Genomic DNA, 110034 nt, shown 5'->3' on the forward strand with positions numbered 1-110034 from the left:
GGCACTCAGTGCCATGGTCTAGTTGACAGGGTGGTGTTTGGTCATGGGTTGGACTCGATGCTCCCAGGGGTCTTTCCAGCCTAATTCATTCTGTGATTCTGTGAAGGGCTGGAAGGGAAGGTCGTAGGCTCAGCCCTTCCAGTGGATGTCAGGGGCTGGAGGAGAGAGAACCATACCTGAAACCAGATGAGAGACAGGAGCTGGCTCCCGCGGCTCCAGTGTGCTACTTTTCCCTTTGCCCATTCAGAAGATGAGCCAAGGGGCAATGCCTGGCCTGCATCCCTGAAGCCACTGGCTACCGAGACTCAGCTTTGGACTGGGTAGCTGGTGGCCAAGCTCCTCACCACATCCCTCTCACCTTCCAGCAGCTTCTGAGGGCACAGTGCACTCATCGCAGGCCAGTCCAGCATTAAACTGAGAACATATTGCCTAAGTGGCACAATTTGTAAAATAATGAGTATAAAGTTTACCTTAGGGCAGCTTTTAGCCAGCTGTCAGTGTTAATCATTCAGCCCATGACATTGAAACAATATTAGATAGAAAGCACAGTAGGAAGTATCAGAATAAAGGAAACAGTGGCAAAAATTCAGCAAACCTCCTCCGTTGTTACGCCCCACACCCACACTCATTTCCCATACTGCTATTACCAAGTATCGTTTGCGTCAAACCCTCTGGAAATCCCTTTTGCCTTCCTTACCAGAAGGATTGCTGCAAAAAGTCTTAGCTGGAGATCATCCTTCAGCTGCTGCAGCCCCGTTTCTCCATGCACACAGTAACTGAGGCATGGAAGGGCTATGGAAACTCAGCAGAGAAAGAAATGGAACCTCGGGACTCTGGAGTCCAGGCCTTCTTTTGAGGCCAGGCACAGAGAAGAAATAGCAAGATTATAAGTACAAAGGAGAAAAAGGAAGAGATAAGCAGCAAGCATGGAAAGGATAGTTTGGCATGCCTGAGCTGCATTTTCTACAGTGTTTCCTGACAGCAGCCGAAAGATGAAGAGAAACAGATCATAAGAAAGGAGGCACTGTTTCAGCCAAATGTTCCATCTAGCTCAGCCTAGCCTCCCACCTGCTCTACTAAGTCACAGGCACCTCGCACTGACTTCCTCTTGGCCCATGTGGGCATCCACAGTAGGATACTTCCCCTGAGTACTCTCCAAGCCTCCAAGTACTTGATCAGATTTCACAAGCAGTATGTGGAGCGTCTGTTTAGTAACCCTCAACAAATCACTTCTCCAAGTTCTTGTCCAAGTCAGATCTCACTGAATTCTTGTAGGCTTCTGACTGTAAATCACTGCTGGCAAGGACTTCCATGCATCTACTACCTGCTTCAAAACAAAAACAAATAGTCTTTTTCCTTTGGGATAACTGTTTCCTATTCCTGAGTGTAATATGAGGCTTTCTACGAATGCAGTTAGACCACAACTGAACAGCAATGCTGACACGTATGACTTCCTTCACACACCAGCAATCACCTCATTTGCCTTCAGTTCATTTACCTGCCAGAAAAGCACTCTGAGCAGCTTCAGGAAACCACAATATCAAGTAAAACACCAAGAATGCTGCCCTATCACTGCCACTTGTGGAATCCTCTATAATCACACCAGGTGGACCAGGCAGCAGGGCAGGCAATATTGAATTTAAGACAAGAGATTTGAAGACTCAGATGAAGGAATTTGGAGTGATAAAACCAAGTTCATGTACTACAGATCTGTTTTCTACTCATAAAGGAAATAAAGTCTGATTGAGTTAAATGAAACAAAAAACATTTTCAAGTACCAATACCTTAATTAGGATTTCAGAACAATTTATAATTTTTGTGTGTCCATGAAACCTGCTTAGTAGAGTATATACATATATATATGTGTGTGTGTATATATATATATACACACACACATATATTGTGTTTAAAGTATCCATCATTCTGAAGGACAATAAAGGATGTATATTCCCATCAGTGAAGGAAACATCCCTACAAGAAGTTTCCTGCCAGATTACTTTATATATGAATGACCTCATCAGGAGCAGATGCAGCCCAACCCAGGAAAGGTGTTTAGCAGCTATCTTCATTTCCCATGTCTGGAATCACACACACCTCCCTACACTGGCTGTCACATATCATGAGAAAATGGCATCCAAGCTTCTAATTCTATAGTAAATCCTCAACTGTACATGGTGGGCTCATAGCCAAAAGATAAATGACATAGGAAAACCTGTATCAGTCTGTGGGGCTACCAATTTCAATAAATGCTTTACATTCACTGTGTATTTCCTTTGGAACATCAAGCAAGATAAATAACTAGGAAGCAGAATGTACACTTTTGTTCTTTTTAAAGACATGCAACACAGTTTCTACATTTGCTCTCAAAAGGATGAACTACAGATGTTCTTACGCACCTAGGGAATATAAGGAATTTACAAAGCCAGATGTTAACATGTTGATAAAATGTAGCACAAACAGGAAGTCTTCCCAAGGGCAGAATGCTCTGGAAACTAGAAGAGGTATGATCAGGGTAAAATAATGTATGCACATATACCATACTCACATTGAACCAAGTCCTAACTCAGCTGTACAAAAGCTGCCTGTGGTATATTAGAATATTAAGAAAATTGCACTGAAGCAGTGGTTAACATTTGAAAAGATGGTCACACAGAGTTTAACATGGATCTGAGCCACAAAGAAGCACCTCTAACTGAAATACCTTGAAGTACTCCAGTGAATTTCAACAACAACAAGTACTTTTTTATACTGCATCTGCTATCGCTGATCAGATGCCAGAGAAGAAAAAGACAACAAATACATTACAGAAGAGTAGTCGGGGAAAATGAGCATTGGAAAGGCCTGGTAAGTTAATTCAAACCCCTTACCTCCAAGTTTTTGTGGCATTCCCAGCCTGCACATAGACGTTTCCATGGCCAGTAATTCAAATTGACTTTGATAAAAGAAATACACAGATATCAAAGGCTAGTATACCATTTTTTCTTTGAAACCCATAGATGCTGCATAAAACTCGCTTCATCAGCAGAGATACTATTGAGGAAACCTTGATACAATGTCCTTCAAACCAGAGCACGCATTGGTAGTTACTGGCAAGAGACAGAAAAGCTTAACTCTTTTATTTTCCTTTCAGTAAGCAAAATTATTGAATTGTTGAATTGTTACCATAAAGTACAAACATGCACCTGCAAGAGCATTTGTTATGACTGTGGAGAAACTTTCATTCTTCTGGGGAAAAAAATGCAAAGCAGAATCTCAAATAAGGATGGCTAGCCATCTTTAAACCCTTGTGACTAAAAATGTCTCTGATACTCACTAGTAGAAATAGAAGCAAAGAACACTCAGAGCTTCAAAAGATAGATTCTTTAAACACTGAATCCAATCCTTTAGCACTTGTTGGGGCAGCTATCAAAAGATGCCCTCAGGTCATAGTACAGCCCTTCCATTTTATCTCCAGGACCCTATAAAAAAGCCCCCTGAAGTGTTGTTATTTTTTTGTGAAGGGACTTCGGAAATGGGGGGGAGGATTTCCCTTCATAAAAAGATCAGCACATTCAGACAAAAAAAAAATAGTACTTTCACAGTCATGAACCATTTACTCTCTCAAGAGCAAAATGTGCCAGCTTCACTTCCCAGGATCTGACAAGTTCAAAGTTCTGTGCTTAGGGAGATCTTTGATTTATCCTTCTCCTTCTAAGACAGTAGCACAGAATGGAGAGGGCTGCCAGTAGCTTTCAAAACCGATTAGTATTATAGCTCTGTACCTTAAATGCATGGAAGTAAGTACCTAACAAAAAAAGAATCAAAGAATACATCTTACGCTTGTATTAGTGAGGAAATAAAATTCTCTAAAAGAGCTGGAAAGTTAGCTGCCTCTCTGGTGATGTACATCAGTTTGGGGGAAATCTCTGCACAGCAGACAGCATCCCTGTAAGTGGGAGAGAGTAGGGCTGCTGATTCTGTGGTCACCTTACCATTGCACATCCCCTAAAAGGGTGTTTTTGTTTTTGTTTTTTTTTTGAGACACATGAGTTTAATGGCTTAAACAAGAAGAAAAAAAAATAATAAAAAAAGATAAACCCAAGCTTTCCAAGTTTTATTCCCTATGACAAAAGGTTCCTAAAAATAAAAGTGTAGACTCTCGCATGACTCTATGAACTGTGACTCCACTACCACAATACTTGTGCTAAAATGAAGTTGGAAAAGCAGGGAGATACATAGCACTGTCATCTAGACACAGTCCTTTGAGCTCCCAGTACTGCAGAGGTGCTTTGCCTAAAAATTAGCCTCATCATTTGGGTAGAACCTATAATAGCACATTGCTTTCAACCTTTGTAGTTTGGGAACATCAGACAAACACTCATTTAAACACTGTTCAAGAGCCTTTTAACATCACTGTAATTTCCTATCAACTTTACCTGTTTGAAGGACAAACTTCCAACAGCTATTTTAGCAAAAGGATACAAGCAAAATCCACACATATTTGAAAGATCTCCTAGAACCTTGCAGCACTGGCAACTTTAAAGGCTTGAGCAATTGGAAAGAGGATGACTTGTACTTGACAGATGCTGGTCACATTGCTTAATATACATTCAGGGAAAGTACTCAGATATCCTGGCCATGAAATTGTACATAGCCGGGGATTATCACTAAATGCATTAAAAAAAAAAAAAAAAGGAATAAGCAGTTGCACATTTTTCTTTATGTACTCAGGAAACTTCAGAGCTTTTTTAAAAGCTTCTCTCACTTCCCCCTCCTTTTCTTCTCTCTTACTCAGAAGCAGTGATGACTACATGTGCCTCAGGAAGACTCTGACCACAAACATTACCAGCAACAGTCTTACAGCAACTGGCCATTTTGAAGAGATAAAAACAGTAAAAAGCATTTTTCTATCAAACTTGACAAAAACACCAAGATATTAATGTCTGGACTGTTAATGATCCATGACTCCCGGGCATTCAGTTAATCCTCCAGCACATCCTCTTTCTACCAGGTTTGATGTTTGCAAAGTTTTGCCATATGTAGATGGTTGTGTTGAGAGACAGAACTCAGAATAGACAGCTTTAAGAAAAACCTCCAGGAAGGCAATATAGCAAATGATTACTTTCCAGAAATGGTTGTTCTTAGCAAATTACTATAGCTCATACTGCAAGCTCTGCAGTCAGTGCCCTGGGAATGGGGTGGACTCCCAGAGCTAGCTGCCTTCCAGCGTATACTGCAGCAAAATGCAGTACTACAGCACACAGCTTCAGGAAGTGCTCCAGCCAGTTGCACCATCCCACTCAAATCCATGGATGCTAGAGACAATACTTGCAATCGGCACCTATTCATAGCTTTTGAAACTCTTGGACTGGAATTTACATGTTTTAGATCAGATTTAAACATGACTTGGAAGAGCTGTTCCTGCAGACCTCTAAAGGCCTGTGTCACCCTTGGAGATTCAGGAGGCTTATGCATTAATTCAGAAAAGAAATGGCACAAAGGTCCCAATGAGTCAACAAGGAACTTGATAGCACAAGACCTAGAGTTTAAGAACTGATCAAGCAGGCAAGTGGGCTGCTCCTAGGTGTTAAAAGATTTATTTCAGTATGTCCTGCATTAAATTTTTAGGAAAACAGCCTGTGAAATCAACATCTTTCAGAAGATAAAACTATCATTGCTGATTTAAATTTGTGCAGAACACTATATTCTGTATTAATAAAACCTAAACACTTAAAAGCCTTCAAATAAGCATAACACTTCAACATTCAAATAAGAAAATACTCAACTACAGAGTTTTACTCATGCTAAAGTCAGTAAAACTTTTTTTTCCCTTATTAGTCAGAATGACTTAAGTATATATTTTGTAATAAAAGGTTAAGGCTGCTTTACAGAATTGAAAAAAATCTGTCCAAGTTAGGTAAGTGCAGCCTGGTATGTGGATTAAAGTCATGCAAAAATGCATGTATATTAGTTATGACAATTAGTTATTAGTTATGACAAAAGGAAGTGGGTGATCTAGCAACTGGGGCACAGACACTTCTTCATGTTCATATTTGTAGATGTGATTGGTAAAAATGGTGAAAATACTTTAAAGCAGCTTCGCTATGACGCAGATACTACATACAAAAAAAGATTATTGGGCAACTTGGATCCAACTGGGATAACCAGATGGTTTTTAGACTGTAAAATTGTACAATAATAGCTAAATGTAAACCAAAAGCTTTGATACTTTAAAGCTTCACAATTTTATTCAATATATTCAAAAGACAATTGTATTGATACAGTACTTTACATTCTTTCCAAACACTTATGCTTAGGGAGAGTTACCCTAGACCATCTCTGCTTGGAAAAGTCACGTTTCTCACCAGTTTAAAGCCACATTTGGAAATTTATTAAATGTTTACCTATTTTCAGAAGGATTTTACCGATTTTCAGATATTAAATGGACCTGCTTTCTAAATTAACAATTTCACTATTATAAGCACTACCATCTCTGACTGAGGAAAACTCCCTGCTGCCAAAAAATCACCTTTTCCAGAGGATGAATGCCTAGGGAATTAATGCTTATTTTCAATTAGCTATGAGTATCTATTTCAAGATATATTCCTGTTTAAACATGGCAATCAGTTTTTATACCTACCATAGTGTAATTGTTTCTCAATATACTATAATTTTAAAAAGTCTTCAGAATCCAGTGTTCAAATATTTCAAATGTTTATTATGAATCACATTCACAGTGTAATACAAATTACAATAAAAGCTACACAAGAAATGTACAAAGAATACATGAAACACGTACCATCCTGTAATGCAAAGCATTCCTGACTCTTTAAAATAGAAATGTTCTTAACACCTATTAGCAAGAAATGGAAATCAAAAGATAGATAAATGATTGAGAAATTCCTTCATTATTTAGAGATTTTTTAATTAAAAATTCTTGATGTCGGTAAACAGACCATCCATGTTAAAGAAAAAAAATGTGCAACACTGCTCTTTCCCAGCATGTAGAAAGGTTATTCCGCTGTTTCAAGCCTAGATTAATTTTCAATTAATCATCCTGTCCTCCAGCAAAAGAAGTCACAAAAGTCCATTTAGCACTTTGTTCCCAGAGCAGGTTGATGATACAAAAAATAAGCAATGACCATACACATAATCATATGTCAGCATGTAACTTTGAAAATATTATATGTAAAAGTTTAGAGACCAAGGTAGTCTGGTATATGTACTGCCAATACAAGTCACCCAATGACAGCTCTGAAGTACATTATACAATTACAATGTCCATACCAAATATATATATTTTGGTCCATACCAAAATAATACATTTACTGTGCATATCTAGATTAATTCCTGTAAATGTTGACTGATGAGTTGTGCTACTACTTCGGAGAGCAAGATAAAATTTTTAGTTCTTTTTACAGTTTCACCTCACACTTACCAAAAAAAAAAAAAAAAAAAAAAAAAAATCCTGGCTGGCTAAGTGCAAGTAAGTGGTAATTTCTGCTACCAGTTGGATTCTGGTGGTGGCTTGATTTTCTTTCACTTTGTCAAATAAAAACATTTCAAAGAAGTGGCATATTCTTACCTCCAGTACACCAATTGTGTAGTTTATTCAGGAGATATTCTTCCTTATTTAATCTATGCATAACTATAACAAGAAGTCCTAAGGAGATATTCTCTAGTTTAAACTAATGGTAGGCATTTTCCCAGTAGCAACAAAATGACAGTTCAGAACCTCTCTTGGGCATTACAGAATTATGAATTTCAGACGAAGAGATTCTTTCATGTGCTAATTCAAAAAAAAAATTAGAGATGTGTTTTTAGCCACCCACTTTGGAGCTCCAGAGCTGTGAAACTGATGAGTCAAAACTCATTTTCAGTTAAGATTTGCAAGATCTTCTATTTTGATGGATGACCACAATGAAGAAATTGCTTTAGCACCTCAACACAGACCCAATCCATTCAGTGAATTGTAAAGGCTATGCAAACTGACAAGCCATGTTTTAATTGTGAAATTTGGTTTTGTGTGTCTGCATGCACAGTTGGTTCAAGTATTACAGCGGGCTTGGAAACCTGGACTAAAGCTTTAAGTTCATGTAGAGAAATCAGTAATGATATAATATGCAAAAAATAATTCAATCATATCTTTAATATCCATATAGATTTGCATTCTAATATGCATTATTTAGCAATAAGCATTATTACTGAACGCTATTCAAATGCATATCTCAAAATGCTGGTAGCACTTCTTCAGTCTGTCTTTAGAATGAATACAAAATAAATCCTATGGCAGTGTGTAGCACTTTACAGCACTTTCTATATACTTCTGCATGTAAAAGCCTTCTCCTGGGGTCTAGCAATGAAGAAGGGGGGTTTAATGCCATCAAAGTCCTTCTCTGACTACTGGCTATGTCCCTTCTAGCAAACAACAATATGCCAGAGGTTTATTGCTCCAAGTGCAAAGAAACCTCCTGTATATTCCATGTGTAAGCTGGCAGTGCCAGAGGCAGCTGTGTCGCCAAAGAACCTGAGCAGACCTTAGAGCAGCTTCAGCACAGCACTCATGCTCAGGATTCACCTCAAAGCAGAAAAGCCTGGCAAGTGCTCACTTAGCAGAATGCTGTTGTAACAACTCTCACCGTAAATGCCGCTGCAAACAATTCTATTCAAAAAGTGTGCTAAAGCAGAGTAAACCAAAGTCACAAACTGCTTTTGAAAGCATGCTACAAGGACAATTCATTTCAGACTAAGCTTTCAGAAAAAGTCAACGACCACAACTTCCTTCCTGGACCCCCAGTGAAGACAAATTTGCATGTGGGAAAATTTTGAAGGGCAAGTTTCACATAAATACACTTTCCAAACAATGTGTCTGAGTGAAAGATAACAATTACTACTGCATCAAACTTGGATCAGCATTGCACTTTTAAAATATATATAACCATTAGATGTTGTCAAGAAACATTCAAGTGTCAACAGATGTTTAGAAATGACTGTAAAAAAGTTAGTAGAAAAGCTCAATTGTTTTTGAAGTTAAACTTCAGTTTCAAACACAATGCACATGGCTAGCTATGCAGTTTACTCCAGTTCAGATAACATGGTATTAAAAACCACCAGTGGCTTTATAAAAGAGATGTATGAGAAATACAAAACTAAATAACAAAACTACTGCGATATTCAAGCCAAGTGACATCCAAGTGCTGAGACAAACCGTGTGTGAGCACCTTGATGCTAAACTTCACATTCCCATCTGCATGTCAGCAAAGTTGTAGAAATTGTCTACATCCTGAGATGCCGATGCTTTGCTTTCCGATACAAAAACCTGTTTCAATAAACAAGAAAATAGTTATGCATCAGTCATGCTCATTTGGAATCAGTAATGCTTATTTTTAGTCTTGCATTTCGTGAGAGACACAACTCTGTTGGTTCCCCCACTGCATGAGAGAACAAATCCTAGTAGCAAGCCCTGATGGAGCCACCATTTGTTATCATCTCCCTTTCCATGCACACATGCTGCACTAACCCTTGCCTTCAGGATCAGGACTTTGAAGCTTCATTATTCAGGGGTCACAGCTTCAGCTAGCATCTATTTAGAGGTATTTTGATTGGTAAAGTCAACTCTCTCCAGGAAAGCAGAGGAAAAATAAATACACAAAATCCTTAGATTATTACTTTCCTTTAACAGAGAGTTTGTAGGACAGACTTCTTAGTACTATATTACCCTTAAAAAAACTTCACTGCTTCTCCAGCAGATGACTATTTTTTAAAATGTAACTTCAATGACTTTTACATTTTTCAAGATTTATCAATGTATGTGAAAGTCCAAGCTCCAGGACAGTCATCTTTGAAAGCTTTCAGCAGATCGACAACAGTTTTCTTAGGCAATACCCAAACAGTTGAGTGTAACAGAGACCATTGTGGTTGTTCATCCATTTCAACATGCAAGGAATAGCCTCAATCAAAAAATTAAATGAGATAACTTATTACAAGATGACTGTTTTCCAGAAACTGGGCAGCTCTAAGTAAGTCTTTTGAAAGGAACTGAAAGACAGCAAGGAGCTTCATGGACACTGTGTTTCAAAGACATTCTAGTCTTCCTCCTGGCACTTGAACAGCTGCCTGAAAGCAAAGGATTTGTCACTCTCCTGTTATCAGGAGTGCTCTAAATGTTTCCATAAACTTTCTCAAAACCATTGCCATTTAGAGAAAGGGAACAGCAAGGAAAGAGGTGTGGTGTAAAGAAGCTAAAGTGAAAGAAGTTAACAGAAGAAATAAGAACACTGTCTTTGAAGGAAGGCATTCTGTGGTATCCTACACAGCAAAAGTAAACATGGAAAAAAGTTGAAATCTCATCATATTATCTTTGTCATGGTTTAATAGACAGGACACCACAAAGTTAAGTGACTAAATCCAAGACTTGAAGTGGAACTTTTTTGTCCTATAATTCTAGAACTTGATTTTGCTATTATGTGAAATAACAGTTTTAAATGGAAATCTTGCACTCTTCAGTGGATATGGGAATTCAGAACTCTCTTTCCTAGGACAATTTTCTTGTCACCAACAAGTAACTTGTGTTTTGAAGACAAAAAAAAACCAAAACAAGAACAAAAGGATATTCCACTTTTACTACCCATGAACCTAAAAAGACTGTGTAGTATGTCAACACTATATCTTGACCATGAAATAGCTCAAACATTCTGCAATACTTTCTGTGAATTAAGCAATACACCAGCTTACCTTGGTCCCACTAAAAACTTCATTTATAGTGCTTTGACATTGTTCCACAGCACCATCTCCATTGAATTCCAAAGCAACCACTGGACCTAGAAAACAGTGTCATCTAAAATCAATAGTACATTTAAGCTTGGAATTGAAACAGTACATTTCTCAACCCATAGGGAATTGTGAAGCTTGCAAGAAGCATTTTGGGTTTTTTTGCTTGAGCAGCTCCATAACAGCAGATAAAGAATTAAAAAGACTTAAACATGTTACAAAAAAAAGTACAGTGTTATCTGCAATTCCATGCTGCCTTTTTTTTTTTTTTTTCCCCTCAGATTTGGGCAGGATTCCAGTTTTACTTCTTGAAAGGCAGCAATAGCACAAAAATGCTAAGGAGTGCAAGGCATCATGGAAGTGAGTCAGACTATGCTGCTCAAATAGTAAGCCATTTCACAGACATCTGGAGTGGGACTGAGTCATTCAAGCATTTTTGCCTCAGTCCCAAGATAACGAATTGCCTGATTTTTAGACATATTCTCACCCACTATTTGCAGATTTGCTTTCTCTGGTTTCATTCTGAAATGGTATTTCTTCCCACATGACTGCAATATAGCCCATAATCTAGGCTATCATCTTAAAAGTGCAATGACTTTTGTCCTGTTCTTGCAATGAGCATCACAGACCTCTCATGTCACCATGAAAAAAACTGCATGTTGCTACCAAGTTTGGGAATGTGTAGTGAGCTTTAGCATATAACAGATAGCAAGATGTCAATACTTCTGCAAGCAGAGACAAAATCCAACTGCAGCCATATCAATAGGAAGGTTTTTGAAATGCTCTGACAGTGCACCAGTTATAAACAAGAATTTTAAACACTTATCTGCTTTATGTACGCCCATACTGATTTGCTTAAATAATTTATACAGAAACATGGAACAGCTCAGTGGTTGAGCAGCACTGTTGACAAGTTAGAAATAGTCTAAAAGCATAAGCTTTTTTTGACCACTCCAGGCAGATCTGCATGTGCCACTGCTCCTGAGCTATGCAGTTGGACCACTAGAGGGGGAGCAGAAACACAAAATACATGTGAAATAACTAATTTCTGATGCCTTCAGAAGTTTTGGCTGGTTTAGGGCCTCACTGAGGCTTCCAAAACTCATCTCCACAGGTTTTACAGTATGCCCTTGAAATACAAATTTGTCCTTTGTTCCTTTTTCCTCTCCAGAACTCTCTAGTGACAGATTTCTACATCAAGAGGAGAAAGAAAACACAAACTGACCTTTTTCCAGCAGTGGAATGAATTCTAATGCATTCTGCTGGAAAACTCTGTGAGCATCCTCTGCCTTCATTAAGACTTCTTTAGTCTGTACCAGCTGAAAGCCTTTACCAGTCATCTGTTAACAGAGAAAGAATTTATGTTAAAAATGCTTCTAAGGCAGAGTTCAACTTGAGTATCCACATTACACTGTAATGGACTCATTTTTCCCATACACATTAAGTCTCAGACCAAAGGGACCCTTTTTGCTTTTTCCAGAGACCATATGCTTTTTCTACACCTCTGTTTATTTTCATTCCATTCATCCAGATTTTCTCCTCTGCCCTAGTGCACCTAGAGGAATAAATGTGAATGTTTTTGTTTTATACATTAGGGCCCAGGGATATGTGTTTTTCCCCACAATCCCTCACAAGCAGAAACTAATGGGAGTTAAAGGCATTCAGCATCTGGAAACCTGCAGTCAGTTCTCTTTAGTCTGCAATCGTTCAATCAAGCATTAGCTCAAACTCCCATCTATCCACTGCTGAAGTTTTCAGTTTTGGAACAATAGTTACCAATGTTTGAAAACATACATACACATCCCACCCCCTCTTTTTTACTCCACATCTAATATGAAAGTAAAAGCTTGTGGAAAAGGAGCAAATACATTTTTACTTCCACAACATCCACTAATCTACAGAACAGTTAAATTTCCACAGAAACTCACTAACTAGTCCTCTTGCATCTTCTTAACTCTTATTCTAAATAACTACTAACAGAGGGGAACACATCTATTACCCTCCCCCTGTAGCTATTCCTTCATCAGAAAAGAAACCACCCGTAAGTATCATTATCTCCCTTCACCCAAGTAACTCAGTAACGCAATCCCATAAAAGTCCCACTGGGCAGTGGGGAGGCAAGAAGACACCCTACAGCTTTCTTTCCTTGCAGATAAAAACCCAAAGGAAAGAGCTCCACCAGATGTTCAGTTGATCACACAACACTGTGATCAGCAGCTTTTGCAGATACCACTCTCAGATGCTGTAGCCCATGGCTACTGGCTCTGCTCTGTCACATCCTTGACACTTGAGGATGGTGAAAGCAGCCAGCCACTCCCAAGTTTTAGCCCCAGGAAAGTACAAACTCAGCCAAGCTTGGAAGCTGCTGTCTCACAGAAGGAAAAAAAAAGAAAAGGGGGGAAAAAAGACCAATAAAAAAGCTATTTAAGTCATTGAAGACAGCTGACCAGCCATGACACTCACTGCCCCTTTCAGAAAAAAAAGTTCCAACAGTGGATGACATGGGTTGTTTTTTGTTTGTTTTGAGGTTTTTTTGTGTGTGTTTTTTGGGTTTGTTTTTTTTTTTTACTCTCTTGTAGTGCTAGGAAAACTTTCAAGACAAACTTTTGTTAGCTGAGACTTTCAGGACAATAAGCTAACAAGTTAATCAGTCACATCCCTTTCACAAGCATTATCAATCACTTACCCTATATTTGACCAAGTTTATCAAATCAGCTACACATTTTCTTCAGAGCATAGCTTTGCTGTGCCATGATGGAAAAGTACACCAGAATGGTTTGAGGACAGATGTGCTACTCAAAGAATGTCAACTGTGCAGCAACGGACTGATCAAATGAGATTCAGTCTCTTATCTTGCTTTAAGGTTTTAAATAATGCCATTGATCAGTATGGTCAGTAGAAAAACAGCACCTCTATATTCCCCCTTCAGGGAGAATCAGAGGCTGTCCAGAGGAAAGTTTAATTAGGAATTGAAAAACCTGAATGAAGATAAAGGTTGCTTACCTCATCAATTAACTTCCTGGCATTTGCAGTTGTGTAGTCACCAGCAAAAAACACGGCCAAACACAATTCATCGCTGTTTTTCTGTCTCCGCCCTCGAGTTATTGGTATTATGCTCTTTGTAGCATCAGTAGAAACCCTGACAGCTTTCAGCTCCTCAGAGCTGGGCAGAGGAACATAATCTTGGACCACAGCAGTTTCAGGCAAAAGGCCCCAGTTATTTTCTCCAGACACAGGGGTAAAGTCGTGGATGTTGCTCCATGTGTTATTGAAGATACTCAGACCAGCATCTTTAAATTGTAAAGCGAGCTCAGGATAATAGTACTGGAAACATCCAAACTTCATACCTGAGGAGGACTCGATAATGGGCTGGGTGGCACAGCACAAGAACACCTCCAGTTTTCTGCAGTCCCGCGTGCGGAACTGTTGGCAGGCAACCACACATTTACAATCTTTGCAGTCACGGAAAAACACGCTGCCTTTTACTGGTCCTAAAAAGATTTGGCAATTTACACAGTCATCAATCGTGATTGTAGCAGAATGGTCAAAGATGTAGATTTTACAGTTCTCACAGTCCTGTATGACAAATTGTTGTCCTGCTACTTTTCCAGGCAGTCGACCAACAGTTTCATTTTTGAGTCCGGAAAACGTGTAATCTTTGGGGTCAATCTGAAGGAAGAATAAAATTTAAAAAAGGTTAAATTCTGCAAATGCAGAGAATATTATAAGGCTAAATGCCCAGTGACTTGCACTGATTGAAGTACCACTGAATTGTACAGGATAAAGTGCCACAAGGGTTTTCAATGAGTGATGAAAGATCAGAAGCAACTACTTTAGCTAAACTACTGGAACACACAGTATTGAGATACAACTTAGAAATGAAACTACAGTTCTGAGATGCTCCAGGAGAATTTAAAAAAAAACAACAAAACCTCAGTTTGTCCTCTAATAAAGAAAGGGTCAAGGGGAGCTAGTTTTAACTGTGGACTCTAAACTGTTTCAACAAGTATGATGGTTCTGAGTAGGAACTGTAAAAAATAAATTGCCCAGCATACTTACAGATTCATAAAGCTGGAGATACACAGTATTTGCTTTTTGAGTAGCTTTCTTGGTCATATTTTACTGCACCTCAACATATTGCAAGGAAACCTTGTTGCTGCCAAGCAGTATCTTCTCTATTATGTTTGCAAACTACAGAGAGCTCATTAATCTGCACCACAGCATTATCTTGTGCTAAGAATAAGATTTTTGTGCTAACAAAACATACGAGATTGCTTTAGCTATGTCCAAGAAGCAAAAACTGGCAGTGGTGGTACAGGGGGCATGTTTGCAGATCTCCTCCACACTCCAGCATCCATCTCGCTGGGGCAGAACACTTAGGAGAGGCTGTGGCTTTCCCTGGGACTCTCCCTTAGGGAGCAGCAACTCATGAGCCACACAGCACCTAGGATGGATGCAATACAGGTGGAAAGCATGAATAATACAGCCCATGCTGTCCTAGAAGCAAAGGAATCTGAGCTGGCTTATTTCTAGATATGTCTCAAGCCAACTACAATTCCTGGAGCAAATTCTACTCTGCCCTCTTGTGAAAGCTTATTAAAATAGCACTTGGAAATGTGCAAGTGAATGACTAACACAAGACCACTTCACCAGCCTGGTATTTGATTATCTGCCTTGAGGCTCCTAAAATTTGCTGTACCATAATCAGTTATCATGCATTACCACAGTTTCGGTGTAGTCCAATTCCTCAAAAAATTTCTTCCTAGCATATCAAACATTGACACAATATTTAGAGACCAGCAAAAGGTATAAACCAGGATGGGCTAGCATCACACATTCATTAAACCAGCCTAGATAGCTTTTGACTGGAACAGCCAAAGGAAGCTAAAAACCTCTACCAGCTGATATTCTAAATTTCGTTCTATGCAACACATATGACCTTCAGGCAGGAAAGGAGGCTTGCAGCTGATAAATCTTCCAAATAAAATGCAAGCTGAGACAATGAAGATGGCGTCCAGAATTGTCTCCTCAATCATATTTAATACCATTAGTATACATCTGGGAAAGTTAGCTGGAAGTGTTACAAATAAAATTGGGAGACTTAAAAGATAAGGGACACCTCATGGAGACTCAGTCACACAGCATGCCTTGGATTCAAACTGTCCAAGGTCTTCAGTCTCAAGTAATGTTACATATTTGATCAAATAAACAAGTTACTTACCCTCATATTCTCTCTTACTTGAGAATATAAATATTAAAATTGCTTTTGGACATATTCTTCCCAGGCATCTACTAGAACACTTATGGGTGTTTGTGTATATCTGTGTGTTGGGTGTTGGGTTTTTCTTAAATAACCACAGGAGACAGACTTACTGCTTTCAAAAGAGGCACAGAGGAACAGTTACTTCTCTTAGGAATGAGAAGTTCAGTGTTTCCAGAACTTACAGCTTTTTTGAGACTTGGAACCTAAGCACATCTTCCCGAATTGCTCTACTCTGCAAAGCCTCTGAAGCAGCACTAGCTCATCCTACCCTGTGGCCTTTGAAAGGAGGTGTGAAACTTCACTTAGCAAGTTTATTTAGGCCTAGGTGAAAAAACACTGGTTAGTCAGCAAACTCACAGTTTATAAACAGTATGAGAGGTTTTGAGTAAGAATAGTAGTCAAGTTAAAGATAAATTTTCAGCTTATTATCAGATTCAGGAGCTCCTCTTTATTTGACTATTTTCCAGAGCTAAGAGTTCCACCCTGACACAGCTTTTACTTCCCAGTTTGTTGACCATGCCAGGGAATTTGCACATTTCCATTAATTTTGCTTTGCAATTATCCTTTTAAAGACTAAGAGAATTTATTGATTAACACTGCAGTACAGACCAGAGGGACTGCATGAAATAGATTTTATACTCTCTCCCCCCACTGGGTTATTGCCCCTGAGAGGAGGGAAATAAGACTATAGCAGATATAAATATTTCACTTCTCCTGGGTAAAAGAAACATGCCTGAAGAGAAACAGGCCTGAAGGCAGAACCATTTTAAGGATGCATCCAACATGCTCATAGGATTACAGAATTGGAAAAGACCTCTAAGTCCATTGAGTGCAACCATTAACGTGGCACTGCCAAGTCCAGCACTAAACCATGTCCCCAGCTGCCACATCTACACATCTTTTAAATACCACCAGGGATGGTGACTCAACCACTTCCCTGGGATGCCTCTTCCAACTTTTTCCATGAAGAAATTTTTCCTCATGTCCAATCTAAGCCTCCCCGGAACAATTTGAGGCCTTTTCATCTTGTTCTATCACTAGGTACTTGGGAGAAGAGACCAACTCTGACCTCCTACAGCCTCCTTTCAGGTGGTTGTGGGGAGCAATAAGGTCTCCTCTGAGCCTCCTTTTCTTCCAACTAAACAGCCACAGCTCCCTCAGCTGCTTCTGATCACACTTGTGCTCCAGACCCTTCGCCAGCTCCATTGCTCTTCTCTGGACACGCTCCAGCACTTCAGTGTCTTTCTTGAAGTAAGGATTGAGGTAAAACCTCAACAGTGCCAAGTGCAGTTCATGGCCCCAGTCCTGCTGGTCACACGACTTTTGATACAAGCCAGGATGCCATTGGCCTTCCTGGTTCATGTTCACCACCTCTGAAGTCTTCAGGTATCATCAGCAGGTTAATATTAAATCACTGCAACCACCTTCCTTCCCCTGACAGTGAAAACCAGCTGCTTCTTAAGCTCTGTCTTGGCAACATAGCAAAAAGAGGAAAACCAAAAGCTAGGAAAGCCAAAAGAAACTGAAGAAAGTAACATCTGTAGTCTTATACAACCATAGCCAGGGCTATGTACATTTCTCTGCCCATTCATTTGGCTGTATAATTTTAAGCACGTGGCAGGTCAAGAAAACTCAGCTATTTGATAACTCATCTACTTGTCCTTTGTATTTGTATAAAGTTTAAAAAAACTTTGTCTAAATCCACCCATCTCACCCAGACAGATGCTTTACTCTACAGCCCTTAAGAATTTTTTTAAAAGTCTTTTTTTTCCCCAGGCTGATATAAGTTCAAAAGGTGAAAATAGTCACAGCAGTAACTTTTAATATTTTCAGCTGAATTTAAAGAGTTCTTGGACTAGATAAGAGTCATACATTAATAGATATTGGCACAGCTCAAGAGTTGAAGCCTTCTAACTGAAGTGGCTATACACTGGACCAGGAATTACTCCATAGAATGACCTACCTTCTTACAGGGCTAATATTTTTCCTTCTCAAAACAATCACAAAAGCCTAATGTTTGATTGTCAATTACATTGGTGAGAGGTCTATTACAAAGGGCTAGAGCACAAATTGTAAAGAGCAAGGATTTTAAAGAACAAACAAAAGGAGAGAAGAGAAGGCAAACAAGTTTGTCATGGCTGCTTACAGCTCTAGGACATCCTGTTACAAGTGCAAGGTGCATTAAGCAGCTTTCCTTCCTGCAAACACTTGCCTTGCAAGGAGGTCAGAGGCTATGTGAAAGCCGCACATGACGTCCATCTCTTCAGCCACCATTATCCAGTTTACTGGCACCAAAACTGGGTAGCTCCTATTTGGAAAAAGGCTTGGAAGTACCAGACCTTCACAGTTGTTAGTGGTAACTGTACCTAGAATCATAAAGGATCCCATCATCTTGAAATGTTTCTGCCATTAGTTTAAATTGGAAAACGTGTTCACGTCTTAGCAAGACTTTTTCACAGGGTCCATCAGGGAAGGAGTTTCATTCAACAGTGACACGCCCCTACAAATATGAGCAGGTACTGCTGCTCTTAACAGGTTACAGTTCTCCTCTAGTTACCCGTGTCTAGGCTGCTGAGTTAACAGTTTGTAAAGTATTTTTAAACCACTACACTAAGGTCTTCTCTTTTAAATATAATTCTCAAAAAATCATCCCCTATCTCTCTAAGTCACTACAGATGGCAGTTCAGAAATGAATTTATATACAGCTGATAACATACAAAAGTTGGCTGCTGACCCAGTGACATTAAAAGCTGCACCTATGAGGTGTGCACACCAACTTAAGAAGCTTTAAGCACTATTTTTGTCAGCAGGGGAATTAACATAAGAGAAATAAGAAAGCAAAGTGCATTCCCAGGCCTAGACACTTCTGCATATTCATACTTGCATGGGTTTGGTGCCCTCAAGTAATGAGTTGCAACATCCTCTGGAGATTGCTTGTTGAAGCTGCTCACCCGCTGGCAGATTTCAAGATTCTTGCACAACAAGAAAAGGTGGAAAGAACAGTGCAGGTTCCTGTCACTAACGAACAGTTTTTCATTTTGGAGTGTCTCCTGCACACCCTGACATTAAAAGTGGCCAATACAACAGCCTGAATGCTCATTTCATTCTATTCTTGATAATCTTCGTGCTTTTCCATAATGCCCATAACAGCATAAAATGGTCATTCACATTCAGCAAACCACAGCCAAATACTACGTACAGAAAAAGTGAGAGAAGAAAGGAAGGTACCACAGGCCTGTATTTGATCTAACTGGAAATATTGCTTAATATTAACCTTCTGACTGTTTCTCAGTTGATCTGACCACATTTTGAGAAACACAGCAGTAGTTCTTCTGGTGCATCAGGAAGCATGAGGGAGATACACGGGATTTGAGGGCAAAATAATTAATTGTTTAGAGAAAAAAAAAAGTTATTTTATTAATATTCCAAAATAAAATACAAAGTGGCTACCTAAACAAGATCTAGACAATTCAAGATATCAAATTCAGCTCAGACCACTCATGAAGAATCCTCAAATGTAAGGTGACTAACAAAAGAATGTCTATGATTTGGGCAAAAAGTTTAACCTCTTGAGGTTTTTTAACTGTTTAAATACAGCCACACAGCACAATAACAATGGTGAGGCTGCATGTTTCCTATCAGCTAAACCAGTTAAGTTGCAAGTCAGTTGACATAAAGCAAAACTTTATTTGTTCCTCCTAAAAGTAAAAAAAAAATATCTGGGAAGGAAAGTCCCTCTAAGCTCTAAATGCCACTGTGATCATAATTAATCTAATCCTACTTCTTTGAACGTAATACAACAGCAAAAAAGATGATGCAGCTATCTGTGTTTCTTCTTCTGTGGAGGTCATGAGTGTATCTGCCATCACAAGACTCAAAGGCCCCAGTTCCTGTCTGTACATCCCCACATTCAGTTACTGCTGTTAGTCATACAGTGGGAAAGGAAAACAGTCCAAGTGGAAAGCTAGCTGAACAAGGCTGAGAAGGGCTGAGCACCACCACACTTGGTCAGAAAGAGACTCTCATGACAGCCCAAAGACATCAAGAGACATAATAAGTCCTCAGCATGCAATGTAGTAATAACAGACTCTGGAATAAACTGTGCTCTACTTACACTCATGGATTCAGAGTCCCAGAGCACCAAGAAACTGAATATTCATCCTTCTCCTTTCTGTTTTCAAGATAATATGATCCTTTGGTTTTTCTACTGTGCCATAAATAATCCTCACACAGTTCTCTGAACCCAAGGCTTTGTAAGCATTACAGAGACTCCAGTAGATTTACAGTGCAATCTAAATTTGATTAAATTTTGCACACCTTAAAACTTCTGTCCTCACTTAATAAAGTCACACACAAATCTGAAAAGGCTTCTCAAAGTCATACACTTTCCTTAATTTCAATTCAACTATCGGCATCTTATAATATTTTCTATTTAGAATTTTCTATCACATGGTCCTTTTTAGGGACGATTACACAAGAGTTACATGGTCACTGGGATATCATCACATTGCTCTTTGTCTAGGGCTACACTAGCAGACAGTATCAATACTAATCATCTTTTTCCATCATAACATGCTTAAAATAGGCTCAACTAGCAAAGATGTCCTTCAGAAGCAGAAGAAATAGTTTTGTTGGAGGAACCCCTCAGGTTCAGTCACCCCTCTACACATCCCTAAATCACATCCCTAAATATGCACACAAGTGTGCCTACATTTTTCTGCTGTGTTAGCATGGCATTAGTTTACAGGAAGACAGCTGGAGTGTCTGAGAAGCAAGACATACTCACCTGCAAGAACATACACAGCATAGCTTACAAGAACTACAGACAATTGCCAAACCTGCTTGTAAAGCTGCACTATATAACCACAACTGCATCACTGAGTAGGAGAGCCTAAAAGCAGAAACACATCCCCAACCCAAATGGTGGAAATAAACATCAAAAGACAATTTAGCACATCTGTTGACAGAGTTGAGGTTTTCAGGGTTTAGAATACGATTCAATGCACTTGATGAACAAAAAGGAGACTTGATGCCACAAGTTCGCCAACTGACTTTAATTTAACTTTGCGTACAAATATAAACTTGTGAAATAAATAAGTATATGTGAAGCATCAGAAATGAGAAAGCAATAGACAACAGGGCAAGGTATCACAGACAACATTTAAAGCTACTACATTAACACTGACAGGATATCACTTAATACAAACTGGGATCAACAAGTTTAGTGCATCAAGTGCTCAGTACTCCTTCACCTAAGATAAGGTGACTCCAGGTGCTTTCCTGGCTTAATGTATTAATTTTACACCCCAAAAACCCAATGAAAAACAAGGCTGCAAAGAGCAAGAGAAGTTTACTTAGACATTAAATAGCCATTCTTAGGCTGTACAGTAGAAAATTAGGCAGCTAATTTGATGGTTCAGACAGTTCACTAGCACAGCCCAAACTTGCTGATTCTTCTGGTTTCTAAGAGTCTTTTATAAAAAAGGAGGAAGTTTCACATGCAATACATGACTGCAGCTTTTTTTACTCCAGAGATAGATTGTTGGTGCTGTAACAGTTTCATATGTTAGCTTGAGCCTCCTTGCAGCAAGTTAACAACAATCATCTCCTTAGCAACAAGGCCGGCTATTCTCTGAAACAAGTCTTTCTATATCCTGACTTTCCCTCTTAGTTTTCAAGGTTAGCTGTATATAAGTAGATGGGGTAAAAATTCTCACACCTGTTGAGCTTTAGCTGGTGAATTTGCTCTAAAATTAGAAGATATTATTCCAAAGGCTGATTTAGTAATTTACTTTTACACAGACTAAGTTTTGTTCTGTCCCTTTAAAATATGGCTTCACTACAGCCCCTGCTGCTGTGAGAATACTCTCCATACAAGCGACAGGAGGTTATCCTCCCCTTCTCTGTCTGCTCCCTAAATATCCGCTATCCATTCAAAGCAACAAGCCCAACACCGATTGCTCATCTTTATCCTCGAGGAACCAATTCCTCCAGGCCACGCACACACTCTCTAGCTCATCTCCATCTAAGCTTGTCTTAATCTACTTGGAAGACTCAAGGGACACCCTAGAGCACCTGGCCAAGTTTAAAAAACAAGCAAGCTAAACATTCAAATAAGCTCACACATTTTCTTTTCTGTACTTGTAAAATATGGCCTAAGGTTTGAGGATTTTGTTTGTTGAAACCACATCAATTAAGTTTATCACCTGCCCCAGTTTCTGCTTCCCCCGCCCGAAGGCAGCTGGAGAGGCAAGGAAGGGAGGCCTAGTAGGGCTACAGTGTCATCATATATTTAGGAAGTGAAACTTGAAATGGGGCTAGGAAGAAATACACTTTATCCAGCATTTAAATGCTTTTCCTCTTGAGTCTCCATGACTGCCCCCAGGAGGTCTGGAAACAGCAGGGAAAAGATTTGTCTATTTGTCTTCATCTGTCATTTTATGGGCTAATAAGCTAATTCTACTTCCTCTTTAAAAAAGAAACAAACAAATAAACAAAAACCTTAAAACCCAAGCAAACCAACAACGCAAACACCCAAGCAGGAAGAATCAATACAGCCTGTCAGGACACACGGCACGAGTTTTACGCCTCCTCTGCGATGCCAGGTGCGGGACTCTCCCGGGCACAAGCAGCTCCCAGCCATCCATCCCGGTTTCCCGAGTGAAGCACGCACGCAGGGGACCCGCGGTGTTCCAGGACTGCCGGCGGCAGGCAGACACCCGCGGGGGCTGTCACCGCCAGGCTGCCTGCCCACAGGGCGCTGTCCCACCGGAGCAGCCCCGCACCGCGGACCGATGCTCGCACCGCCGCGGCATCCAGCTTGCACAGTTTGAGGCTGCCTGGTAAAATCCTCAGGCTAAACACTTTTTAATAGCTCAAATACACGCACTGAACTGCGCGGGCCGAGCCGTACCGGCGGGACCGGGGAAGGCGTGCTCCCTGCCGGAGCACACACCCCGCCGCAAACCCCGGGCGGCGGGAGAGGGCGAGATGCTGCCCACCGAGAGGGGCGGCACCCCCAGCCCCAGCAGCCGGGGCGGTACCTTGGCTCGCAGGTCCCAGCTGTACTGCGGCGCCTTCTGCTCGCCGGCCGCCGCGTCCTGCTCCGCTCCCGCTTGCTGCGGCAGCGGTAGCTGGCCGCCCTGGGCCGGCTTCCTGCGGCGGGAGAAGAAACACCCCATGGCGCTGCCGCTGCCAGCGCCCGGCGGAGAGAGCCTGGCGGCGGGGAAGGGCTCGCCAGCGCCGAGCCGCCCCGCCCCGCCGGCTTCCGGTTTTCCCCCGTCTCCAGTAGCGACCGCGACATTTCCCCCCGCCTTTCCCTTGCCCGTCCCCGCCCCGTCCCGCTCCGACCATCGCCTCGGGCCCGCGGAGGCGCCTGGGCGGGGCGGGGCCTGGCGGCGGGCGGGGCCGGCCGGGGGCAGCGGGACAGTGCGGCTTGGCCGTGATCGCCGTCGCTCCTCACCCCGGGGAGGTTGTCCCCGCCCGTCCCGAGGGAGAGGCTCGGAGGAGGCGGCGGCTGCTCCTGAAGCCAGCGCAGTACCGAGGTGAAACCTGTGTCCCGCCCGGAGCCGTGTGTGCAAACCGAATAGTCCTAGACGTCGTTTTCTTATGGATACGCCGGCGCGGTCCCCTCGGTACACCCCTGAAAGGGCTGCCCCAGCAGACCCGGCTTCTTGCGAGTGTGTCAGAGCAGCACAAGCAGCAAGTGGCGGCACGAGAACCCCCAGCGTTCTGCCGCTTTGTGCCTCCCTTTGCAAATAGTCGGACTTCCTGTGTTGGGTTGTGGTTTGGGAGTTTGTTGTTTGGCTTGGTTTTCTTTGGCTGGTTTTTTTTTTTTTTTTTCCCCAGAGGAAAAACCCACGCTTTTTCAATTAGACTGTCTAACCAGTCAAAAACGGGTTTTCCCCGAGATTTTACAGATTTGATTTCTGTAAAAATCAAATCTGACTGATGCGAAATACTTCAAAATTGTCTCTGATGCTTTGTTCAGTTCCTTCAGAAAGTATCCACCTGCTCTGTGGGATCCCTCCTGGGCCACACTGCAGATATTTGCACCCACTGTGGTCCTTTACACCTGCAGCACCTCCATCCCCTCCTTTTTTGACCTTGCTGTTCACGGTGGTATTCCCCACTTCTTTCTCCTCGCTCCTCTCTCTCTCACTGATACATAGTGGTTTTGTCCTTCCTTAAATATGTTTTCCCTGAGGTGCCACTGGTGTTAGCGGTGGGGCTCAGCCATTCCCCATCTCTTGGAGCTGTCTGGAAGGGCCGTGTCCGGAATGGGACAGCCCTGTTTCCTCACAGAGAGCACCCGTGCTGCCCGCACCTGACCTACCCCCGCTCTATACCCACTAACAAAACTTCAGAGACATGTTGTGTTAAACAAAAGATGACATTCCTTCTGTAGGAACAGAAGAGATAAGAAGCCAGGAAATGTAGCAGAGCAGTGCTGTGCCAGTTGAGCAGGCTGGAAGCTTTTCCAGAGAGAACAGCAGAAAGGAAGAAGTGAAACCAATTGTTCATAAAGGAGGGGTGACTGGCACCCTTTTTTGCCATCATCTGTACTGCAAAACTGTATGCCTGGGCAGCAGTGAAGCCTGCTCTGAGCTTTTGAAGCTACAGCTCAAGTCGATAGCTACCCTCAACACCACCAAACACAGTGTCACATCTCAGTTGAAAAGTGGATTTGCTCTATGAGCCATTTTCCTGGGTTTCTTGGGCACTGATTTGCTGATCTTCATCTAATCCCCTGTGCACCAGCTCTTTCCTCCCAAATTTTGTCTTATACTAGGACAGTTTGAGACTGTTTGCAAATGCAGGAGTCTGATACACCCTCACCTCTTCTAGCTCGCTGTCTGGAAGTCTAACAGTCCTCCCAGACCCCTTTGTATTTCATACAGATTAGCAAAGTTCTGCAGCCTTTAGGCAACCAGGCTCTTCTTTCTGCACATCCATTAAAAAAAAAAAAATAGAAGGAATGAAAAGCAACATTTGATACATTTTTGTTAAAAACTAAAATTCCATTTAATTAATCTAAAACTAACAAAATCTAAAACTGTGTTACCAGAACATTGTTATCTCACATCATTATTGGATTGCCTGTTGTAACAGAAAACTTTATAGTCTGTGTGTGTAAGGAGACTTCTTTCCCTGCTGAGATACATTCAGCTCTGTAATGGAAATTTCTCACCACTGCTGTAGTAATGCTTCAGAAAGGTATTCAAATGCAAGAAAAATGAAGTTACGTTTACATTACTAATGAGAAGATGCAAGGCAAGTGCAAGTTTCTGAGTTAGTATTTTCCCATGTTGCCATGACCATTATACTTGTCTAGCAAAATTATCAGTCCTATAAGAGCACAGGATTTTTATATGACTACGGCTGATCAGGAGAGGCCATAGGTTTTATTTCTCTGGCATAACACAACCTCTCAAGCTCTAGGGTGTTTCCTGACACCAAAGCCCCAGAGTCCTTATTCCTGAGCAAATTACTATGACTTATGATTTATGAGCACATAACTTAAGAAATCACAAATGCGTAGTTCAGTTCTTAATTCTCTATTCATCTGCCAGCCAGACCCAACCCTCTTGGCTTCTGAGATTTGATACAATCATAGCCTGAAGTGCAGTAATACAAGATTGCAGTAGTATCATAGTCACCACCAACCATGACTACACTCAACTTCAACAAACTGCTGTAGTTAGTGATTTCCCTCATGGGGATGTTGTGAAATAAATCTAATTACAGTGTAATACAAAGTTTTGTGATCTCCAGAAGTGGTATCTAGGTAACTGAAAAGTAAAACATTTTTTGTAAAGGTAATATTCTAAGGTATTTGGTGAAAGAGACTTGCTGTATCGATAACTTCTGGGCACATGCAGCTCACAAGGAGCCTTTCAGATCTCTGCTGCCCTTCCCAGGAGGGCAGTGATGCCATTCTTAGGCAGATGGGCAAAGCACGTGCATGGGCTGTGTCTCTGCATGGACTGGCTCTTATCCCCACATTGCTCGGTAGTGCTTGCATGCCCACAGATACGAATTTCACTCCCTCTCCTCCCTTTGTTTGACACTCTTCTGCATTGCCCCAAAAGCACAGAGAGGGAGCTCTCCGTGAACATCAGGACCTGGAACCTGCCCAGGTCTTGAGCAGGTATCTTAAGGAAGCAAGAGCTCACTGCGTGCACATCTGCACTTCTCCTATCATGGGTTAGAATCTGTTTGTCTTGGTGGTGTTGGAAGCTTGGCAGAACACACAAAGCCATACTCTCACAGCCTTCTTCTTAATAAATACAGATTCATTGTATTCTCTGTGTGTCTCTTAAAGCTCTTGTAAGCATAACTTTGTGACAAAATTGAAGCATGTCTTGTCTAAAGCAGCCTTTTAATCCTGTTGGTTATAGAGAAGACCTTGAAAATGTCATTTCTAAGACATGAAAATAAAGAAAACAAAAGAGCTTAAATACTATTACTTTCTAAAAGCTTCTTTCATGTTTTCTATCAGGAAAGATTATAAATCCTGTGTTTGGGATTCTAGCAACTTATCTAAAATTGGTATAAAGCTTTGAAAAGAGTTCCTAGTTAAGATTAGATTAACCTATACTCATACAAAATTATGAATTACAGATGAATCCTTCCACAATATTCAGTTCCTTACATAGTATTCAACAGAAGGGGAGGAAAGGATACTTTACAGCTGGGTTCACTCTCTGAGGCTATATTTTCATACACATTTAAGACAGAACTGTCACAGAAAGCATCCCTTGCTTTCAGCAGCTTTTTTAAATCCCCAACCACCTTTGCAGTAGGACAGCACAAATGTTTGCACTTGGTAAACTGTGCTGGGAAACAGATGAATGTATAAAACAACCATTTCAATCAGACATCTGCACATTTCAGTCTCATGTACTTTTTTTCTTTTTTTTTTCTTTTTTTTTTCTTTTATTTCTTTTTCAGAAGCAGATGATGAATATACACACTAGGATTTTCACACAGAGTCATCACATACTGTGATATCATACTGGTCTTTTTTGGTCTCTTTAGCAGATTCTCCACTGCTGGAGATTCTAGCCAGACTGAACACCAAGAGAAGTTAGTCTGCAACTTGAGACTGGGTAGAAGAAATATTATGGCTAATTTTGTGGCAAGATGTACCAGAATCTGTTTTGCATTGTTAATGGTGATTTTGGACTAATGTTCTGCCCATTTTCAAGCAATATATGGCTGTTCAGCATCTCCTTGCATACAGAAATTAGCCGTGGTCACCAGTACCTTTGCTAAATCACATTACTGCTGGTCAACAAGGAAATGCACTCTTTTATTGTCATTTTTTGGGTAGCTGTCCCTAGCATAGAATCTGAGATATGCAGCTGTAATGCTGGGGTTCTTTATGTGGGAACAATGGAGAGGTGTGCCTGTGTCCCAGGTTACTGTGAACTTACCTGACAGGACAAGGAAAAGCACAAACAGCTGAACTGAATAGCTCGTGTTTGCTAAGTTGTTTGTTCAGAAATTACCTTCCACATACTTCCAGCAAAAATTACCCTCCATGTAACAAATTACATCTTGTCTATAGATCTTTTCCTGTCACTGGTGTTCAGAACCAAAGTGAGGAGCGTTCTATGCAGTACATGAGATGCAGACATTCAGCATGGTATTTAAAATCATTCTTTAAAGGCACCACATAGAACTACAAGTCATTTTAGAAGTGCTTTTCACTGAAGATCCAAAGAGTCAATAATTTTAAAAAGGCATAAATTAAATACAGTTGTCTGAAGGAATGAAAGATTATATCCTAATATTAGCATGAAGGACAGCGTAATGCACAATACAAACCCCTATACACTAATTCTGAACTTTGCCTCAAGCCGTCTCTGAGACAGAAATTCTGCAGCTGGAAAGGTCACAGTTGGCTTAGAGGCTGCTAAAGTAGTGGGTGCAGTTACTCAAACAGAGCACAATTAAGTTTTCAGCTATAAAGCATATTCTTATGCAACACTTACACGTTGATAGATCTCACACAGGAGTCTATACCTGAGATCCAGTTTTGTAATATGAAGAGAGCTGCCATGATGAGGGTCTTGCCCAAAATTCAGGTTGCCAGAAAGCCTTGTGTTCCATCTGAGCCTCTAGCTGAAGCAGACAGACCCTTCAGTTTAATGTTAAATGAAAATGCAATGTAGTTACATTAAAGTTTATGAAGAGTATCTCTTTAGTTCGTGTTTAATAGGTAACAGTTCAAATAAAAAGCTGCAGTGCTGATTCAGCAAGGCATATATGCACATGCAAAAGCCTACAGATTTCAGTGGGATTTGAGGGAGTGCAAAGAGTTAGGCACATAGCTAAAATTAAGATGTCTTTTAACAGCTTGCTGCATTATAGTCCAGCAGCCCTTTTTTTTTCCCAAGCTTAGAGTTCTTTTTTTGGGGGGTAAAAGTGAGAGGTGCTCTGATTCCCTGTATATCTGAGTTAAAATAGACAAAATCATCTGCTAGCATCTCCAGTTATGTCTCTTTATCCTTTATCCAGACCTCTAGCATCTGACATTGGGGTGCTCAGTGCAGCGTTGTTGCAAAGGTAGGCTCATACAAAGTTTCCCTCTGTCACAGTCCTAATGCAGAAAAGTCAAGAAAACTCTTGGTAAACGTGCCTTGCTCTTATCATTTGGAATTTTAGAGCCTTTTTGACTACACATTCTATTTCTTTGGGGGGGATGGGTTTCTTGCTTAGTGTTTGACATGATACCAATCCTTTTTTACTGTTGGTTTCAGCTGCTGCTGTGGCACAGAAAAAAGATTGCTGAGACCTGGAGTAGAGACTGTCCTCCTAATTCTGGTGCAGGAGACCATGACAAATGGGTATCGGAAGTGGCAACATGTTAATTTGCTATTGCACTATTCATCATAATTTGTCTATCTGAGGTTTCATTTTATATTGTTGCACAGTTTATTGATACTCCTCCAATCTGAAGCTCTTAACATTACTATTGTGGGATGTCTTCATCTATGGTGCCAACCTGCCATGCATATTGTTCTCATGGGTGTGAACAGTGGCTGCCTGATGCTTCCAATGAGACTGGCAAAAAAGTGAGAAAAGTGGGATCCTCAGCAAAAATGTAGAAGACATCACTGATCTGAACCTTGTAATCCTGCCAAAATATACCAAAGGGCTGTGGTAAGGCAGTACTCTGTCTACATTAACTTTAGGGAATTACACAGCAATCTATAAGCCTGAGCAACTCTCACACAGGTTGAGACTTTATAAACTTCATCAGCATAGTAATGAGCCAGTGAATCAGATCTAAACTGCACATTTAAATATTCAGTGTTAACTGTGAAAAAATCCTGCTGTTAAAGTAAACAAACACAGGATTCTATTTGTTTTGCATTTTCTTCCCTTTCTGTCTTTCAGCAGAATGTGCAATAAATATTCTAGGTGCTGTTTTTGGAAATAGTGCTATGTCACTGTAAGACTCTGAGGAATAAGTTAGTTAAACTGTTGATAATACAAAATAGCAAGGGATACTGCAGAGACAGCAGATGGAAAGAAAATACTGAAATAATAATTATTGGGAAGAGATTAAATTCTAGAGCTTGCTTTGCTATTAGGAAGGCTCACACTAAGACTGGTTTTCAAATACTGTATTTTGCACTGAAGGAGCAAAAATGTTCAGTATAGAAATCAGTAAATAAAATGCTCAAACACAGAGGAACTGGGGTGGAATGAAAGATGTGTGTTCTTGCAAAATAGACTCGTTCACTACAGAGAAGTATGAATTCTAATATTGTAAGGTGAAATCCCAAAGGAATCCTGTGATCATAAACAGGGTTAGGTACACTACACATGACCTGCATGTACTTAGGCAAATTTGTCCAGGGTTAAAAGTCAAAAGAGGGGAAGCACAGCCAAGTCAGGAGAAACTGATGAAGAGCTGGCCACTGAGCAATGTGAAAATGGGGAGTATCTTTGATTTAAGGCAAATTAAGTATTTTCTCATTCAACCTTCTGCTGTTTTGATGATTTTTGATCCTTCTCTTTTTAAAGCTCAGGGGTTATTCAAACTGCAGTAACCTCTCTAAAAAATTTCATCCAGAGGGGCATCAGGACACAGTCAAATTTTAAAAAAAGAACCAAAATTCAATATTGATAGCTGAGTTTGGTAGTCACACTTTACTCTGTTTCAGACCTGTTGAGGAGGACCTATATACCCAGAAGAACAATCTAGTAGTTGTCTGTGGTTTTAATCATATAAGGAGAAAACCTATCTCTCCTGTACTTCTGTTAGTGGGTAAACATACTCAGTACAGGCAAGTGGTCAAAAAAGTGCCTTTTTTTCTTTTTCAGTTCACAGTACTCACTGGAATCCATTGTTGCCAAACAAACTAGAATCCTGGGTAGACTTCCTCAGCCATAATATGGTAGGTCTACTAGTTAGATGTGGGGCTCTGAGTTTGTCACCAAAGCAATCTTTTTGTAGGCCATGGAAAAAAATGTGGGGGTGGCAGTTCATCTCAGATAAGCACTTTTGGATGGTAACTAACCAGACCTATCTCAACTTCCAGTTTTTCTTTCTTAGTAAAGCAAACAAAGAGTGATGAACACAGACATAGACACCAAAACTTTAGGCAAGGCTGTTTTAGGTTAATCACACTTCTTAAGCTCAGTTGTTTGTCATTCCTTATTTCCAGGAGTTCTCTCTAAGTTATAGGTGCTATACATAAATGAAACCATGGTCCATGCCAGAAAGGGCTTACATCTGGAAAGCAGCTAAGTCAAATCAGCTCACACACACAATAAAAGGTCAAATCAATTCACACACGTGTTAAAGAGGTGCCTGCTATAACAACTCAGCTTCGAACAACTGGTTAAATTATACTCAGTTGTTATTTATGAAGGTGACATATCTACTGAGATAAATATAGTGAGTAAATAACTCTGGATCATACCCTGAAACAAATCCATTTAAGATCTTATTCAGGCATAAAGAAAGATGTTACAATTTAAATGAGTTATGGTAAACACAATATTAATTTTCTGGATTAAACTGGCCTGAGGTCAATTTTTTGCATCGCCTAGTTAAAATTAATTCTTTTTAAAATAATTTGCTTTGAAGTCCCTCTCTCTATTTACACACCAAAGGACTAAAGGGTAAATAAAAGAAAGAAACAGGAATATAATTGGAAAACATCAAAACAGCCTGGTGCCATGAATGTGAAAGAAGTGCACTAGACAAAACCCAAAACACCAGAATGTGAGTGAAACCAAACTTAAGAGCAAAAGAAACAAAATATATCCTCCATAATGAGCAATTACACTTTATCAAAATGTGAGTGCTTCTCTGTCAGTTGTGGCAGAGCACTGAAATGCTTTCCATGGGCAGGCTGTTGGGGAGTGCCTCGTTGCACGCTCTGCATGTCTCAGGGGCCACAGAATACGACGACTAAAAAGGGGAACCATGGGAACAGGCTCCATAGCTTTAAAGAACCTAACTTACCTGTCTCAAGGTGTCCAGCAACCTCCTGCTGGTTGCACCCAGAGGCTGCATCAGCAGCTCATAAGGAAAGGCTTCGCCAATCAGTCCTGTGGGAAAGCCTGGGTTCCTGAGCTGGTTAGGTGTTCAGTGTCTTCTGTTGCCACACTTGTTGTCAGTTCCACCTCATCTTCATGTGAGTAGTTTCTTTCTGGCAGACCTGCCTTTCCCGGCTGCCAAAGTTGATATTCCAGGCAGTAGATCATTTCTAGGTTCTTTTTCAAGCTGTGGGGATTTCAGACCCTCTGAGACGATGTCAGCAATGGCAGCTGCACCACTTCAATGAAATAGAACCCACGAAAACAGGGAATCAGTACATTTTTCTTCTGCTGATGTTAACAGGAATCCTTACTCTTCTTGACTTTCTGAGTCACTGCAGAGAAAGCACAGCCGATTTTACCTTCTGGCTCTCATTGTCATTCCTTCTTGCACTGGTGTTTCCATGTTCCTTATTTCTCTACATGAGGGTATCAGCAGGTGGGCTGGTTTTGGCCAGGATAGAGTTAATTTTCTTCATAGTATCTCACGTGGGGCTGTGTTTTGCATTTGTGCTGGAAACAGTGTTGATAGCACATGGATATTTTCCTTATTGCTGAGCAGTATTATTGCTTATTATCCTTATTGCTGAGCAGTGCTTTCATAGATCCAAGGCCTTTTCTACCCCTCAGCCCACCAGGGAGGAGGCTGGGGGTGCACCAGGAGTTGGGAGGGGTCACAGCTGGGACAGCTGGCCCCAGCTGGCCACAAGGATGTGCCACACCATACAGCTTCATGCTTGGGATGTAAAGCTGGGCAGAACTAAAAAAAGAGGAAGGACATTCAGAGTGGTGGCATTTGTCTTCCCAAGTCACTGTTATGTGTGATGGAGCCCAGCTTCCCTGGAGATGACTGAACACCTGTCTCTCCATGGGAAGCAGTGAATTAATTCCTTGTTTCTTTTTGCATGGCCTTTGCTTTCCCTATTAAACTGTCTTTGTCTCAACCCCAGAGTTTTTTCACCTTTACCCTTCTGATTCTCTTCTCCATCCCACTGTGGAAGAAGTGAGCAAGTGGCTGGGTCAGGCTGAGCTGCTGGCTGGGGTTAAACCATGACACCAGGAAAGATTAATGACAACGTGTTATTAGTTGACAATGAAAACATTGCTGCAAAACATTCATTCTGCTGAGTGTTTGGAATTTTTGCTGAATTAAAAACTGTTCTCAGTCTTACCCTGGCAATGGGACAAAATTGATGCTGGCATAAATCTGGCAGTAAGGTGGGGTACAGCAGCACAGAACTATCACATATGTGATAATTCCTCTGTGACCTTGGCTTTTCCCCAGCAGCAAGAAACTATGAGTGACTTTGACAGTGCCTGGGGCTTAATACCACTAGAGGTCATGCGATGTACTTATTATCTAAGCTGCTTTTGAAAAATGCTCTAATACCCACATCTAGTAGATGTATTTGTACTGATGGTATCTGCAGACACTGCTCTGGCCTCTAGATGTCCCAGCTTTGTATGCAAGTAGTAACTACACCACAATTGATCGCCCCATCTATTCCACGGGCCAAACCTGCAATTTATCTCGACTAGCACACAACAGGGGAAGCATGAGGAACTGGGAATATGAGAAAATCATTAACATGGAAAACCTTATTTATGGAATGAAATATTCTATTTACTAAAATAAGGAACAAACAGGCAAAGACAGTGCAGTATAACATCAAATCCTTCCTTACAGCTCTGTAGGTGGCGTCTGTTCCCACAATACCAATTATGCCTGACTTGACTATTGTGATGCTGATTCCACTAACACATCTGTCTTGGATGTTTCCTATCTTGGGGTTACAGCCTGCAATTATATTGATTGCACCTCGAAGCAGCTGACAACTGCTCTCTGTCTTTTGATTCAGTCTTTTGTTTATTTCTCCTCTTTGCCTTTGGCCAGCAGCCTAGCAATCAACCAAATGAAAACCACCCCTTATCTGCATCATCCGTATGAAAGCTTCATGTCCAATAAGCATGTTTTTGGGAGCTTTCATTCTGTCACAACTTGGCCCAGATCTATTATCGTAATTTTTCCAATAGATGCAGATCTGAGGTGAGAGGGTTCAGCTCTTGGAGCCAGCTCCTCTTAGAGCTTTCCATTGGTATTAGCCAGGGTCCACCAGAAGCTAAAACTTGCCCAACAGTGCTGCCTGCACCAGCCCAAATTTGCTTATTCTTGGGAAAGAACTACCAGCTCCCAGTACTGGCATCACCTGGTCTTGTTTTGGACTGATGTCTAAACCTCATCTTTCAGCTTGGCAGCCACTTCTGCTTCCTTAACTCAGGGTTCTCCCAAATTATGTGGAGCTCAAAATGAGCCGATATTAGTCAGTCAGGTTTTAGTTTCTACAGTAATAAAAATTTACAATTAAATTTGGGTTTGAAACACCACTCATAGACTTTTGCCAGTATGGAAAGCTCTGGAGATTAATATTGTTTCTAAATTAGATATTATATTCACAATCTCATAATTGATAATCCAATCTCATTTTATCATCCATTGATAATTTCATCAATGTCTATAAATATCTGAAGGGAAATGGTAAAGAATATGGAGCCAGGCTGTGCTCAGTAGCAGGACCAGAGGAAATGGACACAAAGTGAAACACAGAAGGTTTCCTCTGACCATCAGAATAGTTTTTACTCAGAAGGTGACTGAGCACTGGCACAGGCTGCCCAGAGAGTTTGTGGAATCTCCATCTTTGGAATCGTTTAAAGGCTGTATGGACATGGTCCTGGCCAATCAGCTCTAAGTGTTCCTACTTAACCAGGGGGTTTGGGCAAGAAATTCCAACCTCAGCCATCCTATGCTTTCTGGCCAATTAGCTGACATTCTGTCTCTCCTTAGTAAGTAATTTCTAATCTGTGCTGAAAATTGCTTCAATTATATGAATTGATTGTATTAGTTTACTGTTAATAATCCAGCTCTTTCAGCAGAAATAGAGCCTATGCCAGCCAAATTATACCTTCTTACCTCTAGTTATACCTCAAACCTGTAGGCTTCTTTCAAAACTGCAGAGCAGTTGCTGTCCAGCATGATGTGGGTCATTTATCCATGGGTGTTTTAGGTTCTCATATATCTAGGACAACTTGTTTTCCTGTAGGAGAAACCAGAAGTTTCTTGTTTGATCACTTCTTTCCAGAACAAGAGTCATTTTCTGTCCAATATTTCTCCATGCCTCTGGGCTGCCTAATTCAGATGAAGCCAAGATACTTAACATAACTTTACTGACTAAGATTCATTTTCTATGCCTACAGGCATATGTATTAAGCATAGTAAAGGTTTAATGAAACATAATTTTGACTTTGTTTCTCTAGCAAGGGAGAACTTGGTTGGTTTTTGTCATAAAGTTTGGTATAATTGTGTAAATATGGAATAGAAATATTTTACAACAAATTTGAATGCCACAACACTGTACCCACATTTTTCCCAGTCTTTCCTCCTTTACAATTCAGAACTGCATTTAGGGAAACCTTTTGCAGACACTATTTCTGGTAGTGGTCAACTGACAGCTGTCACTAATAGAGCATCTCTGTGCATGCTGACAGTTTCAAATGATGCTCACATAGCCCCTTCTTTTGTGCACAAAGTCAAATCATAATTCACAAGCCTCAACTGGGGCTCACTTACTCTTTTCCAGAATGTTTTTTCAGACTCTTCTGGCACAGGTGGAATTGTGGCACTTGTTGAGCTGTGCTATTCACTTGTTTTAATATTTATAGGGAACATGGTGGGAAGTGATGAGAGGAATGATTGCTTAGTTTCTCCTTTGAGTGATTACAGCTTTGAAAGTCATAACCATGATGTGCACCTGCAAAGGGCAATGAACTGCCTTCTTCTGAGGAGTAAGAGACAACTGGCTTTGCCCCTAGTAGAATGAGACTTCCTGATATCACAGGGAGCTAGAAGGGGAAATAAATCTGTTTGGGTACAAGGGAGATGACAGACAACTCTTAGGTAAATAAAATTTCTATCCCTCCTTTTTACATAGATAAAATAAAATATCCCTCTCTGACACTTTGAAAGTTTACCATGATTCAAAAGCTGTAACATGTGGCTGGACAATGAGTGACTATTGCACCTTGCAAATAACACAAAACAGCTTTTACTCTAGCTAGACTTTTATCAACTGGAAAAGCTAATTATGATTTCTGTATTTGCATTGATGGAAAATGGCAGTTCTGACATTTTATCTGCTATATGACATCTCTGCAGAACTGGTACAAGCAGAGAAATGTGTCACAATTGTTAGCATTTCCAACAAGCTGGAGATTTTAAAAGAAATGGTTTGCATTTCGTCCTAAAAACATGACATGTTCTTCAGAATTCAACTGAGAATTAAGAACACTTAGTTGTCTTGAACCTCACATCTCAATAGGGTGTGTTTTATGGGATCCTGGGGTATGTGGATACATGGATACAGGACAGCTGCCCACAAGCTGATGCCACAGGTACCAGAAGTTAGCTATAGGTTCAAAAATGGATTGCCATTTTAAAGCACAGTGATGGGAGGGTTCAGCTTAAAAGGGAAGAAAGGAGGAAAAAACCATGGGGAGAAAGGAGTGTGGCTGACATGGCAGCTGCTCTAATAGCCTGACCTCACAGCTAATCAACTTGCTACTGCATTCTGGAATAATGTGCTAGAAAATTTGAGTATGCAAAGGCAGTTGCATAAACATGCCATGTATTAAGATAAGGATTTGTTTGGTTTTCCATTTTTTATAATCCCAAGCAACAGCAAGACTTTTCTCTACCAGAATCAGTCCTACAACAGCATGTTAGATGAAAATCTCAAACCTGCTGCTTTCAGCAGCACAAAGAGCTGGTCTCCACAGACTTGCATAATACAGAAAAGGTCTCAATAGAGCTCCAGTTCTCTAGTGTGATTGACAAGGAGTGGATGATGTTACCACCAACAGTTGGAGAGAGAGAGACAGAAAATAAAACCTTGCCTTTGCCTTACATTCAGCTCTGGGAATAAGAGTAAACCTGAAGTGTGTATCACTTCATGTGATAACAATGATTTTCTTGACAAACAAAGCTATAAAAATGCTGCATGGACCCTTCGATGGTGCTTCTGGCAGAATGAACATTTTAATTAGACAAGACTGGTAGGCAAAGGGTAGGCTGAACCGTATCGGTCTCTCTGCTGTTTTGGCTCATGTGACTCCATCCTGTGAGCCAATTGCCAGCTATGTGCAAGTGTAAATATTAGCATTTAATACAAAAATCCTCCTGCTTCCCTCAGAGTATGGCTGAACTCTGGTGAATGGCTTTATTTTGTCCCCTAACCCATTTCACTGACATCTTATAGTTTAGTTTGAAGCTTTTTATATCTCAGTTATCCACTTGGCCTTCCATCTCCCAAAGCACACCTCATTGTTTCTGCCTCAAGAAGGGCCTCTCAAACAGAAAGCAGATCAAAGACCTCTGCCTGGGTCCAGATCAAAATTAACAAATGGAAAGAAAGCAGGAAGAGAATCAAATTACAGCTTTGCTGAGCGAACAGACTGACTTCTGCAACATATGTGGCTGTCAGGCAGAGGTCCCACCTGTAGCGTACATGAAGTTTTAGTGCAGAACAGCTTGGGAAGGCAGGTGGAGGCCTGCCAAAAAAAGTCTGGAACAAAAACTGTAACGGCAGGGCTATTACAGTGGTGGAGCTACCCCCTGAGGTGAGATTACTGATGTTCCTAATGGACTGAAAACAGCATGGACACCTGGGAGTTACACCACTGCAAGGAACTGGACTATGTCAACACTGCTCTCTTACGAGGATGCAGCCTGGTTTACAGAGAAGTATAAAGAAGCTCAACTTGATACCTTTCTTCCTTAGTTGATAGCATACACTCTAGATGATGCTGTTTGAATCAGTTTAAGTATTTATGCACCGTGATACCAACCCATGAATGTAAAGAGACAGCAAGTTATGGCCTGTATGAACCAAATAAGCTCTGCATATCAAGTTCCCTGGTAACAACTTATTAGATGGAACACTGAGTTGAAAAGAAGTCAATTACATCACTATTAAACTTTGATGCTCTACACAGACAGAAACAATCATTCTCCCATCACCATTTTACATAAAGGGTTCAGTTACACCCACACAGTCCAGAAAAAAGGATCAGCTGTACTCTCTTTCACACATAACAGCAGTGAACATTATATTTTTAATTTGATAAAAATAACTGGGGAAAGATTCCTAGGACAAGGTGATACCTGTACAAGTTTACAGGGGCAGGACAGCAGTGAAAAAGTCTGGTAAGTGTGAATGAGGGAGTTCAAGGCTTGAGCTGATGGTAGCACTGACACATCACACCATGGATGAATGCTTTCGTCCACAAACAACAGAGTTCAGATTGGGGGAAAAAAAAAAAAAAAAAAAAAAAAAAGGTCTATTAGGTCTATTATCCATAAGGATTAAAAAATGCCGGGATATTTCTAATTATTGCATGGAGAGCAAGAGGCATAGTATGTAGTGAACTGCAGAAGAATAAACCACAGGTTACTGGTGGAAGATGTGGCACAAAGTAACTTAAGACCCTGACTGCAGCTCAACTGAGAGCTGGATAAAATTACAATATACATGGAAATTGTCTCCTTAAAAAGAGCATCACATAGTGACAGACTTCGCCTAGCACTATGTAGCACATAAAAACCAAACCCATGGGGGAGAGCCTGTTACTGTTTTTTATTTTACAACTTTATTAGCATTACACATACTTAGCACTGAAGTGCATAACTCTAGTCTGCTAGGAGGCCTGCAGGTTGTTATAGGCTAAAGATATATGTTACAGTGTGTGTAGATTGTACATCCTAAAGATACACAGTAAAGATTTAGGGGTATAATTCTCTCATTATACCAGAAACGTTAATTTTGAATGTGAGATTCAACATAAGAGTCTTCAGGCAGTAATTTTAATGATTCACATAGGTTTAAGAGCTAGGTCTTCAAGGCAACTTACTTCTTTTCATCTCTAAGAGGTTTACAAATGATGGCACTATCAACGTAAGCTTTCAGCCCTGCACAACCAAATATTTAAATATAATTGCACCTAATTACTCTGGATTTTTAAGGTTGTTAAGGAGAGTTTGCATAAATACTATCTTTAAAAGGGCTACATATAAATAGAAGTGTAGATTTACATAGCTGTCATCTTGAAATATTTATAAAAGAGAATTTCTAAAAAATAGCATATGACACAAAGACAATTCCAGATTCATTAGCAGAAGGAAAAAGTTTCTTATAACTACAGCATCCCAATAAGTACCCTCAGAAACATGGCAACAATGTTAGGAAAGAGCACAAGACTAAAGGAGATAAGAACTGGCGTGTAACCGATTAAAGATGTGGCCAAAGTTTTTGTGTTTTCTTTTTATGTAAAAAAAAGGGCTAAAAATACATGTTAGATGTTGTGATTGAAAGTAACTCTGGGAGAAAGGCCCCAGGAGCAGATATGTCAGCACTGGAAGCTGGGGGATATTCCTCTGGTAGCAAAAGGCAAAACACTCTCCTGCCAAAGCTAATGAAACAAAAAACTAAACCAACCAACCAATAAAACCCCAAAAGAAATGCAAACCCAGTTTTACAGCTGTTAGTATTTCTTTAAACCCAAATAATTTCACTGCCCAATATTTCATCTTTTAAAGGAGCTGTGATTCATTTAAGAATAAGAAAAAAACTAAAGTAAAAGTGCTGATTTTGTGTTACTTGCAAAAAATGACTTCTCTTTCCTTTCCACAATTCGAGATAATTTTCAAACAGTAAACATATACTCTTTTTCTTTTCAGGAAAAAAAAAAAATCAAATGAAAACAGCTGACTAGCTCTCTATTCATTTCCTACAATTGTCTTGCTTCGTAAAAGCAAATGTCCAGTAGGGTGCACCTGGATGAAAACCTCCAAGTCAGCAATTTGCGTTTCGTAAGTTTTCCTATGACTTACTTACAAAAAAAAAAAAACCCAAAAAACCAAAAAACCCAAAAAAGCCCACAACAACAACAACAACACCACAAAAAACAACAACAACAAAAACCCAACAAAAACCAACCAAACAAAAAAATCCCACAAAACCCCATCACCACCAAAAAAAAAAAAGAAAAAGAAAAAAGAAAAAAACCCACAAAAAACCCCACCAAACCGACAGCGCTTATTCCCTGCCGGTTGTCACTGGGGCCGTTCTCTCCTGACCCAGCTCTGGGGTGATGATTTCCAGCACCAGCCCGGTGTAAGAGCCCCTCACAGGTTCGCTCTGCACCGCGGGGAGGGAGAGCGGCTGCGGCACCGCAGCTCTGCCCCCGCCTCCGAGGCGGCACCTAGAGCTCCCGGAGCAGAACCAGCCCCGCGGGGACAGGCGGAAATCTCACCCACCCCTGCACCTCCGCCGGGCACGGAGGAAGCAGCGACGCCGCGTCCTCACGGCGGACCGGCATTCGCTGCCCGACCGAGGCGGGCGCCCGCGGGGCTGCGCCTTTAAGGGCCGGGGAGGCGGCGGCGGGCGGGCTCTGAGCGCCGGGGCCGCTCCCTCCCACCGTCCTCCTCTGCCTCCCCCGCCAGGCGGGCGGGCGGTGGGCAGTGCCCGTGGGCCGCCGCGGGAGCGGGACGGGGCGCCGCAGCATCCCGGCAGCCATGGCCCAGCCCCTGCGCCGCCGGCTGCCGCCGCTCCCGCTGCTCCTGCTGGCGGCCGGGGGGCTGCGAGCGGCGGAGCGGAGCGGCGGCAGCAGCAGCGCCATGGAGGAGCTCGCCACCGAGAAGGAGGCGGAGGAGAGCCACCGGCAGGACAGCGTGAGCCTGCTCACCTTCATTCTGCTCCTCACCCTCACCATCCTCACCATCTGGCTCTTCAAGCACCGGCGCGTCCGCTTCCTCCACGAGACCGGCCTGGCCATGATCTACGGTGAGTCCCGCCGGGGCCGCGGCACCGCCGGCGCCTCAGCCCCGGTGTCAGCCCGGCAGGTGCCGGGAGGGGCGGGCGGCGGGCCCGGAGCCGGCCGCGCCCCTCCGTGCCGCCGGGGGAGCGCCGAGCCGCTTCGGCTGGCGGGCGGCAGCGCCCGGGTAGGCCAAGCCCCGGGCAGGGGGAGCCCCTCGCCGCAGAGCCCGACCGTCTCCGCCGGTGCTCCTGGATCCCCTCCCCTCGCCGGCGCCTTTCCTCGGGCTAGGGACAGAAGGACGCTGAGGGAGGGGACACGCGGTCCGCAGCCTCCCGCGGTGTCCTGCGGGAAGGTGCGCTCCAGCGCTGTGGCCGTGCTGCCGGGGAGAGCGCTCCAGTGACCCTCCCGGCCGCAGAAAGGCAGCCGGCCGTCCTTCCAGCAGCACGGGGTGCCGAGCCCTGCAGGTCATCGCAGCGATGACTTTGGAAGCGCCATCGCGCTGCCCTGGCCGTGCTACGGCCGCAGCACGCGGAGAGGAGCGTGTTTCGCCTCCGTGCGGATTTGCTCCTCGGCTGTCGGCGCGCTGCTGTCAGCGGCGGCCCGCGCTTGCGGATCCCGACTGACCGCAGTGACACTGACCCGACACCCTGACACTGTCCGCGGATCATCCCGAGCCCTCCTGGTGGAACGAGGGCTCCACTGAGTTGAGTTTGCCCACTCCAGGCCCCTCTTCTCTGTGGATGTGAGTAAAGGGAAAGTAAATCCCTCAGGAGAAGCTGTGTGTCTCCCCTGCGTTTGTGGGCTGATGGTCCAGAGGAGCTGGGCTGTACTGGGTGATGTTAATGGTGCTGATCTGCTCTTCCAGGCACTGATACCTGGCGCACAGGGCGGCAGGCGAGCCTGAGCTGGGGACGCAGAGCCCTCGCTCCGGGGGAACTCCACGGTTGTATTCGGTGTGCAGTTTGCCACACGGAGCATGGTGGGTTGTGGTGAAGAGCAGCCATCCATTTGAAAATTTATTTGTCTGCTGGTGATTGGCTACTGCCGTAAGCGCCGAGGGCACTTCTCCTTAGCCAGCGGAATCTGTTCCTGCTGAACCGTGAGAAACACCTGCCCGATGTTGGTCGGGACAAGCATATTGAGGGTAACCACACATGAGAAATTCAGCACTCGAGGGGAGGGGGAAAGCGAAGCGTTTCCTCCCCGATGAGTACTACTGCTCTTGAGAGCTATGCGATTGCTTGCAAAGCAGTGGAATTTTCCTCTCCTGATGATTCTCTTAAACCATCCCAATTTGCTGTTAGTCACTGATCTCTTTCCTGCATTGCTGTGTACTTCACATTTGCTTATTGCTGAAAACTGACATGAAAAACAACTGGGCATATAAGTAAGTTATGCACTGGCATGATAATGCTTAGCAGCTGAAGAGTGCCCAGGAGACAGTAGATTAACTGTCTGTATTGATTGGAAAAGAGACAGAGTCTCTTTTGAAGATGTTTAGATATTATGCTAGTGTTGCCACCTTTGGAAAGCCAATTTATGTTGTTTTATGATCATTTCAGTGGTTTCGTTTATGCTGGAAATCTTGTGTACGTGGGTGTGCTGATGCATGCAGTACAAGTGTCAGGGCATCAAGGGCATTTGGATATGTGTTTTGATGAGCTGCGTGGGAAATGAGAAATTGTTCAGCTGGAGAGATTCTGCCTCTCATTAAACTCAAATTAGTTTGCTCTAACGCGCAGTTCCTGATCTGTGAAAGGGGTGATAGGTTCCCAATTTGATGTACAAATGCTGAAATTTTGTTCTAGGAAGGGCCCTGTGCTGTATCTCTTTCAGCCACACTGGCAGCATAAAAAAAAAAAAAAAAAAAAAAAAAAAAAAAAAAAAAAAAAAAAAAAAAAATTGGCTCAAGCGATTACATTTTCTAGATGTGCTCTCACTTAAATAATTTTGCTTTCATAGATTGCTCCTCAGTATACTTGCCTTCTAAATGAGTCCCCTTATTATATCAAATTACATGCTGTTCTCCCACCCAAACAAACAAACTCTTGCCTTTTCATGGCAAACATCATAGGAAACATATTTAGTGAGTTCAGTTCACACCTAATATGGTTAATGTCCATGCTGTTAAAGTTCTGCTGAGACCTGGCTTCACTTTAACATTCCACAGACTTTCTATAGAACAAAAAGAACAACACAACAAGTGCCAAAGTAACTTTCTGTTATATTTCTGATAACTGGGCTTAAGTCTCCTCTTCCTCCCTTGTTGTTTAAAAGACAGTGGTTGAACTGATAGATGGGTTTCTATTTTGCTGATAGCTTGCTATCTGAGAAATGTACTTTTAAAAAAGCTACACATGTATTTAAAGTGCATATGCTTGATTGCTCTGCCTTAAACACAGAATCTTAAGACAATATGCCAAAGAAAGAGTTTGTAGTCCTAAAAGCACAAATATCTAGTAGTGCTAAATAGAATTGAATTGTAGTGTTGAAACTATAACAAGGGTGCTGCTCTGCGGAAGTTAAATACTAGCAAATGTCAGCTGCTCCAGTGACAGTATTGCTAATATTGCTAATGCAAGTTATTATGGAGCAAGTAAAAAAATCCAACGCAACCCGAGCAAACACCAATCCACAACAGAGAAATCAGGGAATTGAAACTTTGCTGACACATGTATTTCAGCTGGTGATAATGATTGTGATGCTTGCTGTTCTTAGTGTTGGTCTGAGTTGGAGGATAAAGTGTTCCGAGACACTTTTTCCTGAAGAGGTTAGGTGGTGACTTTGTTTTGCAGGTCTCTTGGTTCTCTGCTGAGAAGCATCACCATGTGGTAGGAGCAGCAGGACATGGACCATGCACCTGGACAGCTCAGGGTGGACTTAAGGGTGGGAAGTGAGGGAGGGCCCCCAGTACTCTGCTCCTTAGGAGGCAGCCACTTGGATAAGTAGATGTTTCCCAGCAGATCCAGTGGTGTCACTACCACCAGGCAATTACTTTGTCCCTTTTCATAAGCGGTAATTCAGGCAGCCGGGCACCCATGAATCAGCACAGGTGTCAGTCCTATCAGGTACCTTCTTGTCTGTGGGGCTGTTCTAGAATGTCTGGGGGCCACATGTGATACTGCTGCAGATAAAAGTAAAGGCAAACTGGACGTGGGTACAGTGAAAGAAAAACAGTATATGAAAAATGTAGTATGTGAAAAATAGTATATGAATAGTATACTTCCATTACCTCTTGTGGAACACAAATGAGAGAGATGCTGTAAGTCTTCAGGATAAAAATGTTATATTGTGTTCTGGAATACTCTGTATCAGACTAAGTTTCTGTATCCACAGAGTAGATACAGGAAAGATCTATTTTTAGCTCATCTGGGTGCCGTGCTCTCTGTTAGAATTCTAGTATCTATCTACACGTGCTAGAGATGACCTAACTCATCTCCACTGCCAGCAAAATAATGTCAGTCTTGGTTTTTAATAAGCCACTTTGCTATAAGCCTCCTAATACTAGATTTAGGATCATAAATGAGCACCCAGTTTTGAGAACATTATCCTTTCTGTGGAAACCTGCTTGTTCTTCCTGAATATTATTTTAAATCACTGTGTTATAGGCTTTTAAAGTGAGTCTTGCTCAATTTTTTGGCTGCTCAGTATGTTTTAATTGTAATAATAAATCTTTTCTGTAAGCTTGCTTTATGGCCTGTGGCTGAGTGGAAAAATGATAAATTTTTCTTGTGAGAGAAATTTAGAATAAATGCTATTTAGCTTTTATTAACCTGCATGTATTTCAGATCTGTTCTTCAGGCAGGGGTAGTTGGATAGCATATAATTGCTTGTGTTTCTGAAATATCTTTGGAGTACAATTCATATGTAATCCTCAGGGCAGTGATTTTGAGTTTTTTCTTTGTTTCTGTGGGTTAGGGTTTTGTTCTTTATGTGAGTTCTGTGAGTTTCTGTAAGGGTAGTGTATTTAATTAAGATAAATTAGTCTGTTAACTTCATCTTCATGAGAAGTTCTGTCAAATCAGCACCAGAATACCCTCTGATCATGGCATAAGGCAAAGAAGAGAGAAATGGCATCTTGGGTTTCTTTTGCATGAGGAAGCCTTTGGTGACACACCTGGCTGGTAAAGCTGGTACTGCTCTGCAGCACCTTGTGATTGTAGGAACCACAGAGAGGCTGGAGGGGGAAGGTGTTCCTCTGCATGTACTGTAATTCTCATCTGAATTAGAAAGTTATCACAAACAGATGCCAGGTCTGTAATACTGCAGAGCTCACACTCCTGCCTGCCCCCTGCTCCTGTGTGAGTGCTCTGGCTGTGTTGGCTGGAGTGTGCTGAGCTGAGGGGAGCTAACCTGATGTCTGGTGCACAAGCTTGTCAGAGTGAGGTGGGTCCGTGGCAGGTTAATATTGCCCATGTCTGGGCCCTGTAGGATCTTGAGGTTTTCCTTTTTTCACTTCAGAAAATTTCTTTTGGAACCACTTCCAATTTTTCTTTGCTACTTTGCAATAGAAATATGTCTCTGAACAGGTCTGTCAATGATTCTCCCTGGAAGAATACAAGGACTGAACTGCTCCGTAGATGCAACTCTAGTAACTTCTGCTCTTGGTGCAGATGAGAAAATAGAAAAAGAGATGATGAGGGAGTGTATAAAAGCTATCAAGTCCAACAGGATGCCCAGAATTGCTTCTCCGGTGTTGATGATGTCCCCATCTCAGTGCTCCTTTACTTAGACTTTGGGGGTCTATGTTTTTGGCAAGAGGTTGATGGGAGAGAGGCCTGGGTTCTCACCTGTCTCCTCTTTGTTTGGTAAAGTATGCCTTTGTTTTAAAGACGGTCATAGAAAGGTGATAGTGCAGGTCTCCTTGGCTGTGTTAACAAAAATCTATGTGGCAACTAGTGAGTAATCTTATCTCTGGATTTCACAATATTGCACCGCAAATTTTCTGTAATGAACTCTAATCAGTCATTCAAACAGAATGAACAATTCAGATACTGTTCTTTTAGAAATAATATTTTAAAATGTTGTGCTGAACAGAAGTGGTTATAGCTGTGTACTCCTTTGCAGTGCATCTTTAATAAACCTTTCTCAATCCTGTGCTATAGAAAGATTAGAGCACCTGAGCACTAAATTGCCTTCACCCAAAGCAATTATCCACATAGCAGGAAGTGCTTCTGGGTCACCTGCACAGGCAGTCGTGGGTACCATTTAGGAGTTTCTGTGCAACCTGTGAAACACCTTTGTGAAGTAATGTGTGTCCTGGGCTCACTAACAGAGTGACTACAGGGAGCTCTAGACCTCTGCTCTGTGTGTTCCCAGCACAGCTGGAAGCAGATGTAAACCTCACCTCTGACTTACCCAAACTCTCCCTTCTCAAGGGATTTGCCTTGACTCCAAGCTGGTTTCCTTCAGTGCACTGCATGGCAGCAGTGATGGGAAGGCTCCATTCCCTGTGACAGAAAATTGTCATGGTTCAGCTAGCTATGATCCTCTTATATCCTCTTATATCCTCTTAAATCCTCAGTCCCCCAAACCTTGCTTTCTGGGTGCACAGCAGCCCTTTCCCCTACTCCTTCCTTCTGAAAGAGCTCCCCTTACCAATTGGCTCTGCAGAGTAGTTCAAGACATCTTAGAGAGTTGGGTGAAACCTTTTCCTTGCTTCTGGTAGGGAGCTTTTTCCACTCCCATCTGCTGCTATCTGAACAACCATTATCTCCATTGGGTGAGGGTGGTAGCTTCACCCTCAACTGATTTAGGAGCCAGATATCTGAAACGGGAACTTCAGCTCCACCATTATTAAAGAAAAAGAAAAAAGCTAGAGGACATACTTTGCAGTCCAGAATTATGTATCTTGGCCTGTTAGGGGCCAGAAGTAAAGATATTTTGCAGTTCCTATCTAGGCCTTAGACAGGTGCTGTGTACCATGGATGCTCTGTCCTTGCTTGCGTTCTGAATGCCCTGAGTCCGGCACTGGGCTGCTGAACTGTCCCTGTGTGTTCAAGAGACAGCCTCAGTATTTAAGTCAAGTCTGTTGTGTCCATGCTCACAGCTAGAAATACCAGCTTGTAGACTTTTTCTTTCCCCAACAGAGTACTTATCTGTGACTCAGGATTAAAGCTTTATCCCTGTTAAATACTGAATGTAGCCTTTCTCTCCCTGCTTTAGACTAAGTGGTGTCTACACTGAAAGAATGTGATACAAGCAATTTTTTCAGAAGAATGTTTATGTTGAAGGGTTTTTTTACTAGTGTTGTAAGGAATACACAGTCACTCTCAGCAGTTCAGCTCTTTTCTGTCTAGCAGAGATAGGTAATTTACCTAAAATGCGCTGCTTTTTTTCTCCTCTATCAAAAAGCACTTCAGTCTGCAATTAACTGAGTGTGAAGGGAGAAAAGCAAAATTGTGGGGAACTGTTGGGTTTTTTCCCCATGTCCTGAAATCAGACAAATCACTTTACCTAAATGGCCTTGAGAGCTATGGTGGAAGAAATCATTGGGTTGTTTTCTTTTTTTCTTTTACTGGGGGGAAAGAGTTGAAGGCTCCCTCTAAATTAAAGTTGAGGAGATGAACTCTGCTCTTAGCCCAGGAGATGTGTAGTTTCCCGTGCTTTCTTCATGGCTTAGGTATTCCATGTTGCTTTTCAAAGGCTGGGTGGAAGCTCCTCCTTTCTCTTGATACAGATGTACGTGTGAGTGATACATGGAGAGATGACAGCCTCTCCTGGCAGAGCTCCTGTGGCTGCAGCACTGCTGCCAGGGGTGTGTGTGGGCTTGGCTGCACTGCTGCCCTTGATGGCTCGGCAGTGGGGTAGACCTGCTGCCTCGGGAGGCTCCTGGCCCTAATGCTGTGCTGCTGGGACTTGCAGGTTTGCTGGAGCCTGGGTCGCTTCTCCACAGCTGCCACTTTCTCTGCTTGTAGCTGTTTTCAAAATGCCTCTTCCTTGTTGAAGTAGGTCTGTAGTAGATGGTTTTAAAGGCAGCTGAAGCCACCAGAACACTTGTTGCATATTTTAAGTGTATTTGAGTGTATTACTGGTTCCTCCTCTGTTACCTTGTAAGCTCCTTGGAGAGGGAAGTTTGAACAGCAAAGCTGTGGGTCTTGCTGTACTGGATTTGTGGAAATGTTTAAATAAAGTGGTCTGCTTATTCAGAATGCCATGCCTTTCCATAACTGTCTTCACTTCTCACTTAGACCTAAAAAAAATTGAGAAGATTTTTTTTAAAGTAAGTTTGACATGTTCACCTTATATTTTATTATGAAATTGGGGGACTATTCTTTATTAAAAAAAAAAAAGGGATGGAGACAAAGGAACACACTACAAATGTATTCTAAAATGAAATTTACTTGTCTATGCATAAGATGGGAGTCTTCAATGTGCTAGCTGTTTATGGAAGTGTGGTGTGTGCACCTGCATCTCATCCCATTTTTCTCATCACAAGAGAAAGCTGCTTGTGTGGCTTGGTGTCACCTACGTGTGAGAGTCTTCCCTGTGTCAGCTCTGCAGCAGGGCACACCATGTCTATGAGCCAACACACTGGGAATGGAGTTATTGCTTCCAAAACTCAGAGGCTGTTCCATTAATTCAAGAATTGGATTAAATATGAAAACTGCTGTTAACCTTTGCCATTGCTTTGAATATGAGATACTAACAGAAAGATGTTGTGACTGATGATAGTTTAAAAATAGCACATGGATGTGACTAGCTTTTGGTTTTTACTCGGGATCCATTAGAATGAGTGCTATATGCTTCCACACTAAGAAATTATTTCCCCCACACATACACTTCTTAGCACTTGATATCAACTCATTCAGTAGTGAAAGGGGACCTGCATTTTAAGTGCCATATGCCTCTCTGCTGTTGTTTTACTGCTGCACAATCCTTCCTATTTCTCATTCCTTTGTGGCAGTCTTCCTTGTACTTACTGATTGTGTAATGGCCTTTCTTCTGAAAAGATTTTCCTTATCCATGAAAAAACTTGACTGTTGTTAAAATGTCCTCTTAGTGGGTGAATATCAACCTCTTTTAATTGACTTTTAGCCTTGCTGTGTAATTGATATTTTTGAAGTAGCCATTAGAAGTTAGGCTCCCTAGAAGAGTTTAAAGTGGCAAGCACAGAGGGCTCCCTGGCTAGCTGGGAGGAAAGGGTATTCACAGGAGAATTAAAGCTCTGAGTGGAGTTGGCATCACTGGCCACACCGCAGTTTTGTACTGTCTGGAAAACACAGGAATAATATGGAAGAAGACAACTGGTGTAAAGGCTTATATCTGTTGGGGAAGGGCCACTTGATTGTTCCTCCTGGGTCATTTTTGATATTTTAGTTGATTATTATGTAATAGTATATATTAAGAGAAGAGGAGGCTGACTGTAAGTGACCTTCCACAGACATGCCTGGCAGGGTTGGCTGTAGCATCCTCTCCTGGCTCACAAAATTCAAGCAGGCACTTCTTGTTTGGTTTGTCCTTTTATAGAAGGAGATTTATATCTTGAGAATCATCTTTATAGTCTGCACAGCATAAAGGGTGTGGCTTTGTCATACCTATTTGCAATACTAGTGTCTTACAGGGAACATATTTCCCACCAGACATGGGCTACAGTGAATAATTTTTGGAAGAAGATGAGTATTTTGAAGATGTGTTGGTGTGTGTGAAATAACCTTAATGCTGGAATAGACTTTTATATAGGCAGCTGAGTGTCAGGACATTGTTTCAGGCTAATCTTTATTGCTTTTGATCTCTGCACAGCAGTATGTCTGGCTTGGCAAAATTTTGTTTATGACGTTGATTTTATATCTGGAATTTTTAACCTCCTTTCAACCATGTTCATTTGTGTTAAAACCATGTGTATACACACACACAATCTCTTTCTGATTATCTTTTACAGAGATACATAGATATAAAATTAATCTTTTCCTCAGCACTACATGACTGAAGAGTTAGCAAGTGATTTCCTAATGATGGTCTGCTTGTTAAGCTGCAGTAACAAAACATAATTGCAGCATACTCTGATTATACATGTGCCTGCCTGAAACAGGGAAATGTCAACATAGATATCTTGGTGATACTTAGTACTTGATTATGTCCCCCATTTCCTCATGGAGCCATAAAAATGGTTTATTGCTTTTGCTGGCAAATGCTCGAGTCTGCTTATTTCAACATTTTCATTTTTTGATCCTGATGGTTTTGGGATCTCTTCCAAAGTATATAAGATGGGACAGTTATATATATATATATATATGTATATATATTGTTCTCTGTACTTTAGACACAAATATCTAATCTTATTGCATCAGGTGCTTATGATGTTAGATAGTGTTTTGTCAACTCTAATTACAGGGGGAACTTTGCTTTTTTTTTTTGTTTGTACATATGATATAGCCCCTCTGCTATAGACTGAAGGGTTGAGGCAGGAGGTATAGGCACGATCTACCCTGCATTTATGATCACTTTATCCTTACCCTGTGAAAGCTAAGGCTAAGGATCAGGATCTCAATCTTCTAGATACTGCTTAAACTTATGTTCTTAAAACAAAAACCAGACCAACAACCCTTAAATCTGCCTCTGAAGCATGTGGTTTGCTAAGCTCACTAGCAAAGTCAGAGGTTCTTTACTTCTCTGTTACCAGGCCACAAGTTGTTTTTCTGTGGTACCTTTACCACAACTCTAAGAGAAAGTTGAGACTCCCACAATTTTTGGAGCATGATGTCTATACAATCTTTTTAGCCTCCTTTTACTCTTCTTTCTTCATTCACATGATGATGACACATAAGCCCTGCTCTCCAATGGTTCCTGTGGGTATTATTATCATCATGTATTTTAGCTCTCCTAGAAATTGTATTATGCTGACTGCGTGCTTTTTTGTGGGAATCTCCCAACACTCTTTCCTTGTTACTTCATTTCTCTCCACGGTGCATCCAATAGCTTATTTAAAGCTGACAGCCTGGATTCCTCTCCATACATCAGACCTACTCTTTTTTCTAGTCTAAACTAAAAACCTCTGCTCACTTCCCTGCCTCATGGGAATGTGAGGATTGGCTCAGTATCAGAATGGCTGAAATAGCTTGTCATTTTTATCTTCCTCCTGCTCCCACAATCTTCCTCACTGAGACTGGTTCCCCTGACCACAGATGAAACTATCTGTCCCTTGTCTTTACCTGTAAGATGTTTAGGCTGTGGAAGTTATTTCTAGGTAACATATAAGCAAGGCATGAATTCCTATGTCTCTCTACACACCTACAGTCCAGACTTTCATATTAACATTGGCTCCTTTGATGTTCTGGTCCTCAAGGCACAGGAGAATTTTGTTCAGAATAAACTTTTGCTGTCTGTATTATAAGAAATTTTTTCCCTGACCCTCTCTTGCTTTGTTTCTGTGTTCTCAGCTGTCCTCAGTAAAGTTCAAGACAAAGATGCCACTGTCTCTAGGACCACTTAATCATAACAAGAATCAAACTAACACTTTTAACTTGCTAATAGACTGTGTTGAGATGAAGACTTAGTTTTTAGCCCTTATACTTAAAAAAAAAAAAAAAAAAAAAAAAAAAGGCTTAAAGTTTGACTCATGAGCAATGGATGGATTTCACAGCTATGAGACGAAAACTTGGACCATTGAGATTGCGGTATGTTATAAAATTTTCCTTGAACAGACAGCAAGGAGATTTGAGTTAATTTGTAACATTTATAATAAGTAACAGATTTATAACAAGTTTGTAAAGAAACCTACCCTCCAGTAAGTTAAAGCTTCCAAGATCATCAGAACACTTAAATGCAGAAAAAGGCAATGCATGAGAACAATTATTGTAGCTTTTGTAATTATGTCAAGGTGCCAGAATCCAAATGATGCAGCACGTGCATGGCATTTTTGATCACATTCGACCCATGTGTGCACCCACACACAACATGCACACCTCAGAGCTGAATTGCTCAATTTCCAGAATAGCCTGTTCTTGTGTAATACTCTGTCTAAGCACAGAGATACATTTCTAATGCTTCACTTGATTTGAAACAGTATTTCTTTGCATTTGATTTAGTATAGAAAATATACCACTTTACATGTGGATATGGTATTTTTTTAAATTGACTCCAGAAAAACTTGTCAGCTAAAACTTAAGTTCTTTTTCTATTGTCCTGACACATAAAGAGAGTATATGTTGTGTGGAGAATATAAAAAGTCTGTGAGTCATATACTGATATAAATATATGACTGGTGGAAAGCTGATACACCTTAAGTTAATAGTTAGGTATACTCCTAAATTTAACTGCTCTTATTGTAGGTGGTTTTCCTGTTACATTGTATTTGCCTTACTGGTTGAGAGGCTTGAAACAGCAGCTTGTTGACAAACACAGATTTATGGGAAATTCCTGCTTTAACAGGGGCTTTCTGAGGTTTGGAGGCAGTGTGCTGGTGCAACCAGGAAGGTGTTGTAGAGCTATTAAAAACGTTTGGGAAGACTTCATTTATTTCTGTTGGCAGCAGTTTGCCAGAGGTCCATTCCATAATGCTGACCTTCAAAGTTAAGGAAAGTTAATTTTAAAACAGTATCCTATTTTTAAAATGTCTGGAACAAAGCTCATTTTCATACTGTAACTTGAACTGACCAAGTTCCTTGGACTAGGAGTTACTACTGGGATGTCACATTTACAGGGCATGTTCTATTAGACAAGTAGTTGTATTGGCCAGGAAAATTTATCTATGACTTAGGATTTGATGGGCTTGAGAATCAAGCAGCCTTGTTGTGAGCTCCAGTGAGCAGGAGGTCAGCCAGTACTGATGAGGTCACCTAACCTGGCCAGGAGATGTTGCAGAACAGATTCCTGCAGCAACAAGTACCCAAGGAGAAATGCTTGGCTAAATTGTGTCTGCAGAGAGAGATGAAGGCAGAGGACTCAGTCAGGCTTATTGAAATGGACTGAGATGCTGACTACAGGAGGACAGAAATGTTTGGGGGAGGGGGGATATGAATGTCTTTTAGGGGTGGCAAATAAATGGCTGAAAACCTAGATGTTTTCTGCAAAGAAGAAAAATGTTTTCTTCTTTGATGATTTACTAGTCTAGTTTTCCTTGCTATATTCCTGTGCCATTTGTTTGACCTTTCTATTTAGTCTGTGTGTCACAGTCCAGTAACCTCAAATCTTTGAGATAATAAATAGGAAATCCTGAAAAAGAACACTTTCTCTTAGGAACTTAATTAAGGGGGGTCCTGGCTGTGACTGGGGTTAGGCTGTGGAGGTATATAGTGACAAACGTTTGCAGAAGTCAATGTCAGTCACACCATCTCTGAACCAATACAAGTAAATTGCTCAGCCCTTAAAAATGTTTTTAGTCACCTGTTTATGCTGCTGCTTTTTTTTTTTTCTCTGTATTCCTCCTTGCTTGGTACACCTACAGGAATAGTATGATAGCAGAGAGTAGGGGAATAGTTGGGCTGATGCTGCTCATCAGCCTGAAGCTAGAACCCAGTTTTTATCACTGCCTGTTTATTTGGCATGGAAACAAAAACGTGTGTGTGTGTGTATTTACAGCTCCATGAAATACCAAGTACCCAAGCACTGTAAAACATTTTCATTTTAATTTTTGTCTCTTCAAGATGGAAAATAATACTAGGTCTGAAGTGCAACAGGAAAGGTTTGCTCTGGTCTGCTTGGGAAACTCTGCTGAATCAGATCATGAGCTGTGATTCTGCCCTTCCTCAGTGATTTCCATCAGCGTTGTCTTTACAGTTCCAGGAAAAGCGGAACCTCTACTCTGAAGCAGTTGAAGCTGTGCACATTCTTTGCTCTTGTAATGATCACAGGGCCCCAGCTAAACACAGTCTGAATTTGCATATCTACCTGTGCCTCCAACACATCTGTACTTGTTTCTTTATAACAGCCATGCAAAGCAGGCAGGCTGCCTCGTCTCTGACGGGAGAAGTGAGAGAGAGAGGGTGGGGGTACTGGAGAGCCCTTCCCCCTGGCAGAGGAGTGGAGTCACTTCTTGAAGCCTCTTTTTTCTAGTCAACAATTATGAAATGAGGTGACTAATTTTTTTTTCAAGGATGACTGAGTATTGGTAAAACAATTAATGGGGGGTTTCCTGCCCTGTGGGGTTTTGATGTTTGCCACAAGTGCCTTAATATTGGGTATTGTATGCATTACTCATGTTGCCAGATCCTCTCAGTCCTTTATTTCCATTTGATTTGATGCAAAATTTTAGTTACTGTTGTGGCAGAAGGATTGTGGCATGCCTTGTTGACTTTCAGGAGAATTAAATGGTCAGTTTTCCAGTCAGACTGCTGGAAAACATGATCTTTTACTCAGAGAGTTATCAAAACTAAATCCACTCCTCGAAGCAAATACTTCAGTAGTGACCAGTCATCATGCAGGATAATGAATATGTGAATTTTATATATGTAATGATATTTTCTGTGAAGTTTTTTTTTAATAATAGTTATGTTTGTGGCCTACAACTTGGCAGCCTGACACTCTGAGTGTTTTGCCAGTGATCTGACAGTTCAGTCTGTCAGCGTTTAGCATGAGCAATTGAGCACACCTTTCATCAGTGCTTTGCTATTGTAACAAATATGACACTTTCTGCTGCACCCATCTGGATTTCATAGCCTGAAACATTATGGTAACAATGATAATGCTCTGCTCATCCCCGAAGTCCTGTTGTTCCTTTTGAAATATTACAGCTATTTAATCCAGAAGAATATGGTAGGCTGAAGAGTCTATTTGCTTTCTCAGGATAATTAGCTCCAGTATCCAAACTGGTTCTCTATACCTGAGCCTAACAGCTACGTAACACTTCACTGTAAGAAGCAGTTATCCAATTTGATCTCTCATTTATTGTTGCTTAACCTGCTCATGTTTCATAACAATTCCTCTTGCTTAAATTGATACAGCTTGTTAAAAGCAAAAGCAAAAACAAAATCTTTTTACTGGGTTGCATTTGCAACTGTGTAATTTATTTTCAGAATAAATTCAGAATAAATTTGGGATAATTCTTTTTTTATTTGTGTTGGTCTCTAGCAAAAGCACTGTTAAGCTGGTTTGCCTGCTACTGAGGAAAGGCTCACTGGAGCAGTAATTCTCTTGAGGTTCTTGGCATGAATAGGCATTGCAGCAATAATTTTTCTTTTCCCAAGAACTATTTTAATTGCTGCAGCTTCAGAACACATCATTGTCAGGACCTGACATGAACATACTTTTGTATGGAAGCAGCAGAAAGCTCCACAATACCTGCAACGTTTCAGCATATCTGTAACCTCTATTTTTGTCATTCCTACTTTCTGCAAGTTACTGATCCCTAATTAAAAAGGAATGGGGAAAGGTAGCCCTTGTGCATATTTGGGAGGGAAGGTACTGTGAAAAAACTTGATTCATACAGAAGCACGTGTGGTTTTAGAAATACAACATTTAAGTGATGCAGTGCTTCATAAGCTGTCTTTACTCTATTTCCACCATTTTCCTGTCTTGTTTGTAATGTGTATGTTTTCTAGCTGACCATTGTACAGACCAGCAAATCTTCAGTGCATGCTCTGAAAGCTTGGATTTTCTTTGGATTGATTTCATTATGGCCCTATTGCCATTCTTTACAATCTGAAGAAAGCCTGCATTCATAAGGATTACTGCATCTGCAAAGGATGAAGAATAAGTAGGAATGATGAACCCCAGCAGTCATGAATGGGCAGATTGTCCTGGGCATTTATTCAGTTGTCAGTATATTGTGGAGTATTTGGGCTGAAAAAAATGTTAGCATTGGGTAGCATACTTTTTTTATTAAAAGCACAGTAGAGTACTCAGAGAGGGTGTATAGTCCAAGACACACTAGCACAGCACATGCTGTCTCTCTTCCTAAGTGTGATTGATTTGTTTATTTCTCATTGAAAGCTTGTAATTTTGGATTTTAATTCTACTTTCCATTGCTAGCTGTGCTTATCTTATCAGACAAGGCTTATCAAAAAGGTGCTTGCAATTCTGAGTGGGATGCTGCGCTGTGTTATGCCAGGAGCACTGAACAGGGAACACTCTGCTGTGCTGGCTGAAGATCAGAGTTGATTATGGAGTCTGAAATGTTGCCTGTGTCTCTCAAATATAAATAGTACTGTGACCAAGAGTAGTGTGCCTTCAGATTCTGATTTGCCCTTGATGGGTAGGTGTTGGTAAATGCAGATTTTTTTTCCCATGATGTTTGGATAAAGCAGTTTAGCAGTTCTATCCTCAGTGATAACAGTCTCTTCTGCATAAGATGCTAATCAGGAGTAAATGACCACTGGGCAGCTGCTGTACTTTCAGGGGGCATGCAGCACTTCCCAGAGCTCCATTACTGGAGCAATTTAGGAATATCTCATGTTAACAATCTGATTCAACTACAACCAACACTTCAAATGGATCAAACATAGGAAGCTAGTACAATATTGTTTAAAGCAGAGAATTGCAGTGAAATTTTTGGTGTTTTGGAGGGTATGTGTGAGTAATGTGTCTGGTACAGACATGTCTTGTCTGCCTGGGGGTTCTGATTCCATTGGCAGTAGCTGGTTTAGGAACTGCACAAACCAAATATATGTAATAAAATTACAGCATTTCAGTGAGTGTCATTTATTGCACACAGTACTAATATTCTGATCTGAAGAAGGCTTTCTTGCCTTTGAGATTTCACTATGGAATCTCTTCTGGTTGAGTCAACAGGCAAATATAGCCAGGCTTTGATGCAGCTACTGAAGTGGTGAATGTTGGTGGTGCTTTTTGAAGACAATCTTCTCTGAACAGTATTTTGCTGCTGGTGGCTTGTTACTGACAACTCTTGCAGGAAGGCATTTGAACAGCAAACTAATAGCAGCTGTTTCAGAGAGAGGGAGGGAAGCAAGCAGTGAGGAAAAGGTTTTCCCTTGATGAAGACACGGTGCTATGTAAGCCACATAGGAGCATATTTTGAACACTGTTTTCTTCAGCTTTTCAGAGAAATTATTTTGTATGTGCATGCCATCTTTAAGATCTTTGCTAGTGCTAGACTTGAGCACTCAGTGGTGTGCTTTTCTGCAGTTCTCTGCTAATGTATGTGTGTTGCCTAGTTTGACAGGAATTGGTGTGACTGCATTTCCTGATATCAGGACATCTGTGATTATTGCTCAGAGATGTTGTTAATTGAATATTTGCACTTCTGTAGACATCAGTAGCCCCGCTGTTATCTGTCAGGCTGGATTTGTAGTATTACAGCCATGTCACAGATAAAATCATCTTCATGTTCCTGCTTGATGATTTTGACAGGTCACACTGAAGGAACTGGACTGTATTATGCAGTTGTGTGAACCAGCTTCCATGCTACTTCTGGCCCAGAAAATTGAATAACAATGTCCAGTATTACTATACCCCATGTTCATGTGGACTCCTAGGATATTTCACCAGGTGTCTGGATACTGCAAAAATAATGACTGTCATACTCTGAATGTGTACCAGGTCAACCTGTGCACTGCTTCTGTCCATCCTAAGAAAATGCATCATTGTGTTTGTGCCACTCTGCCTCACCTGTGTTTCAGCTGCACTAGCCCAACTTGTCCTTTATCTTAGACTCAAGGATATTATGTTTCCAGCAGCAGTGAGGAACAGCTCCCAGATAGTGTATCCAAAATAGGAAATCCCCTGGAACAGTTGACTTGCAAGGCCTACTTTACTCATGGTGGTGTCTGTTAGCTTCTAGCAGAGGGCTTACATGTGGTATGTCAAGCTGTTATCATGTAATATATTTCTGTAAAGTTTTTTTCCTTCCTTCTGTTCTTTGGGAATGTGATGGCTGCTCCTAGGCTCAGATGATCATTAAGCCCTGAGATGCATTTGTAGACCTTCACCTTGTAGGTGAGGAATTGTGGCAAGGAATCCTAAACCATTCACTGCAGCTTTCAGCTGCTCCTTTCTGATGTCTGCAACTGAGATTTTCTTTTCTTGTGCTTGCACATGTGCTTTCATGTATCAGTGGAACTTGGAAAACCCACTAGTCTTCTCAACCAAACCCCTAATACTTATTGTTCAAGAATGCCAAGTCATGCCCCTGGTGAAAAGGGACTTGTGGTTGTTGGCATCATCTGGTAGCTGTTACAGGCTGAAGCCTGGAATCTGACTCTGCAGACAGCATGGCTTTGCTTGAAGGCTTTGTCACTCTTGGAAGAGACCCACCTTGCTGATATCCTTAACAAATTTCAATGGTCCTAGTGCACAGCAACCTTCTGTGAGGTGTAGCAAGGCTAATCTTAGAGTAAATCTGAGTCATGTGTTGGAACGAGGCTGGGTTTTATGTCTGAGCTGTCTAACCCAGTGCAGAGTTCTCATGTTCTGCCTGCTGTTTTCTGGGAGTGGAGAGCAATTTTCTGAAGCAAATTGAAATTAAGTTTATTGTGCTGCTTGTGCAGAGTGGAACACTTCAGTCTGCTTTAGAAAATTGTGTTCTGCACAGAAACGTGCTATTGGAGTTAAGATGAAGCAATGATACCAGTGATGGAGGGAATAGAAAAGCCAGGAGATGCAGCTCTGTGCAGTTTTGGTTACAGCTTCTTTGCGCTTTGCTTCTCGGGGAGTCTTTTTGTCCTTGCTTTGTTGTCAGTCAGTTTGCCATCACCCAGCTCTTCTCCTCACTCTCTGAGCTATGCCACAGTGCTCTCCCTGCCCCAGCATCCATGGGTTTTGTGGTGTCCTGTGAGTCAGTGCTGTAGTTTTGGTCAAGGTAAATGTGGAAGCCTAGCTAAATATACAGAACTGTTCCTAATCTTTCATAACTAATGGCAGAATTGTGATGGAGATCTCTTTGTAAGTATTCGTAACTTTATTTGGACTTTTCTTCCTAGTGTAGTAAGTGATTCTTTTAACAGCTAAAATAACAGTTCTTACTGTTGTCACTTTTTGATTTGTTTTTTATTTAAGAAGTCTTGATTTTTTAAAAATCCCCTTTAAAAATCTTTTATGAGGGTCTTTAGTTAATCTTTTACAGTAAATTTATCTTAAAGCACAGGCATCAATGAGGATAGGGCTTAAGTCTAGCAAGACAGAATTACACAAATTTTATTTGCTAGAACTTGCCTTGCTTTCATGAGACATTTCCTCAGAAACTGGAAATGTGAAATATTGTTCTGACAGAAATATTTTCTATTCCTTGTCTGAAAAATAAATCAAATCACTTTTATGCAATCACACCTTTTGCAAAATCCACAGCAATACTAGATGAGGCTACCACAGTGACTGCTCAGCCTGTCAGTATTGGATTGCAAAGTCTTGATCCCTGTTGACATCTTTGCAATTTGTCTGGCCTTAATATTTAATAAGCCTCATACTCTGCAACCTCAGAGTGAGAGCAGTTCTTTTAAAAACCACCTTTTACTTTTGTCGGGGTTCTTACCAGACTCTTTAAAGTTAGAAGTGTGCTTGCAACACCATGTGTGATGGGTAGAGCAGTCATCAATTTCATGGCTCCATGCTCCTCTTGTATTACACTTTGAAGGAGTTTACAGAATGAATACTTTGTATAGCACATCAGGACCTTGGGTTTGCTCCTGATCAGTGGCAAGGCTCAAGCTGCCTTTTTAGGAGGATGAGTGTTAAAGTGTCCAGGTAGTGCTGCAGCCTGCATGTTCTGCTTGTCCATTTGTTGCTGAATGGTTCACTGGGACCTAGATTTTCCACAGGGAACAGAGGAGATCAAAGAGAGGGGCAACCCATATCTGTCAGTGAAATGGCAAAAATGAAAGCAGCAGATAAAGGTCTGCTGATGCACTAGGAAAAAGCAGCTGAGCCTGCTCCATAAAGACAAATTTTTGTGTTTCTCTCCAGCAAAAAGGCATGGACAATCTTAGAGAAATGTAGCCTGAATAAACCTGTTTTAGCAGCATCTATGAACATAAGGGCTCTTTCATTCCAAACTTCTAATTTGAACTCTCTTTTTGTCTTTGTATACACAGGAGTCAATTTTTAGGATTGCTAATCATCTGCAGCTTCCCACTAGTTGGACTGACTTGTCATAGTGGAAAGTGTTTGTCCTTTGCATCGTGTACTCCAAATTTGTCTCTCCCAGTTTTTGGACAGTCTAAGTGAAGAATCTGACTTCCTTCATACTGCAAACCCTTAACCAGTAGAAAATAATACACAAATTAAAAGTATTTGTCATTACATTGGTGTATTTCAACTAGGCAATCCATGCTAAAGGTAATAACATTTTGAATTACTTTTGTGTAAGAAGCTGCATAGCTGAAATTGAAAAGCTCTATTATGTGGTTTGGGAGTTTTCTAAAACTCTTCCAAAACATTTCAGTCTTTAAACCCACAGAAGTGGCTTTTTTTAGGTCTCAAAAATAACATTCAGCTAACATCTAACATTAAAAGAAAGTAATTTTTCCTTTTTTTTTTTTCTTTCTTTTTTCTCTGGAGGCTTGAGTAAATTTTTGGTCACTTCCAATTCTCTGTAGTTATGATAGTTGCAAGCTGCAAATGAATTGTCCTAATAGGTCTTTAAATTTAGAATCTGAGCTTGAACTTTTAGATTTGTTTGTCAGACTTAAATCAGTTCTAACTCTTCAACACTTTGTTTTGTTTGCAACTGTACTTTTCTTTTTTTCCCCACCCATGGTGATGAACAGTCTAAAAGATAAATGTGTGGGAAGCTGCTGCAAACTGCTAATGGCTTTTAAAAGGTAAATGTTACATCAGAACTCTCTTCAAGTGCACCAGGGACTTTGTGTCTGAAAAAAATGAACTTCATTAACAGCACATCTGTGGCTTTTTTAACATGAATTGCACAAAAGACATTCAGTGTCTGCCAATGAGGTGTATATGAACTCTAATACTTCAAGACGTATTAAAATGTGTCTTCTGAGATGTAAAAAGTATCCTGTTGTGCTGAAAATGCTCTGTTGAACTGGAAGCCTCAAGCAGCGGGTTGAAAGGAAAAGTTATTTATCTTCTGACTTGGTGCTTTGAGCAGCAAGGGGAGAAATGCGAAATCCTAGGCTGGTTCCTCTTTGTTGTAATGCTTGGCTGCTTGGAAGAGGAAGAGCTGACAGCTGTGTTTCCTGCTGGCTCTGGGCAAGTGCCATTCACCACTTCCAGTGGCTTCCCTAAATGTCAAGGTATTCAGAGTGCTGGTACCAAACCCAAGCTTGGTGGAGGCAAAATAGGAGTTGCAGTGAGTTGCCCTAGATCCTTAACCTCCACTAAAGTAAATCTGAGGTCTTTGTGTTAGCTACTGGTCAAGCTTTTGTGTTGTGGGAATATTAATAAGTGCACATACACTGCCATTGAACCTGCAAATTCACATAATAGAAAATCTTGGAATAAGTATTTTTTAAAGTTTCAAGAGGAGTTTCTCCAAGTATTAAGTTAGTCATCTATCACTTTACCATGTTGTCCAAAAGCAGCAGTACTAGCACATAATTTTTACAAAAAAAATCCAGTTGCATACTCTCCGAGGCAGCTCTCTCCATGAGCAGTGTGTTGATGGATACAGATTGTCTCAGCACTTAGGGCAGGGTGGAGTAACCTTTTATCTATACATACCATTGTTCTGTGGGGTTTTTTTGTTCTTCTGCTCGTTTCAGCTACTTATCTTATCTGGGCCCTAACATTTCTATTAAATGAGGTGCTTTTTCTGTGGTTTGGGATGGCCGTTGCAAGCTGGACAAAATGCATTATAATATATTGCATGCTGCTGTCACTGGCACTTGTATTATTCTGTCAGGCAATTTTCTTAGTCTTTGGAGAAGTGAAATTGAATAGAAGCCAGAATTAGCTGATACTGTATTTTACTTGAAAAGTCTAAAGGAGAAAGTGGAAAGAAAAGGCTGTGAAGGTTACATCTGAGCAGTGATGTGGCACGTTACTTAAACTCATGTATGCAAAAAGGGTAAAGGATGTGCATGGTGAGCAGCAGGGCTTGGTTTCATGTCCTGCTGCTCTCTCTGCTTCATTGTGATATGGGTGTGGGTCCATCCTGTCCTCTAGTTTTATGTCAAGGGAGAGTTGCTCATATTTCTGGTGGCAAGTGTATAAATTAATGGGTTTTTATAAGTACCTTGTGCAGTTAATTATCTAAAGATCAAGTTGACTTAAACAATTTTTCAACTGAACTGGTTAGACATAGGTTTATTGAAAAAAATGGATATTTTTGAATTCATATAAATCATGTCATGAGAAAATAATTGAGGAATTTGGAGGGGGTATTCCGGTGATGCTTATCTGAAACAGCCCTGAAAGTGCCATGATATGAAAAAAGTGAAATGAAGATCTTTCTTCTGGCTTGGTATCTTGCTGACAGGATACTCATCTACCTTGGGATGCAAGTATTCCTTCATATTGATTATTTTGCACATGTCCAAACCCAAAATTTTAGTGTAGGGCTGAGAGCTGTTGTGTTGAAACTGTGGGAAAACCTGCTGTCCTAACCAGAGAATTTCTTATGTTCATTTTTGAGGTTCCATTTGTTCAAGAGAATATTTGAATTTGTTCAAGCAGGGGAGAGGAATGAATGGCCAAAAGACAGCATAATTAAAAAAACATTTACACTCTTAAAATGGGCTGTTTGAGAGGAAGCTCATGGGGTGCACAATGGTTCTGCTCATGTAGGTGGGATCAGCCTTTGGAAGGGAGTTTTACTCCTTACCTTTTTCTGTCCTGCCAAGGGGTCTTGCACCAAAGCCCTGTGGTGTCAGTAGCTGCCCTCGATGTCCGTGGGTCAGATTATTCCATGTAGCAGCAATTGGCTGCGATTCATCTGTGATAAATCTGGATAATTTTATTAGCCCTCGTCTGACACCTTTTGCCTAGGAGGAAGCATGAAGTCATCGGTTCCCATCTACTTCTCTGCCACTGATGAGACATGCTGGGGTTAGAGTTGAGGTGGCATGCAGAGAAGAGATGAAATGGATGTGATTGCTCGGGCACCTTGTTGGCACCACTGGTGCTAAAAAAGATGTAAGGGATGGCAGAAATGTTAGGCTGCAGCAGCACCTGAGATCTGTTGGGAGCAGGCAAGGAAGCTTCAGTGTGTAGTGGGAGCAGAGCAAGAAGTTAGTGCTAGGAACTGTAGCGTGAACTCAGCTGGGAAAAGGTAAAGCTTGTGTCAATTTAGGAGGAAAGAAGGAGGGTCGTACCAGGCTGTGTAGGAGGGCAGAAATTGCAGCTGTGGGACCTCTGGACAATGTGCTGCTTGTAAGCAGGCTGAGCTTTTGGATGGCTGTTTTTGTGACAGCTCAAAGTGCATTCTTTCTTCTTCTCCAACTCATGGGAATCAGTCAGGAAGGCAGAAGTGCCGTAAAAGTGTTCATGCACTGCAGGCTGTGCCAGAAGTCATTTGCTGTCTTTTGCAGCTAGTACTAAAACAACTGCTTCAATTTTGAGCTACATATTAAAACATGTAATAGTAGATTCCTTTGCTCCTTCGGACAGCTGTCCTAGAAGGTCCATAGAAGAGAATTTGCCAGCTTTTTTTTGGTTCAAAGCACATATAGTGGAATGGATGTTAAAACAGCTGTACAGTGGGATTGACAATTGTGATGTGGTTGTGAGAAGGCCATGGTCAGTGAAGTGCCTGTGCTCAGTCTTCACCCAGAAAGGAGAAATGGGAAATGTGTGGCTTTATGGCTCTGCTTTGGGACATGTCTGTAAGGGGCAGGTTGCTTCTACGAGATGGGATAGATCTTCTGTTGGACTGTGTGTTTGGATGCTGTAATAACAAGGCCTCTATGGGCAGACATAATGATCACAGAAAGCCAGAGTGGTCATCTTGCTGCTGTTTCTGTCTTTTGGGTCAGTGCATTTCTCTGTAAGCCACAAACCATTTTATCTACAAGTACTGCTTGGTTTTCTGCGCACAGCTCCAGAACATGGGGCTTGACTCAACAAGAAATTATTTTCTTGAAAATTCATTCAACTTGAAACCTTTGTCTGATCTACATTTAGGTTATGTTGTTAGTAACTGGAAAGGGCTTGGTGCAAAAAAATCTTTGGGAAGAGAGAAGTACTGGAATGTTTTCAGTTGTCTCCTCTTTTCAGTTGTCTCCAACAAAGGAGAACTTTTCTGATACAGGTTTTATTTCATTCGCCTTGCTCAAATTTCTTCTTGTCCTTTTTCTCCTAAGACTGTTTTGGCTCCTATCCTAATCAGAAGTTTCCAGAAATGGTTTTTAGGATGAAGGCTTCCATATGTATCTATTACTTTCTACAAATGAGTGCAGGCTGAGACTGGGATGTCAAAATGTTCCTAGTAAGAAAACAGACCTAGCTACACTCCTTACAGCTATTGTGGGATCTCTGAACCCCAAACTGTACCATGATGGATGTATTTCCTGCCCCTTCCCCCTTCCTCCTCTCCTTAAGTCAAACCTTCAAAATTAAATGACAGTGTCAGCAAAGAGATTGTTGCTGCTTAATGAGTTTCAATTGGGTTACAGATTGAAGCCTGACTCCTTGCAATGACACATTAATAACTCCTTCTGTTGAAGCCTTAGTAGGGGGGATAATTATTTTCTTTCTTTTTCTTTTTTTTTTTTTTTTTTAACTGGAAAGCTCATTTCTTGCTAGTGCCTGAGCCAGGTGCTATTACTGTAAATCTTTTTGTAACAAAAGAAGTGCCTGAGCCAGGTGCTATTACTGTAAATTTTTCTGTAACAAAAGACTCGACATAATTATTTTTATTTTTCAGACTCTGAGGCACTTGTGGTCTCCCATATGAGATATGCTGAGTGTTCTAACATGCAAATGGGAGAAAAAGCAGTAACAGAACACAAGGATTAAATAGAAAGCCTTCTTATACACCATAAAAACTGCTGCTAGTGCTGCTGTTCTTCTTGGTGCCTGCCAGCACAGTCACTGATGTTCCTGGGGAAAAGAATCTCAGTATTTGGGGTTTTACTCATCTGGTTTAGAAGTCTGTGTTGAAAAAAATGCTTCAGCTCTGCTGCTGCTGCAGGGGACTGGGACCAGTTGCAGGTGGCACTCTGTTAGGGAGTCACTCCTGTGTGAGGGAAGGAAAGGGAGACAGTGGGGCAGAGGTTGGTGTCTGTGATGGCCCATTGCTGCTCACACCTCTAGGAACATAGGTGGTGTTAGTACATGTATGGCTTTCACTACTTGGGTTTTATAAATAAGGAGGGAAACTTATATTTTGAGGGGTATAAAGGAGCTTTTAAAATGTTATTTATAAAGTATTTAACAGCAAATGCTTTGTTAAATGTGTTGCATGGAACAATGATTATGCTGTAACTAAACTTGAAAACACTTGAGCTTAGTTGAAGACTGTAATTTCTGACAAATACCTCTGCCCCTTATAACTGTGGTATTTTATTTCTAAGGTGAGATTGTCTCTTTAAATTGTCTTCTGTGGCTTGTCCAAGGTCTTTCACCGAGGTCATTACCAAGGCTGGGGTTGGCTCAGAAGCCTTGACTCATAGTCCTGTGCTTGTCACAGAGGCCACGTGTGATTACCACAGAACAGCAGCTTCTTCCAGGGCTGCCTGTCAGTTCAGGCTGTTTGACAGATGCTGTTGGGTTAGGATGTGTGTGTTTTGTGGGTTTAAGGGTTTTTTAATGCTTCTAAACTTCTTTTTTTGTTGTCTTCTCTGGATTGTAGATTTTAGGGGAGAATAAAAAGAGCAATTTTTTCTTACTGGCTATCATTTTGCCACATCTTGTCATCTTTCTGTGGTTGCTCTCCTGCTAATAGGGTCTACTTAGCCCTCCGAATTATTTGGAGCAAACTAATTTTTCTGGGGTTATAGCTCTCCTGTGCAAATGTAAAGCTGTATGTGAAACTTAATAGTTCTTCAGAAACTAACTTTTGAAATTCCAAAGCAATCTTCTGTCTAAATCTCTTGATAGCTGTATTTTTAAATCACTCTTCTACCTTGAACCTGTTCTTAAACGCCACCATCAGTAAGAATATGCATTACAGAATAAAGCATACCTGCCTGCCCCTGTAGTTCATAATTTTTATTTTACCATTTTGCTATACATATAAGTATGTGAATCACACAACATGATACAACATGACACAACATGAAAAAGAACTAGATCCCTACAGTCCTGTGAGGTTTTTGAAACCAAAGGCTGGCGAAAAGGCACGAGTGCACAGTGCACACGTGTCCAGCAGCACAAAGCCAGCAAGTTAATTTGACATTTAGTTCTGCAGAGCATGCCAATAACTTTTTTGTGTAATCTGTTTATTTAAATTCAAAACTATGCTTAGCTTGGCTTATTTTAAAAGTGAATAAAATGCTTATTACAAAGATGCCCTTGATAGCATGCTGCTGTCTGCCTACAAGGAGGAAGAACTACCCGCTTGTTTACTGTCTTTTAACTTCCTTATCTAAAATAGCCCTAAGTCAATGACAAAACATGACCTGGAATCTGTTATTCAGAATTTTAGGATTTGGATGTCCTCAAAATTTCTTCCAGGCTTCAAGAATTGGCATCCTCTGCCTTCCTTTCCTGTTGAAAAAGGCTGGTTTTATTTTTTTCTTTTTTTTTTAACTGAAATGTAGTGAGGATTTGTCATGTGCTTACACTGCTGAATGTAGAATGCTTCCCATATTTCAAAGTCTGCATCTTCTGCAGCGATGTGACAAGCTGGTGAATGCCACACAGGCAGCATTGCATCATTGAGAAAGTAGTTAATAGATTAGCCATGCTGAGTGCAAGACAGGATCACAGAATCACAATTAGGCTGGAAAAGACCTCTGAGATCCAATCCAATTTGGGACTGAACACCACCATGTCAATAGACCATGGCACTGGGTGGCACATGCAGTTGTTTCTTAAACACCTCCGGGGATCACCATCCCTGGGCAGTCTGTTCCAATGTTTAATCAATCTTTCTGTGAAGAAATTCCTCCTGATGTCCAGCCTCAGCCTTCCCTGGCACAGCTTGAGACCGTTTCCTCTTTTCGTGTCTCTGGTTCCCTGGGAGAAGAGGCTGACCCTGCCTGCCTACAGCCTCCTTTCAGGTGGCTCTAGAGAGTGGTAAGGTCACCCCTGAGCCTCCTTTTTTCCAGAACCCCAGCTCCCTCAGCTGCCCCTGACAGAACCTGTGTTTCAGACTCCTCACCAGCTCCACTGCCCTTACCTGGGTCCACTCCAACCCCTCAGTGTTGTTCTTGAAGTGAGGTGACCAGAACTGGACACAGGACTCGAAGTGTGGCCTCACCAGTGCTGAGTGTAGGGGAAATACAGATGCTATCAGAGCCCTGGGGTTCTGCAGACACTTGCTTAACCCTTCTTCAAGGGCTTGTGTAGTGGTGTTCCTCTGCCCTCCTGTGCAGGGTAGTACAGTGAACGGCAAGCAAATGGTATAGAGAATGAGTTGCTAGTGCTTCTGGAGATCGTATGTAACATGTGATCTGATTTTTTTTTTTTTTTTTTTTTTTTTTTTTTTTTTTTTTTTGTAATATACAGTGTTATGGGCTCAGCTCTGGATCTGAAAAAAGCTTGAATTATTTTGTACAAGTGTTGAAACTTCCTCAAAAATCACTGTGAAATTTGAAGATGTGGGCTGTGAGGTTCAAAGGCTGACACTGTAATAGGAAAAATACTTTATCTGTTGGTGTTTAGGCTATTTAAAGTAAAACTTTCCAAATGTGGTATCTTGATGCATGCAAGCATCCGGAAGAAAAATTATCTATATGATAAACACTGTGTATTGTTATTAGTCTTTCACCTTGAAAATACGTACAGGGCTTTCTTTCATGCTTCTTGCCAAGTTTTTTCAGCTTTGTTTCTTTGCCCTCAAGCTGGTAGAAAGTTCAGTTTGGAAGTAGGGAAGAAAAATCTAGACTTGTAAACATAAGAAATCATTTTCCCCCCGTATTCTTTGTGAGTATTTTCAAAAACAAACAGTATTTTGCTCTCTATCACCAAAGAGCTGGTGTCCAGGTACATGGAATGTGCTATTCTACCTCTGTGTGGGCTGCACTAAGGGATGGCAAACTCTTCCAAGCCAAGACTGGCTCTCACCACTGACTGTGTAGCCCAGCTACAGAAACCTGTTAGTGGTTTACTGTAGTGTCACTTCCAAAATAGACTACTATTGCATTAAAAAAAGAAGAGACAGATAGAAGTACTAGTAACAAGTGCTTTATGTGATGCATCACAGTACCTGCTTTCCTGTACTTATGTGGAATTATCTGAATATCTCCTGGTCACCCCTTTTGCCTGCTTTCGGGAGGGTCATTTGAGGCCCAAGGCAGGGTGGCAGGTCAGGGTGGACTGATGCAGTAAAAGCTGCCCCTTCCTAGACTGCTGGATCTTTTTGGCTTTTATGATGAGACTCATTGCTATTTCTTTTGCTCTGTATTACTGAGTTAGGTGTGCAGTCTGTCATTTAAACAAAATAAAAACCTGGCTCCAAAGCAACAGAAAGCCCCAAGATCTGATCCAGAAGGCAATTAAGGTGATTTTAAAGAAATTTTTGCAGTATGAAGTATCTGTCTGAGGGGTCCAAATGTTCACGGGAAAGACCTTGGGAGGTAATCTTATCCAGCCCTTTGCACATAGCAGGCCCTCACAGCTTGGGTTGCTCATTGCCATACTCATGTGAGTTTTGGCTATATGCAAGGAAGGAGATTATGCAGCCTTTGTGACAGCCTGTTCTAGTGCATAGCCACTTCATTGTTTTAAAAAGCAAACCTTGCCTGGTTTTTTTCAATTGCATTGCAACAAGTTTGTTGCCTTCAGTCTTAATCACTGTGCGCTTTCCAGAAGTTCTGTCTCTCTCTTCTCTGTCTCCCCAGAGTGTAGCTGCAAACAGCAGTAAAATCTCTACCACGTCTCTCAGTTTGAAGGTTGGAAGGGAAGGACCCTCACTTTTCAGCACCTGGCTCTTTATCAGAAGTGTGTGGAAGAAACTGTGTCTAAGCAGGTTTGAGCTCACAGATTGATCCACTCCACTGGTTCGCAGATCAGGTTGAACTCACTGATCAAACTGCGTGAGGTGAAGTGTGAATGCCTCTGGTTCCTGCAGCCAGCTGCCAGCTGGCGCTCCCGGAACCCTCAGGGCTGCTTCAGCAGAGAACTGGGCTGGAAATCACACACACCACAGCTCTTACCAGATAAAGGCACTCGTGGCTGTGTGTGTCTTTCTGAATTCATGTTCCCACTTCAGTGACTCCTGTGGTCAAACAAAACCAAAAGTAAAGTTGACATTTTAAATAGTGTGTTGTTAGATTGGTGTTGACCGATCCACTTGCATCCAAAGGGGGTTTAGATTGGATATTAGGATTATTTTATTCACTGAAATGGTGGTAAAGGACTGGAATTGCCCTAGAAGGTGGATGAGTAACCATCCCTGGAGTTGTTTAAAAGCTGTGTAGGCATGGCACTTAGGAACATGGTTCAGATGATGAAATTGGTAGTGTCAGGTTAACTGTTGAACTTGGTGATCTTAGGTGTTTTCCAGCCTAAATGATTCTATGACTATGTCTGAAATCTAGTATTTTTCATTATCAAATTTTCAAATCAAATTATAGTGATTTGTTCCAGAAGTGACAAAATATTCCCAGGTTTTAACACTTTATTTTTAGTAAGATGTTGTTTGTGTACAACCTGCATGATCAGAATTGTACAGACAAGATGCCAGCATAAATGCTCTCTCTGTTAAAAGTGAGAATACAGGTCATGCATACAGGTTATTAAGTATTGGGTTTTGAGATAATCCTTCATAAGAGTCCTTGAGCAATGATGTAAACTTGCCCTTGCAGTAGCTATCACAACCCAAAACTTTGAAAGTAATGCTCTTCTCAAATTTTGAAGTATTTGTACCCATTTTTAGCTTTTTCTCTCTTGTGGCAGTCTTGCAATAAAAGGCAATGCTGGATTTGTTTGGCCTAGAGGTTCTCATTTTGAAGAGGCAGAGTGTTCTTAAGCAGCCAGAAAAATATTTGTTTTTGCTCCAGGTTCTCCATAAACTCTTCAGCAGTAACACCTTGTGTAGGAGTAACACAGAGTTTATGTACTGATTCTTTTGTATCTGTTCCTAGAATCCAGCAACCATTCCTTGGTTCTAAATAAACAGCAGAGCTATACTGAATTTATGCTGATGTTAAGAGCCTATAAGTAAGTCTCGGTCTAAGCTTGTCCATTGAAAAATTCCAGGTATCTCTCTTTCTATTCTACTTTTGTCATAAGAGCTGCAACTCTGATGTTTCAGAAATGGTTGAAAGCAAGTAGGCAGAGAGAATTACAGAGGATGACCTGGTCTTCTGCATAGCACCTAATGGCAGACAGCTTAGAAGGGCATCCTTCCTGAGGATATAAATCAGGCAGTTTCTTCTGCCTGAAAAGCATTTGGGGCCTTAGTTTTTTGTGATCTTAGGAGGCTGATTGAGCTGTCTGAGCTTTGTTAATGTTGTTTTATCAAGTGAGAGGGGACCTAGAATCCACATAAGAAGTCTAGTAACTTTTTAGTGTATAAAAAGACATGATGTTCATTAGAAGATGGAAAATTCTTCCATATAGTTTTCTGTGAAGACTTCAAATGTTTTTAGGAAAAGCACTAATGACTTCTGTCAAGTGTGTGCTTTAATGTTTCACTTTAATGTTCAAAACCTGTTGGTTTGGGACTATATGACATATATAACAGTATGCCTGTACCTTTATAAAGTCAGGGAGCTTTCCATTGTTCTAATATTTCCATTCTTCTAATCTTCATATTTTGAACCAATAAATATCTAGTATTTTGCTAATGAAACTGGTTGTGGAATTTGTGTGTCTTCCTTGGGCCCCTTTTGTTTTCATACATATTTCCTTTAATGACTGAGCTGTGGGTAGCTTTATCCACTTGATGCTTTGACAGCCTTTTGCCTCAACAAAGGCACCTGATCCAGGTGCATCCTCTGACAGCAGAGACCACATGTTCCTAAACTGCATGGTGCTCAGTGCAAAAAACTCATCCATTTTGCTGTTTTATCAATAGGAGGTGTATGAAAATTCTCTGTAGCTGTGCTACTGGGCCATAGGAGGGTGAGGATATGGGACAGAACATTTCACTTCAGATGCTAAGTACTAGTTATGAATATAATTTTCATATAACTGGTATATTTTATTTTGGAGGAAAATGTGCAAGTGGATTATATCCATATATATAGTACAATCACCTCCTGCTCTCGGGTTTCTCTTCCTAATGCAATAGTAATGTGGTTTCTCATCTGCTTTTGCAATGCATTCAGTAAGGACAGTCTCTGACCCTAAGAAGCTACCAGTGCCCCCCTCTCTATTCTCAGCTGAGTGACAATATAGAATTGGCTTTATGCCACAGCCATGTGTAAGCTCATCTGTACAGTTTTCTTTTTGCGTTCTGATTTACTACAGGATTTCTGGCTGATGCTGGTTAGATCAATTTTTACCAGAGTCAGTCTTCCTGATGTATTCTGTGAGCGTAGCTCTTCCTGGCTGTGAGTAGGGTGAGGGCAGCAGAGAGCTTAGGCTGCTGGCTGGGTTGGTGAAGGTGTCTGTAGCCATAACTGGTAGTGCAAGTGGTTGGAGGTGACTGGCTGTAACCTGTCACTTTGTGCTGTGTTTCTGCCTCATCCATCGTATGATGCTCATAAAGCATCAGCTTTAAGATGCTCTAGTGTTGTTAGGAGATGCTTCTATAAATCTGTGTATTTCAATTATTAGCATTTGAAATTTCAGTAAGTAGATTTATCTTGCTTAGGGGATCTCTTCCTGTGTTCTCTCTGAGTATGTACTTCCCTTTTCTAAGTAAGATATATCTTAATATTCCAGTTACTTTGGAATGATCATGTTGCTGCTCTGTTCTTAGAGAAGGAAGTTTAGAGATGAGCCTCCCACTAGTGACCCTGCTGCTACCTGCTGTATCTTCTTGCATTAAAACAGTTTTGTAACTATGGGCTTTGGAGAATGAGGCGTGTTCCTTTGGTTGGCTTTTTGGGGGCATAGTTTGGTTACTCTTTGCACTATGTCATAACCATAAGTCTATTTGGGTTTTGTTGTGCATGGTAGACTTTTTTGTTTGTTTTACCTAATTTGTTTTTAGTTATTACCTGTCAGCTTCATTTACTATCTGAGGAAACTATGGATGCAGAGGAAGGGTCACAGGGAACAAACCCAGCATTGACTACTGACTAGTCAACAAAAGCATCAAACATCCATCCTCATCTTGTAGTTGTCTGGAACAAAGATTAAATTGCAGATCATCCTAAGGCAACAGGGGAGCCTTTAGTAAATGGGTATCAATTTGTTTACTTACCAGACCAAAACCACTTTGACTGTTCTTAAATGTTCTTCCTGCAGATGCTCTTTTCTTAGTACATTGTAACAGGAATGGTGCTCAGTTAGAACTTGGTGCTTCTCCACCCCCACCCCCGGCATTTAGTTATGAATTATTTTTGTCACTGTATCTGATGCATTTGTTATTGATAGTGTTTTCTGGTTGGATATTCTCTGCTGCCTAAGTAATTTGTTCTGTATTCCTGAATCCTGGATTTCTTATGAATGCTCATTTACGCCTTATTGTATTTTTGTTGATATGAAATGTGGAAAATGCTTGCGAATGACATGTAGCGGCTTCTTTGTGCATGTCATCTGCCTTTTTGTTTTAAAATTTCTGGAGTACACAGATGACTGTGCAACAGGCATTGTTCGCTTGCCTGGAATTGTAAGACTAAAAACTGCATCCTTGGTGTAGCAAAAATAAATATGGCAAACATCATCATTCCAGATCAGTTGTGGTCACATGTTTCCAGTGACCACAGTCAGTTTTCTGGCAATAGTGTGTTTGCTCAGCTCTGTGCTAAGGCAGGTGAAATGTATTTGATGTGCCCTAATGCTTAGGGGAGGTTACACTTTGGAAGTGTGAAGGAGGGTGAGGAAGACAAAAACTGAAATGGAACCTTTTGTTTGTCACTTCAGTCAGGTACCGGATTCTTCAGATTCATTGGCAGTTTTGATGTGTTCAGTGCCTCTCTTCCTCTGCAGAAAACTGACAGTAACAATTCACTTCAACGTGTTTATGATGCTCATGTGCTTGTGAAGTTCATGCATGATCCCTTGGATGATGTTTGAAACTCCTAAAAGTGCAGGAGTAGCAAATCAGCCTCATGGACTTTTACCTCTCTTCCAGGACTCATAGTTGGGGTGATCCTGAGGTACGGGACTCCCTCCACGAGTGGCCATGACAAACCCTTCAGCTGCTCTCAGGAGGACAGGCCCTTCACCACCCTGCTGGTCAACGTCAGCGGCAAGTTCTTCGAGTACACGCTCAAAGGGGAAATCAGCCCCGGCAAGATCCACAACGTGGAGCAAAATGACATGTTGAGAAAGGTGAGTCACTTTGCAGGCTGGGCTAAGCATTTCTCCTTCATCCATGCTTCCCTCCCTCCTCCCCCCTCCATCCCATTTGGACCTTAGGCAGTGTCAAGTGTCAGTGTTCCTGATAGTAACAGCACTTTAATGCTTAACTCAGAAGCACCTTCTGTATTATATCACTGCTGGAGAAACTGTGGTCTGTTACATGTATGTAGTGCTTTCCCAAAGGCCTTGAAGACTTAATGTGTGTTTCTAACATCTGTAGAATTCACAGAGACCAGCTGAACCAAAAAAAAACCAAAAACCCTTCTGCTTCCTGGTATAAATGCAGTATAAGGAAAATGATAATTTTTTAGTGAAAAGTGATTGTTTCTTGTTGTTTTGTTGTGATTTTTTGCGTGTTTTTTTTTTTTTTAAACCCAGGGCTTTAAAATCTGTTAATTGTCAGGAAATAGTTACTGCATCCACCCTATAAACCACTAAATGAGACAGTCTGGTGTTGGAAGTGAAATTCACCTATCAGCAGTTATTCAAATGTGCTATTTGCCTTTTTATTCAGTGTCAGGAATTAATCAGCTTCTGTGTGTATCAAAGCTAGACTTTGAAGCATAGGATTGTGATCTAAAAGTACTTTTTTTTTCCTGCAGATTATGAAGAGAGCTTAGCTGTCTATGTGTATCTGTCTGCTGTAGGTATCTCAAGTTAGCTGAAATGAGAGAATTGTTCTCTGGGAGAGAGAATTGTTCTCTCTGGGAGAGAACAATTGTTGTGTTTATCTTCTAACCTGTGCTTAGGCAGTGGGTGAAGAGAGCCTAGTTAATCCCATATGTGTGAAGGTCTTCTGTTTGTATTTTAACTGGTTTTTTTGTTGTTGTTCTTTAGTGTAGTGTAGTTCATCATGGATATCTGGAACTCCTACTGAAATACATGGAAGCGGTGTGTGATCCAAATTTCTGAAAACCAGTCTTGTATCTTGATTGGCTTACAATAACTATTCAGTGGCTAAACTTGCTCAAAAAAGTAAGCTAAAATAACATTTCATCTTCAGCTATACCAATATCAGGTATCACAATAGAGAAATCTTCTCCAGTATCATTTCTACTAGAAATTTTTAATTTAAAATACTGGACTGTTTTTGGGACTGCTGCCACATCACAGGTAACCAATGCAATGCCTGTTCTTTCTGCAGGTTATTTACCAACAAGAGCTGCAGCTTTTTGCTGCTATGTACAAATAGAACTGGCCAATGTTTTAGAGGCTCGACTTATCTATTTCAGCAAGAAAAAGAGTGATTGTCAGAAAATGAATGAGGAAAAAGTCCTAACAAATTGTATATGTCTGTTTCTAATTGAAATTTCATATTTTATTTTCTAGGTAACATTTGACCCAGAAGTTTTTTTCAACATTCTGTTGCCTCCTATTATATTTCATGCTGGTTATAGCCTGAAGAAAGTAAGTGCAATAACTTCTGAGCAGAATAGAACCTTTTTTTAAAATGTGATATTGCTGATTTGTTCAGGATTGCTGTCTCCTTTCAGGCATTTACTTAAAGTAAGAAAAATCTCATTTCCTCGAGACATGATTAGGCCATATTGTTCTAAGAGAAAATACATATATTTTTGAGCATAAATGTATTAAACTCTACTTAATTTTGCTAATTTGTTTTTCTTTGAATTTAGCCAGACATTAATGTCAGTTTCATTTAGCATTAAAGATGTTCTGTTATGAATTGTTTTGGTCCTTCTCAAATGTCCAAAATGCAGTGAATTATGCTGAGAAGCAGACCTAACCCTGAATCCCAGTGGAGATGTGCCAGACCCTTAATGGCAGAAGGGCCCAGATTCTGATCTTGCTTGAAGACACCATGAAGTGGTGCTGGTTTCTGTCAATAAGCTTTCTGTCAGTGAGCTACATGTAGAATCTAATGCATGGCACAGATCTGGTTTATTCAATTTATTGAAGTTGGATTGGATTTACATGGCAGTAATTGAAATGTTTCTCTGAAATAGAAATGTGTTTCGATGTATTGATGAAAGTGAAGTAGTGTGCTAGGTGGTTCTGAATGGGCAATATAGCTTTTCTAAAATATCTATATAAACCTCTTTTTCCTGTGCAGAGACACTTTTTCAGGAATTTGGGGTCCATTTTGGCTTATGCCTTTTTAGGAACAGCAGTGTCTTGCTTTATTATTGGGTAAGTGAACTCCACTATCAGTTCATCTCTACTCTAAAGTTTAAGCTGATAAAGCACACTCTCTCTCTTTGCCTGCATATGTATTTTTTATATATGTATCTACACACACATTTCGTTTGATAGCTGGTCATGTTTGTTTGCTTGCCTACAATCTCCTGTGCTGCTCATACTACTGTGTCTTGTAATGGATATTCTGATTAACAAAAATCCTGAATTGTATTGATGACCTTGGCTTGTCTCTCAAAGAATTTCACTAGAGAACTAATCTATTATTATAGACTATTCTTACCTCGGGGCTTCTGGCCTATGTATTGTGTTGGGAGAAACAATATCAAGGGGAATTTTGAGCAGGGAAAATTTGGTGGAAAACAGAAGAAATGTGTAGACTCTGTGCTAACTGTGTGAAGATCTCAGACTTTGCACACTGGTTTTGTGTGATGTCTTCTGGATATATATTTCTTGGTTTGCTTCATGGGCAAAAGAGGAGAGTTCACTTTGAGAGCTTTGTTCTACACTGTGGCAGTGCCCCACAGAGCTGTAGCATAAAGAAGCCTGTCTGAAATATTGTTGCTTCTGCTTTCCCCTGGCCTGTCTGAAATGCACCAGCTTGTTTGACTTGGAATGTTTTATCTTCTTTCTGTTCAGGAATCTCATGTATGGCGTTGTGAAACTAATGAAGTTGGTGGGTCAGCTGTCTGATAAATTCTATTATACAGACTGCCTCCTCTTTGGAGCCATAATATCTGCCACTGATCCAGGTAGCTTGATGAACATTTTTTAATAACCTTCCAAAATAACCCCATTATTAGGATTTTCAGCTGCATACTAGCAGGACTCTATTTTCAGTTATGTCGTGCTGGTATCTCTGAACTTCTTCTTTGAAATACATGCAAATTCTGAGCATTTTGAAAGCTGTTCTCTGCTGATTTGTGACTGAACTGGTATGACATCATGGTGTATTTGCAGAAAAGTCTAATTCTCCTGTTCAAATACTTAAATATGTTTTTTGTTAAGTGGTTTCTTGTTAAGTGTGCATCAATTTTAAGACTGCAAATAGACAAAATTATAGCATTTTCTGGAGAGCAGGACTTCCTCCTTCAGCTACGTTGCTTGGGGCTGGGTAATTTAAGAGCAGTATTTGAAGCTTTTAAGTTCTTTAGGTGGAGGATTTTCTTTTCTTCTTTCAAATAAACTTCACATTTTACAAGTTAAGGTAGAAGAATGCTTTTCTGGCCAAGTACTTTCAGCTTTTGCCTAAATTATGTAGACATGCTTCAGAGTCAAGCAGGCTCACATCAAAGTCTCTGCTTGACAGACCAGTTTGTAGGGCTGGTAAAGGTCAGGGGCCAGGGTGGGGAGTGCTGAAGTATGAAACTTGACATTTAAAGCAGTTTATTTGAGGTGCTCAGTGGTGATTAGTGTGAAAAAGGGAAGTAGCTCCTGTGATTGAGCTGAGCTCTGAACAGCTGGTGGTTGCATACAATTTATGCAAAAAATCACCATGTGATATTTGAAATGTATGTATGGGGACATCTTCAAGATCACGGTCTTCCATCTCAGAATTTTCTTGAAAGAATGATTATAAATATTTAGCACTCTTGTCCTTTTTAAATTATGTGGAAATTCACACCTGTGGCATAGTGTATACTTAGGGGAACACTTAGGATTATTTGTACTATTTTACAAGGGCTGAAATAATAAACCTGTGTCAACAATCCATACAGCCTGTAAATGCAGGAAGAGCTGCACAACATTTTGCTTACTGTTTTATATGAAACATGTTCTAAAATAATATCAGGGCTTTGGCAGAAGGGCTTTTTCTGCCCCATGCCCCTTGCTATGAGCACTGTGCAGATGGGAGGACAAAAGAGCCTAATGGAGCTGCCCTGAAACTGATGGAGGAATTGCATACTTGTAGGTAAACATGACTATGGTTTCCCACTTAGTTTTAATCCTGTACTTCAATTCCTAGGTTTTGTTGCTTTAGCCGGAGTAGGAAGTCTGCTCCCCAGCTCCTGCAGCCCATTCCAGTGTTGTTTTCCTCTTTCCTTTCTGTAGTTACGGTGCTAGCAATATTTAATGAGCTGCACGCCGACGTCGATCTCTATGCCCTTCTGTTTGGAGAGAGCGTGTTGAATGATGCTGTTGCCATTGTGTTATCCTCGTAAGTGACTGTGTGAATTTCTACTCTGAAATTACTGAATTGCTTGTGGCGTTTGTCTAAAATAAATGCTTTTTCTGAGAAACATTATTTTGAGTTTAAATGGATTGCCTGTGACTGGATTGATAACCATTGCAAACATTTACCAAGGCCCCTACTGCACACATAGGCCAGAAGGGCACATGTGCCCTCAGCATGGGATTGTCTCCGTTTAGCTCAGGTAGTGTTGTTACAGAAAAAAATTTTTCCTGATGCCACTTCTAACTTTTTGTTGTGTTCTCTCTTTCTAGATCTATAGTTGCCTACCAGCCAACAGGTGAAAACACCCATGCTTTTGATGCTGCAGCATTTTTCAAGTCTGTTGGCATTTTCCTGGGAATATTCAGTGGTTCTTTCATGATGGGAGCAGTGACAGGGGTTGTGACAGCTCTGATATCCTTTTTCATGTTTAATTATTCCAGCTGAGATGGCACATGGGGCTATTATCAAGGCTTTCCTGTTTCCCACTATAACAGTATTGACTCTAGCTTGTATAATTCTGATTGTGAAGATGTGATCAGTATTCATATGACTTCTTTTCTAGGAAGACATTATAGGTACCCACAGAAATCAACACTTTACCATAAATTGAGGCCATAGTAGATGTTTTAGTGTTATTGCTGCAACAAATCAAGGAAGGGCCTTAAACAGGCATGTCCTAATAATGTTTAGTTTCTTTTTGTGGAGTTAGAAAATCTAGTTTTTTATCATAAGTCTTGAAAGACATCTCCTGTGATAGATGGTATTTGATTTTGTCTTCAACAAAATCTCAGTTATTTCTGACCCCCAAAGCATTCTTTGAGTCCTACATTTAAACTTTTTTCCAGAAATCTGATGTCATACATCTTGGATAAGATTGTATCTCTATGAGAGTTTAACTTAACATGATGTGCCTTGCACGATCTTTTCTCTTGATGCTTGTTGCTGCTATTTGGTTAGATCTCTGAGGTGCTTAGCAAGCAATTTGCGAGGGTTTTCTTTTAGGCTCAGGCAGTAGACTTTCAGCCTGGCCTGCTCTGGGAGTCATGATGCTTCTTCAGGAACAAAATTAAGTCTTTGCTATCTGACTGGCTAATATAACCATGTCTGTGCATACCCCAGGCTGCTCTGCCTAGAGTTCTGAACACTGACAGAAAGGTAAAATGCAGTGTTTTGTACAATGATCATGCATCTGTGACTCTGAAGCAGTCATGTCTGAACTGTATCTCATATACACTGTGCAGATTTTCCTGCCATGTCTGCATAATGGCAACCCTTTAACTATAATGGGGAAGATGTGCTGTTGATGCTTTAATGTTCAGTCTCAGTTCCACTGATCTGCAATCAGTGTGACCCAGAACCACGACTCTTCTTCTGCCTTTCAGGCTACCAGCCATCCATAGCTCTCACTGCTCAAATGCAGTTGTGGGTTTTGGCTTGCTGGTTGGCTACTAATTAAGGCTGAAATGCATTCAGATCCACTTTGTAAAATTATGCTTCTGGAGCAGCAACAAATCCTTGCTTTTTCTGATGGTTGTGCTCAGGAAGGTGATGTGAGGCTGTTCAGAACCAGTCTGTGGGGTGGCATTTTGTGTGTAGTGGGGATATGTTTCTTTTTGTTCTGTTTTGGTTTTGTTTTGTTCTTTTTCTTTGGTTGTTTAATTATATGACTATTTTCTTTTGGAAACATCCTTACTGTCGTACAATGCTGAAGAAGCAAACAAAATTTGCATTTTACTATTCATAGCCGATTAGAACCCACAAATTGCAGATTAAGTTAATATTCCTATAACGTGAAGTGCCTATACCTGTACCTCTCTGAGTAAGGTGTTTCATGCAGTCATGCACTGTCCTTTGAGAACAGATAGAATACTTTGTTTCCAAATGATGCAGATTATACACAAGGAGTTATTCTGGCTTTCAGCAAGCTGTCCCCGCTTTTTTTAAAGCAGTTAAGTTATAGTACCACATTGTATATATTTACTAAATTGCAACAGCTGACAGGTTGCAAAGATCTGAAATACAAGGCCATGTCTAACAAATAAAGAGAACAGTTAAGAAAAAATAAATAATAATTTAGTTTTAGTTAAGATTTTATTTTGATCAATTATATGAAATAATAAAATGTTATTCTTTTCTTGCCTTTGTCTCACCTTGATCTTTCTTCAAAATTATGAACATAGGTTTTAATTTCAGATTTAATGAAGTGTTTTGGTATGGTCGTTTACAATAACAGCAAGGGGAATAAACAGTTTGATTCACAAAACTGCCAGAAAAGACTGGAAATAATGAATTGGTTCTGACAAGGCTTCTTGCTTAACTTCAGGGGAGCAAGGTTCAACCTATTCCATGGAGTGACTGTGGCTCTCCAGTTTCCTTAGGCATGCATGAATGTCCCTTGAGCCAGGCACTGGGATTATCTGAGTGCTCTGTGGGGAAATGGGTTCCAGTTTTTGTTGTGGTGGATGTTGCTGCTTCAGAAGCATGATCTCAGAAAATAGATCTGTTTAGGGGAAGTGTTGGGGAGGAATTCAGTTGAGCTAAAACTCAAAAATTTTTGAGATGGTTTCTGTGCAGAACTAACAGCTGTTTAAAAAATATGCTGAGTTTTATATTTGGTGTAATGCCAACGTGGAGAAATTTTTTTTTAATGATATTCTGGGCTTTGTTTTGAGGGCAACCTTCTGACAAAGTAAGGTCATGCCTGAAGGTGTGTCTGGAGTATATGTTTGCCCTAGCCCAAGTTAGCAGAGGATGTCAGCAAGAAGTAGGTGTGAGTGGAGAGTTGGTACTGATTGCCTTCGTATGAACTGTGCATAGCTGTTTGCACCTCAGATACAGTGTGCTGTCCAGTGTTTACCTGCTGCCAGAGTAGTGCTTAGGAAAAAAAACCACCAGAAGTATTCTATGAATAGGTGAAAAACTTTTTTCTGTAGTGTGTGAAGAACTAAATTTAACGCTACTAAAATCTATTCCACTTCTTCAGTAGCTGTATGAATTGTTAATTCAGTGTGTGCTTTGATGTTCCACAGGTTTTGCTCTCCTCTGCAAGATGAATTTATTTTTTCTTTCTTTTGAAAGACTGAGCTCCTCTGAGTTGGCTTTTTCTCTGAAACACATCAGCACAAGGAGAGGAAATACATTTTGTAGGCAGCAATTGTTTTGCCTTAAAAGTACTGAAGTAGCCACATTTGCTGGAAAAGACTTAATGAGAAGAAAAATTCTTGTAAATCTTACTGATCTTAGGGTTGCTGTAGTCAAGAACAGCTCTGTAAATTAAATGCTCTTGAATGCATTTTATGCTTTATTTGGAGGTGGGAGTGGAGCTGGTAATTGAAGTTGGCAGGGGAAATAGACATCATTCCCCCACCAATCCCCTAAAAAGCCAAGGCACACACAGTCTAAAAAGAACAGCAAGTATATATCCCTTCCTTGCTAGCACTTCAAAGGGAACCATAGAATAAGACAATATTGCTTTTAGGAGGTGTAGCCACACTTCATGCCATGGATATGCAACAAAAATATCCAAAACTGATTGTTGCAAGTTGAGTCTGAAGTTTGCCTTGATGTTTTGGAATTTGCATTTTTCGGCATCAAAAGTGTTTTGTTTCCCAACAAGCATGGGCTGTCAGTACATAAAAGTGTTTTTCATAAATACTGGGAACAGAGAAGCCAAAGGATTTCTTTTTATCCCTTAACAAGTGACTTAACGTGACAAAGTTTACCAAGTTGCACTGCTTCCCCCTGCTGGAAACGGCTCTCTTCTTCTTGATGTCCTGGAGCACCTTCTTGCTTGCAGAAGCTTGTGGATTTACTGGTGAGTTGCTTGGATTTGAGCACATGGAAACAGAAGTCCATCTCAGCAGGCAATTTCCCACTTTCTCACTAAAGCCTTTCAATGAGAAATATATTTGTGCTTAAAGCTGGGTTGTTGGTATTTGTTGTGTTCTGTTCAGTGCTGAAGCTGCAGCTCACTGTGTGGTAAAGGCAATGGTTTGGTTTAGACACCATCCCCCTAACCTGGAATCTCTCTCACTTGAGTGAAAGAGTCATGAAATCTCAAGGTTAAGAATGATGTATAAATTAAATGGAGCTGGTGAAGGGAAAGTGTGGTGAACTGACAGTAAACAGGCAGATTGTCACATGTGGTTCTGTTCACAGGTGTGGTGGCTGTCCTCTTCTGTGGAATTACCCAGGCACATTATACATACAATAACCTGTCAGTTGAGTCAAGAAGTCGCACTAAGCAGGTAAGGATGTCTTTTACCTTTTTTACAGTGCATTGCTGTAGTAGTCCATGTACTTTTGTTTTTACAGGATCTTTTTTACTTGGTCTTTGACATGTGATGGTTTTCTCTCTAGCTCTTCGAGGTGTTGCACTTCCTGGCTGAGAACTTCATATTTTCTTATATGGGCTTGGCGCTGTTTACTTTCCAGAAGCACATATTCAGCCCAGTTTTCATTATTGGAGCTTTTGTATCCTTTTCCACATTGTGTGAGGTTTCTCTATGGTTTTATGTGCCCAATAACCTGTGATGTCTGTTGGCTTTACCAAACAGAGCATGGTGGCTGGCCCGAGTTTCTCTAATGTCTTGCAGACATAATAATTTTGAGAAAAATCTTGGTTACACCTTACATCAAAACCCTAAGGCCTCTGTGCCACACTTTGTTGGCTCTGTACCTGAAGGTTAAAAGCCATATAATTTCATTAGATAAATAAAGGAATATACTTTACTGTGTGCTTTGGCCATTGAAAGCCAACACTGCTTGTGTTGTTCTTGTATTTGAACTTTGGAGACCTGGAAAATGATTCATTTTTCCATCACCTTCCAGTGGCTCCTTGGGAAAGTAAGGGGCAAACTTCAGCTACATAGAAAGGAATGTGGGTAAATAGATCATCTTTGAGCAATGTCCCAGAGGTCAGCATCTCAGGTGATGGGAGGAGAAAGGAACTGAGCTGGGGTGCAGACCATGACATGAAGGGTACACAATTAAAATTAAAGGTTCTCCCATTGTCTCTGGTTGACTTGGTAGCTGACTCTCAAATTCCCCAGAACTGAACACTTTGTAGTAGTCACACTCCTGAAGCCTCTGCATCCTGCCCCTGTTGAAATGGATTGTGTAGCTCTCTCCTCACTATATTCCTGGCTGCTTGAAAATTCAGCAGAATTACAAGTATGCATGAAGAAATGGGAACTAGTTTTCATTTCTCTCTGCCTGCTATAGGAGTAGGGCTATTGGCAATGGAGGTAAAACCCTGTAAAAGGACTATAAAGATGGCCATGTATGAGATGTGCTTATTTTCTTTTCTTTCTGTTTTCTGTACTACTTCTCAGGATTTATCACATTTGTCTTTATTTTCCTTCAGCTTTTTACTTTCTTCTGGAACAGTAGTAAATATTCTCCTGTGCACCTCACATCCCACTTTTCTGACCTAAGAAATGCTCCAGAGCCCTGCAGACATTGGATAAAGATATGAACAGAATATTTCCATCTGGTATACTAAGTAATGCAATTTTTCATGCTTAGTGTGGCCTTCTATCTTCTTTCAAGTTGTGCTGTCTGCCCTGGGTTCGTTTTCAGTAGTTGTTTCTCTGCCTACTCACCTTTTAATACATTTTCCACATCTTTTTCTACCACTACACTTAACCTCTGTAGCCTGTTGGGTGCTTTTCTACCTTTGTGAGGAGGGCATATCGTACTAGCACCCATGTTTTACTCAACACCTGTGGTCCCCATGGAGTTAACAGCTTGCAGGGGGGAAATGTAGAGACATCACCAACTGATGAAACTGAAAGGCTGGACTGTAAAGGCAGAGCTAGAGCCTCAGCATCCTTGGCAAAATCTTAGCTAGTATTCCTACATACCTTAGTCTTGATGGCTTCTGATGTCTGATTTCTGCAGTCCTCAAAAGGACTGGTACAAAAGTTGCTTGGAATAGTTATGAGAGGGTTATTGTACAAAGTAATAATCAAAATCTGATTTTCCTAGAGGTATTCCCTGCTGACAGTATTGCTTTACTTCAGCTATGGCAACAACCCAGTGGTGTCTAGAGCTCCTATATTCTCTTTATTTCTTTTCCATGGGAGATGTATTATTCTTCTAATGTTCCCATCCCAGCAGCAAATTATCTGTGTTTGTTTGGCTTCTGCCTGTGTTGGCATTTTATAGGATTTCAGCCCACAATTCTAGTTTTTCCCAAAGTGCTCCTTATACGGTGGAGAGTATTTTCAGCTTTCTGCTTCTTCACTGGAACCCCTGGATGTTTTGCACCACAGTGGGGTTGCTTACCACCTACTGTCATGAATTTCTGCAATACTCCTTCACTATTCTTTTTCAACTTTATTCTAGTGCTGACAAATGGCTTTTGGATTTATATTCTTAGTAACTCTGTACTGGTGTTTGCTACCAATAGGAGATTTTGCCTCTGCAGGAGTCATAATGGAACGGCCACTTGCTGGTCTTTAGTTAGTTTCCCCTCTGTATACAGGGCTGCATTTCTGTTGTTCCAAAACTCAAAATTCAGTGGTGGTGGTGGTAATTATTTGAAGTGTGAATTTTCAAAGTAAAGTCCTCATTTGTACAACTGGTCATTTTAATACTAGGTATAATTTCACTGTGCATCTAAAAACTTAACTATATTAGTAAAAATCTGCATTTTGTGCAATCACTTTTGAATGCACAAGTTGCATGAAATTGGGGAAAGTCTGCTTTAGATAGACAGCTATAGGAAGAACACTTGATATCATGATGTAAATCTCTCACTAAAACAAAAGCTTCTTGTTAAAGCCAAGTACTAAAAACTGCATACCTCAGGAAAAATAAAACCTTAACCCTCAGCTGCAAACAGGTTGCAATCTTTTTGGGCAGAGCTGCACATATCTACCCCCTCTCCTTCTTGTTGAATTTGGGCAGAAGGCATAAGATCAGCTGGAGCTTTCAGCACATGATGATGTTTTCAGGTAAGAGCAAAAATCCCGGACAATGCAAACAGTCTTAATTTTAACTCATAAGCAATCGACTTTGCTACCTTCTGGTTTTATAATCCATGTTCATGCATCCTAAAGGGAAGGCTTGCTGATTGTTGCAGCATGCCAAGATGTATTTTTCAGCCTTTACAGAAAGTGTGCCATGTCTGGGGTGGGTGAGATCTTGAAATCCTCCCTGCTCACAGCAGGCAGCATCTCATGTTGGGAATAGAGCATTTTCAATTGAAGTGCTTGTGAAGGACACAGGAGAATTGGGATGTATCTCTTCCAAAAGGTTATTTCTAGCTGGGATGATGTTCACGTAGTGGAGAAACAGGTATCTGCTGAGAAAATCGCAGTGTATTTACGGGTGCCCTTTCCTACTTTTCTGGACAAAAGTATTTGACTTAAATTGCCTTATTTCTGTCACACAGATGACTGTTTAAGTTTGTAATTTAAGGCAAATTATATATTATGTGTCCAAACATGTGTATCCTCAAGAAGTTCCAGGAAATCCTCTGTGCACAAGAGGATATAAAGAGGATAGAGGCAGGCTATTTTCAGGTGCCCTGCGACAGGCCCAGAGGTAATGGGCACAAACTGGAACACATGAGGTTTTCTGTTTGAACATCAGGAAACCTTTTTTACTATGTCCAGGCACTGTACAAATTGCCCAGAGAGGTTGTGGCCATCTCCATCCATGGAGATATTCAAAAGGCATCTGGATGTGGTCATGTGCAACATACTGCAGGTTGAGCAGGGGTTGTTCAGACTGGGGAATTGGACCAGATGAACTCCAGGCGCTCCTTAAAACCTTAACCATCCTGTGATTCTTCTACATAAGAAGTCTGCAGATGGTCTGATGCCATGGCTTGTCCTTGCTAGTGAAGTTTCGTAACTGGGAGCAGAGGAGAGGAGGAAAGGTATAGTCTGCCTGTAACCATGCAACTAACTAGGATATTTTTCTAGCTGATAAAAATGTCATGTCAAGAACTCACATTTCAATTAGGGATTCAACTGGAAAAGGCTGAATTTTCATCTGGATTCAGGGAGCTGCTTAACTTACATAATCTTTTGCTGTTGTCCACAACTTATTTGTTTCTATCTTCCTTTCCTGTTAATTTCTGGAAGTATTTACACCTTTTCAGCATTTGTGGATCCTATAAGTCATAGGAAACCAGGCCAGTTACAACATTCTGTTGTAGATTATCCCAGGGCATAATTTATCAGGGAATCTAAGGAAATTAAAACCTGCAGGAACCCAGTGCTTTCTGCCTGACACTGTGAGAGGGAGAAGGAAAGGTGCTGTCCTCTCCACAGTCACGGCTGGACTTCTGAGGCTGTGTTATTTCATTCTTTCTGATAGGTCTCAGGGGAGCCATGGCATTTGCTCTGGCCATTCGAGATACTGCTACCTACTCCCACCAAATGATGTTCTCAACAACTCTGCTCATCGTGTTTTTCACCGTGTGGATTGTTGGGGGAGGTACAACCCCCATGCTGTCGTGGCTGAACATCAGGTAGGTATGCAGCTGTGTGCTGGGGAAACTTCACTTTTCAACAGGCACCTGTGCTAATTTGGCACAGTTCTACAGAACTTGCTTGATGCTTGCTAGGAGCGTTTAGAACACAGTATATATATGTAGGTATTTAGAACGTGATAGTGCTAGTGCAGTCTGGTTAAGAAAATGTACTGATGCTGCTGGGATTCACTTAAAGGTGCTCTGCAAGTAGGTATCTAGGTCTTTGTCAGTCCAGCAGAATATGCAATAGTGTTGCCTGATAAATCAGCTCTATATTGAAAAGAAAGAATTTATCTAGTCCCATATTAATTTCATATTAATACTAAGACTGTTTCCTTTCTTTTGGCTCTTCGTAATGGGACTGTTAAGGTTTTTTAGTTCAGTGGATCCTTTATTGGGTGGTGCTAAGCTGAATGTACTTTAAACAAAACCTGATGTTATCTAAGCAACTGGGATAAATGGGATCCTGCTGGTCTTCAGGTTGTTTCCTCCTGTTTTGAGGAGATCTGTGAAAATAGCAAGTTTCATGATTATAGATGTCTGAATATAAATGCTGGCTAATACTTAGTACTTTTGACTGCATGTACTTTATGTTTGACAATATTTATGAAGAGATGTAGCTAGAGAATATATTTAGCTAGAGAATCCCAAATCAATTATTGTTAAAGACACATATATTATAATTTTAGAAGTTTTGGAAGTTTGGGAGACGAAGATAAATAGAGGGGAATCAAAACAATACAAGCTGTGCAATCTCTGAGTGCAGTCAACCATTACCTCTGCCACAGGGCTCCTTCAGTCATCAGCAGTAGGACAGGACTGAATTCTTGCATGTGGCCCAGCCTTGGCCAACTGGAAAATCATTCTGAGGTTGCAGCTTCTTTCCTCCCATTCTCCTCCATCTAAACCAGGAAGCATCCAAGATTATGTACTTCCTCCTTTAGCCAATCTAGTTCAGTGGTGAGACTCCATAAGCCTGGCTGATGAGCTGGTCCTAACCCCATATCCATTCCAGGCTTATCCCTCATGGTGGCTAGACTTGCAAAAGTCATTAGTGTGACCAACAAGGCAGAACAGCTGTACGGCTATGGTACCATTCCTAGAGCAGTAATTACCAAAAGGTAGCTGACTGAAGTGTAGTTTTGAGTGCTTATCTGTAGTTTTAGGGGGAGATTTACCCATCCTTGTGAGTAAGCAGTAATTTTAACTGTCACTTTTTTGGCATGGTTGACAGAAAATGAAGGGTTAACTTTCCTGTCAAAGGAAGGATAACATCTATAACAAGGGAGCTCTGTGTGGGAAGCATTTTAGAGAACTGCATGGGTCTGCCTACAGCTGGCTCGGTAGGCGCTGGCCTGCCAGAGATGGAGTCTGCACCTTTTGGGAGCACATGAGTTCAGATTTGTGCCAGCAGGTGGCGGCTGTGTGCAGCTGATCGAGAATTAGAAACTCAGTGCTGGTGAGATACTCTCAGTGGTTAGAACACTTTCTGCTGAAAAAAAAAAATGGAGCCCTGATTTTACAGATTTAAAAAGAAAAAAGAGGACAAACTATTTCCCAGCTGAATTTTAAAATTATGCCACTTTTATCTTTTCCATCCCCTTCTACTCAGTGGAAGAGGTGAAGAGGAGGAGGTGAAGCTGAGGTGCTGTCCCAGTGCCTCGCTCAGCAGCAGAGTGTATAGTGCTGATGCAGTCCTGAGGCTGTACAGAAGCTAACTTGTCCCTAGGATACGTTCTGAGCCTTGGTACTTGCCCATTAACTTCAATTGCCAGAGGCTGGACGTAAGTAGTGGTCTCATACAGGATTATTTAGCAGAAAAAAGGTTATAAAACAAAAGGTGGTTTACTTTCTAGATGAAAGGATGTAGGAAATGAATGCCATGTGTATGTTGGACTTAAATGTCAGGGTTTGGAGAGTCCAGTTCTGATGTGCAGGTCATACCAGTTGTGTCAGGAAGGAGGGAAGGCAGGCTAGTCAGCCATTACCAAGCCCTCATGAAGTAGTTGGCCTTTCTTCAGTGTGGATGTAAATAGAAGACCCACGTCTGGGCAAGTCAGAGGAGCCAAGACAGACATCAGAACCAAAGGGGCTTATTTAGGGTGGTGCCTGCATGATTTAAGTAGAACTGTACCAGGGAGCTGACTCCAGCCAGGAGTGTCAGCCTGGCCCGACACCGCTGAGTTCCTGGGGAAGCAGCTGTGTGCTTGCAAGGGACAATGCCTACACAGGGATCCAGAGTTGCTTTGCTGTGGCTTAGAGGAAGAGGCACATGCCTTCTGGCCACACCATGAGTTGTGTAGCATTTGGAATGCATGTTTGCTTCTTTACTTACTGTTTGTCCCTTCCCTCCCATGATATGAAATGTTTAAAGTAGGTAAAGGGTAGAGAGGCTAACATGAAAATTAAGTTTTGGTAAAGTAAAAAGCACTATAAGGAGGAAAATTGACAAAAAATACTGTCTGCCTCCTCTTGCTGTTCTGAAAATTTCAGATATTTGGGTCAGCAGGTATCTTTTCAGATAGGGTAGGTCACCAGGGACCACTGACCAGGCTTTCATATGCAGCTAAACACAGGACCTGTGGTTTGTAGCAGAGGTAGAACTTCAGTTTACTGCTTAACTGATTAGAAAAGTGAGGTCACAACTTCAAAATCCAAGTAAAAAACCCCAGGATCTTTAGATGCTTTTGATTTCTGCCACTTGACACCAAGGAAATTAAAAACTAAAACCAGAAACTGGAGTTAAAGCCATGATATCATGTGTTAGAGTTCCTTGGCTGACTATCAGTGAGACACATCCAAGCATGGAGTGGTAAACAGTTACATTTTCTTAGTAGTAGATTTTTTTTTTCTTAAAAACTAAAGCATGACCTGGATATGAAAAATACAGTCTCGTCCTTTAAGACCTAAGCAAAGGAACAGTTTTCTGGCTGAAGCTTTAACATTTTCGGCAAACTGGAGAGCTATGTAAATCAAAACCACTGGCAAAATTCCTCTTTTCAAAAAACAGCTGACTTCTTGTTTCATTTATCTGTCACAGGAAAAAAAGGGAACTCCTAGCATTTGTATTGCAAACAAATGTGTTTTCCATTTTTGATTAGAGGTTAGTGACTGGTTCTTTTCATGTTGAATGAAGCAACACATGCATTAGTGCCTTCCTCTCTTCATAACCTGCTTCAAATGTGGAAGTTATTTCTTATTTTAATGAAGTCATTTCAGTTATATTTAGAAATCTTTTTATAAATCTCAAAGCATTATACCTTACACTTTAAAATAATTTAGGTTTCTTTTTACCATAAAAGCTAAAGGTTGCACAGACAACATCAACTTAGATATTTAGTGCCTTTCGTCTGACTTCACATATACAATCTTTAAAGAGCTTTCTAATTAGTGATTTTTCTTTTTCTGTAAAAGAGCAAACTGAAAAAGAAATGTGGAAATATTAACTCTCACCCAGCTGCTGTGTGAACTACCTAATTATCTGGGATGGTGGTGAAAATGTTGGCTTGGTGGTTTTACTCTGTTCTCCTACCCCGGGTGGTGCAATGATAAAATGTGCATCACATACCACACCTCGGTGTGCTGGGATGGAGGGGCGTGAGTGCAGATGCTGGGATCCAGCCTCATACTCTGTTCCATGGGGTGGAACAGATAGGAGGTTACATCCTCCTGTTTTGCAGCCTGTTTCCATTTTGTATTACCTAGATCCTTCACAGCCACTCTCTGCTGCCCTTGAAGGCAGATGCACAGACACAGGGGCTGTGCCTTGCTCTCTGTTGTGGTCTTTTTCCTTGCCCTTCTCTTTCTGCACTGTTTCTTCCAGTTGTTGTTCCCTAGTTTTTCTGTTCTTCCTCCTTCTTTCCCAGCCTCTAGTTTTTCATCATGGGGCTTGAATCTCCCTTAATAGTGAGGCAGTGCAGCCTCCAAGCCTCCAACCTCACCCCTCTGGGCCTTTCCCTTGGCAGGAAAGAGATTTCCTCTTCCTCTGGAAGTTAGCATGGGAGATGTTTCCCTTTCTCTCTTCTTGTTCTCTGAAACACAGCAACTCACATCACAGAGAAAAAAATTTGGAGAGAACACTGTAGGAGTTGGGTTGAGACACATGTAGAGTACACAGAGGAGATAACTTGAACTGCCAAGATCTGGCAAACCTCGGCCAGCAGTTTCAGCAGTCCTTGTCTTGGTTAGGTGAAGTAAACAAATACCCAAAAGCATCCTAAAACCAATCTGAAACAACGTTTCCTAATTCCAGAGGGGTTGGGTTTTATTTTTTTTAAAAACATGGTGATGGGAGTTCTCTTCTTCCTCAGCCATCTTCTGAGAAACTGTTGAACCCTTCCAAAATAGCTAAAAATTTCCAAAAATGTTGCACTCATTACAGACATCTGGGAAAACTTTAGTATACTAACTTGGCAAAGATACAGGAAAGAGAAAGAAGTCATAGAAGGGAAGTTATTGGGCAGTTTTTAATTTTAGTTTTTGCTGTACATGCAGAACCATCTCAGTGATGGCCTTGGGGAGCAGAGTACTCTGACCTGGAGTGTGTATTGGCATGGGAAAAGAGCCATTGAACCTGGAATCCAAAACAAAGCTATTGAAAGTCTGGTATTTGTCTTGATATTTAAGGGTTAGATGAGTACATGCTCTTTGTATCACAAGCTATGGCCTTAAATATTTGGTTAGTCAAGATGTCAGTCTGCAACCAGGGTGTGTACACCTGCTTTTTCTAAAGTGAGGCCTCTGTGGATTTCTGATCATCTGGGCTTTTATTTTACATAAGAAATAGATCTTGACACATGCCTTCATGGAAAAATATGGGGGAAAAAACCCCACAGGCTGCTAAGGAATATATGTGAAAAATACTGGAAGGAAAAATGCTTTCATTTGCACTTAAAAAACCCCCACAAATACAACTGAAAAAGGGAAAGCAGGGAGTAATAACAGACCCTGCTATGACTGGAGATTAAATCAAAAACTAATAGTCAATTTTTAGTTAAAGCAATGGAGTGATTTAGTGCTTATTACCAGTTAGTTTGGAGTGCTCTGAAGCCAGGCAGTATTGGTGACCCCTCTCATACATGTGTAACTTCCCATGACTACTTCCTGTGATGCCTCTTTCTCTTTCAGACCATGGGCAGGTCTGAAGTGGTAGGAATTGTCTTAGATTGGCTCTGTCTGTGTGCAGTACCAAAGAGAGCTACTGACTGGTTTTCTGGGGGATGTGGTCTGTCATTGGTACAGATGCATTGCCAGCTGGGATCTGAACGAACGAAGAATATTGCTGGATATGTCAATCATAAATTGCTGCTGTTGCTAGTTTTGGATTTGTGGTCACTTTGTCGTTGCTCTGCCATTGTTGTTCATGTGGGTTTTTTTGGGTTTGTTTGTTTTTGGGTTTTTTTTTGGTTTTTTTTTGGTTTTTTTTGTTTTGTTTTGGTTTGGTTTTGTTTGTTTGTTTGTTTTTGTTTGTTTGTTTGTTTGTTTTTTGATTTGGTATGGATTTTTTTGTTGTTGGTTTGCTTTGTTTTGCTGAAGAGCTCTGTAGAGCCCCCATCTCATGAGCATTTTGTTACTCACATTGCATTCTTGTACTGTACCAGAGTTGGTGACCATATTCCATCGGTGGAAGAGATGAGTGAAAGCCACTGGCTGTATTTCAGGTGACACTGTGCTTTCACTGATGCCACATTAACCTGGTGCTTGGCTTTTTTCATCTTGGTAACACTGGGTGTGTGCTCTTTTTCTATACTGTGGCATGCTGCTGCTGCTTCTTTTCTGAGAGTGCTGTAGATGTTCCTCAACTCTGAGTCTGTTCACTTATTCTGAGCTGTGAGAAGTGTGGATCACACATCATGTCTAAAAAAATGAAACTTGGAATGAAACATTCTTTCATGTTTCATGAAAATGAAACATTCTTTCACTCTGTGTAGCTATTTAACAAAGCAAAACTTGAATCTCTGGTCTTGGAAGACTTGAGAGCTGAAAAACATGGATTTGATCTTATGATCTTTAATCACAAAATATTATTAAGCATTACTTGAGGTTATTTCATATAACTCTTCAGGTTGGAAGGAACTTCATAGATTATTTAACCCAGCTTCTTTGGGGATATATTTTTAAAAACAGAGAGATATCAACCAGAGAAGAGTAGAGATTCTGGTTTGATGATTTTAGAACAGATAAATTGTTAGAGAGAGAATTTAAAATAAAATATTTAAAATCTCTGACTGACATCTGTACAGGATGTGTATGTACATAAGAACAAACAGAATATTTATGGAAAGAAAACTCTTTAGGATGGGGCAATGAAAAGTTTTCATGTACCTTATCACACTTGAAGGTTTCCAGCAAACTATGAGATTTGCCAGAGATGCAATATAGTAGTTTGTACAGACTATCTGAGAATTATTATCTATTACAGTCATTCTTGGCTGTTGCCATAGTAATTACATATGCTAAATGTAATAATGCCTGGTATTTTGGTAATTTTCATCCATGTGTTGAAGGGCCCTGGCAAAGTTTCTGAAGTATCAGAAGAAATTATTCCACCCATTTTAAAATGATGTAGTAGAGAACCTGATGTAGTTCTATATGCCTTTTTACTATTAATTTCCATCCACCTAGTTCAGTTTTGTGTGTGAGCCACTTTCTCCCACACTGTTTAAATTACTGAATTATACATAAGCTTAATGTTTTGAGAGATCAAATCTGAGTAGCTCCTCTCCTACATGTGATGCTGGAGTTGTAGCTGTAGGATAAAGGCCAAGAAGTCCAAGAGTCAGTTAAGGCCAGAAATGCTGTGTTCTGGTGTTGGGCATTAGGAGCTCAAGACTAGGCCCTTTGCCATTAAAGAGATCTTAAAGCATGAAAAGCCTTTTTTGCCTTAAAAAAAAGTTTTCATGAGGGAAGAATGAAGAAATACACTTAAATTGGATTAATTTTTAAGCTATGCTACATACTCTTATCTACAGATTCCAATGGCCTTCCCAAGGCCGTAATAAAGGTGTCTGAATTTTACATACTAGTAATTGTCTATACTGAAGGATTAAGGTGTCTATCAGATAGCCAAGTGATTCCAGTGGGGGAAATAAATGGATTTTTCACCAATTCTGAAACATATATGCATTGTTATAGCTAAAGGACTGCTCATATTTTTCAGCTGAAAGCTTCTTGTCAAGAGTTACTTATGTGTACAGCCTTGGGGAATCCCCACACGACTGCTGCAAAGGGCTCTCAGAAGGAATGGAGGGGAAAACAAAGATGCTTGCTGGCATCTGCACCACCTTGGCCTTGGCTGTGCACATCTGCTGTGCCCCTCAGTATCCATCACAGAGGTGTCTCTTCAATAAAACTCTGTTTTCACCCTGCCTTGCTGCTGTGGGGTCTGAGCAAAACAGCCCAGCCTATAGCCAGGCTGCCCTCTCCGTGCCACTGGCTTCTGGGAGGCAATCTGTGTAAATCCACCCAGTAAGAGTTTAATTTATAAAACAGTAAATGAGAGCTTATATTGACCTTTGCAGAACATTTAAATTACAGGAAGCTTTTAAAATATATTAATCATACGAAATGGATTTTTTTTCTCTTCAGCATAAGATGAAAATCAATGTTGAAGTCATGCATGCATCAGCTTTAGTCATACTTTTAATTATTGAAGCAGTTAAGCAAGGATGAAGGAACTAAGTGTTTTCTTGCTTCTTTTCACTGTAAAGGCAGATGGGACAGACTTGACCAGTTTTTGGTTTTGTTTTGTTTCAGGTGATAAAAGTGACACTTAGAATTCTAGGGGCTGGGCCTGCAAAAAAAAGTGATGCTTGTCACGAGATCAGGGTATTTAACATTGAAACTGAAACAGGCAGGCTTGCTACCAAAAAGTAAAGCTTCCTATACAATTGATGCTAGAGTAGAGGATGAGAGCATATTGTTTGAAAGATACAAAAATTTCCTGTGAGAATTCAAAATGGAAATGTATTTGGTATTAATCTCTGAACGGAGAAACAGACTTTGAGAGTTATTTCTTTTTTTTTTTTTTTTAATGTGATTTCTGGAAAAGAATTAATTATAAATATTCAAAATACAAATTCATTTGAAGAATAACTTTGAAAAAAATTAAATGGACAAGTCTGTGTGGATGTACAAATTCAATATTGAAAGGAACATCTGTGGTATGATTTTTTTTTTTCCTAAAATTTGAACCATTCTAATATAGAAAAGTTTTCTTTGCCTGTTCAGCACAACAGTGAACCCGAATTCCTGGTCCGTGATATATTATGACATTACACTGAACAGTGTGGTTATCCTGCTTTGGTCTTCCAATAAGCCTCATTCCCTGCCTAAGGGCAGTTAAAATCCTCAAAACAAATGCACAACCTTGTAAGTCAAGTAAAAGCTGAGACACTGAACTGTTTGCTTTTCTTATGTACTGTGAAGCGAATAGGTAGCCCAGGGAGCAAAAACTATTTGGGGAATGCAAGCTATGTTCATCTTTTGGAGCAAGCTTCTTGAACTCCCATTCACACTGTCAGCTACACAGCCAACATGAGCCTGGTTGCTGTGCATAGCACATTGAACCTTCCCCCAGGTGCAGTTTGGAAAGCCACAAATATTATTCTTTTATTTTCATGTGCGCTTATAAAGGAATGCATACCCTTATGTCTATACCTACATTACTGTACTGGGTTGGTTTCCTGATGTTGCTTGCCAGCTTTCTGCAGCAAATATCCAGTTTCCCTGCCAAAACCTGTTCTTATGTAGTGATAGCCACAGCAGTAGCATCTCAGCCCTTGTAAGCTCTCAGAGCTCTTGTGTGTGGTATTTTATTTTAGCACATGTTACAATCCAGTACTCAATCTGTCTATCCAGTGTTCCCTTAAACTGGTGGAGATTTTCAGTTCTGAGGCTGGTCAGTGCCAAGGAATTTCCAGTCTAAATGTGCCTAGAGGTTGAGATGATTGTATATGTGGAAAAAGGAAGTGATGAGGAAAGAACCAGAGGTTCAGAAAAAAAAAAAAAGAAAAAAGAAAAAAAAAATCCAAGCAAAGGACTGGGTCAGCACTAGTTGTATATGAGGCTGCTGCAGAGCAGCATTCTGGATTTTCCCTGAACTACATTAACTCGTGTGAGGCATTGAGCTGGCTGTGAGTCCACAAGGATGACTTAAAACTTTTCTTCTTCTATTGTTCTATCAAAAAATGCTGCCCTGGAAGCTATTTGAAAGTATTCTCTTTTTATTTCATCCAAGCGTGGTGTCCCTGGGACAAACCAATGATATGGTCTGACCAGCAAGGTTCTCTTGGTTTCTGGTGATTCTTAGGGCTGTTGCATAAGCACCATGGCTATAAATAGCTGACAAAAAGTCTAAATAACAAGGAAATGGCACCAAACCAGATGAGTCCCTTCTGAGAGAGTAGAAATTACGAAGTTAACAAAATCTTATTGTCTGAAATGGCTGCTGCATGTGTTTTCCCACACCTATTATGCAACGTGGTGGAACTGAAACACAACACATTTGAGACTGAGAATCTTATCTAACTTTTGAGATTGGAGGTTTAGGTTCTACAAGAGATGACAGAGATCAAGACATGAATAGGATATAAAATAGACAAGTCCAGTCTACCTCCAAACCAGACCAGAAAAACCTGAACATAATTACAAGGATTAAATGTCAATCTTGGGTAGGAGCCCTATGTGCACGGATGGCTCAGTAATAAGGTGCTTTCTAACTTCTGAAAAGTGAGTAGACAGTTTCTTCTTAACATATTATTCTGTCAACATCTCATTACACAAACCCTGCCTCACTCAGATGGGAGGTTGGACTACAGGCCACTTGTCGATCCACTGTGGCTGTGTCGTGTTAGGTGAATGAAACTTGCAGCAAATTGTTGATATGACCATTTATGAAATGTTTTTGTGCTTCCCATAGTGCATTAAAACATGGAGTATGTGTCTTTTTAAAATTGTGTATTTCAGCCATTCTCAGGTTTATCTGGCAGCTCTGGGAAATATTTAGGCTGGGCTTTATCCTTAGTTTCTTTTTTCTTCCTACTGGACATGAGGGATACTTTCCACTGAAGGATGCCATCCACTTATTAAGACAAAAATAGTATTTTCCAGTGTTCTAAAAAAAATGGCAACAAAGGTAAGCAGTTAAAGTTGATGTCAAGATAGAGTTAAAGCAGTTACTTGGGTGAAAAAATACCTTGTTTATAGCTATGTGACTGCAGAGGAGTAATGGACAGCTCTTCCTCAATCTATTCTTATAACCTCTCTGATGCAGCTTTGCTGGGTGCTTAAAGTGCTTTTAAAATGCATTCTGCTAAACTTACAGCATTTGCAACCTTCAGTAACACCACTTGCTTTGTTTTCCTAATGTTTCTGTAGGGTTGGGGTTGACCCAGATCAGGATCCTCCACCTACTAACGACAGCTTTCAAGTCTTACAAGGAGTAAGTAATTACATAACTTCTCTATTAGGCTGATCTTATTTTATAACTAAGACAATAGAAAACCGCAGAAGTCATATGCATGGATAAAACCTTCCTCTCCTAGCTGCCAAGTCACTAGGTGATTTTGCTTTGTAATATTCAGGTAATGCCCACTGAAAAACATTCAGTGATTTTGGGTGTAACGCTGTCATGGCCACATTTTTGTGTATAGGTAAGGCATCCCAAACCTTCCCAAATCTACTAATACACTGTATAACAATGCACTTTGCTCTTCCCCCACCTACCCAACATGCTTGCTCTTAGCATGCTGCTGCATTAATAGTTCTTCTCAGTTCAGAGGTAATACTTTTGGCTCCTCTTCCTTAACTGATACCAAATTGATGTGCTTGAAGTCCAAGATCAAGTTTGCTAATCTGATCTTGACTCTTGTATACCATACCACATGCCAGCTCGATCCTGCCTGGACTACCTGTCACCTGGCTGAAGCAGAAGGAGCACGGCCAAATTGCCTTTTGTATTCAGCAAACTGTTGCTGTGAATCTTTAGTGAAGCTTTCCATGCATCAGTATAACCCAAGAGTTGATTTTTCCCTGAAATATGCTATTGGCAAACAAGATCATTGGATTGTTAGAACGTTGTTCAAAGCAGAATTGTCAGTTTTGATCATATAAACTTGAGTTGATTCACAGGAGGAGTGAAAGGTCTGGAAAACAACAAAAACAACTCAAAAATTCCTCAGGCTTAAATGGGAGTTTCCTCAGTCCAGACCTTGGTTTACACTCTTCCAGAGTTCTGCTTGACACTGATTGTTCTGCAGCACAGCTGGTTGCTTATGTAGGAAGCTACTTGAGGAAGTTGAATGACAGGTAACTTTGGATCTAGAGGATGCTTAGGGAACAAGTATTATATGATGATGCTGGTGTTCAGGCTCATCAGAGATAGATGAATGTATTTGGGATTAGCTTTTTTCATAACGGTTTCTCCTGCCTTGGTTTTTTGTTTCATTTTGGCTTGGGTTTGGGGTTTTTGTGTGTGGGGGGGGGGGGTGGGTTTTGTGCCTTTTTTGTTTTTTTGGTTTTTTTTTTTTTTTTTTTTTTTTTTTTTTTTTTGTGGGTTATTTTTTTTTTTGTTGGTTGACTGTGGTTTTTTGGGTTTTTTCTCAGTCCTTTGTTTTTTTCTTTTCCTGTTCCATGTTGTACAGGTAAGAGATGCTTGCTCAGGAAGCATCTCTTTCCTTTCAGAAGCTGCACTTGGCACCTCTGTATTCTTTGTAAAAGCCTGTGTCCAGCACACCAAATAGATGCTGAAAGGGTGGAGCTGGCTACCAGTAAGGGTGAACTTTGTCTTGTAACTATCTGGAAGCAGCCAGAAGTCCAGGCTTTAAAACACCTTTTAGAGTGAAGGCCACAATTATAGCATAGAACCAAGGTTAGGAAGTGGTATTGTGGAAAGATGGCTTGGCCACTTCAGACTGAGCTTGTCAGGAATTGAGGAATTGCTTTAACGGGAAACAGAGCATGGGTATTCTGTTCTCATTCAGTGTCTGTGTGGAAATATCATGTTTGCTTTTTCCCATGTAAACATAAAGAACTTACCCATTTGTTTCCCTCTTTAGCTGTGCATTGCATTGCTAATGTAGTCCATTAGTCTGTTCCCTTTGGATTAATCTTTCTTTCACCAAGCCAAGATTAACAGTATGTCACAGTTAAAGAAAATATATCATTTGGGATGGAGTGAAAATGTATTAGGTTTAACTCTTGGTGGATCATGGATTTTTTGCAGGTCAGAAGTACACAGTGTAATCCTGTCTTGTTCTTTTCTAGTAGTCTGGAAGATGATTCATACAAGGCATTCATTTGTTTTCCTGTGTTTAACTCTGGCCTCTGGCCATAAACACCTCCCCCTCATCCAAACAACAAACAACAAAACAAAACCAGAAAGCAAAACACTCAAACCCTAAACAGTAACAAAAGTAAAAATAAATGCAGCTGCAGACCAGCTGGTGTGATGATTTGCAGCACAGCTAGTTAAGAGATTATATTTAACACAGTTAGCCCTTTCAAGGTTGATCCAGCATTTCTGAGATTTGCATGACCTCCCTCAATTGTGATCTTTAAATGGATTCTCTGTAAAATACATTTCTTTTAAATGTGATATATTTCATCAGGTTTCTGAGAATTTATCAGAGGTGATAATTTCCCTTGTTCTTCCAAGGAAGCAACATGCTTAAGAAAAAAACATCAAAAAAACCCCATCTAGAATTAGACTTAGACCTAGAGTTAAGAAAGCCAACCAAGCAATGAATAGGAATCAATCTTGGAATATCAATTAGGCTTATTTGTCAGTTTGGAAGTTATTTCTATACCTGTTACTATACTACCAGTGAGACAAGGTTTTAGGCTCCAGGGTGCTTGGTGGTAGAGGAGTTGTTAAGGTAGCTTGAGTGCAATGCAGACAGCCTGGCTCTCTGCAGCCGTTTCTGGTCTTTCTAGGGAAAGTAAACTCAGTACAAGCAAGTCTCTAAACAGCTTTCTTCTGTGTTTTGAGTACAGTATTGAAGTAATTTGGTTTATTTTTTTTTGGCAGGACATTATATTATGAATTATTGGAGGGTGTAGTTCTGTGTTTTTCTGTCTGAAATAATTGAATGTGTTTTTATCTTATTTTTAGGATGGCCAAGATTCTACGCGAAGGAATAGGACGAAGCAGGAAAGCGCTTGGCTCTTCAGGCTGTGGTATAGCTTTGATCACAAGTATCCTTTTGAAAACACAGCTTAGTTTCAAGGCATGAAATATTCACTTTCTCCCTTTCCATGTACCCATGTGTAGCCTTAAGCATTTGATCTTTCTCCTGTTTGACTCTCTCAAGTATCTGACAGGCTCAAGGCACAGAACTGAAGCTTGAACTCACTGGCTCAGCAGTCAGACCCTTCCTTTCCCTAGTGCAGGCTGTGTGACACTTGCTGGAGGACAGAAACCAGTCAGAGATGAAGTACCTTCCTAAACAATAATACAGACAATTAACTGTTTCAGATCCCCTGATTTGTTCTGTTAATCTGTTCTTATTTTCAATTATGCTCGTAGCACAAACTAGGTTTCCAGTTCATTGTCCATGTCTAAGCCTCGACTCATTGCTCTGCAGAGCCATCTGCTTTTGTGATGAAGTCCCAAAATCTGTGGTTGATTTCTAAAGAGGAAGTTCTGGAACTAAAGATCTACATGAGATCCAGTTTATCCCCTTAGGTATATCCAGAAGGTACTATGGATGTTAAAGCAGAGTGTCTCTGAATGTATGTAGTACTGTACAACCTTTCTGAAACTACTATTATTATACAATTTAGATAACCTTATGATTCTGATCAACTTTTGTGTAGCTGTCCTGTATTTCATGCTTGTGGGTTTGGGTTTTTTCTAATCTACTTAACTTAATCAGTATGCTATTAATTATGGCACATTAAGTATGTCACAGCTGCTCCTCCTCAACAGCTTACAGTCACTTAGCAGAAAATGACAAAGATAATCTTGTGGCCATGGCAAGTCACACCTAGAAACCCAAAAAAATTTCAGTACTGAACTCCTAGTAATTAGGAGCAGCTAAATATACACAATGACCAGTGATAGGGCCCTAATGTTCTCTCAGCTTGCATTGTGAGTCTGTTTACTGGGGTCTTGGCCTTTGATTGATGAGAGATTGCTGGGCTGGTTGGAACACAGTAGTTTCCTTCCATGCTTTGTCCATGAGGCTTTCACACCCAGGCAAACCCAGCTAACACGTTGAAAATGTTTGGATCCTAATAGCATCTTTGGGGTAAAATCTGTTTGTGACCAATGTTTTCAGATGCAGTAGTACTGACTCAAAACATAGAAGGGAGTGTATGTGTTATTTTAAATATTCATAAATGTTCATAATTCCTGTTAAAAAGTTAACTCTTTGAATTCTAGTGACTGGCCTTGAAGTGTCTCATGGTCAATTTTTATTATTAAAAAAAAAGAGACTTTGGTGTTAAAAGCATGAAAGGATCTGGCTGTGGCTGAGTGCTTTTTTTTTGTCATTTTAAGAAGGAAGCAGAGCTGTCCTTTTCCCCTGCCTTTACAAAAGGGATGTGCCTGATGAAAGGAGTAGTTGGCAATGCTGACTTCCCTCAGCTGATGCTTGCAGAGAACAGTCCCTCCCTAGCAGCTGCAGCAAAGGCAGGGGAGTGCCTGGAGAAAATTACAGCCTAACTACCTGTTTCACAGAAACTTAAAGGATCCTGACAGCTCATTCCTTTCACTTCCCCAGTGGTGACTAGCAATATTTAAGAAAAATTTCTCTGAGGTTTGTGCCAAGGAAACTGACACTGAGAGGCAGAACTGCCTTACTGTGTGTAGAGGTAAAAGTCTGCTCCTTCTGTTGGAAGAAGGCATTCAGATGAGCATTGGCTGGGTGGGCTTAAATTGTACAGATGGGATGATCTTTAGATTTGCCACCTCTATACCCATGGCTACATTTTTATTTTTGCTGAGAGTTAAGAGAGTTTAACTTGAAAAAGATGCAAGTAAGTGATGGAAAAGTGTGCTCCAAAGCTCAGTGTGGCCTGCAGAGCTCTGTATGCGTGGTTAAGTGGGAAATTCATTCCTGTGGAATGCAGAGTTCACTTAATGTTGTGGGCTGTTCCCTGGGTTCACCCACAACTGTTAAACATGGAGAAAACTGCAAGTTTGATGAAGTAGCAGATGTCTTTAACTGAGCTTGTTTTTGTCAGGGCAGCATGGAGCCTGGGTGAGTGCAAGAGCAAAGAGCTTGCTTCTTTCCAGGAATGGGTGTAACCACACTTTCAGCGAAGGAGGAAAGGAGGAAACATAACTCTGCTCAAGTAAACAGCTATGCCAGGCTCTGCTAAAGGAAAGGGATAGCTCTCTGCCAAAACAGCCCACTTTTAACCCCCTCTTTGCCCTGAGCATCTTAAGGGTTGGGAAGGAAACTGTTATATTTACAAATTGACTTGATTCTCTCTGTGCTTAGAGGCCTAAGAAAGTGACTAGAATGCCTGCAACTTTTATATTTGTATTTAAAATAAAATTGCTTGATTCATGTGCTAGTCAACATCAACATCCTGCTCTTTAACAGAGACACGTATTTTGACTCTTGGGTATTTTTTCAGGCTTATCATTAGTGTGGAGTACTCACATGACAAGTGTGGATTTACCTGGGCACCCACTTGTAAACCAGGGGTAAAGACACTTTCCTTTCCCATGCCCATGTTCCCTGAGTGTCATCTAGGTAGCACTGCTTTCCTTCAACACTGGTACATGGTTCTTGCATACAGTTTTCCCTTTGCCTGTCTGAGGCTCCGTGTGGTAAACATCCGTGCACTGCAGAAATGTCTGTGAGCATTACCTGGGTAGTATCTGTGGTTGCACCTCCGTGGCTCAGTAACCAGCAGATCAAGATTGCTTTGAGGGTGTTGAATGAACAGAATTTCTGTATTTCCCTATATTGAGCCACACAGGAACATCACCTTGCTACTTATAGCTTGCAACCTTGACACCGGGCTCCCATCTTCAGAGCAGAAATAGCCTTGGACATTTCCACACTAAAGCACCTTTGCTTTCTTCTTTCTAGCTGAGAGCACAGAAGCTGGAAACATTGCAACTGTTTGAAACTTTTAAGAAGAAAGTTAGCTAGTGGTCCTTGCAGAAGATTAGCGAGTGAAGAAACTGCCCTTGAAACAAGCAAGGGGAAAATGTTGGGAGGGTGTTTTATTTACAATTATTGCATATCACAGTTCAAAGGCAGAACAACATTTATGTACAATTGTCTCTTTATTTTCAATAGTGGTTTTTGAGCACTGGTGTGTTTTCCTTAACTACTTAAGTTATTTAAAGCCAATTCTCACTCACAGTGGCCCTCCGTTGACCACAACGCTGCCCAGCTGGTGTGGCCTGATAGCCCGCTGTCTGACAAGTCCCCAGGTCTATGATGTAAGTAGAACAATTCAATACCTCTTGGTTTCATTTTTTAATTTGTTTAACTTCAGCAAATCGCTGTTTTTTCTTTTTAGGTAATGTCCTGGTTTCAGCTGGTCTGATAGATATACTGCAAGAAAGTGCTGATTTTCCTAGGCAGAAAAGATTTAAGATATCCCTGAGGCAAAAGCTTCTGTTGTTTGAGATCAGAAACAACTTTATTGTTCAAATACCACATTAGAAAAATAACATTTAAGGATATGGGGAAATTACATGCCTAGTCAATAACCCAGTTCAGTGAATCACTTCAAAATATTCAGTCCCTTCTCAAGACTTCTGGACAAGATTCTTTGCATGCTACTGCTAAACTTCAAGGTCTCCTTAGAGATGTCATTGACACACTTACCCAGTTGGAAAGAAACTGGTAGTCCTTCCCTTCATTGTTTTCACTGTAGAATTTGAGATCAGATTTCAGAAACTATTAATCAGTTACTTATCTCAGTCTAGCAGGTCACTACACTGTCTTTAGAGCCATGTCTTGCAATAATTAATGCTCTATTTTATTATTCTTGCAGGATCCTGATACTTGTCATTCTTATCTGTACAGTTCTTCTGAAATCTACAACTTTTCATGAGCTGCTTGTAAATAAAACCATAGCACTATGTAGGACATCTCAAATTTGCAGGTTCTCTGGGATATTATATATCTCTATGCTCAAGCAGTCCTTTCCTAGAGAGATATGAATTCTAATTGCAGCTTTGAAACCTTTCCCTACATTTCTTTCTGGGTATCATTAGCATCTTACTTGTACCTGATAGAAAAATTTCAAAGGACTTTGAGATACCTGTTGCCCATTTGGAACTATGGTAATGCAAGAAATTGGCTTAGTTCCCATCTTTGCAAGGGCACTGGAGGTCTTAAAATATGTCTAGATTGGAAGGCATCCATCAGACCAATTAGCCCACTTGTGCATTACCTGTGTGTCTGTCTGTGTATGATCTTATGAGAGTAATTGTCCAGCAACTGAGGGTCTAACCAAAATGAACATGCAAGCTTTGACTCTCATTTTCTCTTTTAGCTGGATCTTATTTTTTTTCTTTTCTTTTCTTTTTATTTTTTCCTCATTACTCATCATTGTTGGCTACTACCAGATGTGGAAACTTACTATTTAATGGATTGGCTCAGTGGTACACACAGGACATTAACTTCATTAAAAATGCTGGATTGTATACTTCATTAAGGTGTATAATGTGGAACTTTCCTATTGTATTCTCTTTCCTGTTCCTATTTCTTGGCAGTGCTGCATTTATCTTAGGAAAGAATATAATTTTCAAGTTTTATTTCAAGCTTTTTTTCAAGATTTTTGAACCCTGCAGTTGCTTTGTGTCTTTTTTTTTTTTGGTTTTGCTTTGTTTCTTTACATGCCTGACTTTGCTACAGCAGTTTGCTATGACATTTCATTACTGGTTAATAAGCTGTGGAGTCTTTTTGCCTTTCTATTAAATGCAGGTGAAGCAGCAGAGACAGTTGTGTCTTTGTGGGGAAAGAAACTGCTTGGAATAGTGCTTTTGTGAGGTATTTCCATGAAAATTAAATGGTACACCTATGAGAATTAAAAACTGAAGATTTTCAGTTAAACAAGGAAAAAAAAAGTCTGTAAATACTTAATCAAGTATAACATAGCTGTAAAATATGTTTCCCAAACAAGCATTCAATCCTGGATCTCAGTCCAGGTGCATGTCTGAGTTATGATATCTATATAGAGAAGAAAGCAATAAGTATGTGACTATGCTGACTGTATATTTGTAGATTGTCTTTAGCTTTTGTTGTTCCAGGGGTTATTTTCTTCTCTGACTTTATCACAACCTTACTTAGAATTAACTCTCACTTCCACAAGTGGGAGTAGGTCGTTTTAATTAAATGCCAAAGGGGAGTTGGAAAGTCTGAAAGTCAAATAATCCTACAATGCAGCCCACCCACAGCTGATTCCTCAGCATGAGATCGTGTCCTCTAAGCCTCAGTTTGCATGGAGTGTGTGTAGGGCTCTGAGTCAGCCACAGGGGTGAGGTGCAGTGGATTTTTTCCAGAGATGATGTTAATGTTCCTTGCTGACATTCACCCACTGCTTTGGGCTGTGCCACTAGGCTGTTTCCAACCCAGACAGACAAGTTGGAATTTAAAGCATGAAAAGCTGCTGCAGTTAGCAGTCAAATTTTGAAAACTATAATTTTAATCACTATTTTTCTCTTCTGGTGTTATCTTCAGTGCATGACCAGTTGGCAGGGCTTTCTAGCTTATCCCAAACTGATGTTGGTCAGTTATTTTGCTTTTCCTTTTGAAATGTCCTTTGAAACTTTTAGTAATTTTCTGTTCTATCAGTCATTTATTCCAACTGGAAGAAGCACTCCTGAGGGTACTTTTTGTTTGTTTGTTTGTTTTGAGGCTCTTCCACACTAAAAAAAAGTATATTTCTTGCACATACACAGTATGAAAACTTGGTTGAAGTGAAGAAACTTGATTTGCAATCTTTGGAGGAGATAACTCTCAAAATGGGTAAGAAAATTGTTCAGCCAGGCTTCCCCCTTCCCCCTCCTTATTGGCTCTAGCTTCATAGCAAAAATTACTTCGTTTCCTTGGTGAATTTAAATTCAGCTGAGAAAGAGAAACTAAACAGGGAATCAGGTTTAAGTTGGAATGTATTTTGCATGCATGGTACTTATGCTTTCATTTTGGAGCCACAAGATAAGTAACTTCTGAAGCAAGTTTTGTTATCTGTGGTGCCTGTGCTGTGTTCAGAACCAGCATTTGTGACGACTGCCAGCACTTTGCGCGTGCATTGTACTTTGCTTGTGCCTTTTTTTACATTGTCTTAGGAGGCAATAAAGAATGGCTTTGTAAGCAGTAACTCATTTTTATAACAAGAAACATCTCCAGCATGCATTCTTAGGAGCATGAACAGCTCTTAGCACAAAGAGGATAGTCTGCAGGGAGGTCTCTCAAGGTTATGATCAGCACATCAAAGCAGAATTCAGTCTTTTGCAGAGTTTTGGATTCAGGTCTTTAGCCATTCTGGTGTGTCAGTTTAAGTAGTGTTGCTCAGACCTGTGTTTTCTGAGTGAATTGAAGCTTTTGCTACAGAACCATAGGGGACTGCAGAGGCCTGTTTAGGGTTATTCTTGGGAGTATTTCAAGTCTCTGTGAATTTATTTGGATAAATTTCCTGTCTTTCTTGAAAGAATTGTTCATGCTGCATGAAGCACGATAGGTTTACTCACCAATCCTCTTTGCAAACACAGTAAATCTGTAGAGTACGTGAGATTTTTCGTGGGTGTTCTCTGAGGAAATATATGAAATAAAGAGCATGCTGCTTGCAGTACTATTTGGAATGGAAACAAATAAGTGGTCCTTGGCTTGTAGGAGGCAATGTTTGTTCACTACCTTGAGAGAAAGCTCAGTGTTTTCTCTGGAACTCTACGTGTTTAGGTACATGGAAGTGTAGCCTGGGACAAACCAAAGACAGTCAGGACTTGCTGTATAGTGTAAAGCCTGTGACCCTCTCTTTCAGTATCATGCTTCCAGGAGCTCCTCAGCCTTTTGGGGAGCTCAAGTGTAGTGTGTTCTTAGCAGTTTCTTATCTGAGAGGTGGCTGCAAGGGTTCCCTGTTCAATAGCACTGTGGAGACAGGAGGTGTTTTGGGAGCTTGCTGCAGCCACTTCACACATGCCCCTGGTACAGCAGTACCTCCTGTTAGCTCTGCCTTCCCCTCCTTGGTGCTTCTCCAAGGGCAAACACTGTGAAGGGGAACATGTGATAGACCTTCACAGCTTCTTTGACCTTTTGAAAACATTATCAGTCAACAGTCACAAACTGTCTGCTTCTTGCTCCTTTTTCTGATTTTCATCCTTATTTGAATGCCTTTTCTTCAAAACAGTATATATCCAGATAGCAGATTTTCTTAAACTGATTGTTTTGTGACCCTTTTTAATCATTTTTCTCCTGTACCTCAGACATTTTTTTGCAACTAAAAAATTGCAAAGGCTGTTTCTGCTGATTATAGCTGAACCCTTTAATTTCTGCCTTTTTTTTCTGTTTAAGATGGTGCCAGTAGTTCAGTTTTTCCTTTGCAATCAAAAAAAATCAAGTGTCCTAACCTGTATTTGCTCTTTGAGATAGGCGCTCTCTATCAGACTAACCCTGTCACAAAAAAGCAATGGCAAATTTGGATGCCATGAAGGTTCTAATAATTAACATTCCTTCGAAGTAGGGCTTGTCTTGCACCCAACACTGAACTACACCATTTCTTTTGTGGATTTTGGCAAACTCCTGACACCTCCTCTAGTCCTCATTAGTTATATATTCTGTATCATCTAGAGGCTTCTGCTGCTTTATTTTGTCGGACTGTCTTTCTGACATAATGACGGGAAGCTTTCCCAGGAAGTTTTATTTAGCCAGGAGCTGCATTTTTCATCATGGACAGGTTAATCAGCTTTTTCAATCTCCAGTGCCCTGAACTCCTGTTCTGCAGCAGAGCAGAGCTTTCTGTTCACGTTGATTGCAGATGTCGCATCTCACACGGCCTGTGCCCCCCTTCCCTTGCCGCAGTGCAAGAAAATAATGGATTTGGAGAACACGGCCTGATCCGTGTCCAGCCTGCTGAAGGAACAGCAATACACATTTCAGCTCCTGCTATGCACTACACAGCCATCCATGTGGGGAAATAATTGCTTTCAGTTGCAAGAAAGCAAGTTCATAGTACAGATTAGCATTTTCTTCAAACGTGAAGAAAGCCCATTTCTGACCAGTTCAGCTATTTTGCCTTTTACCATGTTAAACAGGAGTGGAACACACAATACAGTTGCTTGTTGTTGTATTGTGCTGTGACAGAGAAATTAAGTGCTGTATTACATTTTAGCAATTTCTATTCTCTGACTATATATTTTACCCTATCTCTGCCAAAATAAATTCACAGGGTTTTGTGATCCACTTCCTGATGATTGAGATTGATGATTTTGAGAAGAAATCACATCAGTAGTAGTTACAAAACCATGAAGCAAGCACTTTATTGTATCCGTCCTTTATGGTTCAGGAGCATTCTGAAGAACTAGGTCAACTAATTCTTTATTTAGTAACAGGTGAAAGTAAGGAGATCGTTCGAAAGACTATTGTTACTTCTTGATGTATAACAAAAAAGTGTTGAGTAATCCTTGAATGTAGAGATTTTGGGCTTTCTGAGTTCTTATCGACTTGCATGAAGAGTTTATTAATGAATTTGAATAATTAGTAACATATGCAACTTTGTATCGGGGTGGCTCAACTGTGCTTGATCTCCTCTACTGCCCTCTAAATTGTCGTGCAAAACCCAATATGTACCACTCATCTCTTGTACTTCTGGTGTACTTCCAGTGCTACTAAATCCCTGGTTGCCTGTTCCATAACCTAGTTCTTGGCTTCAGCTCCCTCTCGTCTCTCCCCAGTAGCAGTAGTTATACAGGGAACAGTAAGCTGATTTGCAAACACTGGGTTCAAGGTTATTTTTAACATTTCTTAAGGTGGAACCTTATCTCTTCTGTATCAACATGTAGGTAAATTCTTCAGTTATGTTTTGGCAAAGAAAGATGCTGTGCACTGTATATTTTCCTCTTTTTTTTTTTTTTTCAGAATCAGGAACAGCTTCGAGAAGAGGATTCTGATTTTATTCTGAATGATGGTGACCTTACCGTGACATATGGTGATACAACAATAACTGCAAATGGTTCTTCTGGCCCCCACACAGCTACCACTAACCTTGACAGCAGGAGAACAAAAAGTAGTTCAGAGGAAGCACTGGAACGTGATTTGGGAGCACCAGATCATGAAGTTACAAGCAGGGGTACCCGGCTAGTATTTCCTCTGGAATACAATGCATGATTACTGACTCAGTAAAAATAACTCTTGCTCTGTGAATGGATGAAGGAAGACTGCAGGCCACTGTGTCACTTGAGGTGGGGGTGTTCATTTAAACGAGTTAACACGCATAAGTGGTTTTACTAGGGGCTGAAGATGTCACCTATTTTTTACTCAAGATGCTGACAGTGGGGTTTTCTATATGTCTGAAAATAGACAAATGAGAGAACTGGTTATTCTCCTCTTTCCAACTGCTTATCAAATCCAAGTATAACTAGCATGCTGCAATTGTCTTGTTCAGCTGCAGCAACTCTCTCTGAAGAGAGATACATGAAAATGTTGTCATGGAACTGAGCTTGTCTTGGCTTAGCTTGAGAATGTGAAAGGACAACCATAAACTTGATAATTAAGAGACAAAAATGATTGTGTGTATATCTGAATGTGGAGAGATCCATTGTTAACTTCTCTCGTGAGGCTGAGGAAACTCAAGTGAAATGGGATAGTAAATATTAGGGTTACAGATGTGTGAATGAAAGACTGGGGAATCTGTTACTGCAAAATGTACTTAATCTCTTTCAGGGAAAAAAAGGGAAAATAAGATTTCTTTGCTGGCCAGCTGTTTAAATAGGAAGGCAATGAGAGCTACTTGTCCCTTTGGCTTTGGGCATCTTGACTATTACTCTTAGCCTAACTTCTAGTGCCTCAAAAGAAACACATCCAGCTTCCTGTGGTCTAAGATGTACCTGAAGCTGACATGAGCCTGGAGCCAGGCTCTGTTTGGGTAGCAGTCATGAAGCAAAACTTTCTTTCATATGAAGATAGCTGGAAACTTGGGCTGGGGAAAACAGCAGATAGGAGGAGGAGAGCAAAAAAGAGAGGCAGTATTGAACTTGTGTGGAACCAGGAGGTTTCATATTGCTTAGAAGAATCCATGGACTCTGCTTACAGTTCTTGTGTGTGATAAACAGCGAACATCTAATTAAACAGACAAACAAATACTACTGTTTTTACCATTTGTGACTATCCTAAAAGAAAGCTGTTTACCCTTGTTCTCTTTCGCAGAGTAGATGTGAAACTTCAGTGGGGCATTGCACAACAGAATATAAGCTACAGAAGTGATGAACTGTAGTATCATCTTAAATGTGAAAAGGGAAAAATCTCTGACTAGTATTTAGCCCACTTACATGTAGGCTAGCTTTAACTTATTGCTAAATGCTTTTTAATTTCCAGATGAGGAGATAATCATTGTCTTTACCAGTAGCTGAAAATGTATGCTTTGAAGAGCCTTTCAGCTATTTAAAGCATGCTTAAATGTGATTTCATTCTCATGTCTCAGAAGATTTATTTTTTTAAAGAGTTTGTGGCCCACTAATGTGATGTAATATCAGTTTGTCCAAAAAGTGTGTTTTTCTGCCATTTCAGTTGTTTTTCTCATAAAATTGTGTGTGAGTAAATATCCACTCTGTTTTTCCTTAACTATTAAACTTATTGGGCTAACCTCAGTGTATGATCTTCCTGCTGCAGAGAAACTTTGCAGTTGTGTTGTCCAGTCTGCTTTCTTTCAAATGTGTTCTCTAATGAGTGATCTACCTCCCTGTCCATCCCCCCAACATGAATTTATAAAGGGTACTGATCTGTAATGACTGTCTCACATTATTAAGAAAAGAGACTAGGAAACCAGGAGTCTTTTTGTGGGAAAATTGTAAGACTAATATAGCATCACAGAATATCCCCATTTGGAAGGGACACACAAGGATCATCAAAGTTCAACTCCTGGCCCTGCACAGCACCATCCCCAAGGGTCACACTGTGTGCCTGAGAGCATTGTCCAAATGTTTCTCGAGCTCTCTCAGCCTGGTGCTGTGACCAATGCCCTGGGCAGCCTGTTCCAGTGCCCAACCACTCTCAGAGTAAGGAACATTTTCCTAATATCCAACCTAAACCTTCCCTGCCACAGCTTCAGGCCATTCCCTGGGCCCTGTCACTGGCCACCACAGAGAAGAGATCTGTGCCTGCCCCTCCTCTTCCCCTCGTGAGGAAGTTGTAGACTGCAATGAGGGAGCTTTGTTCTTAAATGGTGCAGAGTTACAAACCCTGATGAAGATCACTGAGCAGAACAACTCCTTTTCAGGTCCGCATGTGTTTTGCAAAAAAAAAGCCAATTCCCTTCCCTTCCCTGGGAGCACAG

The 110034-nt window shown here is 40.7% G+C and overlaps 2 protein-coding genes across 4 annotated transcripts; one reads left to right on the plus strand and one right to left on the minus strand.

Annotated features, from left to right (window-relative positions):
• Positions 1-6676: 6676 nt before the first annotated feature.
• RP2 (RP2 activator of ARL3 GTPase) lies at positions 6677-39810 on the minus strand. 2 transcript variants are annotated; one of them, XM_063392497.1, is made up of 7 exons: positions 39707-39810; positions 34545-34668; positions 31503-32336; positions 13753-14418; positions 11975-12089; positions 10714-10799; positions 6677-9298 (listed from the first exon to the last, which is right to left on the minus strand). In XM_063392497.1, exons 3-7 carry the CDS (start codon positions 31551-31553, stop codon positions 9215-9217), a joined length of 1002 nt encoding a protein of 333 aa, XP_063248567.1. In that variant the 5' UTR covers positions 31554-32336; positions 34545-34668; positions 39707-39810; the 3' UTR covers positions 6677-9214. The 2 variants fall into 2 exon arrangements, with proteins under 2 accessions (XP_063248567.1, XP_063248566.1); XM_063392496.1 differs by lacking the exons at positions 31503-32336; positions 34545-34668; positions 39707-39810 and adding an exon at positions 23056-23339.
• A 243-nt stretch (positions 39811-40053) lies between these two features.
• Positions 40054-109343, plus strand: SLC9A7 (solute carrier family 9 member A7). Of its 2 annotated transcripts, XM_063392498.1 has the most exons (17): positions 40054-40467; positions 72525-72724; positions 74084-74161; positions 74826-74902; positions 75548-75660; positions 76961-77066; positions 77354-77495; positions 80793-80898; positions 81243-81331; positions 81444-81557; positions 83932-84043; positions 85416-85569; positions 91173-91232; positions 95950-96013; positions 98684-98766; positions 101872-101977; positions 107622-109343. In XM_063392498.1, exons 1-17 carry the CDS (start codon positions 40200-40202, stop codon positions 107868-107870), a joined length of 2121 nt encoding a protein of 706 aa, XP_063248568.1. In that variant the 5' UTR covers positions 40054-40199; the 3' UTR covers positions 107871-109343. The 2 variants fall into 2 exon arrangements, with proteins under 2 accessions (XP_063248568.1, XP_063248569.1); XM_063392499.1 differs by lacking the exon at positions 91173-91232.
• The last annotated feature ends 691 nt before the right edge of the window (positions 109344-110034 follow it).

Source organism: Prinia subflava, chromosome 3 (assembly GCF_021018805.1).
Source record: "Prinia subflava isolate CZ2003 ecotype Zambia chromosome 3, Cam_Psub_1.2, whole genome shotgun sequence".
NCBI lineage: Eukaryota > Metazoa > Chordata > Aves > Passeriformes > Cisticolidae > Prinia > Prinia subflava.

What these genes read in the sequence shown, in the direction of transcription:
- RP2 (XM_063392496.1), bottom strand. Translation starts at nt 23,193, where the DNA reads ATGGGGTGTTTCTTCTCCCGCCGCAGGAAGCCGGCCCAGGGCGGCCAG. An exon ending in GCTGGGACCTGCGAGCCAAG is followed by an intron (nt 14,419 to 23,055) that starts GTACCGCCCCGG and finishes TTCTTCCTTCAG; the next exon opens with ATTGACCCCAAAGATTACAC. An exon ending in CCAGGAAGTTAATTGATGAG is followed by an intron (nt 12,090 to 13,752) that starts GTAAGCAACCTT and finishes CTCTGTTAACAG; the next exon opens with ATGACTGGTAAAGGCTTTCA.
- SLC9A7 (XM_063392498.1), top strand. Translation starts at nt 40,200, where the DNA reads ATGGCCCAGCCCCTGCGCCGCCGGCTGCCGCCGCTCCCGCTGCTCCTG. An exon ending in GTTGCCATTGTGTTATCCTC is followed by an intron (nt 77,067 to 77,353) that starts GTAAGTGACTGT and finishes CTCTCTTTCTAG; the next exon opens with ATCTATAGTTGCCTACCAGC. An exon ending in GCACATGATGATGTTTTCAG is followed by an intron (nt 84,044 to 85,415) that starts GTAAGAGCAAAA and finishes TCTTTCTGATAG; the next exon opens with GTCTCAGGGGAGCCATGGCA.